Consider the following 121,896-nt stretch of genomic DNA (forward strand, 5'->3'; position numbering starts at 1 on the left):
ATGGGGGGCTCTCTGGGAACCCTGATGCATGGGGGCTCTCTGGGGCCCCTGATGTATGGGGGGCTCTCTGGGGACACTGATGTATGGGGGGCTCTCTGGGGACCCTGATGTATGGGGGGCTCTCTGGGGACCCTGATGTATAGGGGGCTCTCTGGGGACCCTGATGTATGGGGGGCTCTCTGGGGACCCAGATCTATGGGTGGGCTCTCTGGGACCCTGATGTATGGGGGGCTCTCTGGGGACCCAGATCTATGGGGGGGCTCTCTGGGGACCCTGATGTATGGGGGCTCTCTGGGGACCCTGATGTATGGGGGGCTCTCTGGGGACACTGATGTATGGGGGGCTCTCTGGGGACCCTGATGTATGGGGGGCTCTCTCTGGACCCTGATGTATAGGGGGCTCTCTGGGGACCCTGATGTATTGGGAGCTCTCTGGGGACCCAGATCTACGGGTGGGCTCTCTGGGACCCTGATGTATGGGGGGCTCTCTGGGGACCCAGATCTATGGGGGGCTCTCTGGGGACCCTGATGTATGGGGGGCTCTCTGGGGACCCTGATGTATGGGGGGCTCTCTGGGACCCTGATGTATGGGGGGCTCTCTGGGGACCCTGATGTAAGGGGGTTCTCTGGGGACCCTGATGTATGGGGGGGCTCTCTGGGGACCCTGATCTATGGGGGGACTCTCTGGGGACCCAGATCTATGATGGGGCTCTCTGGGGACCCTGATGTGTGGGGGCTCTCTGGGGACCCAGATCTATGGGGGGTCTCTCTGGGACCCTGATGTATGGGGGGGCTCTCTGGAGACCTTGATGTAAGGTGGGGCTCTCTGGGGACCCTGATGTAAGGGGAGGCTCTCTGGAGACCCTGATTCTGGGGACCCTGATGTAAGGGGGCTCTCTGGGGACCCTGATGTAAGGGGGGTCAGGGGCTCTCTGGGGACCCTGATGTAAAGAGGGGGCACTTTGGGGACCCTGATGTAAGGGGGGGCTCTCTGGGGACCCTGATGTAAGGGGGGGCGGGGGCTCTCTGGGGACCCTGATGTAAGGAGGGGGCTCTCTGGGGACCCTGATGTAAGAGGAGGTTCTCTGGGGACTCTGATGTAAGTGGAGGCTCTCTGGGGACCCTGATGTAAGAGGGGGTTCTCTGGGGACCCTGATGTAAGTGGGGGAGGCTCTCATTTCTGCCTCTGTTGGAAACGATCGTTGGGGCCCGTCCTCAAACAGCACGCAGACCCGCAAGTGCAGAATCAAGTACCTGTACGTGATTCTGCTCACAGGAGACGCAGCCCTGCAGTAAATGTACGTGGTTAATGAGTTTATGTTTCTTTATTTTCTTAACTCTTTAAACATTTATTTTGAACATACAGAAGGGAAATTCTGTGACCAATGCATGTAATGTAGCAGTGCAATATATACGTGGGGCTTTGTGAGGGTGTGGCTTGTGTGTGGGTGGGTGGGGACAAAGGAGGCCCCATGATCCCCTATTACCCGGGGCCCCATGAGTTGTCAGTCCGCCCCTGGCTGGGGCCCTCCTTTGTCTTCGTCAGCAAGGAATGACAGTCGACCAATACGCAGCTAAATTGTGTAAGCTGGCCACTGAACTCAAATGGAATAATGGAATAATGAGGCCCTTACTGCTACCTTCTGGCAAGGCCTATCTGAGCGTGTCAAGGATGAACTCGCTGGACGCACCATTTCTACCACATTGGATGATTTAATCGCACTGAGCATTCAAATAGACATTCGCTTCCAGGAGCGGGCCCTGGAGAAATCCAGATCCAGTCATCCCCCTGCTGGCCATCCAGCGCAGGTAGTCCAAAGACCTGTGGAACCCTCTCCGTCTTCAACCTCTCACACGTTTGAAGATCCTATGCAGCTTGGGCGAACTCACCTCACTCCCGAGGAATGTGCCCGACGCATGGAATTGGGCTTGTGCCTTTATTGTGGCGATAAAAGACATCTTTTGAACTCCTGTCCAGTCCGTCCAGGAAACTCCAGGGTCTAGGTCACTCGGAGGGAGGTGATCTAGACCGATCCTTTAATTTTGTCTGCTTCCCTCGTTTCACCCTTCCCGTGGTTATCCACTGGGCTCAAAATGCATACGTGGACTCTGGTGCTGCCGGGAATTTCATTGAACAATCTTTAGCTTCCGAGTTGGGCATTGCCTTTGTTGCCTTGGCTATACCCCTTTCCGTGACCGCAGTAGATGGCTCCTTCTTGCCTATGAGCCCCATCAGGTTTAAAACCCCTCCTATTTGCTGGAGCTCCATGGGGTAGGACGCGCGGCGTGAGTGCTCCGCTTGAGACACATACCGCCACGACGATCGAGACCCGGGAGAGGAAGATGGCGCCGCTCAGTCTCCTGCACCAGACGACCAGGCCTCCGGAGATACAGCCAGAGTGCTGGAGGCTATAGCTCTCTGCCAATCCACCCTTAACTCCAGGATTGAGGAGGTGAAAATCGACATCTCCCTAATCCGACAGGATGTCCACAAGCTCCGTGAGAGGGTGACCGAGGCGGAACGCTGCATCGACCACGTGGAGGAGGGCCTGCATCCATTACAAATCACCACTGAGCAGCTACAGCATCAAATGAATATGATTCTCTCCAAACAAGATGACATGGAGAACCGTCTCAGGAGATGCAACCTCCAATTTGTAGGACTCCCTGAGAGGGCTGAGGGTGCTGACCCCCCCACCTACTTGGAAAATCTGCTCATTAAGACTTTTGGCAGAGAGGCCTTTTCCTCCACGTTTGTTGTGGAGCGCGCCCACTGCCTTGCTGCAAAACCTCCACCCGTAGGTGCCCTGCCAAGAACTTTTATTGCCAAGTTTTTAAACGATCGGGATGCGATACTTCGGCTTACACGCGAGAGAGGAAATATCCCCCTGGGCTACCTGTCTGTGGCGGTTTACCAGGATATCTCCGCAGAGGTTCAAAAGAAAAGAGCGCGCTTTACGGAGGCGAAGCGGCAGCTCCGTATCCATCACCTGACCTATGCAATGCTCTTCCCAGCATGCCTTCGTGTGGTGAGCGATGGTAAGGTGCAGTTCTTCGAAGACCCACAGGCTGTTCTCTCCTGGCTAGAGCGACGTGATGCGCCCAATCCGGGCCCCGCATAATCCCTCATCACACGTGCATAGCAGCCTCTGACTGCCTGAAGCTTACTGATCGTCACATACAATCCGCTTGACATACCTTGCCGCCTACGGAAACCATGAGTTGGGGCTCTTTACACTGAAGCACTCTACTATGCCCCCAGCTGAAATCTACGGCCCTCTTGCTCCTTATTTCTCCACATTAACTGACATTGCTGTTTCATCGACAATACGTCTACTTTATAAGTCTCGGGCGGCTTACTCGCACCCGCAACCCAGGAGTCTGACTGCCTCTCCCGCTTTGCCGTGCGCTTTTCATCTTGATCGCCCCCCCCTGGTCTTGTTGGTCACCTTGAGACTGTGGCCCACTTGCCACCACCGACAGTTACCAACCCACAAATGTTTCCCTGTCCAGCCTCTGATGGAAGGCAGTGTGTTGAATCTGCTTTGCTGGTACAGAGTATATGCAGTTAGTTTGACTTTAGTTTTCTCATGTATTGTTATTTTTGTTTTTTTGATTTTCACAATAACATGCCGTGCGCACAATCTTACCCTACTTAAGCAGCTGGCACTGACAGCTCTGGTCCGCTCTCTCGGGCACACAATACCCCTGTGCAGGGTATGGTTACTACGCACTCTCTCCTTTACACAATTGCGGATGGGGGGCTCCTCATTCGAGTCCTACAGCTCTCGGTTATTCAGTGCACTTGTATATTATGTTAGAAACTGTATTGAGATATGTGTCCTATTTTGCATTGTTTGCCGCTTCCTGAGAGTCCGACTGCACCTACTAGCCCATCCCTACATGACATGGCTTCATTAAAATTTTAACCTGGAATGTTCGGGGCCTCGGTGAGAGGGCTAAACGAACAGCAGTACTTTCGCATCTCAAATCCCAGTGAGCAGATATTTCTATCCTGGTTGAAACCCACCTTACAGGTCAAAAACAACTCTGCCTCAAAAAGCCATGGGTGGGTTGGCTATACCAGGCCCCACACACATCCAATTCCCGCGGGATTGCAATCCTTATCGCTAAAACGGTGCAATTCCAGCTTCACACTCTGCAGTCGGACCCTCAGGGCCGGACATTATTTTTGCATGCTACAATTGGAGACCTGGAGATCCTTCTTATGGCCTTTTACATTCCCCCCCATTTCAATTTGCCATCTTACAACAGGGTGTTGCCTTCATGTCTCATCATCCCTCGGTACCGGCAGTCTGGGTGGGGGACTTTAATATGGTCATACACCCACATTTAGATAGACTAAGTCCCGCTAATCCTACCCCTTCAACACCCAACATCACCAGATTCGGTAAATTAATCGTAGAATTTACCCTCACTGACACCTGGCGACATACGCACCCATCAAAATCGCGTTTCTCCTGTTTCACACCCTCACGCTCATCCATGTCCCATATAGATTTTATTCTTCTTGCCCCCCCTCTACTCCCTTACCTCCCAGATGTAGGCTTTGATGCCAGAGCGCTCTCTGACCACTCCCCGCATTGGATCAAACTTTGGCTGCCGTCTCCCCCTGCTGCCAAGATATGGAGGCTAAACCCATTTTGGCTTACCATTCTCCCTGACCTGGATGGTATCCAGCGCGAATGGGGACACTATTTTCGTATTAATGACGGTACTGCCCAGGTTGGCTCCATATGGGAGGCCTTCAAAACACACGCCCGTATGATCCTCTCCCTGCGCATTAATCGTCACAAGGCCACTTCCAAGCAGCTCCTTCACCAAGTAGAGGAACACCTAAACACCTTAGAGCAAGCTTTTCAAGATAACCGAACTGCTGCCAATGCCTCTCTTGTACACATGCACTCCAGACTCACAAATCAGCTTCACTTCGAAAAGGCCAAACAAGTTATTTTCTTCAGCAAACAACGTGTCTTTGAACACGGCGAGCGAGCTGGCAAGCTCCTCACATACATGGCCCACTTAGACCACAAACCCCCAGTAGTGATATCTCTTCAGTCGCCCTCCGGTATCAGGATTTCTGATCCTGACCAGGTGGCTGAGGAGTTTAGGTCCTTTTACTCCGCTCTTTATTCCTCCACATCCCAAAATTCTCCAGCAGAACTCTCAGACTTCTTACAAGATATAGACTTCCCCACACTGTCGCCCCCACAGATCGCTCAACTGGAAGCACCAATTACCACAGAATGTATTTCAGAAGCTATTGCTTTACTCCTCACATCCAAGGCACCCGGTTCTGATGGGCTCCCCCTTGAGTTCTACAAACAATTTAGTGAGATTTTAATTCCCAAGCTTTGTAAACTATATGCCCATATCTTTGACACAAACACTCTCCCAACTTCCATGAGCGAAGCCCTTATTGTCCTTATACCTAAACCGGGCAAATACCCACTCTTCCCCGAGTCATACAGACCTATATCCCTTCTCCAACTAGACGTCAAGATACTGGCAAAAATTTTGGCCGTGCGTCTTAACAAAGTAATCTATAGCCTAGTACACCCCGATCAAACTGGCTTCATGCCAGATAAAAATACGGCCTTCAATCTGAGACCACTTCACACGAATCTCCAAGCTCAATATATAGACATAGGCACTAGAGTAGTGGTCAGCTTGGACGCTGCTAAAGCGTTCGACTCTGTAGAGTGGAGCTATTTATGGGAATGCCTCAAAAGATTTGGCTTCGGCCCAAAATTCATAAAATGGCTCCAACTCCTATACCAGGCCCCTAAAGCGCGCATACAGGTAAATGGCAGAATCTCCCCCTCCTTCCCACTATCTCGTGGTACGCGCCAGGGCTGCCCAGTTTTGCCTATGCTCTATGCCCTTGCTGTAGAACTCCTTGCTATAGCTCTTCGGTGTCATCCTGACATCAGGGGCTTTTGCTGTGGTCAGATGACGGAGGTAATAAGCCTATACGCCAATGACATGCTCCTCTACCTCTCCGACTCAGGCCCCTCACTCCAGACCGCTCTTCGTACCATTACAGACTTTGGGGCATTTTCTGGGCTTCAGATAAACTGGACTAAGTCCCAAATCCTCCCATTAGATGTGGGCGCCCCTACAGCTGATCAGGCCGCTCTCCCCTTGGATAGGGCAAGTACCATTAAATATTTGGGTATCCACATCTCCCGATCTCTCTCTGACTTTATTGCCCTTAACATTGAACCACTTTTCAATACACTAAAAATCAAAACACAGACATGATCCAGACTCCCTCTAGGGGTCATGGGCCGAATCAGCCTGGTGAAAATGATCCTTCTCCCTAAGTTACTATATATTTTTTGGCAAGCCCCACTATCCCTCCCTGTGCATATATTCAAATCAATGGAATCTATCCTTAACTCTTTCGTATGGGGCTCATCCCGTCACAAATTATCAATGAAGGTCCTAAAATGCCCAACTGAATTAGGAGGCACAGCGCTCCCCGATCTCTTCACGTATTTCATAGCATCTCAACTATCTCACTTCTTCCACTTCAACCACACTGACAGAACCCGCTACTCCCAAATGGTCTGCTCACAATTCCATGGCCAGATATCTCACCCCTTCCAAATCCTATTCTGCACACCCCGGGGGTTGTTCCATGGTAGTGACGAGAGGCACATGTTGTCACATCATTGCAGGGTTTGGCAGACTGCCATGCGACTGGGCCGAGCACCCTCTCCTCACTCCCACACTCCCCTATGGAATAACCCCACTTTGCCTGAACTTGCCACAATTCCTGATCACAGTTTATGGGTTGCTAGAGGTGTGATATACCTGTCACAAGTTGTAGCCAACGGGTCGGTCAAATCATTTCAGACACTTAAAGACAACTTTGCTTTACCATGTTTTTCCGTACCTTCAACTACGGCACGCACTCAATACACAGCTTGGTGGCCCCATCCCCGCCCTTGAGGTCCCACTATTGGTGGACATAGTCCTGGGAGAAGACCCCAAGAAACTGATTTCCCAAATATACACATATCTTATGCGGCCTGCAGCCGATACCATTACACAACAGCTGAGGTTGCGATGGGAATCGGACCTTGGCGACCTGACGGACAAGGACTTGGAGGAAGCCCTCGGCAATTGCAAGATTGTCTCCCCAAAACACTCTGACCGCTTATCCTATCTATATGTCCTTCACAGATCATACTTGACTCCGGTTCGCATATCCAAATACAAACACAACCACAACCCCAACTGCCCAGACTGTGGCCACCACATGGCCTCTTTTTTTCACTTGCTGTGGGCCTGCCCATCCATACAGGGGTTTTGGACACAGGTGGTGAAATTTCTACACGACCGCATGGGCTCCCCGCTGTCCCTTTGCCCCTGTCAGTGTGTGCTGGGTCTCCTTTGCTAGAACATGGCTGAGGGGGACCCTCCCCCCCCCCACATTGTGGAAATGGATCAGGGCGGTTAATAATACTCTTCCCTACAAAAAGGTGCTATATATCCATAGGGGCTGCCCCGACAAATACTACAAAATCTGGAATAGATGGCTCGAGGATACCTCCACCTGCGACACCAGAAGTTAAGCTCACTGACTCCCTGTGTACATGGGAAGGGGAGAGATTGTGCGATGCCCTCATGACTCTCTTATTGAATCTCTTCCCTCCTCCCCTGTATTCAAACAACCTAGTTACTCACGATGCTCCAATATATTAATGCCTCCCCTCCAACCCCTGCATCACTATACTGCAGATGCCAGCTGTACAATGTCATAAATGTAACACCATATGTGCATGTCAATTGGATTGATTTGTAAATGTAGTGCATGTTGCACTGTTCACCCGTGTGTTTATAAACTTTCTTTTATGCTCAATAAAAGTTATTTTTGAATTAAAAAAAAAACCCTCCTATTTTCTTACGCATTGGGGTTTTGCATGCTGAGGAGATCTCTTTCCTAATTCTGCCTAAGTCCTCCAGTCCCATCATCCTGGGCCTTCCATGGTTGCAGAAACACTCCCCGCATCTTGACTTGAATTCTAAACAAGTACTGGCTTGGGGTCCTCCGTGTCAGCAACTATGTATTTCCATGGTGCTCCCTTTTCCTTCCATTCCTCTGGCTGAGACCTCCACAACTCCCATGTTGCCTTCCCAATATCAGTCTTTCCGAGATGTTTTCTGCAAAAAAGTCCACTGATTGCCTTCCTCCTCACAGAGACTATGACTGCTCCATTGATCTGTTACATGGGACCTCCTCCCCGAGGCCGAGTCTACCCTCTATCTATCCCCGAGACACAAGCCATGTCTGAATACATTCGGGAAAACCTGCAAAAGGGTTTCATCAGGAAATCAAACTCACCTGCCTGAGCCGGGTTCTTCTTTGTAGCGAAAAAAGATGGTTCACTCTGTCCATGCATCGACTACAGTGGCTTTAATGCCATCACCGTGAAGAACCAATACCCTCTTCCTTTAATTTCGGAACTCTTTGACAGACTGCGAGGTTCTCATGTTTTTACCAAACTGGATCTTAGAGGGACCTACAGTTTAATAAGAATCCGGAAAGGAGACGAGTGGAAGACCGTCTTTAACACCAGGGATGGACATTATGAATATCTTGTGATGCCCTTTGGCTTATGCAATGCCCCAGCGTTCTTCCAAAATTTGATTAATGAGATCTTCCGCGATCTTCTGTATGTCTGTGTTATTGTATATCTGGATGATATTCTTATTTTCTCACCAGACTTACTTACCCATCGTCTTCATGTGAAAGCTGTGCTACAGCGTCTACGGGACAATTGTCTATATGCAAAATTGGAGAAATGTCTATTTGAACAAACACAAGTTCCATTTCTGGGCTACATAATCTCATCACAGGGCCTCCTCATCGACCCAACCAAACTTCGGGCCATCTCTGAGTGGCCCCAGCCCTCTAGACTTAAAGCCACCCAACGCTTTTTGGGCTTCACCAATTACTATTGCCAATTCATTCGTAACGACTCCATTCATTCGTGGCCCCTATTACATCTCTCACTCGCAAGGATGTCAATGCCTGGCTCTGGTCCCCTGAAGCCATTGATGCTTTCCTCAAACTCAAGGCAGCCTTCCTCTTCGCCCCAATTCTCCTACGTCCGGACATTACAAAACCCTTTTCTTTGGAGGTTTATGCCTCTTCAGTAGGAGTCGGTGCCGTCCTACTCCAAGCTCAGAAGGTCAAGTCTCAGCCTTGCGGATTCTTTTCCAAGAAGTTTTCTGATGCGGAGAAGAACTATACCATCGGGGACCGTGAGCTACTCACTATTAAACTAGCTCTTCAAGAATGGCGACATCTTCTAGAGGGAGGGTTCTCCCCATTGTATTACCATCTATACTGATCATAAAAATCTGCAGTATTTACAATCCGCAAAACGCTTGAACCCACGTCAAGCTCGCTGGGCCCTCTTTTTCCCCACTTCAACTTTAACATTACTTTTCGTCCAGGTGCCAAAAACCTTTGAGCCGATGTCGTGTCCAGGTCATTTGATGTCAACAATTCTGAGAATCACCTAGATCCTGGTCCCATCATCCCTCCGCATCGTATTCTAGCCACTACTCAGCTCCGGTCTACGCAGCCTCCTCCAGGTAAAACTTTTGTAGTTCCCGCACTTCGTCCCAAACTCCTTGCTTGGGCACATGACTCCAAGTTCTCTGGACATCCTGGCATACCTCGTACTTGTGACTTTCTTCAGCGTCATTACTGGTGGCCTTCTCTTCGTAAGGATGTTAAGGAATACGTTCAAGCTTGTACGGTTTGTGTTCTATTCAAATCTTCCACGTCCGCCCCTGCTGGGTTGCTTTTGCCCTTACCAGTTCCTGATATACCTTGGAGTTGTATTCCCATGGATTTTATCTCTGATCTGCCCCCCTCAACAGGTTCTACAGTCATCTGGGTAGTGCTGGATCGGTTCTCCAAAATGAAAAAAAACTTGAAAAAAAAAACTTGATTCCTCTCCCAGGCCTACCTTCTGCTCACAGTCTTGCCACAACTTTCATTAAGGAGATCTTTCGTCTTCATTTAATGCCTTCATATATTGTCTCTGACAGAGGAGTTCAATTTACTGCTCGGTTTTGGAGAGCCTTGGCCAGCTCCTTTGGGATTAAATTGGATTTTTCATCTGCCTTTCATCCCCAGTCCAATGGGCAAACGGAACGTGTCAATCAAAATGTAGAACGTTTTCTCCATGTCTTGATCTCAGCCCACCAAGATGACTGGGTGGACCTTTTTCCCTGGGCAGAGTTTGCCTTAAACCATCACTCCAATGCCAGTTCTGGAAAATCTCCCTTCTTCACTGTTTACGGGCAGCATCCATCTGTTCCTTTTCCTGTTCCCATTTCTCCTCTTGTACCAGCAGCAGCTGAAATTCAAAGGTCCTTCAACTCAATCTGGAAAGAAGTCTCTGAGAATCTTCATATAGCTGCTTCCAGGCATAAAATGGCAGCAGATCGTGATCACCATCCGGCTCCTAAGTTCCTGCCTGGTGATAGAGTTTGGCTCTCTACCAAGCACATCCGACTCCGGGTGCCCTCAATGATATTTGCTCCTCACTTATTTGGTCCATTTCCTATTCTCTGTCAGATCAATCCAGTTGCTTTCAAGCTCCATCCGCCCTTTCATCTCTGGATACCCAACACCTTCCATATCTCCCTGCTCAGGCCACTGGTCCTCAATCGCTTCTCTCGCCCTTCTTCTCACCCCGCTCCTATGGCTGATACCACGGATCAGTATGAGATTAAAGAAATATTGGACTCCAAGTATTCCCGAGGGAGGCTACTCTGTCTGATTAATTGGAAGGGCTATGGTCCGGAGGAGAGGTCTTGGGTTCCTGCCACTGATGTCTCAGCCCCACATTTGGTGACCAGATTCCATCGGAAATTTCCCTCCAAGCCAGCCCCCAGACGTGTAAGAGGACCTCGTATCAGGGGGGGTACTGTCACAGATCAGCTGTGGAGCTGATCTGTGTCTCACCTTTACTGCTGTAGGCCGGCTGCCACCTGTTGTTCCACTATCTTGTGTTCAGCTCTGCTGCACTCTGCAGCTATGGGTGTCGCCAGCCTCATCTGTTGCTTAATATATGATTCCTTCCTGCTACTTCCTGTTCAGCCCCTCATGTGCTTCTCTATTTAAATCCCTCTCAGGCTAGTCCTGGTTGCTTGAGCAACATTTGTTTCTGAGCTCACCTTCATGTAACCTGCCTTAACCTGACCTCTCGTGAACTGATCATTTGTGTACCGACTCGGCTTGTTCTGATTACGCTGTCTGCAGCTGCCCTGACCTTGGCTCACTATCCGGCTCTCCTTTGCTTCATCCATTCATCCTTGTCTGACAGTGTCTTCTGGTACCTCCCTAGCGAGCGGGGTGAACCCGGGGGTCGTGACCTGGGGTCAGCACGCAGCTAAGCCCAAACCCTCATGAGGGGGTAGGCCGGCTGGCACCTGTTGTTCCACTAGCTTGTGGGTAGGCCGGCTGGCACCTGTTGTTCCACTAGCTTGTGTTCAGCTCTGCTGCACTCTGCAGCTATGGGTGTCGTCGGCCTCACCTGTTGCTTAATATATGATTCCTTCCTACTACTTCCTGTTCAGCCCCTCATGTGCTTCTCTATTTAAATCCCTCTCAGGCTAGTCCTGGTTTCTTGAGCAACATTTGTTTCTGAGCTCCCTTCATGTAACCTGCCTTAACCTGATCTCTCGTGAACTGATCTCTTGTGTACCGACTCGGCTTGTTCTGAGTATGCTGTCTGCAGCCGCCCTGACCTTGGCTCGCTATTCGGCTCTCCTTTGCTTCATCCATTCATCCTTGTCTGACAGTGTCTTCTGGTACCTCCCTAGCAAGCGGGGTCGTGACCTGGGGTCAGCACGCAGCTAAGCCCAAACCCTCGTGAGGGGGTCCCTGGCAGAATACCATCTGTCTCTTAGACTCCACGCCCTGGGGGATCCCGTGTCACCTGCTCGCCTGTGGGCTCACTGTAAGTAGTACCGTGACAGCTTAAATGTGGAGCGGACCATCTCAGTAAAATGAAACTTGAAGAAAGTTCTTCCACAATTGATCTCTCGGAAGAGGAGACATCAGCCTGTTCATGGTCCCCTGAGGGGAATTCATCTTCTCCCGCCCACTGTTCCTCTGTTTGAAGGTCCTGGGCAGTAGAAGGGGACCTATCGCGTTTTCTCCTATTCTGGGGACATGTGATTAAAGCAGCTAACCTTTCTTCAAATCCCACCAAGCCTGAGGAGAAAACTTCCTCAGTAACATAGACAGGGGCTGAAATGTTGAAAACAATTGTAACCCTTGATGGACCCGATGGCTCACCCTGACCATCCACCCCAGGTCTTTAATGGGAGGATGGCATTGTAGAGGTGAGACTAGGGTCCTCAGAGCCTGAGGGTGATACCTTTGGGGCCCTTTTTGGGGTGTTTACACCTCCCCTTCTGCCAGGCATAGTCCTAAGCACAAATGCAGAGGTACTGCCAGAAAAAATGCATCCACTGCTGAGCAATAGTCCAGCCACTGCCGCTGCTATTAATGCTCAGTCTGATGCTAAATCGTAGTAAATGTGCCTTGGGAATGCTTGTGTCACCCCACTCACATGCCCCAGTCTGCTCCTGTGTCCCTCCGTAAGCAAATGCAACTTGGCAAATGGAGCTCTTATAGCTTTTTACAGCCCTGCGTCGTGGACATTGAGGCATGTCAACGCCGTGGAGGAGAGCAGGAGGAAGAGAAGGAGAGCCGCCGCTGCTAAGGCGGTGGAAGAGGGAGCGGAGCTGCTTACCACTGACCGTCTTGGACTCCCTCTCCCTCTGCCTATTGCTGGAGAGGGGAGAGAAACTCCTGTCCAGGTGAGGGGCATTTTTGTAAAAACCCCCCTCCAACATCTTACCAGAGGCTTGGGACTGCTTGGCTGGAGGAAGCCAGCAGATTCTGCTGACACAGAGCGAGATATGGGAGACATGAATCAGGTATGCTCTTTACAGCCCCCGGTGGCGACTTTTAGGCATGACAACATTTACTCTAAAGGAGAAAATCCATAAGAAAATGTAAAATTCCTTAGGAATCTCCACTTACCTTATCCTGTCGCAGGATTCTGTGGTAAAACCAAACAGACCCAATCTTCACCCCTCATGGTGGGCTCCGTTAAAAAACCTTCAAGGACCAGGGTCCCTTTTTATGGGGGTTCCACTCCCTTGGACCCATATATCACCCTGCCAAGAATCTTTATGGCTGAAAAAAACAAAGCACTGGATCTCAGGGTCCAACTCTCAAAAAGAGAAGTGTTACAGGCTAAACCTCGATTCTTCCGCCACAAGGCCCGGGTACCATCCAATTTGGCCTAAAAAGACACTTTGAATGGAATCCGGTTGCATAGCTTGCCCCAGCAAAGATTACTCCAGCGGAGCTCAGCATAGCACATCTTTACTCATGACCAACACCTTAGACACTGGCAAAAAAACTGAGGTACTCCCATAATGGGAGGGGTTATATAGTTATATAGGGAGTGAACTTCCTGTCTTAGGGTGTGCCAGTGTCCATCACCTAAAGGTGGCCTATATAACCCACATAGTTATTACTATGGCTCTGTGTCCTGTGATGTACGATAAAGAAAGTTGTAAAATGATTTATCTTTGTCTCATTTTTTTTTTTACATCACAGATATCTGACATTTTAACAGGGGTGTGTAGACTTTTTATATCCACTGTAGATCAGACCAAAATGAGGGACAAATGAGGAGGAATCAGGGACAGAGAGACTTTGTTCCAATCAGGGACTGTCCCTTGTAATCAGGGACAGTTGGGAGCTATGCAGTTACAGTTAGGTGTTTCTTAGCAACATCCTGGGAGTTTTCCAGTCAGGCTTCATAAGGTATGTAAATGGCCTACACCTATAGCAAGAGCATTATTCAACTCTAGTCAAAGCTGCACAGTTTGTTTTCATCTGCGGACATCCCTTATCTGCGTTGGCAGTTTTTTGGTAAGGGTGAACCAACCCTTGAAAGGCCAGTTCACACCATAGAAACACAGTCCGGATGCGTTCCAGATGCTTGTCTGCATGCTTGTTTTTGATGAATTCCAGTGCGTTTTTGCTGCAGTTCAGTGCATCCCACCCCCTCTTTTTTCTTAAAGCGGAGTTCCACCAAAAATGGAACTTCCACTTTAAGGGAAGGTGACCCCCCTGACATCCCACATTTGGCATGTCATTTTTTGGGGGGGTGGATACTCTCTTTTTAGAAGGTCCCGACGCACTGCGGTACCTCTCCCCCATCCCTCTCGGCAATCATCTGGGACACATCATAGGTCCCAGATGATTGCCCAGCCAGTCACTGTGCGCGTTAAGCCACAGCCGGGCACCCACAGTTACAATGCTGGCACCGCAGAGAGGAGGGGGAGACAGGTGGGACTTGTCCGAGTCAGCAGCTTCAGTATTTGTAGCTGCTGACTTTTATTTTTATTTTTTTTAACGGAACTCTGCTTTAACCTTAAATAAGGTTAAATGTGTGTTCCAGAGCATTTCTGGTGCATTCCGGTGTTTTCCAGTGTACTTTTTTATGGAACTGGAAGCACTGGTGTGAACTATTCAATTGGAAACAATATAATCTACTTTCCATGCATTTTTGATGCAGAAAAAGATGCACCGGGCTGCATGTGGTGTGAACTTACCCTGCATAAGAAAAAAATAAAAACTGCTCATTTATTTTCTCAGTATGGGTGTTTTTATTTTTTTTAAAGTGAAATATGCTATTAAATAGTAACACCACCTCCATCGCTTTGCAGAGATTTGGTTTCCTATCCTGTTACGTCTACATGGCCTACTCTATCATTTTGCGATCGCTTTCAGAGTACTTTTCTTATCACTTGCAAAAAAAAAAAAAAAAAACCACACACATAAACCACAGCCTACGCTCCGGGTGCACCAAGATGGCCGTCCGGCTCCGCACGCGTGACGCTTTTCATAGTACGTAATACCGCGAGAAAGGTCGTGCGGCGTGACGTCATGCGAATCGCTTCGTTTACTGTATCGGGAGGGGCCTAGCCGTGCCTCCAGGCTGTAGTGAGACGGAAACGGAGGGGGAGTTTGGGGCGGGCGGCGGAGTGGCTACAGGAGAGAGCGGCCCGCAGGCAGACGGAATGGTGGAGAAGGCCGGCCTCGGGAGAGAGTCCATGGTGAGGACAGAGACGCGTCTCGTGGGCGCTTGTGGCACAGGGCGAGGGTCGGTGTGGAGGAGGGGTGGGGGGGTCACTCACTGACTACAAACACACCGCACCTTTATCAACCTGCACCCGGCTGTCTGCCGTCCATTGCGGACCGGTGGCCGGACTAACCGGCTCTCACACTGCTCTGTACCCCGGGGAGAGGCTGCTATGACCGGCCCGGAGCATCCTCTATCAGTCACTCCCTTCTCTGGGCACATTATACGTGTATATGAGGACCTTCCTGTGTGTCTTCCCTATACAGATCCGGGACCTTCCCTATCACTACATAGGAGGACTGTGTCCTGTACAGCACCCTGATTGGTCAAGCCAACTCCTCTTACTACCAACATTATGGCTGCGCTGGGACGGGGGGCTCGAGCTTGGACACCGGGGGCTCCCCCTACACTTAGATGGGGGGCTCAAGCGCCTGCACTGGGACGGGGGGCTCCCCCTGTGCTTGGACATGGGGGGCTCCCCCTGCGCTTGGACATGGGGGGCTCCCCCTGCGCTTGGACATGGGGGGGGTCTCCCCCTGCGCTTGGACATGGGGGGGGGGGTCTCCCCCTGCGCTTGGACATGGGGGGGGTCTCCCCCTGCGCTTGGACATGGGGGGGGGGTCTCCCCCTGCGCTTGGACATGGGGGGGGGGGGTCTCCCCCTGCGCTTGGACATGGGGGGGGTCTCCCCCTGCGCTTGGACATGGGGGGGGGGGCCTCCCCCTGCGCTTGGACATGGGGGGGTGTCTCCCCCTGCGCTTGGACATGGGGGGGGGGGGGGCCTCCCCCTGCGCTTGGACATGGGGGGGTGTCTCCCCCTGCGCTTGGACATGGGGGGGGGTCTCCCCCTGCGCTTGGACATGGGGGGGGGGGTCTCCCCCTGCGCTTGGACATGGGGGGGGTCTCCCCCTGCGCTTGGACATGGGGGGGGGGTCTCCCCCTGCGCTTGGACATGGGGGGGGTGTCTCCCCCTGCGCTTGGACATGGGGGGGGGGTCTCCCCCTGCGCTTGGACATGGGGGGGGGGTCTCCCCCTGCGCTTGGACATGGGGGGGGGTCTCCCCCTGCGCTTGGACATGGGGGGGGGCACAAAACTGCTGTGCACTGGGATGACCTCAACACTGAGCGCGACGCATTGCACTGTTCACTTTTATTTTTTTTTAGACAAACTTTTTATTGAAATATCGTAGACATTTCATTAAAGTGGTTCTAAAGCCTGGACTTTTTTTTTTTTTTTTTTTCCCGGAATGCATTTAGGTAAAAAATGTCCCAGTGTTTATATCTCCCCCTCCCCCTTTATACTTACATAAGTCACATCTCCATCCAGCACAGCGCCCGTCTGCTGCAGCAGCTCTCTGCTCACAGAGTCAGCAGTGGGAGTCATTGGCTCTTGCCGCTGTCAATCAATTCCTCTGAGTGGTGCCGATAGATGCACTCTGTCCGGCTCAGCAGCACGCCTGCAGACCCCCCCGGAAGCAGTTTTCTGTTTTGGCCTAAGGAGAAGAGGAGCGACCAAGATTGTAGGGCTGGGGAAAAAATCGATTGGAATCGAGTTGATAGGTCAAATCGATTCAAAATTTCAGCAAATCGATTTTTTTTTTTTAGATTTTTTGGAGCTGTGGGCAGGAGTTTTTAGGCGAGGCCGCGGCTTCGGCCAAGTCAGCGGACTAGGCCGAGGCCGTGGCCTCGCCTAAAAACTCCTGCCTGCAGCTCCCCAGGACCGGCGCGGTGTCCAAAAAAAAAAAAAAAAATTTGAATTGTGAATTGAGGTTTTTTTTTAAAAAAAAAAATCGCAATTTTTTTTTTTTTTTTTTGAGAAAGTCGCCCAGCTCTACAAGATTGTCAGCGGGAGACCATAGAAGAGGAGCATCTGGGTCGCTCTGTGCAAAACCATTACACAGAGCAGGTAAGTATGACATCTTTATTTAACTCCTTCCCGGCCCTTTAAAGTGGTTCTAAAGGCAGTAGGTTTTTTCTCTTAATGCATTCTATGCATTAAGATAAAAACCCATCTTTGTGCAGCAGCCCCATCTCGATCCAGCGATGTTGCACAAGAGCCTCGGCTGTCTAGAACGCTCCTTCCTCATTCACTGAGACAGCAGCGGGCTCCATTGGCTCCCACCGCTGTCAATGCCAGTGGGCTAATTGGGAGAGGGGACAAAGTCAAGCCTCGACTCCATGTCTGAATGTAGCAGCAGCAGCTTGGCTGCCCCCTTAGTAAGCTGCTTGCAGGAGGAAGGGAATAGGAACGCCCGCAAGGGACCCGAGAAGAGGATCTGGGCTGCTCTGTGCGAAACCATTACACAGAGCAGGTAAGTATGATATGTTTGTTATTTTTCCTTGTCAAAAGAAGTTTATTGAGTATACAATGTTATAAAGATACATAAAGTAAGTTTACAAGTATCTATAAAGTAAGCTCATTGTTTTACAGTAGGGTTTATATAGGTAAATATCATGAAATTTCAAATATTAAACATTGGGTTCACGTAAACCTAAATTAAAGATATATATATATCATTTCCTTAGTTACTTTTGTAGGTATTTAAATGATTTATACCTATTATACATATTGTTTACAAGTAGAGTGTATATAGGTCAAATAAATTCTGATAATGAGCTTTAATCGTAAGGTGGAGAAAAGGAAAGAGCAAGAAGAAAAAGGGTTGAAAGGTAGAGGTATGGTCCACAAGGTTGTCCCGCTCGTCAGTTTATTATTCTTTTTAGTTCTCTTTGAAGCCTTAGAATGGGTGATATGTTTGTTATTTTTAAACAACCAAAAAAAAAACCAAGATTATAATATCACTTTAAGAGCTTCTAGAAAGCTCCCAAGCGCACGTTTGCATCAGATTTCCAGTGTTTACATAAGGCCGCATATATGCATATGGCCAGAGGAAAGAGAGGGGGGGGAACCTCGCAAATATTTTAAGTTCTATTGGCTGCGGCAGGTTGTCTCACACTGCGCTGGAAAAAAAGAGTGCACACTGTTCTTTTTTTCCACGCATGCCGCTGCGTTGTGTTGTAAACCAGTTAGGAGAGAAGGCATTTTGCCTTGTCTTGTGGTGGGACTGCTCTGGATTAGCCGCCCATCACAGTCCTAGGTGGGGCCTTCATGGATTGGACTTATTTTGAGAATTGGAGAATTTGGGGGACAAATCAACACCTCAAACTCCTAGTGTTTCTAAAACCATTCTTGAATTCATAAGACAAGGCCGCCTTCTTCCATTGCTCTGTGGGTCCGGTTCTGCTGCTCACATGTGCCTATTGTAGGCGCTTTAGGCAGCATTACCACCCTGACCAGTCTGCTTTTACACTACCCCATAGGCAGCAAACTGCGCTGCTCTATGTGTTCTGACACCTTTTTATCAGAGCCAGCATTGACTGTTTCAGCAATTTGACCTACAGTAGCTCTTTTATTCGATCGTACTACATTGGCCAGTCTCTGCTCCCCAGGTGCATCAATGAGCCTTGGCCGCTCATGACCCTGTTGCCGGTTTTCCTTCCTTGGACCACTTTTGGTAGGTCTTGACTACTACAGACAGCGAACATCCCACAAGTGCTGCAGTTTTGGAGTTGCTCTGACCCAGTAATTACAATTTGCCCCTTGTCAAAGTTGCTCATATGTTTATGTTTGCCCATTTATTTTGCTTTTCAACACATTAACTTCAGGGATAACATGTTCACTTGCTGCCTAATATATCCCACCCACTTTCATATGCCGTTGTAATGAGATAATCAATGTTATTCAGTTTACCTGTTAATGGTCATAATGTTATGGCTGATCGATACATAAACAAGAATCTAAAATATAAATTCCATACCGCGCCCATGAGTCACAACTATGTGTATCATATAATAATAAAGTCCATAAAACCACCACCAAATTCTTCAATCCAAGTGAAAGTGGAATATTCTTAATTGCTGTAAGAAATAGGTGCCATCTTCCACTGGTAATTTAGGCAAACATCCTACTCACCAGACCACCTTTGTCACCCATTACAGGTAGTCAAATGAGTATGGGTAAATGGGAAGAAGTGTCCTCCAGTATAATACGGTCCACAAATGGTAAGTCCGCCAATGATGGTGTTAACATAAATCAAAAGGAGAAGAGAAGACTCATGGTGTCATATGTAACAAATTTATTCCATAAAAACATGTAGCACTTACAGTTAATTAAACTCAGATCAGCCCATGAAAACAAGCAGGCACGCCGGTCGAATTCCACCTGCGCTCCAGATGGCGGAAGTGATGTGTCACACATTAAGGGATACATCGCGTTTCGTCAGTAACGTCTATCATCAGGGGTCATGTGATCGGGTACCCCTAATGACGTGTCCTGTAGGACGCATCTTCACATTTACCCATGCTCATTTGACTACCTTTAATGGTGGTCTATTGAGTAGGATGTTTGCCTAAATTACCGGTGGAAGATGGCACTTCTTCCTCACAGCAATTAAGATTATTCCACTTTCACTTGGATCTAGGGCCGAAACAACTAATCGATTCATTTATTTTCATAATCGATTAATTGGCCGGTAACATAATGGGGTTAAAAAGACTAAAATTGCCCCTTTATAGTACAAAAAGAGCAAATAATCGCTACTGTAAATATCACTTTCACTGTTCCACAGTGAAAAAAAAACGAACCCCATACACACACAGTAGCAATTTGCTCTTTTTGTACTATATAGGGTTAATTTTTGTTTTTTTTTAACCCCATTACTTTACTAAACGTCTTAGGCCTGGTTCACATCTATGTGTTTTTTGGTGCTTTTTGCAGAAACACACTACAGTTCATCTACATGGTTTCCTATGGGACACGTTCACATCTATGGCTTTTTTTTTTTTTCCAGCCGCTGCATATTTGGAAAGGGTCGGGGACTTTTTTATTTAGTTATCAGAACATAAAATAACAAATAAAGACATTAAGAAAGGTATAACAGGATTCACACCATTACAGTTACATAGTATAGCGCATGGGACTTTTTTTAACCCAAAACGGTGCTTTTTTTGGTTCAATATACTTTAATGGAGAAGCTGCAGAAAAGCATGTAGTGTGTTTTTGCAGCAATTTGTGTTTTGTTTTTGTTTTTTTTTTTTCATCTGCCCAACAACAAATTGGCCAAAAAAAAAATCATAAAAAAATGCAAAAACGCAAATTGCAGCAAAATCACGTTTTGCAGAAATCGAAACTCACAGCAAAAAGCACTGCAGAAACAGATCAAAAGCAAACTGCATTGGTGTGCACCAAGCCTTATGATGGGCCTGGCCACATGGAACAATTTTCAGACGAAAACTCTTTGTAGATTCACTGAATGAAAGAATGTTGTTTGAAAATTTTCACTTGCTTTTAACATTCCAAATACACTGTCTAAAAATTCCTTTGACCAAGAAGTTTTCTATTATTTTCTAACTTTTCCCATCACTGTGGTTGAAAACAAACGTCGATTGGCCCCCCCTAAAGATTAGAAAATTGAACGAATGTTCTTAAAATTACATTTTTTTTTTCTTTTTTTTAAGGAAGACATTGTTTTTGTATGGCCAGCATATAATAGATTTCAGTTCTGTTTGAAAATCTGCAAAACGGTCTTCAACTTTTTTTTTTTTTTTAATAAAAAAATTTGATCTCTGAGTCTCTAATAGTATATACAGTATATCTCCTCTAATAGTATATACAGTATATCTCTTCTGTCTGTTATTCTCAGAGTGGATTACAGATTTTGCTCCCTAACACTATAGTTGGTTATTGATATTTAAGAATAAATTGCCTTTTTTTCTTTTTTTAAACCTTACATATTAAATTATACACCACACTTTTTTTGAAGGTTATTAACCGATTAATCGAAAAACAATAATCGGCCAACTAATCGATTATGAAAATAATCGTTAGTTGCAGCCCTACTTGGATGGAAGAATTTGATGGTGGTTTTATGGACTTTATTATCATTTGATACACATAGTTGTGATTCATGAGCATGGTATGAAATTTATGTATTAGTTTCTTGTTTCATTACTAGACTTTTGGTCTCACTACGGGCTGCTATATACAGTATCTCACAAAAGTGAGTACACCTCTCACATTTTTCTAAATATTTTATTATATCTTTTCATGTGACAACACTGAAGAAATAGCACTTTGCTACAATGTAAAGTAGTGAGTGTACAGCTTGTATAACAGTGTAAATTTGCTGTCCCCTCAAAATAACTCAACACACAGCCATTAAAGTGGTGTTCCGGCTGAAAGTATACTTTTTAAATAAAAATACCCCTATAATACACAAGCTTAATGTATTCTAGTAAAGTAAGTCTGTAAACTAAGGTCTGTTTTATTAGTTTATAGCAGTAGTTTGTTATTTTATAAACTTACAGCAGGCCGTGGCCATCTTAAGTATGGGCATCTGAAGCCAGACTGTATTTCTTCCTGGATCTCATCCTTGCAGATCTCGCACATGCTCAGTGCAGCACAACAGTGTAATAGGTTTCAGGTCAGGTTTCCATAGCAACATCAGTGTCAGAGGAAGTTGCCGCCCCTTCCCAGAAGGCATTGCAAACAGGAAATGATGCGATGGGCCATGGCCAGGGAGGAGGAAGTGAAAAATGATTACAGCAGATATACAGTATGTGCTGAGAAAAAAAATAAAAAAATATCCAATTTGTTTACAGTACACAGTTTAGTGAGGGATGCTGAAGAGTTGTAAAAGTGGGTGGAACTCCACTTTAATGTCTAAACCACTGGCAACAAAAGTGAGTACACTCCTAAGTGAAAATGTCCAAACTAGGCCCAAGGTGTCAATATTTTGTGTGGCCACCATTATTTTCCAGCACTGTCTTAACCCTCTTGGGCATGGAGTTCACCAGAGCTTCACAGGTTGCACACTTGAGTCCTCTTCCATTCCTCCATGACGACATCACAGAGCTGGTGGATGTTAGAGACCTTGCACTCCTCCACCTTCCATTTGAGGATGCCCCACAAATGCTCAATAGGGTTTAGGTCTGGAGACATGCTTGGCCAGTCCATCACCTTTTACCCTCAGCTTCTTTATGGGGGGTTAAAACTAGGGCTGGGAAAAAAATCGATTTAAATCTTGAATCGAGTTGAGAGGTCAAATCGATTCAAAATTTAAGCAAATGGATTTTTTTAGATTTTTTTTTTTTCACCGCGCCGGTCCGGAGGCGCTGCGGGCATGAGTTTTTAGGCGAGGCCGCGGCTTCGGCCTAGTCCGCGGCTACGGCCGGACGGCGCGGACTAGGCCGAAGCCGCGGCCTCGCCTAAAAACTCATGCCCGCAGCGCCTCCGGACCGGCGCGGACACCGCGCCGGGCCTGAAGAACTGCGGGCAAGGAGTTTTTAGGTGAGGCCGCGGCTTCGGCCTAGTCCGCGAGGCCGGACGCTGCGGACTAGGCCGAAGCCGCGGCCTCGCCTAAAAGCTCATGCCCGCAGCGCCTCGGGACCGGCGTGATTTCCAAAAAAAAAAAAAAAAAAAAAACTCGATTCGAATCGTGAATCGAGTTTTTTTTAAGAGAATCGAAGATTTTTTTTTTTTAAGAAAATCTCCCAGCCCTAGTTAAAACCCTGCTTCAGTATGTCACAGTACATGTTGGCATTCATGGTTCCCTCAATGAATTGTAGCTCCCTAGTGCCAGCAGCACTCATGCAGACCCAGACCATGACACTCCCACCACCATGCTTGATTGTAGGCAGGACACACTTTGTACTCCTCACCTGGTTGCCGCCACACACGGTTGACACCATCTGAACCAAATAAGTTTATCTTGGTCTCATCAGACGATCCCTGAAAACCCTTCTCTTCAGAGAAGCCTACCCTACCCACACCTAACAACTGTATTTTCATTTTTTCAATCAGCTCATCCCCCACAGTTATTACCTTTTTGTTTCTACTCGACCCTCCCTTCTAGATTGTAAGCTCTAACGAGCAGGGCCCTCTGATCCCTCCTGTATTGGTTTGTATTGTAAGTGTACTGTCTGCCCTCATGTTCTAAAGCGCTGCGCAAACTGTTGGCGCTATATAAATCCTGTATAATAATAATAATCAGACCACAGGACATGGTTCCAGTAATCCATGTCCTTAGCCGGCTTGTCTTCAACAAACTGTTTGTGGGTTTTTTTGTGCATCATCTTTAGAAGAGGCTTCCTTCTGGGACGACAGCCATGCAGACCAATTTGATGCAGTGTGCGGCGTATGGTCTGGTCGCTGACCCCCCCTTTCAACCTCTGCAGCAATGCTGGCAGCACTCATACGTCTATTTCCCACAGACAACCTCTGGATATGACGCTGAGCACGTGCACTCAACTTCTTTGGTTGACCATGGGAGAGGCCTGTTCTGAGTGGAACCTGTCCTGTTAAACCTCTGTATGGTCTGCAGCTCAGTTTCTGAGATTTGGCAATCTTCTTATAGCCTAGGCCATCTTTATGTAGACCAATTCTTTTTTTTTCCAGATCCTCAGAGTTCTTTACCATGAGGTGCGATGTTGAAATTCCAGTGACCAGTATATGAGAGCGATCACACCAAATTTAACACACCTGCTCCCCATTCACACCTGAGACCTTGTAGGGCTGGGGAAAAAATCGATTTAAATCTCGAATCAAGTTGAGAGGTCAAATCGATTCAAAATGTAAGCAAATCGATTTTTTTTTTTCTTTTCTCCGCGCCAGTCCTGAGGAGCAGCTGGCAGGAGTTTTTAGGCGAGGCCGCGGCTTCGGCCTAGTCTGCGAGGCCAGACGCCGCGGACTAGGCTGAAGCTGCGGCCTCGCCTAAAAACTCCTGCCCGCAGCTCCTCAGGACCAGCATGGTGTCCAAAAAAAATAAAATGATTTGAATCGTGAATCGAGTTTTTTTTTTAACAAAATCGCAGATTTTTTTTTTTTTTTTGAGAAAATTGCCCAGCCCTAAGACCTTGTAACAGTAACGAGTCACCGGGGAGGGAAAATGGCTAATTGCACCCAATTTGGACATTTTCACTTAGGGGTGTACACACTTTTGGTGCCAGCGGTTTAGACATTAATGGCTGTGTGTTGAGTTATTTTGAGGGGACATCAAATTTACACTGTTATCCACTTGCCATCCACGCTATAGCCGAATGACGGCCACAGCGTGGATCTGAATTTCTGGGAATTTCATATGACGGCCTCCCCTTTGCACGCGCCCCCTGACGGTCCTGGCCCCTTACCACGTGATCAGCTGTCAGCCAATGACAGCTGATCACATGATGTAAACAAAAGCTCAGTAATCGTTCTTTTTCTTTTTTTTTTTTCCTCACGCTGACAGCGTGAGGAGAAAAAAAAGCCGGTCACCGGCTTATCTGCAAGTGACATCAGCCCCGAAGAGGAAGAGGCAATTATGCCTCATCTGTGCTCACCAGTACTCCCTGCCAGTGCCATCTGCCATTGCCAGTGCCACCTCTCAATGCCCACCAGTGGTGCCAGTCAGTGCCACCTAGCAGTGCTGCCTATCAGTGTAACCGATCAGTGCCCATCACTGCCGCCTCATCGGTGTACATCAATGAAGGAGAAAAATTACCTGTTTGCAAAATTTTATAACAAAATATATAAAATTTTTTTTTTTTAAATGAGGTCTTTTTAAAGTTTTTTAACAAAAAATGAAAACCGCAGAGGTGATCAAATACCACAAAAAGAAAGCTCTATTTGTGGGAAATAAAATGATAATTTAATTTGGGTACAGTGTAGCATGACCGTGCAATTATTCAAAGTGCATCAGCGCTGAAAGCTGAAAATTGGTCTGGACAGGAGGGGGGTTTAAGTGCCCAGTAAGCAAGTGGTTATACAAGCTGTACACTCACTACTTTACATTGTAGCAAAGTGTAATTTCTTCAGTGTTGTCACATGAAAAGGTATAATAAAATAATTACAAAAATGTAAGGGGTGTACTCACTTTTGTGAGATACTGTGTGTGTATGTAGGTATATATAATCTCTGTCTTTCACTATTATTTAATTTATTAATTTGGTATTTTTTTAACCAGAGTGTGCGGCCCAGGGGTTTTTAACAATGTTTTAATACTGATCGATGTATACACTCACACGTGTTTCTTTTGTAACATAGTAGCTATGTTTTATAAATTTTGTAGTAAAAAAATGTTTCTTCTGTGTCTAATATAGTCCGAATCTGATTTCTGATATATATACATGACATGTGATTTGCTTTTCAGTTTATGTGTGTCTGTGTGTCCATCACAGCTTCCCATCTGTCTGTATGACACATCCATCCATACACACACACACACACACCCTCCCCATATACCACTTAATAAAGGATGCATAATAATGCTGTACGGGGGCGGTGTTTGTTTCCATACCAGAGTATTGCCATCTGTTTGTACCTTTCATTTACATTTGTTACTGTGGTCAGTCTACTACTAATCTAATGGTGACCATACACAGAGCGATTTAATATGCGATAGTATACATTAATTTTCTGTCCAGGAACATAAATATGATCAACAAGATCATTCTATGAACATACACCTAAAGGGTTAGTTCACCTTTTAATGCAGGGGTCTTCAAACTATGGCCCTCCAGTTGTTCAAGAACTACAATTCCCATCATTCCTAGTCATGTCTGTGAATGTCAGAGTTTTACAATGCCTCATGGGATGTGTAGTTCCGCAACAGCTGGAGGGCCGTAGTTTGAAGATCCCTGTTTTAATGGCTTGAAAAAAAAAAAAAAAACTATAAGCAATATCAGCTTTGATTGCTTTGAAGCAGCAGCTTCAAAAGTGAGGATCATTGTTAAAAATAGGATAGCCTTTTAATGTACAATCAAATCTGTCATGCATGTAGAATTAGGTGAACTAACCCTTAACGGTCATATTGATCTATCTACTTTCCTACAATTTGGATTTTCCATCCAGACCAATCTGAATAATTTTAATGAAAGTGATCGGTTCTGCCCAGCTGATTGATGGTATGGAATGTTTGTTTTTTTTTTTTTTTTTAATAACTTGATCTAGATTCGATCATATTGCCCAATTAATTGAATAATGGATCGATAAGATTGTTAAGTGTATGGTCACCATTAGAAAGCGGTGTGATTTTATGTAGTGGTCACCATTAGAAAGCAGTTGTAAACACACAGGTATGATGTAAAACAATACATTGCTTTTCAGTATCTCAAACACGAACTACTGAATGGTGAACTTTTTATCTGCTCATGTTTTTGAAACCTTTTCAGGGTTTTTTTTAAAATTCATTTTATTAAATTTTTAATTCATAATTTTTTGGTTTACTTTTAGCCCTCTCTTATCCCTAGTGGATTAAACGCAGCTCTTTCGGGCAGTGCCCAAATGCACAAGCAGGGTATGAAATTGGAAGCTGTGATGGAACAACTACAAAAGCAGCAGCAACAAGCTGCTCGAAGCATGGAAGAGCGGGAGAGACAAATTAGAGAAACTCAAAGACTGTATGCCCAACAGATGGCTTCACAACATTTCATGAAATCCATGGCAGGCTCTGCCACAGTGTCATCTGTGAAAGCCCGCCCGCCCATGGCCTCTCCACAGAGTGCCAGTGAACCCGATGAAGATGAAGAGATGGAGGATGAAGACAGTGATGGAGATTCATTTAGTGTAGAAGATGATGTCAGAGCAGGGCAGCCATCCACGCTTGCACAGAAGTACCTTCAGCTTCAGCGAGAGCAACAGGGAATAGTTGTTCCCAATCCACAAGGGAACACCAGTCAGAGACACCCGACTGTGAAAGAGGAGCCAAAGGAAGAAAATTTGAACCCTTCTACATCTAATCACCCCAAGCAAAGTTTGGAAGACCATGTTAAGCCGGTAAGAGGAGCTGCAGCTTTGAATTAATAGTTTAAAGCCTAAGTTGAATCAAAACATTCTTTTAAAAAATCGTGCTCAGGTACTTTATGTACAATTAATGCAAATTGTTCCTTGTGATCGCTGCAGGTTCAGTTTTCTTCCTCTAATCCTCCCCTCCCCCTGGAGCGGTAATCTTCCTGTGCTTGCAGGGGAAAAAACGTTTTGTAAACCTAAAAAAACAATTGCACTGGCTCCAAATGTGATCTGTCATGTCAGTAATATATTTCTGCCTGCCAATGTACCCATTTACCTAGGTGATCCGGCCTGTGCTGCTGCTCCTACAAGTAAACTGACCACATTAGCATGGCAGCCCCTCCATGCTAGCGTGGTCAGTTTGTTTTGCTGTCGTCCCACTAAAGACACAGGCACGCTGTGCAAGAGCACAGCACGGTTGTATCTACCATGGTCCGTACACAGCCATGCCCCCTCCTGCCTTGACTGATGGCGCATTTCCCTTCGGGGGAAGTGACAATTTCCCACCAGAACTGATTGCGTTCCATTGCCATGAAAATGCAGAAGCTCTGTGGCAACTTTATTTCCTATGACGTACGTGCCCCAACACTGGACTCTCCCACCAGCAGGTCCATGCATTGCTGTGAAAGCAATATTGATCATGTGGCCTGCAGTTGTGAAGCTGGACAAACTGTAAAGGCAAGTTTAGGGGGGGAAAAAAAGCACACAATCAATATAGGCTTAATTTTACCTATTGAAAAATTATTTTATCTTTAGCAAGGTTCACATTTACGTTAATATAGCCAAGGACCTCTCACAGGTACTCATCAGTATTGTTGACTATGTCTGCCCTTCTCCTGTACTATAGCTTTCATGAATGAAAAATTATCTGTGAATAGAGGAGGCGGACCTCCCATCCTCCATTTATAGATCATTTTTCATTCTGTCTTTCAGAGGGCGGAAGATTTCAACTAAATCCATGGCTGTAAGCATAAGGGACACTGCAAACTGATTGTAAGGACCGTCCCTTTTGCTGGGGCTTTAAAACACCCAAAGGCCCCCGAGATGTGTATTTTTTTCAAACCTTTTTTGAACTTAGATTTCAGCTGTCCTAAAGCTGATCTTCAGCCTTACTTTCAGTCCTGCACAATTGTACAGGATTTTCTCCTGTACTGAAACTGCTTACTCTAATTTCACTGCACACTTTGTGCATCAGAAACTGCAGCAAGTCAGTTCACCTCATTTCCTGGCCAGAGGATGCCTGGCATTTTTTTAGTTTTTTCCTCCCCAGACTTTTTTGTCCTTGACTCGCCCTTTTTCATTTGTTCAGATATGCATGCAAGTACAATCTGCCTATAAATGCCCACTTCTCCAGACTCCTAACCACCCATCGCAGCCCACTGTGCCGAGGGATCATAGAGTACTGGTGCTGTGATGTTTACAGAAAGATGACATCACTGGGTTAAAAATAGGCTTTGTAGTGAAAAAGGAAAGGTTTTATTTAAAAATGTCATTACTATGTTTGAGATGAGAGGAAGAAACGAGGGGCAAAATAAAAGCAGAATAAACTTTTAGCTTTGAAGTGTTTAATGTTTATGCTTGGGACTTGCTGCCTTTGTGTTTTGTTGGAAACATGGGAAATACAAGGTCCTGACTGTAATTTTTTACATGAATAGCCTCACAAGTGATACTTGCAACTCAGGCAGTTTGAGTTAGAAGATTTTTCCTGGATTTTCCAGGTTGTGGTGTCACAAAGGCCATTATCCTCTGTTCTTCCGCCACAAAGCGGAGTGATTGGTTGTTCAACTGCCATGAATGAAATGAAGTAGGGCCTACATATATCACATATGGGAAGTACCGTCAATACAACACCACGTGAATTTGGCTTTACATTTGCTTTAAAACTCCAATGGCCTGAGAATTCTTATTCTGTGGTCCCGACAATCCAACAGTTGGAAACTGGAGATGTCATAGTTAGAAATGTTGGGCTGTGTGGTGCTTAGCCATTTATAGGCAGCTTTGTTTTCTATCAATGAATTCAAAGCTTCCTCCAATTGGTTGAGTCCGAGAGGCAGGCTGATGTCACAATCTCCAAATCAACCAATTGGAGGAAGCTTTGTATTCATTGAGAGACCACTCAGCTCAATGCTATTTTGTTCCTGGTGTGAGACAAGAAGGTCTTAAATTAAGTGAAAGTAAACCTAGGGAGCCTTTCAGATGCTTTTTGGGCACTGATTTCCTTACTCCTGGTCTTTCTACTTATGTGGCAGTTGCCCTAAATTCGCCATCTTGGCTGCACTTTTGCTTACATCTACAATCCTGTGCACGCACATAGGCCTACTTCTTTCTGGGTGAAATTCTCTTCCCCAGGTTATGCAAGTTTTGATCATTTTGTACAGTTGATACCAGCAGTCCTGGGGGGGGGGGGATGATTCTTGCAAAAGGTGTGCACCTGCTCTCTGAGGGTAATTGGATAGGGATATATGAACCCTGTAAGCCCCAGGTGGCAGTTTTCTTCAGCTGTGTTTTAGTGCAGCCTGATACATACAGGGTTTGGGCGGTGCTTTAATGTGGACCTGTATTATGGAATCTGTGAATATTTTAAGAGGTTTCATTGGTACACTTTCATAGCAGGTAGGCAGTAGTTGTGGGTTTGTATGTTAGCGACATAAAGGTCTTTAAATTCTTTACTAATGCAAGCTAGTGGCTCTTATGTGAACTTCTATTTCACAGCCTTTTTAGATGTGCTGAAATTTCTTTAGGGATGGGTATGAATGCAGCCCAACACAAAATGAAAAACTTACTCCCGCTCTACAAGACTCTGGTCCGCCCGCACCTGGAGTATGCTGTCCAGTTCTGGGCACCAGTCCTCAGGAGGGACGTACTGGAAATGGAGCGAGTACAAAGAAGGGCAACAAAGCTAATAAAGGGTCTGGAGGATCTTAGTTATGAGGAAAGGTTGCGAGCACTGAACTTATTCTCTCTGGAGAAGAGACGCTTGAGAGGGGATATGATTTCAATTTACAAATACTGTACTGGTGACCCCACAATAGGGATAAAACTTTTTCGCAGAAGAGAGTTTAATAAGACTCGTGGCCACTCATTACAATTAGAAGAAAAGAGGTTTAACCTTAAACTACGTAGAGGGTTCTTTACTGTAAGAGCGGCAAGGATGTGGAATTCCCTTCCACAGGCGGTGGTCTCAGCGGGGAGCATTGATAGCTTCAAGAAACTATTAGATAATCACCTGAATGACCGCAATATACAGGGATATGTAATGTAATACTGACACATAATCACACACATAGGTTGGACTTGATGGACTTGTGTCTTTTTTCAACCTCACCTACTATGTAACTATGTAACTTAAAGCAGAGCTCTAGGCTTCTTCAGAAAATAAAAAAAGTAATTAGCTACAAATACTGTAGCTGCTCACTTTTAATGTTAGGACACTTACCTGTCCACGAATCCAGCAGTGTATTCACCCCAGCTGATTTTTCAGTCGGGTGCTGGCCACCACCATCTCCACTAAGGGAAACCAGCAGGCCTTGTGGCTTCACAGCTGGTTCCCTACTGCGCATGCACGAAGTGCACTGTGCTTTGTGAATGGTGCGGTGGAGGAAGAAGGGGCGGCCGAACTTCCTGCTGACTTTGCTGTGGCGAGATCAGCTGGAAGTGGGATCTCGGGTACTGTCAAAAGTAGGTACCCACTCCCCCCCAGAAAGGTGCCAAATGTGGCAGTGGAGAGGGGGAGGAGGCAAACAAGCAAAGCTTCCCCTTTTGGGTGGAGCTCTGCTTTAAACATGTGTGGTTTATTTATATTTATTTTTTCCCGTAAAAATGTGTTTACACTTAGAGAACACATGCGGCCAACGAAAATTTGACAGTGTCTCTTTACTGGATTTGTATAAGGTTTTTTTTTTCCCAAAGAAAAATATCCCACTCTTCACAATCACACCCTATTCATGTCATCACCTGTATTTGTGAGCAACTATTTTTAAGGATGAAGCACACAAAGGTCAAAATTAGAACCAAAATATCTGATGAGCACCTTGAGAATTCATTGAGAATTGCTACTACATCCATCCAACCAGATATTAATGGGTTAGTTTGTCAAAAACCGTGTCAAATATCACACTAAATCTATGTTGCTCTTTTACTTTTATAATAAAAAATATTACAAAAAAAATTAAGTTTTATTACTCAGGTACATTATCTAGATCGGTGATCGTTTACTTGTGATCTGCCCAATTTTTTCTGCTAACCAGCTATCCTTATTGTTGGTGTATATTTTGTGTGGCCCAGGAAGGTCAAAAGTTTGGACACCCATGCGCTAAGGCAACACGCCTACATTGCAGTGCTTTACATTGGCAAAAATGGTGTATGTCCAATATGTTGGCATGTTTGTGGTACATTGACAACCCATTCATTTCAAAAATGTATAATTTTTATCATTTATTTATTTTATTTTTTTAATTATATCAATAAATATTTTCCCTTTTTTTTTAATTCGATTTTTAACTGATTGGGAGTTTTTGCAGGGTGATCGTTTGCAATCACTTTACTTTGCTTTCCAACAGCCTATTGGATTATAGTAACTTTACCAGACTGGTTCCTTTTTACTGCACTATTCAGAAATACATAATTTGAGCACCCAAAACCAAATATGTAATACACTGCAGCCTTACCAATCCTTAATGTGGTGGTTGCATTTGGTTTAAGTTTTAGGCTTTCTTTCCCTTCATGTTTTTTACCTTGTGATCTGGCCAGTAACACACCTCACATATTTCAGTGCTCACACTGCTGCCTCTGTGTCCTTTGAGGAGAAGAACAGAGACCAACGCTGCTGAGAATTGGCTTGATGCTGGATCAAGATAAGACCCCTGGTAAGTATATACGAATGCGGAGACATTTTTTACATTTAATTGCAGGGAATGCATTAAGGTAAAAATGTCTTGCCTTTAGAACCACTTTAATGGTTTCTCTTACCCGTAACTGCTACATCTGCAGGACAGCTTGTTCTGTTGAAAAATAACAGACTTGCAGGTAAAAAAAAAAAAATTTAGGAGCCTGTAAAGCATTGTATCTGTGATCAGCAGATCGCGGGTGCAATGTCAGGCTCCTGTAGGCTGTCAGTACAGCTGTTTGCCCGTATCTCCCATATGGGCAGACATTTACTAAGGTCCAAGAAGATCAATAAACTACGAGAGTGCGCACCAGTGTCCTCCCTGTTCGTTGAGAACTACAAGCTGTTGCCGCAGTGCAAGACGGTACTGGTAGTTCATTCATTCACAGAACTCTAAATGAACGAGGCTATTGTGGGCGGAGCTGCGCAGTTTTTGAATTGTGACAGCTGGTGCGGGGATCCCACTGTAACAATACATCCTGAATATGGGCGATTTCCTTTGCGTCGAAAAAAAAAAATGAAAAATCTGACGGGTTATAACTCTCCCTTGCTCTATCCAAAATGGGAGGGGGGGGGGGGGGGGGGTTTGCCTATAGTTTTAATTTGCCTGCAGTTCAAACACCCCTTAAAGCAGACCTTCAGTCATTTTTTTTTCAACTTTCCATCTATTAAATCCTCTGCCCTCCTTTTAACTTTGGATAGTAAAACTTTTTTTTCTGCCAGCAAATACCTTATACAGCCCACTTCCTGTTTCTTGTCTGGTCATTAGCCTAGGTTTATGACATCATGCACAGCTCTCTCTCTCACTCTCATGAGGGTTTGCCAGGAAGGGAGGAAGGATGAGTCATAACTGGGCCAATGAAAGCTGTAGAGCTGGAGGTGTGCTTCTGTGTGTCTGCGTAAATCCAGGAAGTGAACAGGCAGCAGTTTCTGCTGCCCACAGTTAAAATGGCTGCAGCCAGACTCAGTGGGGAGATTTCTGCAGCATATTTGGCAAGTACAGAATCACAGTGTATATATATAAAAATTATGCAAAGTGGTTGGAGGGAAGCTTCAGAATGCCAAAGATGTTTTTATTACAAATTATCAAATTATATGAGCAGACTGCAGTTCTTCTTTAATAGGTGATGTTGCTACAAAGAAACACAGCACATGGCAGGTCAAATTCAGCCTCTGGACTGTCATGTGTGCTACTGGAGTAATGTCAGTGGGACTTGCTGACCTGTGTTTTAAAGGCTGCACTCCCCCATCTCTCTTTGTGACAGTGGGTGGGAGATCTTCTCCTGCCCCCATAGCCAGTTCATTCATTCACACAGATCTGTGAATGAATGAACTACACTGTCCCACCCTGGCAGACAGCTTGTCGTTTTCAATGAACTGTGAGGACTGGTGTGCGTCCTCGTAGTACATTACTTAGCCTGCACTGCACTGTCTGTCTGTCTGGGGGGGGGGTGTACAGGCAGTAGTACTAAGTGTCTGCAGTATCCTGACATTGCAATCTGCTTATTGCGGGTGCAATGCTCTGCAGGGTTCTAAGGAAAAAAAGTATGTATTTTTTTTTACTGGCCATAAAACTATACATTTTATTTACTTTTTTAAAGTGCCTTATCGTTTAAGCATGGGGAACCAACGTGTCAACATGTGCCCTTAAAGTTTTTAGCATTGTAAATAAACTACCAGGTTTTAATCTTTTCATTCTTGCGTGCCTTGGTCATATTAGTCATGAGGAGTTACTCCTAAAAACTTTTGTTTGTCGTACATTGATGAATTTTTCTGTAATTATTCTAATTGAAAGATAAGGATATTATGCTATCTCTTAGAATGTGAATCATTGGTTCCTTTGTTTTGATAAGGTGTAGTCTGAAGAGTTAAATCTTGCACTTAAGTATTTGCTCCTCCTCATTTTACATGCTACCACATGTTGTGTATGCAACCCCCAGACTCATTAAATGGATCACAAGACCAGTTTAGCCTGACCAACTGGCCACCAAAGCACATACTGTTCCTCATATTTTAATAGAATCTGGTTTTACTTCTTTATGAATCGGATGACCTTCTTGCATGTTGAAGGATATATATATATATATATATATATATATAGAGATATATATATATATATATATATATATATATATATATATATATATATATATATATAGATATATATCTATATATATATATATATATATCTCTATATATATATATATATATATATATATTACACACACACGCACGTGTGTGTTTTTTTTTTGTTTTTTTCGTAAGTTTAGGTTTGTAGTGTACTGTTGATTAGATTCCTTCATCGTTTTGAGATAATGACGTTGATCGGTGTGTAGAGTCCACAGCTAGTACTATTCTGAGAGGAGCTTGTGTGTGCTTGAAAGTAGTGAAGATCGAACCTCTCACGTTTTTTACTTCAGTCACATTTACATGTCTCTAAAGACCACAGTACATCTTGATGTATGGTTTCTGCAACTATATAACTATATGCAACTATAAAACCCCTTTCACACTGGGGCGCTTTTCAGGTGTTTTAGAGCTAAAAATAGCACCTGAAAAATGCCTCAATCCACCCTAGTGTGAAAGCCTGAGTGCTTTCACACTGGGGCAGTGCGCTTGCAGGATGGGAAAATAAGTCCTGCAAGCAGCATCTTTGGGGCGGTGCGGGAGTGGTGTATACACCGCTCCCAAAAAGCACTGCCCATTGAAATGAATGCAACATGGGCGCTATTAACCCTTTCTTCAGCTGCTAGCGGGAGTTAAAAGCGCCCCGCTAGCACCTGAAAAGCGCCACTAAATTTAGCGGCGCATTACCAGTAATGCCTGCACCACCCCAGTGTGATGATGTCAAAAACCGTGCATTAGCCATATAGGGCAAAGTAACAGACCCACTCTTCAGCAACACGTGCTCCCCTACTGCTGTGTTCAGGTTGCTTTAAGACGTTAGGCGGAGGAGAAAATCAATTTCAGTGAGGCATACTGAATCATTTTATTTATACGTAATTTGCATTTGCCTGGTTACGGTATTGGTGCTTAAAACAGAATTTTTGTGCCCACTCAAAAGTCCTTTTCTTTCCAAATTGCAGCATACATGTGAAATATCATGTTGAGTCAGGGCAATAATTTTAAGGCCTGGTTAACTCCAGACTGATAACCTATAAAGGCTTTTAAAGCTGTAGTAAACAGCATCTAAAAAAAAAAGGGGGGGGGGGCTCGGGCAGTTTGTGTCGCATGCTAGCACATCGCTGTCACCGCTGAAGGCGCTTCCATCTTCACATGGTCTTCTTTCCGGGTTTGTGGGCTTCGGCTATCTGGTTGGCACTGATGTCCCTCCCGTACATGCATACGGGAGTTGTTGTTTACGGCACGGCTATGCTATTCCTTCAGAGCGCATGTGCTGGTGACGTCACCAGCTGCATCTAAAGTAAATATCTCCTCAACAATGCACATTTAGGAGATATTTACAGTACCTATAGATAAGCCTTATTGTAGGCTTACCTATAGGTAAAAATCATGCACGGCAGTTAACGCCCACTTTAAAGTTTCACATATGGACAATTTTTGTTTTTTGCAATTGCACGCGCAATTTAAAGGCTTGACAGTTTGCTATCTACTTAGTGATGCAACCCCATCCTTTATCAAAAATGTATCTGGTGCTTGCACAAAAATGCATTTTAGTGATATATATATATATTTTTTTTTTATTAAATGTTTCCCCTAAAAGTAAGCATTTGATCAACAGTTGTTCAAATAACATACTACATAAAAAAAGTTCAGCTGCTCCATATTTTTGTAAAGGGCCTCTGCGTTCAAAAAATATATATTTGAGGTTTCAAAGTATTTCTCTAGCAAAAAAAAAAAAAAATACAGGTTTTTTAACGTGTGCAAAAAAAAAAAAAAGAGAAAAATACCTTTTGGTGAAAAGTGGTTAAACAGCCGCCCTTTTTTCTTTTTTCCCAGGGCTATTTGTATTTAGAATCGGTGTCGGCTCTGGAATATTCAAAGTGGGAATTATATAGGTTCCTGTTTTTACTACCGTATTGGTTTATCATTTTTGAGTGAGCAGTTCTTCATTTTATAATTTGTTAGCAAAGCATTTTAACAATTTTTTTTTTTTTTTTTTTCTTTTTTTCATCATTAAATAGTGGCACCTTGTTAAGAGCATTTTATCCTTTGACTTTGTGATAAAGACATAAAGATGTCAGTAAATTATGTTTTGGTGTCTGGGGGAGGGGATATGAATGTAGGACAAATGAAGAGCCAACAGAGAGCGTGACCTCTGATCCTAAAAAAGGCACTTCTCAAAAGACTGATTAACTGCAGTGAGTCTGTATTGAGTGACTGGTGTGTCCATTGTGTTTCAGTCCATGTACCATGACACTACATTAGGTACTTGTTGATGTGTTCATTTACGTGTTGGTGTCCATGTTTTTACCAAGTTGTGCAGCTATTACATTTTAATAGGCATCCATTTTACTATCGTATTAACACTCCAGTGATGTTATGCATGTTTTGGGAGGAGGGGAGGGAGTCTGCGACTGAGTGTACATTTTAACGTTTGGAAGCTTTGATGGATATTAAAAAAAAAAAAAACTGTAGCAAATCAAACTTTTAGTTTTAGATAGATTGAGTAATGTTTAGGACCCCTGATGGGTATATATTGCTGCCCGCGTCCCCACTGTTTTGATTCACGCTGTTTGTCCTGATAACAATTGTTACTGGAACAGAAATGAATAGGAAATCCAATATTTTAATGAAAGTGCACTGGACCCGTGAGTTTATTTTACTGCTATTGTTATCTTAGGGCACTTTTACACTGAGGCAGTGGGGCTGTAGCAGTAAAGCGCCGCTAGTTTTAGCGGTGCTTTAACGCCACTTAAGCAGCCCCTGAAGTTGTTAAAAGTGTGCAGCTGTCGAAGCGCTTTGCAGGTGCTTTGACAGAGCTGCCCATTTCAATGGGCAGGGCATTTTAGGAGCGGTGTATGCACTGCTCCTAAACCGCCCCAAAAATGCTGCTTGCAGGACTTTTTTTTTCTTTTTTTTTTTTTTTTTAACGTCCCACAAGTGCACCGCTCTATTGTGAAAGCACTCGGGCTTTCACACTGGAGTGACAGGTGTTTTACAGGCTTTTTAGCGCTGAAACGCCTGTAAAGTGCCTCAGTGTGAAAGTGGCCTTAAAGCGGAGTTCCGGACACATTTTTATTTATTTTTTTAATGATCCATGCATAATTCATTCTTTAAATAAAAAGTTAAATTATACAATTTAAAAAAAGGATGTTGCTAAAATATTGCATTACTACTCACAAGTTTTTCGGTCCTGTTGTGGCCTTTGCCATCATGATTGTGGGCATGTAAAGCCCAATCGCTAACTCTTCCTGGATAAGTGTAGGAGAGGTGCATGCTGGGTAACCAGCATGTACCTCTCATCCTGCGCTTGTATGATTCACCTGTGGCCGTAGCGCCGTTTTGTTTCTAAAGTTGCCATTACGGGTGGCGACAGAGGAAGGCTCCGCCCCGTTGTTATGGCAACAAAGGGCTTTCTTGCCTTTTTAAAAATGGCGCTGTGATCCGCCTTAAATTGCATTATTTCCTGTCAAGAAATAATGTGATTTTTGATCACAGTACTGCCCACAGACTCCTGGGAAATGACACACCATTTCCCAGGAGCATAGGCTAGGGAAGAGAAGTGATGAGGGAGCTCCACGGACCAGGAAGTGGCAGATTAGATGAACTACATAGCAACAGGGCGATTCTGGTATGTATATAAAAAAAATTCCCCCGAATGTTTCTTTTTAGGTTAAAAGGAGTCTGTTAATGGAAAAAAAAATTCAGGGTGGAAAGGTATTAATGGTATTAATTTAAGGTATTAATGTTGGTGTAAGTTATCTGGTTCCTGGACAGGCGGCTTCTACACCCCAGAGGATCTCCACAGTCTCCTTGGTTTGTGGTATAATGTAAGAAGGGTTGAAGTTTAAACGCCACACCACTGCTAAGAGTTCCAGATGCAACTTTATTCCATTAAAGTTAAGGGGTACAATTCAAGAAATAGCCTACACATTTTTGGGGTCTAAGTGCCCCCTTGATCAGGGCTTGACTGGCAACAAAGTAAACAAAACCAGTAGTGAACTGGACCTACAATGATATTTATTCCAGTGTGAGTTGAAAGTACAGGCCTAATCAGCAGCTTGTTTGGCAGCCACTCAGACCCCCGATATGTGTTGGCTATTTCTTGAATTGTTCCCCTGACCTTTAATGGAATAAAGTTGTATCTGGACCTCTTAGCAGCGGTGTGGTGTTTAAATTTCAACCCATCCAATATTTTATGGCTGTCGCCACAACAGAATGGGAGGGGGAAGTCTTCCAGTGGGTGCTTGTGTTAGTGATAACTGTGTCAGTGGCTCCTCTTTAAAAGGAAATAATGATTCACCAAATGAACAGACAGACAAAATAAATGAAACTGGCAGAAGTTTTAACCATTCCCTACTCTTCAAATGACAGGATTTTCTAGAAATTCACATTGACTCTTAACAAATTTTCTTGAATTTTGCAGCAGCTTAAATTGTATCTAAAAACCAAGCATGTCAAAAAGTTGTTCTGGCTTTATTTAAATCATAGCAGCAAGTTTTATCTATTCTTACTGTAGTAGGGTGACAACTCTTAAGTAAGTTCGGTTTCAGCATAGTCGCCTTTTCCTGTGTATTCTGGATTGGACTGAAAATGTGTGTGCCAATGCAGTATATTGGCCCATTCTGCCATAGTCCCTGCAGTAAAAATGTTCATCTTCTGGAGCGTATACATGTCTGCAGGAAGCTCATACAGAGAATCTACAGGATGTGCACATCCCTGGAAGAGAAAGCATCTACAAAGTAAGGGGAAAGCTATATTTTGTGTGTAATTTTATATATATATATAGATTATATATATATATATATATATATATATATATATATATATATATATAATCTCTTTCCCCTTACTTTGTACATGCTTTCTTCTCTCCCAGGGATGTGCACATCCTGTAGATTTTCTGTACACGCTCCAGAAGATGAACATTTTTATATATGTGTGTGTGGCATTTTTAATTTACAGGGCTCTAGAACGCACATTCTTGCACAAAGCATTTCCACTGACAATGTCCAGTGTTCTCTGAAACTAGTGAAATAGACATGTTTTGTTTAGTTGTGGGTACCCAAACTTTGAAGTTAAGGATTTTTTTAGCTAGGGTAGGTGCAGAAGAATCGAGAGAAATTGACATGGCTTTAAATAGTAAACCTGTTAGCATTTTGGTTCTAAGTCACATGAAGCCATGGCAGCAGCGCATCAGCTTTATACCCTGGTCACACCGATCGCGACATTAAAATCATGCTACTTCACTTAAGGTAGCAAGATTTAAAAGAAGCATTTCAGTGCGCCTTTAGGTGCGACCTGGAAGACATCTGTGCAACTTCATGCACAGATGTCTATGCAAGCCATTCCTGATCTATCAGTCGCACTGGTTAGACCACTTCCAGTGCGGACAGTAGGGTGTGACTTGTGCGATTTGAAACTGTCAAATCGCATGACAAGTCACACCAGTGTGACCAGGAGCTTAAACAGTTTGACTTTGATGTTACGTGACATGGAACTGGATTTCCCTGAAATCTACTGCTCATGCTGCCCTTAACCCTAATGGGGAGCATCAATTTTTTTTTCCACTTTAATAGAGCCGAGTTTTATAATACTGAAATGTATTCACTGGTTGGAATCCCAACCACGACACTACCTGCCTGGAGTTTGCATGTTCTCCCTGTGCCTGCGTGGGTTTCCTCCGGGTATTCCGGTTTCCTCCCACACTCCAAAGACATGCTGGTAGGTTAATTGGCTTCTGTCTAAGTTAGAGTTAGACCCCATACACACTATTAGATGTTCTGCAGATTTTTATCTTCAGATTTTCCACAACCATGTAGTGCAAGGACCTGCCTGATTGCATACAAATTGAAACTCTTAAGGTTTGACTTATATTTATATGGTTTTGTTAAATCTGAAGACAAAAGTCTGCAGAAAATCTAATAGTGTGTATGGGGCTATAGGGACCATAGATTGTAAGCTCCTTGAGGGTAGGGACCGATGTGAATGTACAATGTATATGTAAAGCGATGTGTAAATTGATGGCGCTATATAAGTACCTTAAATAATAACAATTTATACAAACATAAGTGAACTTCCTTCTAGGGCACAGGAATGAATGTGATTTAGGGATGGAAGGCAGGGAAATTTCCAGACATCTGAGATAAGTAGATGGGCCAGGTGGTAGGGTTGTAATCCCATCTGTGTCTTCATCACTCTTAATTACTATTAACATCTCCATCTTCTGTTGATGTGCAGTTTCTCTGCAAAGATGCAAAAAGTGAGCTTGGATATCAGAAACTGTAAATGCATGCTGTACATATGTGCTTTACCATAAGTCCTGGTTGGAATGATTTCTCGGGTCATACAGTTACTTGAGTAACCCATATTAGTTGCTTTGGGTTAGACCGGGCGACATGTTATTTCAGAAGGTACTTTTTTTTTTTTTTTTTTTTTTTTTTTTAAGCTGTTCACTTAATAAATGAGTGTTGTTTTCTATAGGGGAATTAGTATAAAAAAATGTAATTGGTAAAATACGCAACCAATTTGCCATCCCTGTATTAAAAAATATTTTAAAATTTAAAAGAATATTTTATTTATGCACACGTTTCATAAATACAGAGAACAAATGAAAACCATGATCTTACACTGTACTACAGAAAGTGGTTTTGTAAGTAACATTTATTAATTTGCTCACTGTTGAATATCCGTTTGAAATTATGTATATTGTTGGCTTTGCTGGTTGAAATTACAGCCAGCTGGGGTTCACTCAACAGAAATTTTATTTAGTCTTGTGCCATTGTCTGAGGGTTCCTGCAGTTATGTCTTCACACCACTTTTTGACATGGTCGTAATGAAGGCCTATCTGTCTCACAGCTTGACTCCTCAGTTACTTGTTTATTCTCCATTATCACACATTCATTGTGTCAAACACCATCATTTAGCTTAGTAGATGGCTGCACAGTGCTGGAAATTTGGCACCATTTGAGTCTCCCAAGATGAAAGGCGCATGATTTGTAAGGTAACTGGAGCTACACAAAAGAATAATACTTGGTCTTGATGGATCTGGCCCTTTTAAAGATATATACAGTATATTGATACACCACCAAATTGACGTAACCAAAAAATGATTTGTAGAGATGGACTTTTTTGACTGGAGTCCTTCTGCTGGACTTTTAATAAACACAAACTCACCTGTACCACGATCCAGCGATGCGAACGATTCTCTCCCTCTCCGGCGCTGGCATTACAACTGTGGGCACCTGGCTGTGACAGCTTGCGGATTCACAGCCGGGTGCTCAGTTCGCATGCACGAGTAACGCTGCGCCTCCTGAATGGTCGGGCAATCTTCTGTAACCTGTGACGTGTCCCAGAAGATTGCGTGGGGAGAACTTCCGCTCGGATCGCCTAGTCGGTCTGAGTAGAAGTGGGAGCAGGTACCTGTCAAAACTAGGTAGTAGGTACCCGCTCCTTCCCCAAAAAGTTATATGCCAAATGTGGCATAGGTAGGGGGGAGTGCTTAAAGCAGAACTTCCCCTTCTGTTTAAACTATTTTTTAGTAGGTAAAACCATTACCATGTACTTGGAGTTGAGTGTCTGGTAAGGTTGCCTTTAAAGAGACATTGTCACCTTACCAGTGCAGGGTACAGTAAAAGTGATTTTGTAAAGGGAACCCCACCTCTCCACTTATATTTTGCCAACGCTCTTTTGCAGCTCCTGCCCTCCAGTACAGCTGTCCCTAAAATTAGCAGTGTCCATGACTATGGGGAGAGGTGACATCACTACCTCCAGTAAGCAGTTGGTTGCTAGACCCAAGTACTGTCACGGGGAGTAGGTCACATGCTTCCCCATACCTGAAAGCGCCAGTGAGCCCTGGCAAGGTTAGTGCAAGTGCTTTGGGGATCTGCATGGGTAAAGTGACAGCATCTCTTTAACCTAGATAGGTGGTGACGCTTTAGAATTGGGCCACATTTTATCATGATTTTTGAGCATTTTAAAGGCCTAATTGCAGATTTTAAAGCTGAACTTCACCTTTGGGCCTCATGCACAAGGGATGTTAAAATAACGTTATGAAAACGCCAGTATCTTTGCAGTGATTTTTTTAAAACTTTTTTCAGCTTTTTTCAATGTTTTTGCAATAGCGTTTTTTAGCGTTCATTAGCGTTTTTTTAGCTTTTTTTTTTTTTTTTTTTTTTTTTTTTTTCAATGGATCAAAAACATTAAACGTTGGTGAACGAAGTTTTTGAGCGTTTTTACAGCTGAAAAACATCTCTCAGAACCCACTGTCCTGGGTTTTTTATACAGCTTAAAAACGCCTATGCCATTTGCAACTCAAAAACGCCTAGGTGGGCATGAAGCCATAGACTAACATAGACAGGCGTTTTTAAGCTGCAAAAAATGCCCAAAAAAGCGGCTGTAAAAACGTCCATGTGCATGAGGCCTAAAGAGTGTTCTCCTCTCTCTACCACATGCGGCACATTAAAAAAAAATTTGGCGTGCAGGTACCCAGTTTTGGCACCTTCTCCCACTTCCGCTCAGAACGCTTTATCCCACCTAGGATCGTAAGTCCCGCATACATATGTAAATGGTGATCGCACCACATATGTGAGCTATCGCTGTGAACAGCAGAGCAAAAATTCTAACGCCAGACTTCCTCTAACTCTAAACTGGTAACATGTAAAGACTTTTAAATCATCACCTGTAGTGTGCATTCACGTATTGTAGTTTGATGCTGTTCCACTGGCCTACGTAAATTTTAAACCGTGACGTGTTGGATATATATATACTTGGTGCAACATCGTTGTTTTTATATTGAAAAAAAAAAAGATGTTTGTGTGCACTATAATTCATTAAAATGTATTTTTTCCTAAAAATCTGAGTTGTATATATGGCTGTGCAAATATTAAGAGACCTAAAAAAAAAAATTGCAGTAACCACCATTTTATTCTCAATGGTCTAGGTTTTCAAAAAATGTTTGCGAGTTCTAAGTAATCTCCTAGCAAAAATTGCTGATTTTTACATGTATGACAAAAATGTTAGAATTAGCCAGGGGGTAAAAGGGTAAATAGATTTTGTTTTTTTAAACCAGACTTTAGTGTCACTTTAAGCTCAAATTAAGTCTTTAAAAAATAAACTTGAGTGTCTATTGTCAGTGGAACATGTGTTCATGCATATGTGCTGGTGTGAAAAATCCCTGATGAGTGTAGCAAATGGTTTTAGAAGTGGATGCCCTTGCATATATTCTTCATTTACTCACTATTTACTTCTTGTTTCATCTAGAGACTGACTGCATTTTGAATTGACTAAATCTAGAACACATGTTGTTCAATAAGTCAATGTGTTGTGATGGTGAGGTCAGCATTTTCACATATGTATACAAGTGTACAGTTTACAGGCAGCCACATACACATAGTAAACACACTGAGGTAATACAAGATATGCAGCCAGGCAGTGTTCAGTCTTTGTTCCACACTGGAATTCAGAGTTATCGAGGGGATGTAAGAATGGATTTTCCATCTCCCCTAGGCAATAAACAAGCACCAAAAGCTGGTACGGCTGTCCCATCCCCCATCTCTTTCAGCAGGCTAATAAAATTATTTGTTAATGGCTGGAGGGAAGTGCCTCTCTTGTGAATGCTGAACAAAATGTTTAGTAAAGACTGCAGTCCATTGACTGCCACTAGAGCTAAAAGGGGATTAGAAGCTGTAATTTAAAGCTGATCCCTTCTCAAGTCTGGCAGCAACTCAATGATATAATGGGAATGCTAATTTAACAGCTTCTGTCATCTTTAGACTGGATACCGATCAGTTTTATACATTGTCCTAATTATTTTTGTGTCCAGTGTAAGATTCAGTTGGATGTAAGGCTTCATGTACACGGAGGGCGTTTTCACAACCTCTCCTGAACGATTTAACTTCAAATATAGTAACCCACGTTTAAAATGTCCGTCTTGCCGCTTTTACATACCGCCTTTAGCTGCGTTTTGCTTTTAGAAGCGTTTTTTTTTTTTTTTTCTTTTTCTTTTTTGAAAAAAAAAATGTTTTTTTCTTTTCAAAATAGCCAAAAATGAAAAACGCCTGTAAACGAGTTGCCACGTTTAGAGGCGCTTGGTGTTTGAAATGCCTCTAAACTCAGCTTCTGAACCCGTTTTTTTTTGCGTCCCAAAAAGCCTCTAAACTCAACTGCCTAGAAACAACTGTAAACGACCCTGTGTGTATGTACTGATAAGATAACATAGAGGAGCTGAAAGGAGCAATTGGAAAAAAAAAATGCCCAACTGCTCCTAAACGTCTGCTTACCAGCAGCAGTGTACATGAGGCCTTAAAGCGGGGGTTCCCCCAAAAAATTTTTTTAAAAGTCAGTAGCTACAAATACTGCAGCTGCTGACTTTTAAAATAAGGACACTTACCTGTCCAGGGTGCCTGCGATGTCGGCAGCTGAAGCTGATCAATCGCTCGGCTCTCAGCTGCTGCTGCTGCCAACATCCTCGGTGTGAGGATCAGGAAGTGAAGCGTTGCGGCTTCACTTCCTGCTTCCCTACTGCGCATGCGCGAGTCACGGAGCGCAATCTGGATGGTCCATGCTGTCTCTGGGACCTGTGTGTTTCCCAGCAGACAGCGGGGGGGGGGGGTTGAAGAGGCGTAGACTCCCCGCGGGAGTCTATGCCCGGAAGTGGGTGCAAATATCTGTATCATACAGGTATCTTCACCCCCCTCCCCACTGAAAGGTGTCAAATGTGACACCGGAGGGGGGAGGGCTCCGAAAAGCAGAGGTTCCATTTTTGTGTGAAACTCCGCTTTAAGCTATCATGATTTGTAAACAAATTTGTGTCCAAAAAATAGAATAGAAAAAGAATGTAAAATTTTGATTAGTCTGACCACAGAACCGATTTCCACTTTGCAACAACCATTTTAAGTGAGCTTTGGCCCTGAGAAGACAGCGGCCTTTTTGGATAATGTTCAGATATATCTTCCTCTGCGCATGATAGAGCTTTACCTTGTATTTTTGGATAGCACAGCAAAAACTTTGTTTTTGGAAGGATTCCTAAGCCCATACAGTGGTGATCATTAGTCCTCATGCACACGGACGTTTTTACAGCTGCTTTTTTGAGCTTTTTTTGCAGCTTAAAAAGGCCTGTCTGTGTTAGTCTATGGCTTCATGCCCACCTAGGCGTTTTTGAGCTGCAAGTGGCATAGGCATTTTTAAGCTGTAAAAAAAACCCAGGACCAGTGGGTTCTGAAAGACGTTTTTCAGCTGTAAAAACGCTGAAAAACGCTCAAAAACGTCATTCACCAACGTTTTTTAACGTTTTTGATCCATTGAAAAAAAAAAAAAAAAAAAATTTGAATAAAAAAAAAAAACGCTAAAAAACGATAACGCGGAAAAACGCTAAAAAACGCTAAAAACCGCTATTGCAAAAAAGTTTAAAAAAATCACTGCAAAGATACTGGCGTTTTCATAACGTTATTTTAACAGCCTGTGTGCATGAGGGCTTACAGGATCATGCCTGGTTTTTAATGCAGTGCCATCTGAAGGCCCAAAGATAGCAGCCTTCCAGTATTGTGTTTTGACCTTGTCCCTTGCACACAGATTTCTCCAGATTCTCAGAATCTTGTGTACTGTAGATTATATATTTAAAGTCTTTGCAATTTTACATTGAGGAACATTGTTGAACAATTTCAGAATCATTTTTTACTATTTTTGGGTGCAGCTTTACACAGCCTGGGATGGGCGTGACTGTGAGCGGAGCGAGCGCTGCCCATATACAGATAGCCGAGTGTACTCGGCTAGGTTCGGCTAGCTCCGCTCGGTCATGCCCAGTCCCTGTGTCCATCATAGGGCGGGACTGGGCGTGACTGTGAGCGGAGCTAGCCGAACCTAGCCAAGTACACTCGGCTATCTGTATATGGGCGGTGCTCGCTCCGCTCACAGTCACGCCCATCCCGGGCGGGACTACGAGTGGAGCCGAAAGTGGCCGAGAGCCGTCGCAAGTCACGGCTATGTATTTCGGCGGCGCCATTTTCAAACTCTGCTATCTGTATATCGGCGGCCGGCGATCGCTCCGCTCACGGTCAGCAGGGGATCGGCGTATAACACGCACCCGCAATTTTCCCCTGATTTTAAGGGGAAAAAAGTGCGTGTTATACGCTGATAAATACGGTATTTGATTTTTCACTCCAGCAGTATATAATAAGTTTTGGAAATTGTAGAGAAATGCTTAAATAATGCATTATAATTTAACTACACCCATTAGATTTTAGATAACTAAAATTAGTTTTAGTCGACTAAAATGATTTTAGTTGACTAAAATGTCCTGGAGATTTAGCCGACTAAATAAGACTAAAACAATTGCAGAAGACTAAAATGGGACTAAAACTAAAATGCCATTTTAGTCCTAAGACTAAGACTAAATTGAAATTTGCTGCCAAAATTAACACTGCATGGTAGAGCTGCACGATTCTGGCCAAAATGAGAATCACAATTTTTTTGCTTAGAATAAAAAGATCACGATTCTCGCGACGTAAAATCTTTCACATTATACAAAAAAAAAAAAAAAAGGGCTAACTTTACTTGTTAGATTTTTTTTAAATTCATTAAAGTAATTTTTTCCCAAAAAATTGCATTTGAAAGTCCGCTGTGCAAATACAATATGACATAAAATATTGCAACAAACAACATTTTATTCTCTAGGGGATGTCTACTAAAAAAAATATATATGTTTGGGGTTCTAAGTAATTTTATAGTAATTTTCTAGCAAAAAAAAAAACAAATGACAGAAAAAGGTTTAGTGTTTAAGTGGTTAAACTTTTTTCACTTACACAGTCTATTCCATTGACAAATTGTTACAATGTTTATACTTAAGTTCAACTGATAAAGAATGTTTTGATTCTTGGCAGACTGCCCAGTTTTTCCTCTACCTTTCCTTTGACAGCTGTGGCTTCAGAAGAGCAGAGAGAATTCTTTGCATAAAAAGAATTGTGAAACACTTTAGTCAAGATCGTGATAACGATTCTTGACGATTAATCACGATAACGATTCCTGACGATTAATTGTGCAGCTCTACTGCATGGGAAACACTTCTGCAAAATCTGTCTGCACCAGTTTCTCTCTCTTTACGCCAAAAGACTTTTGTCTTAATTGGCCTCCCTTTTGGAAGACACAAACTGTATTTTGAATTTGGCGCAGGCATTGCACCGCAATGTAAAAGTGGTACATCTTAGAACTACCTGAATTTGGTGCATGAGTTGCGGTCAGAACCAAAAGTGTTGCAAATGCTTCATGAATTTGGCAGTGCATAATGATGAGAGGGTTTTAACGCCAGAAGAGTGGCACGGCAGCTTTATTGAATTCTTCCCTGTATTTTGTTGAATAGGCCTTTGTACCAGTGTTCATTGTGGGAGGAAATGAAAATCTATTTTGTATTTACACTACACTCAACAATACCCATTTAGATCCGGTGTGTGGGAAGGCTGTAGAAGGTGTTTGTCTTTTATCGTTCCGTCTGTGAAGCTTCTCTTGAATTTGTCTGTTAAGCCCCGTACACACGATCCAAAAATCGGACGACAGATCGTTTTTCTTTTTTATTGCATGCTAGTCGCATATTGAACATGAAGAGTTTACTAAAGTTATTTCATTCTGTCGTACGAGAATTTTCATATCGGAAGTGATGTCATGTATTTGTATTTTCGAACCACATCTGTACTGATTAAACGAAAAACATATGATCTGGTATTGTATGAGAAATTTCATGCTCGTCCAATAGGATAATATCAGATTAACGGTCATGATCAGCACTCGAAACCTCAAAACGATCTGATTATTGTATGATCGCTTAAAGCAGTATTTTTCTTACGATTTTCGAATCGCATGTACGGGTCTTTAGTGTCTGAGGGTCATTATCATCCTGGAATATGTTTGCACCTGTTCCCCCTAAAATGGCCATTAGCTTATCATTCAGAGCACTTTTCTGACTCTGAGAAGGCTGTATTCTCAATACCCACAATAGCAGTTGTCTGCATACACTCTGCATTGAAGGCATTATTTGCTTTTCTCCAAATGTGACCCTGTCCAGATGAAACTTATGGGATAAAAGCATACCTATACACTATTTGGCTTTGTAATTGCCTTGTGTTGCTTTTGAAAATTCACAATTCAAGTGCTAAACGACACCCTTTTTACAGCTGACACATGCTAATGGTAATCCAGTACGACTGTACTCTTTGCAGCTGTGTTTATTTGGTTGCTTCATAATTTAACTCTTATTCCATGTAATGTGTGTAAACACATTCACAGAATAGAATGTAGTTCATAAGATATAGCTTGTGTATGTTAGGGTTGTGCCGATAGCAATTTTTTTTTTTTTTTTTTTTTTAACCTAAGAGTACCAATACTTTCGGTCAAGTACTCGCCAGTACCCATACTTTTTGCGGTGTGATTTAAACCCATGCAATTTGAATAGGCTCAAATTGCACTGCAAACAAAGGGTTTTCCACACTGCTTCTGTGTGAACCCAGGCTGAAGTCACTATGACAAGCCTGGGTTCACACAGGAGCAGTACGGAAAACAGCATGCGATTCTGACAAATCGCCCTGCATTCCTGTTCAAATCGCACGCATGTCTTTTCATATAACCACTTGCTGACCACATACTGTAAATATACAGTGGCAAAGTGGCTCTCGCTGGATCATGTACCTAGTAGGTGATGCGGCACTTCCTGGTTTGGGGCACGCGCCTCCGCTAGCCCGCTTCTGCTGTGATTAGACACAGCGGGAGCTGATTGGCAGGTACAGCGGACTCTGTCCGCCTGTACCTGCTGATGCTTCGGTACAGTGACCGAATGGAGGTCTGCCTAATGTAGATGAGCGCCGTTCTGTCACTACAGAAGACCTGGATCCTGTGCCTCTGCTAAGCAGAGGCAACGATCCATGCCTTCTCCTAGTACAAATACCTCCCCCACAGAAGTAAAGCACTGGTCAGGCACACAGGTAACCCTTTGATTGCCCCTGATGTTAACCCCTTCCCAGCCAGTGTCATTAGTACAGTAACAGTGTGTATTTTTTAGCACTGGTCCCCAAAAAATGTCAGTGTCCCGACTGTCCGCTGCAATTTTTTATTTTTTGGTTGTTTTATAGCAAAATTTGGGGTGTCAGTGTGTCCTGGCTGGGGGGGGCACGATCCCCCTGTCAGAACATAATAGCGCAGTGGGGGACATTGCTGTACTTACATCGCTTGTGTTAGTACAGCGATCTGTCAGTTTGTTTGGTTTTTTTTTTTCTTTCCTTCAGCCCGCTAGGTTAAAGGAAAAAAAAATAAAACCCATAGCTTGTACCAGGCTTAAACCTCGTCCCATGGCTATTTGTACATTTCTGATCAAATGTTTTCAGTCATAGACTTTGTGTTCCAATTTTTTGCCGCTTTGTCTTAGCAAAGTGTACAATGGTTTCAATTAGTAGAGATAAACTGTCTGTAAATTGTTCGTTTTGCAGTTCAGTTGTGCCCCCTAAAAAAAAAAAAAAAAAAAAAAAAAAAAAATTGAGTGCATATACCTTATGTCTTTGAGTTGCTAATTTTAAATTGACAAAAGAAGTTGTGAATAATGTAATTTTTGCTTTGGCTGTTTGAGGCCTTTGGAAGACTTTTTTGGCTTTTTAGGTAATACGATTGCATTTATTCATAAGAAATCTGACCATTCATAGCAGGTATGCTAAAATGAACCTTAATATATCTTTTCAGCTTCTTTTTGTATTTCATGTGCTAAGCCCTGTTTTTTACTTTTTTTTTTATTTTTTTTTTCCTTTCTAAAGGAGAACACTTCCTGGGGTGAAGATGCGGATGGCCGTTCCAGGGAAACCTCCAGGGATTTTGCAAAGGTATTATTCATTTGTTCACAGTCTAAATTAGTAGCAAGATCATCTATATCCTACATTGATTTACATTGGGCTTCTACTGAAACCATTTTCTCTTCTCGCATGCTGACTCTCCTGTCCATTTAATTTATAAAAGTAAAGTTTGTACTTTAAAATTATGCCATTGCAGTGCTTGCAGCGCACTACACTGACCCAACACCCTAAACAGAATTCACTTTTAAATACCTTTTTTATAGCTTGTTCTTAAGAGATTGTGTGAACACTGTGGCATAGTTTTGATAGAACAGTGGAAGCTAGGCCCAGCTTTCAGCTAACATACTCGCCAAATCTCTGCAATCTGCTGTAGCATGCAGGAAAAGGGTCACAACCCTGCTCTGCAATTGTCTGCTCTCATAGAAATCAAGTCATTTGGATGTAGACAGGCAGGATCAACAGGTACAAAGGATCGTCTTGGTGTGTAAATTTTGTTACTTATGCGTGTTCCCTTATGGAGCTATGTAAATTTTATTGTAGGCAATTTAGTTTTATCCTGTAGTTACACTTCAAATTCATAAATGGTAAAAGGAGCAGTATTGCTTTACAATGAACCTATTGATGGAATACATCAGGCCTGTCATGGTCTTCCTTGATGAAGACTTTCTGGTCTTTGTGAATAAGGATGCATACCTTCATGTCCCCATTTTTCCAGCACAACAGTGAGTCCTTCACTTTATTTATCCCCAGCACTTTTAGTTTGTGACCCTGCCATCTTGCCTATTTTTTTCACCTTCGTTATTCACCAGTGTTGACTTCTGTGTTAGTCTTTGTGTTCTCCCACCACATTCCTATTGTGGAACAACCTCCTATTGAGTAAACGGCACAGATTCTGGTTGACAAAATAGCCTCAAATGTCCAGACTTTTACAGAGGTTTGGCTTGATCCTAAACATTTAGAATTGGCACTTCAGCTCTAGAGCAGACTCAGTGCTTGGAATATCGGGGTCTTATCCCAAACACGACCAAACACGACTCAAGACATGGTTTTTCCCAAGAAAATCTTAAACTTTCACCTCCCAGACTCAAACTATTACTTTCAGAAGGCATCTGTCTATTTTTTTTTTCATCTGCATTCAAGACAGGGTGATTTGCCCAGTTTCATTCCAGACTCCTACAACACAATATCCTGTCATTCTGGGACAGGTCATTCCAATGCTTGGATAAACCAACTCGTCTGACACCAAAGACAGTCGTCCTTTGCTGGTTGGCTCAAGAATCCGGTTCTGAAATGGCAGTAGTTTCTTCCTTATTATACATAAATGTTATTGATTTTTATGAGAATTTTACAAAAACAGTGGCAGTTGCGATGTATGAACAAGTGGAGCTATTCAACAGATGTCAGAAACCAGCATAGCTGGATATAGGGAGAGCAGCATTCAGTCCGAGTGACTATCAGAGAAATATGTATGGAAATCCTTCCCTCTAATATCTTGGAAGATTGGATATGAGGAGTTTTTCCCCAATCAACATTCTGGAACTTAAGGCTGTCCTAGCAATGCTGGACATCCCAATGGGGGCATCTTTTGATCCAAATTCAGTCGGACAACACCAATGCCATGGGGGGTAATCGGTCAGAAGGGAACTAGAGGTCTTGCCACGGCAAAGGGAGGTAGAATGGATCTTGTGCTGGGCAAAAACATCACATTCCTTTGTCTGCAGCTTATATCTGGAGTACTGGCAAGCAGACTTCTTCAACTGGCATCGCCTAGACCTAGTAGAGTGTTCCCTACACCCAGAGGTGATCTAGGACCTTTGTCGCAGGTGGGCAATGCTGGATGTGGACCTCCTGGCTTTCAGTTCAACAAGAAACTGGGCAAGTTTGTCTACAGTTACAGGAGTTCTCTGGTGTCTGTGGGATCAGTACAACCTGATCTACGCCTTTCCTCCCCTCAAACTCTTTACCCAACTGCATTGCAGGGTCAAGATAGAGGGCATTCTGGAGATCTTTGGTTTTGGACTGACCCAGGTGGATGTGATATACTGACCTGATTAGACTTCTGGCAGAAACGTTCAGATCACATTTCTGTCCCAAGGACCAGCCTACTAACCTGCTTTGTGGTTGCTAGCTTTAATGGCTAGTTTGTTGAAGCAGTTTTCTGAGGGAGAGCAGCTAAAGATGTGAATTATATTTCCCGCAAGGTCCCTAACTAAACATTAAAGGCATACTGTGCTAGACTAGGTGCAAGGTAAGTAACATTCATCCAGAAAAATCCTCCATGGCATGAGTCTTGGCTTTTTTTTTTTTTTTTTCATTTTTGCAGATGGGTCTAGATGAGCATTTTGGCCCTTATCACCATTAACATTGAGTACAATGCTTACGATCTTGATCAAAAGATTGCTGGCTTCCCATTCTTTGTTTAAAGACCTTTGTATATGTTGTGCCCCATGTGGCCCCCCCCCCATGACTCGCTGGGATCTGAAGAGTTCTTTTGGCACTTTGAAAACTGCCAGTTGGACTGATCAGGGATATTCTCCCCTTTCCACTCTCACTCACAAGGTTGCATTTTTGAATGCCTTTACCTCTGTGAGATGAATGTCTATCTGAGCTGGCAACCTTATCCTGTCATGAGCCCTTTCTGGTCTTACGTTGGGACATGGTGATGTTGAGCCCCAGAATTTCTTTCTTAGTCTCAACCTTTCGCCTCAACGCCAGTTCATCAGAAGACATTCCTCCATTGCCTGGAAGTAGTTTGTGTTGCACAAGTTAACTTTGCAGGAACTGCTCCTATTAGACTGACTCTTTGGCAAACCTAATACCAGAACCAGCTTCTTGTTTCACCATTTCTCTGTGGTTCAGAAAAAACATTATTCAAGCTCATGCTCCTAGACACCTTTTACACTGAGACACTTTACAGGCGATACAGCGCTAAAAACAGCGCCTGCATAGCGCCTCTAAAGTGCCTCTTCTGTCTCTCCAGTGTGAAAGCCTTTCACACTGGAGCGGTGCGCTGGCAGGACATTAAAAAAACCGCCTGCAAGCAGCATCTTTGGAGCGGTGTATACACCGCTCCTGCCCATTGAACTGAATGGGCACCGCCGCTGCTCGTTTTAACCCTATTTCCGCCACCAGCGGGGGTCAAAGCCGCCCGCTATCGGCCAAAAACCCCCGCAAAAACTACGGTAAAGCGACACTAAAAATAGGTGTCCCAGTGTGAAAGGGGCCTTAAAGCGGAATCCCACCCAAAAATGGAACTTCTGCTGATTTGTCCCCCCCCCCCCCGGTGCCACGATTGGCACCTTTCGGGAGGGTTGGGAGGACAGGATAGGTATCCTGCTCCCACTTCTGGGAGCCACAGCTGCGGATAGTGACGTCACCGCTCGGCTCCCTCCTCCCCTGTCGCTGGGCCAGTAGGATAGAGGAGCCTTGCGCATGTGCAGTAGGGTTCCCGATGTGCAGCCGTATGGCTACACTGACGGGTTTCCTTACCCGCAATGGTGCCGACTGCATTGCCGACATTGCTGGACTCCAGGAAAGGTAAGTGTCCTATTATTAAAAAGCCAGCAGCTGCCGTATGTGTAGCTGCTAGCTTTTATTTTTTGCAGCGGTTGACGGACCTCTGCTGTAAGGATCAGGTTCCAACTTTTTGTGTCAAGGCACACTCTACTGAACCAGTTGATTGATGTAAAAAACCTAAGAAGCAGTTTCTCCTATTTGCAAAGCTGCCACTTGGTCTTTTGTTCATATGTTCTTCTAAGTTTTACTAGGCCCCCTTTAATGCCAGCTTCAAAAAAATAAGGTTCTTTTGACAGCTAAGATGCAGGCAGTCCTCCGTTCTGTGTTGGTTTTTGTTTTGTTTTGTGAGAGCCTGTTAATGTGTTTGTTGCTGTTACCCTTCCCTCAGTTGGACTGCTTTTGGATGTTCTGACTGTATCTGAAATCTTGTCTCTCAGTGAACAAGAAATAAAATGGGATTTGTGTACTTGGTGCCAAATCCATTTCTTAGAGTTCATTAACTTGGCTTGCTCGGAGCAGGATGAGTTATACCGGCTGGCTCACATTTTTCTCTTTGCTAGTGTCCAATTATCATGTAGGCTGCAGTATAACCCAACTGTATCTGAATTGCTATGTCCCTCAATGAACTCCAAATAGTTTATTTTAAGTACAAATATCACATTTTTAAGTTGACCAAACATAAACTTAAACTTAATATTTACCTTTTTATCCTGAGGTCTAAAATGGGAACATAAAAATGAATGTCTGATTTCTAATGAGCGAGTCAAATACGTCAGATCACATGGCTAAATAGGTAAAAAAGAAACCTGTTTTTGGAAGTTCAAGTATTGGGTATCTGATTTAGCTGCACTAATGTGCATATTAATAGTCCTCCCTTCTTCAGAAGTGAAGGCAAAGTTGTTGTATTTATATACCTTTTTGTTTAATTATTTAGACCAGAAGTTCTTATATGGTCTGTTTTTAAGGATCAGTGGACACTATCATTTGCCATACTTTTACATTGATTTGAAGGAAGGAATAAAAGTGAAGTCACTGATTTTATTCTGACCTAAGTGATTACAGAATTCCACGTACACTAGCCCTTAAAGCGGAAATTAACTTTTGGTGTCTGGTGCCTTCAGAAGATTTTTTCATAATGTCCAAATATGCACACCTACCTTGCAAAGTTCTCTCCCCAAAGAATATAAATGCTGTGTTTCCCCCTGGTCGGCAGCACTTCCATCCTCTCCTGGTATTCTTTAAACTGAGCTGTGCATGCGCATCTGTGATATGTACAATTTTTGTAAAGAAATGGTAACCGGCAGAGGATGAGATTTTGACATAGGATGTATACAGTCTCTCTCGTCATACATCTTGGCTGCTAGTATTAAAAAAAAAAAAAAAAAAAAAGCTTTAGTCACACTGAACATTGGCCAATTTATTAGTGTCTTATATCTAGTCCTAGTAGTTGAGCAGTTTTTTGGTAAAGGTGAACTCTTAGGTGTCTATATAGATACAAATCAAACCATGCTGCTTTGCAGTTTGGCCACATCGTGGACGCAACAGTTTTTTTGCTTGTGGTTTTTCTTGTGGGTTACCGGTGGTCTCTCATAGACTTCTATTATGTCCCACGTTTTTGGCATGTTTTTTTGAAAGCACACCAAAAAAATACGGGACATAAATAGCAGTCTATGGGAAACGGCGGGTGACCCATGCAAAAAGCACAGTACACTGCACCCGCGTTGCAGCCTGCTGCATGGCAGTGGGAATGCACCCTAATGCCCTTGGCACATAGGTGTAGGCAATTTACGTACCTCATGAAGCCTGACTGGAAAAACTCCCAGGAGGTTGCTAAGAGAGGCCCAGCTGTTAGTGTTTACCTCCCCATCGCTGGAGTCATCAAATGCTGTGTTCAGACAGAGAGAGAGAGAGCGCGTTCATGTGAGGGGTTTGAGTGAGAGGTAGAGCTCTTCAATTAACAGGAAGCATGACCTTTCTGATTGCAGAGCTTTAGGTCTGACTCTGCATGGGTTGTGTTGGTCATCTGTGGAGACTAACTTCCACTCAGGAAGCATGGGTACTTTACGGCAGTGGTCATCGACCCTGTCCTCAGGGCCCACTAACAGGCCAGGTTTGCAAGATAACTGAAATACGTCACAGGTGATATAATTTGCTGCTCAGTGGTTGCAGTATTCTAGTCTGCATCTCCCCAAGGTAATACATAAAACCTGGCCTGTTAGTGGGCCCTGTCCTGATGACCACTGCTTTACGGCATGCTGGCAGGGGACAGACTTGTCTACTCTGGCTGTTTTTTTTTTTTGTTTTTTTTTTGTTTTTTTTTTTAATTCTCTGTAAGGCAACTTTCACACTGAGGCGCCTGTAAAGTGCCTCTCCTGTCACTCCAGTGTGAAAGCCCGAGGCTTTCACACTAGAGCGGTGTGCTGGCAGGATGCTAAAGTTCTGCAAGCAGCATCTTTGAGGCACTTTAGGAGCGGTGGATGCACCGCTCCTAAAGCGCCCCCTGTCCATTTAAATCAATGGGCAGCGCTGACAAAGCGCCACTTCAGCCTTTTGGGCCGCTAGCGGGGGTTAAAAGCGCCCCGCTAGTGGCCGAAAAGCGCCATTTAAAAATATAGAGGCGCTTTACCGCCGACGCCGCAGCGCCTCAGTGTGAAAGTACCCTAAGAGTTTGCATACCTTTTTGTTTTGATGCACCTGGAATGTATTTAATGAATTGGGCTGTTAAGGTGTCAATTTTACAGATATTGTTTGCATGTTAGTTTTCGGTGTGTATCACATTTTATCTAACATTTTTATTTTTTTATATTGCAGCTTTATGAACTCGACAGTGACCCAAAGAGGAAAGAATTCCTCGATGACCTGTTTGTTTTTATGCAAAAGAAAGGTGAGGTAGTGATTTATGACACTGCACCTTTACTTTATTTCTATTATTTCTTTTCAATCTGTTGACTGTCTTGGCTTATCTTTCATTTATTCAAAATGCTTCTTTAAGATATTGGGCTATTTCTTCCTACTGGACAGCTTAATGCACTTCAAAAGTAGGCACTACATCAAATAGTATGCACTCAATATATTCATCTATTGATAATGTCTGCTATCCTGCCCTCTCTGGATCATTTGTACTCCATTGATGCCCACTTTCCTCTCCTCTGGATCATTGGCCTCCATTTCCATCCATGCCCTCGCTCCTCTGTTATCTTCCTTTTATTTTTGTCCACACACATTCTCCTTCTCCATGTGAACATTCTCCTCCACTTCCATCCATGCCCCTGATCTCTCTGGTCATTTTCCTCCTTTTCTACCCTGTTTCCCCGAAAATAAGACCTAGCGTGATTGTCAGTGATGGCTGCAATATAAGCCCTACCCCCCAAATAAGCCCTAGTTAAAGTCCTTGTAGGTCTTATTTTCAGGGTAGAGCTTATTTTCAGGGAAACAGGGTAGGGCTTATTTGGGGGGTAGGGCTTGTATTGCAGCCATCACCGACAATCACACTAGGTCTTATTTTCGGGGAAACGGGGTATCTGTTTCCACTGTCCATTCTCTAGTATTTGCTAGCAAAAATAATCCCTATACCTATAATCTCAAAAATAATTAAAAAAATATAAATGCATACATAAAATATAAAAGTGTGACATGCAAAATACCCTTCACTGTTGAGTGCTAAATTCATTGTTTTTTTTTCTAGCTCCCACTAATAAGTGAATAATGAAAGCATTTCACATATTGTCAGATATGTGTTCAGGGATAGTTAACATGTTATACCCTGTTGTGTTTTTTTTTTCTTTTTCTTCTTTGTAATCCACTTAAATTCCAGCTATTTTCTAGTAAGAATGGCATGTTGAAGGATAAAAATATCTACTTTAAAGGAGAAGTCCAGCCTGGGCTTCTACTATGGGTCACAGAAGTGCAATTTGTTTTGCACTCCTGTGACCCATTTTCAGCAGAGAGCGGTCTGAAGTCCGCTCTCTGCTGATGTCACCAAGTTCAGTCCAGGCACCAAATCCCGTACTTCTTTTAAATTATTATTGTAGCTAAAAACACATTGTTTATGGCAACAAGATTATCTCTTGAACAATTAAATCGGTGATTTTAATGGTATCACATTATCCAATGTATTTATTTCCTGCTACGTGCCTTAGATCGTCCATGCAAGATTTGAATTTGGGCTGGATCTCAGTGACGGCACTTTAAGGGCAAGGGGACATCCTTTGAGGCTTGGCCTCTTTTTCTATCAAACGCTTAGGACCTCATGTTTGGGTTAACATGCATTAGGAAAATACGCACAGTAAAGGTCTGAATGGGCTCTGAGATGGGTAATTACAATATGCCTGCAACTTAATCACTGTCACCACCTTAGAAACATTTTATTACTTCACTACTATTTTTGGCAAATTACACGAAAAGCAGCAGTGGGTCACACAGCTATGGGGGATAGGCAGGTCTTACCCTCATTTTTTGGTAATAAATAGGTTTGGGGTTAATATATTTTTTTAAATATATTTTTAAAATATATTTATATATTTTGTTGAGAAAGGATCATTTATTTCAAGGCCATTGTGGGACACAAATTCTGGAGCAGTTAGGGTTAGGGTTGTCCCGATACCACTTTTTTAGGACCGAGTACAAGTACCGATACTTTTTTCAAGTACTCGCCAATACCGATTACCGATACTTTTTTTTTTTTAATGTCACGTGACAGTGTTTTTTTTTTTTTAACAGTGCTTTCTTTTTCTTTCGGGGGAGGGGGTGAATGGTGTATGTGTGTGTGTGTGTGTGTGTGTGTGTGTGTGTGTGTGTGTGTGTGTGTGTGTTTTTTTTTTTTTTGTTTTTTTTTATTTACAATTTTTATTTTTTACAATAATATTTTTTTTATTCTTTATTGCAATATGTGTTTTTTTTTTTTTAATCAGCCCTGTTGGGGGGCTTTGGTGAGATATCAGGGGTCTTAACAGACCTCTGATATCTCCCCCTTGAGACAGAGAAAGAGACAGAGGATAGAGATTCCCCAGTCCCTTTCTCTGCAGCCTCAGCTGCACTGAGAATGAATGGAGAGAAGACAGCGGCTCCTCTCCATTCATAAACTGACACATCGTAATCACAAGAGATTACAATGTTTCAGCTGACTCTGTCCATTCACAAAGGAAGGAGGAGGAGGACAGCAGAATGGAGGGGGAGAACGGAGGGGACAGCAGAGAGGGACAGCAGAACAGAGGAGAAAGAGAAGGAGAGGGGGGCAGCAGAACGGAGGAGACAGAGGAGGGGGACAGAGAAGGAAAGGGGAACGGCGGAATGGAGGGGGACAGCGGAGAGGCACAGCAGAGCGGAGGGGACAGAGAAGGATAGAGGAACGGCGGAACGGAGGGGGACAGCAGAGAGGAACGGAGGGGGCATGGAGGAGGATGCAGTGACAGCAGTGACCGATCACCGCTGTATGTCACTAAAGCCGCTGAAAGCCAATGGGGGAGAATCTTGTAACTCCCCCATGCGCCGATCACAGCTGACTTCCAGGTATCGGGGGAAGCATCGGGAGCATTTGTCCGAGTACAAGTACTTGGGCAAATGCTCGGTATCGGTACCGATACTAGTATCGGTATCGGGACAACCCTAGTTAGGGTATATACTACTGCTTACAAAAGGTTTGTACACTGGCAGACCAGTAAAAAAAAAAAAAAGTGAGGTTAGCCCCCATATAACCCCTGCGACCTTTGGGCGCTGGGCTCTGCATTTTGGCATGTTCCACACCTTTGAGCACTAGTACAAAGAAGGGGAATTGGATAGGGATTATAGTGGTGCCTAATGTTTAGAAAATTACAGTATTCTATGTAATACAATTTATATTTTATAAATGTACAAAAGACAACAAATATAGGGTGCATAAAATATAAGCAGAGTAATATACAGATAGTAATACTGGCCAAAGTATCCATATGCTTGAAATGGTCACTAATGCATGTCAAGTCCCTACATGTTTCCCAAACAATGGCTTCTTCTGGGGAACGCTGAGCACTGTTAGCCGCAGAGCACCCTCTCCAGGTCCACAGCTGTGGCACAGCTCCTGGTATGGTCTGTTCTGTAGACTATCATCATGAGTAGGCCTAAGGATGTAGGGGGAGAGAGCCTGGATTGTGACCTTTGAGCATTGGGCCTTGCATTGTGGTGCTTTTTCAGATCTTTGTGTTTTGCTGCAGAGCAATTTGTTTCAGGAGCCATGGCACAGTCTGACTGGACCTGGTCTCTGAGAGCTTACTTAGTGAATAAGACCAATCAAGTTGAAGCTTCCTGGAGTTACCGCAGTTGCTATTGGGCACCATTTTAAAAATGTAGTAGCGGTTGAGGCCGAGGGATGAAAACAATAGTAAACTCTCCTGGACAGCGCAGTGCCATGTAAAGCAGTATACGAGGTGTGACCATTTAATTCCCATAATGCCTGCGGCGTAGCACTATGGTGGTGAGTCACACTGCATTCACACTCGAGCGTGTTCAGACATGTTATAACCTGCACTCATCTGGGTCGCAGACCAGTTGACCCAGTCTTTACAGAATAGTAGAAGTAGTAACGTTTGTGCGTTGCGCTGTTGGCAAAAAATGGGTGACAGAAATCTGGAGCAATGGATTAACATCAAATTTTGCATGAAAATTGGCAAGTGTGTGAGTGAAACTTTGGCTCTATTACAACAGGCTTATGATGAACATTCTATGAAGAAATCAAGTGTTTTTTATTGGTGTAGGCGTGAGGATGTCTACGATGACGCAGGAAGTGGGCAGCCAAAAACGCAAAGGATGGGTGCAAATGTGGCCAGAGTGCGCATCCTTGTACGCTCATGCTTTGTTTTTTTTATTATCACAAGGGCATAGTTCACTGTGAGTTCATAGAATGTGGTACAACAGTCAACTAACATTACTTGGAAATTCTGAAAGGGTTATGGGAATCTGTTCAAAGGAAAAGACTGGATTTTTTCCATTACATTACAGTAATCAAATCGTCACACCTTGTAATATGACTTACTAGTTGGTGGCTTCATTTTTTTTTTTTTTTTTTTTTTTCAAGGTGCTCTGTTTAGGAGCTATTGTCGTCCTGCCTTTTTTAGACTTTGGGTCACCCCAGGTTCCTTCAGTGAACTCAATATACAAGAGGTTGTTTCAAACGCTATTGATGCAGTGCTAATCAGCTTGCTGTTATAGAGCTGGTGTTACTGCACCCACTTTTTGAGTACTTTTTGAGGACCTCTATGTGGACTAAAGACACCCTGAAAGGTTCTGGGCCCCACTTAAGAATGAGAGACTCACTCTGATCCTCTGGGAATTTCGGGTAATTTCTGTATGCTTGGATAATGCTGATCTTCAGTATTCCCGCTCCCCAGCGGGACTTACTGAGCTAATCTGTTGGGACCAGTTTCCAATGCTTCCTCCTTTAACGGGGTCCTTACCCTTTGTCCTTCAAGGGGACCGGTAGTTGACAGCAATGGACCTCATGTCTGCCCTAATGCTTTTTTCTTTCATAACCATTGTAGGACTCCTAGGTGACCTTCCTTTTAGGCCGAGGTTCACACCTATGCGACTCAGTGAGCCGTGTTTTGCGTGAATGTGGCAGCCCATTCTTTTGAATGGGCTGCTCTGCCACCTGAAATGCAGGGAAAATGTCCCTGCACCATTTCTGGAATCGCAGCCCACACAGACCGTGAGTGGGATGCATTTTCCAGCACGTGTGGCATGCCATAAGCACCTGCATGCATCTCCTACGTTTTTACTGTACGGGTGGTTGTGAGTGCAGAGTTGCAGCGGGAACCACCTGCATAAGTGTGAACCTAGTGTAAGGCTGGATTCACACCTATGCATTTTTAGTGCTTTTTGCATTTTGCAGATTTGAACTACAGTCCATTTAACATGGTTTCCTATGGAACATGTTCTGTAGTGCAAATCTGCAAAATGCAAAAAGCACTAAAAATGCATAGGTGTGAATCCAGCCTGAAAGGTTCTTTCTCCTGAAGAGCCCATCACTTCTAAAGCCCCATAAAAGTAATCAGATGGCTCCAGAGCCTTTTTTTAAAATCTAAAAGCCATTCGTCTTACAGCCAGCATCAAGCTTGATTTAACCACTTGTCTTCCCCGCCATTTAAAAATGTACCTTGGTAAACAGGTGGTTAAAGTTTAAGTAACCCCCCCTATCCTTTTCAGTCAAGGAAGCTGCCATCTTTGCCTCTGTTTAATCTACAACTGCCATGCTGCTGCACATGTGATCCATTATGACACCAGCCATTTGATGGTTTGACAGTTTGGTTGAGAGCACAACCAATGCGAGTACATTTCTGGCACGTGCTGGAAATGAAACTGTTTTATGGACGGGTTTACTTCCACTTTAAGTACTCTGCACCCTCTGGGTTGTTGAACTATTTCCTGTCATGGTACTTCATCCTCCTTACTATTTAGAGGCTAGAGTGGCTCTTGAAGGCTTGCCTTTCCTCATTTTGGACTTTAGTCTTCCTTAGTGTCCTCCTTGATTTCTGGTGAGACATGCATGCGGTCCCTATTGATTCTAATAATCCCCACGGTTCAGTGGGGTGGTTTCTGCTTCCCATCTTCAGAGAATTTCTGTCTTAGGGCTGTCTTCTCAAATGAAAATCAAGTCCAATTCCCCAGAATAGCAGGTGTCCTGCTGTGAGTAGATCCTTTGACTTAAGCCCTAGTATACACCGGCTAAATGTTGGGCAGCATCGGCCAGTTCAGTAGAAACTGACGACATTTGGCCCTTGTGTACGGCAGCCAGTTTGACAGAAGCCGACCATTTGGAAGGGGCATGACCGAAAAAGGTCTGCTGATCGGCACCTGATGAGCGCTCTCAGCCAGTGGCACAGACCAGGGGGCTGTCAGAATACAATAGCTCGGCGGGGGAGATTGCTGTACTAACATCGGATAGTTAGTACATCGGCTCCTTCTGAGCTCTTTATTTTTTTTTTCTTTCAGCCCGCTGGGTTGAACGAAAACAAAACTGTTACTGTGTACCAGGCTTTCGACTCTGTTGGATATCATCTTGGTGCTGCAAGACCTTCACCCACAGGAAAACATGGGAAATTCTCCATGTGAAAGGGCAAATGACCTGCTCCTTATGCTGGATGACTGTGAGGATGTTACTTTCGCCACATGGTTCCCTTTTAGAGGCATTGGTTTTGCCTTCCAGACTTCTTTATTCTGTAGATTTTATTGTGTTTTTTTTTTTTTTGGAATCAAAGTTTGTGCTTTTGGGTGTGCTTATCTGCTGCACAGCGAGAAGAAAAAAAATCACTGGTGGGCTTGGTGTTCCCTTAGGTTGTCAGTCAATCGCTCACCCTTCTCTAAACACATGGCATGCGTCCAGGGATCCTAATGAGTTCAGATGTTTTGGAGTTAGGTCCTCCTCCTGTGGCTGATTTGCAGTCTCTATGGGAAGTTTTTCACAATATCTTCCCTGCTCTTTCCCTATTTAGGTGATGAGTCTTGGCTTTCTGGCTAATGTCCCATGTTCTTGATCAGGTAAAGAGGCTCTAGTTCCTTTATCGGGTTCTAGTGACATTGCCAACTGTCATTGCTGCTATAGCCGCTAGCAATCATTGTCTTCCCCTGGTGGGTTCCACCGGGAGAATACAGTGTTTCCGCAGGAGGGATTTCAGTGTCTGCATGGTCTGATGGGGGAATCGTGCAAATTTGCAGTATCTATGGCCTGCCTTGTGCTGTTTGCTATAATGTTTTGGGTAGCCATTTGTGGCTTTTAATAAACTGTCGACTAATGGTATCACATTATCCAATTTATTTCCACCTATGTGCCTTAGATTGTCCATGCAATATTTGAATTTGGTCTGCTTCTCTGAAGGCGCTTTTAAGAGCCTGGGGACATCTTTGAGGCATAGCTTCCTTTTTTTTTTTTTTTTGGGTCAAACGCTCAGGACCTCATGTTTTGGAGGTCATTTGAATCTGGGAAGGAGCTGGTGTGCAGTCAGGTATGCAGTCGGGTGGTACATTTGTGGAGTGTTCTCACAGCTTTTTTGCATGATATGTGGATTTTTTTTTTTTTTTTTATTGCACTATTTATAATTAGGGATGCACCGAAATTTTGGCCGCCGAAAATGGCCCTTTCGGCAAAAAGCCGAAAGAGAATTTTTGCCGATGCCTAAAGGGGCGGGGCGGGGGCGTGGTGTCGCCTATCAGGGGGACTTCCTATATTGTAGAAGAGAGGGGACGGGTGATCTGTCTATCAAAGTGCCCGGACAAGGGGGAGGGGCTGTATGTGACGGCGCGCAGCGGGCAACACACAGCTATTGAAATGAAAGCTGTGATGTGCCTGGCGCTGTAATCAAACAGGTGGTGGCGGCTCTCCTCTCCCTTCACTGGCTGCACTACTGGGGACACTGGCTGCACTACTGGGGACACTAGCTGCACTACTGGGGACACTGGTGAGGCTGCATTGAAATCTTGTATCATGTCCGCAGTCTCTGACCATGTCCGCAGTCTCTGACCGTCTCCTGTACCATGTCCGCAGTCCCTGACCGTCTCCTGTACCATGTCCGCAGTCCCTGACCGTCTCCTGTACCATGTCCGCAGTCCCTGACCGTCTCCTGTACCATGTCCGCAGTCCCTGACCGTCTCCTGTACCATGTCCGCAGTCCCTGACCGTCTCCTGTACCATGTCCGCAGTCCCTGACCGTCTCCTGTACCATGTCCGCAGTCCCTGACCGTCTCCTGTACCATGTCCGCAGTCCCTGACCGTCTCCTGTACCATGTCCGCAGTCCCTGACCGTCTCCTGTACCATGTCCGCAGTCCCTGACCGTCTCCTGTACCATGTCCGCAGTCCCTGACCGTCTCCTGTACCATGTCCGCAGTCCCTGACCGTCTCCTGTACCATGTCCGCAGTCCCTGACCCTCTCCTGTACCATGTCCGCAGTCCCTGACCCTCTCCTGTACCATGTCCGCAGTCCCTGACCCTCTCCTGTACCATGTCCGCAGTCCCTGACCCTCTCCTGTATAAAAATATTTTTAATAACAGTCACTTTCGGTATCAGTGTTGTTTCGGTATCGGTTTTCGGGATCAAGGAAGATTTATTTTCGGTATCGGTTTCGACACCAAAAAACCCATTCGGTGCATCCCTATTTATAATGGTTGCACTTTATATAATTTGTTGCACGGGTGTATTCACTACAAAAATATACGTATGCATGAATCCTTTGATATATCTAAGGAGATTGTACATTTGATGTATTTATTACGTTTTGTATATGATTTTGCAGTTATTTTAACATACACGTTGCATATTTAGATGCAAATTTGCTGTGGTTTCTCATGAATTTGTTTGTCACTTGATGTATTTTTTTAAAGGGACAGCTCGACTAATTTTTTATTCAGTTTGTATTTGTTGTAGTCTGGCAAATACTGAGCACAGATGCCCAGTTTTCTTAATGTAAGTGCAGAGTTTTCTTTGGTTATAGTCATTATGGAGAGTCTGTTCTTCCTGCTGCATCCCGATGCTGCTTTGGCAGCATGGGGTGGTTGTCTTCCCACTGCTGTCTATTTTGGCAGGGGGTATTTCTTGCAGGTTGATCCTCTGCAACAACCTCTGGGCCGGTAGCAGTTCCTCTGTACTATTGGGAATTTCACCTCTTCTAGTTCAGATTTGGGCATTGATCTTTATGGTTGTTGCAGATAGGCCACTGGTTTTATCTTGGATCCATCAGTGGCTGCTACCCAGTCCTTGGTTATTCTGCTTTTGGATGTTCCAACTTTCAGAATTCCTGTGTCCCTCAGGCCTCATGCACACAGAAAAAATGAGCTCCAAAGCCACTACCAACACCAGGAAAAAGTGCATGAGAAGCCTTTTGCATTGGCGTTATTGCACGTTTAGCAAAACTAGCTTTTAGCTGCGTTCTTATTGTCTCTATTCAAAATCATTGGTTCCCTATGAGAGCCCATTAATTTGAATAGAAGTGGCACCACAAGTCGGATGATGATCTGACTTGTGGTGCGGCTTGTGCGCTGAGAATCTTGAAGGGGACCCCTCGCCGAAATGGAAAATAAAAATTGCGTGGGCCCCCCACCCCCCAAGAGCATAACAGACTCTTGCGTCTGGTATGGATTTTAAGGGGAACACCCACGCCAAAAAATTGGCGCAGGGTCCCCCCCAAATTTCATACCAGACCCTTTATCTGAGCATGCAGCCCCCCGGACCATACCAGGCCACATGCCCTCAACATGGGGGCGTGGGTGCTTTGGGGCAGGGGGGCTCTGCGCCCCCCCACCCCAAAGCACCTTGTTCCCATGTTGATGGGGACAAGGGCCTCTTCCCAACAACCCTGGCCAGTGGTTGTCGGGGTCTGCGGGGGGGGGGGGCGGGCTTATCGGAATCTGGATGCCCCCAGATGCTGTCCCTCCACACTATGTGAATGAGTATGGGGTACATTTTACCTCTACCCATTCACCCCCCAAAAAAAGTGTCAAATAAAAACAGGTTTTTGATAAAGTAATTTATTAAAGCAGCTCTGGTGTCTCCTCCCTCTGTCGGGTCTCCTCTCTCCGCTGTCTTCTCCCTCTGTTCTTCCTCTGATGTTGTCTCAAGGCTCTCTCCTGCTGTAATGCTGGGTCTGCCTTGTCCCATTACTTATATAGCCTTGGGGCGGGGCCACCCAGTGATATCCTTGTTAAAGGGGCACCCAGATTCCGATAAGCCCCTGCCCACAGACATGGGGACAAGGTGCTTTGGGGTGGGGGGCGCTCACTCATCCCCCCCCCTCCTTTCCTGGCCTGCATGCTCGGATAAGGGTCGGATTTTGGGGGAGACTACTTCACCGAAGGGTCTAGTATGCTCCTGAGGGGGGAGACCCACGCCAATTTTTTTTCCCATTTTGGCAAGATCCCCGGCGCGCAAGCTGCACTGCAAGTCGGATCATCATGATCCATCTTGTGGTGCAACTTCTATTCAAATCAATGACTCATAGGGAACCATTTGACATAAAAAAAAATGCTTGATGAGGCTTAACGCGGCTGTATCCAGAGTTAAGTCACGTTTAGCTGCCTTTACCAGCTTCAGACAATTTTACAGCTCTAACTCTTGTCCTCAGAATGCGCTGGCCCTGGGTTTTTTTTTTTCAGCTTTAAAATGCATGAGGCCTCAATGGACAAGAAAGAAAATGAACATTTTTGCTCCTCCAATGGTCTCTGACGTTTTTTAAAATTTATTTTAACCCTCCAAGATTATACTTTTTCTACTAAGCTGATTTACTGACAGAGTTGAGAATCATCACATAATAAATGGCCTGAATATTCACATTCATTTAATTGTACAATCATGTGAACAGCATCTGCATATGATTGAGTATTTAAAGCGATTAGGAATTTGCTTTTCAGATGTTTGTTTGGATAAATGAAGTGAATATTCACACAATTATTGTATGAATGTTCTCAAACCCTTTGAGTAAATTGGCTGCCTTCTGCAGGTTTAGCTTTGTATGACCCACAATGGAATGCGTAGTTTGGCGCAGCCTATGGAATGCATAATAGATGTGGGTTTTTATGACAGGATATACCATGCAGACATAGCCTGGGTAAATATATATATATATATATATATATATATATATATATATATATATATATATATATATATATATATATATATATAAAATATTTTTTTTTTTTTTTTTTTTTACAAATTATTGGGTAGAAATGTACCATCCTCTTTGCTTTGTTTTTCTGTAGTCCTTTCTCCTTTTTGTAGATTTAGAACAAAATTTTCTTAGTGATCTCTCATTTTGTATAGGGCCCCTTTCACACTGGGGCGGTGCGAGCGCTGGCGGTAAAACGGCGCTATTTTTTGCGCCTCTTTGCCGTCGTTTTAGAGGTGCTATTCGGCCGATAGCAGGGCGGTTTTAACCCCCACTAATGCCTGAAAAAGGGTTAAAACCGCCGGCAAAGCGCCGCACTGATTTCAACGGGCAAGCTCCAAAGATGCTGCTTGCAGGAGTTTTTTTTAACGTCCTGCAAGCGCACCACCCCAGTCCCTTGGGCTTTCACACTGGAGAAACAGTAGCGGTTGTTTCAGGGCGCTTTGCAGGCGCTATTTTTAGCGCTGTAGCGCCTGCAAAATGCTCCAGTGTGAAAGGGGGTCTAACTGTTATAAGGATAAAACATATAACACCCACAGCAACTTTTCTCAATTTGTGGTTGCTTCTGTAGCTTTTAGGACATAGCGTTTTTGTTTTTTTTTCCCTAAAAAGTTACATGCCACCAGTTTACCCTTTTCATTCGTGTGACTTGGTGTACACTACGTTGTGTGTGTTTTGTAGAGCAAGCTGTGCTCTCTTATGTGATAACACCTCATTGCTGGAGCCTGATTTAACAAGGTAGCAGTGCAGTATGTTTGCAATAAGCAACCAGTGAGTGCTTTTCTACAGGTTTGGCTATGATCAATTCAAATCTAATAGCTATGATGCACTGATTATTGCCTATTGCATGGTACTACCTTTAAGTCACAAAGTGGGTGTCTGACTCTTATTGAACTCTAAAATCTGTTTTGCTTGCTGGACACTGCTGCCAGGACCCCTCCCTGTTTTACAGATCTTGAAATCTGATAAGCTTTGGAGGACCTGTCACTATCGTTTATTGAGGAAGCTGTTTGTGCTGGGGGAAGGGAGAAATACCAGTGGGAAGTAGACAGGAGTGGGTGAATTGTTGGTAGGGGGTGCAATCTGTTGTTTGAATGTGATTAATGAAGCCATTAGCTCCTGTTTGGTGTGATATGCATCTGAAGTCTGATTTCCTTCCTGGGAATTGAAAGGAGTTTATCATGAAACACCGGTGTTGGAGTAGTAGCAGGCATGCTTCCTTTATGTAGATTATATTTATGTAGAGGAAATCTGAAACTTGAATATGTGGATTCAGGTCCTTCTTATGAACACCACTCATCCTGTAGCTATGGGTGTATCGGAGACGAAGAAACATCATATCCCCATGATCTTAGAGCAGTCCTTTCTGACAGATTCATCTATGTTTTTATGTGTTTTGTTTCCAAGGCTTGTTATAAATGTGCAGCTCATATAAGCAAAAAAGTTAGCCTAAAAAAAAATATCTTGAAGCTGGCATGTGCCTTCAAAACAACCTTTCCTGATTCAGTGGAATGTCAAGTTGAATAAATATTTTTTTCTCATATTGGTAACTAGAGATTTACTAGCATGTAGCTGGAAATTAAAAAAAAAAAATAAAAATAAAATCATGGGTACTTTTCATTCTGCAAATGATAGTTTCCTGGTTGTCATATTTATCTTCATTACATTGTATCCCTTATGCATATAAGTGGGACTACAGGTTTGTATATTTGTTACAAATCCAAACAAGCAGATAATTACGCAGTTGAAATACATATGGGCTTTATTACCTGTCAAAATAATTGTAACTTTGTCCAGCTAGTCCTGGAATTTGCTCAGCCCTTCCAGACAGCATATCTAGGTTGGTCACCTTCTCTGTTGCAGTTTTGCTTTTTTGCTTGGGCACCTCCTGCTGCCAGACTATTGGTGATGAAGGGGGCCAGCAGCAGACTGATGGGGGTCATCTTTGTTTGGTTCCTAAGCCTGCGCCTCCCTCTCTGTCTGAAATCTACAATACGAGGGATAGCAGGATGCCAATATGAATACTAATTTAACTACCTACACTAGTTGTATACAAAAATAAATTAAACTATTTTTTAATTGGTAGTTACGTGCATGAAGGTAAAAAACCACCTGTGTGCTGCTCTCCCCCACAGCCACCCCCTTATACTCCCCTGAGCCCACTCTTGATCCATTGATGTGCATAAATGCCTTGGCTGTCCCAGGGCTCCCTCTCCTCATTGGCTGAGACAGCAGCGGGAGCCATTGGCTCCCATGGCTGTCAATCACAGCCAGTGAGCCAATAAGTAGAGAGCAGGGGCACGCTGGGCTCAGGAGCAAGCATACACCAGTGCCCCCTTAGCAGATGAGTCTGCTTCTGAGCAATCTAGACAAGAAGATATACACTTGATGTCTGCCTCTGTCGCAGAGGTTTTTCGATCCTGACTCTGACCGAAATGGTTCGTTCTGCCTTTAAGTTGCCTCTTGCAGAGGTGACTGAGCCCCCCTTGTCCTCTTTGGGATCTATGAGACCTTTTCAGGTCACACAGACTTTCCGGTTACACCCCCTGTTGGAACAGGCGGTGTATTCTGATTGGGAACATCCTGACAGGAATTTGTTGCTTCCTAAAAGGTTTTCCGTTTTTTTATCCCATGGATGAAAAATTTGTTAAAAATGGAGCGTGCCAGCCGTAGATGCAGCAGTCTCTTCCTTAAACAAGAACTTAACTTGTCCGGTATATAATGCACAGGGCTTGAAAGACCCTGTTGACAAGAAATTGGCGTTATTATTAAAGGCTTCCTTTTCTTTGGCCAGTTCAGCTATTCAGCCGGCTGTTGCAGCAATTGGTATTTGCCAGTCCGTAAAGGATCAAGTCAATCCCCTGGATAGGCCTAACCAGGAGGATGATCTGCCAGAAAGTAAGACAAATATTCCTCGTGCGCTGTTTTTTGCTGTTAATGCTTTAAAGGATTTAATACAGCAGGTTTCCCGTCTGGCTCTCTTGTCTGTACATATGCGCAGACATTTTTGGCTTAAGAACTGGTCAGTCGAGCTTCCTTGTAAAAAGTTATTGGCAGGTTTCTCGTTTCATGGGGAACGTTTATTCGGTGACAAATCTATCCAAAAGATTTCCAAAGAGAAGAGTTCCCTACTTCCTGTGAAGAAAAGCACCAAATATCCCTCGTTTTACCACTTGCCGACCACCGATATATGTCCTCACTTTGATTGTTATGGCAGCAGCTAGCTGCCATAACCCTGGTATCCCCGTGTTCGGCCGGCTACAAGATAAAAGTGGTCTCTGCGGCGGATTCGCCGCAAGATCACTTTTATCGGTGGCAGGAGAGGGGCCCTCCCATCGCGATCCGGTGCCCTCCGCCGCTTACCGGAGCCGTCGGTGGCGGAGGCAATCGGATCCTTCCCGTGGCTGTGCATTGAGTCAAGTGAGGGGAAGATGGCCCCCAGCCGTCTCCATGACACTGCAGGGCGGAAGCGATGTCAAAACGTCACTTCCGCCCATAGCTCTTAAAGGGCCATTTTTTTAAAATGACAATTTTTTTTTTAATATTGCGTTTTAGTGTAAATATGAGATCTGAGGTCTTTTTGACCCCAGATCTCATATTTAAGAGGTCCTGTCATGCTTTTTTTTTTTTCTATTACAAGGGATGTTTACATTCCTTGTAATAGGAATAAAATTGACACTTTTATTTTTACACTGTTAAAAAAAAAAGGTAAAATAAATAAGAAAATTTTTTATTTTAAACGCGCCCCGTCCCGCCGAGCTCACGTGCAGAAGCGAACGCATATGTGAGTAGCGCCCGCATATGAAACCGGTGTTCAAACCACACATGTGAGGTATCGCCGCGATCGGTAGAGCGAGAGCAATAATTCTAGCCCTAGACCTCCTCTGAAACTCAAAACATGCAACCTGTAGAATTTTTTAAACGTCGCCTATGGAGATTTTAAGGGTAAAAGTTTGTCACCATTCCACGAGCGGGCGCAATTTTGAAGTGTGACATGTTGAGTATCAATTTACTCAGGGTAACATTATCTTTCTCAATATAAAAAAAAAAAATTAGGCTAACTTTACTGTTGTCTTAATTCAAAAAAGTGTATTTTTTAAAAAAAAAAGTGCACTTGTAAGACCGCTGCACAAATACGGTGTGACAGAAAGTATTGCAATGACCGCCATTTTATTCTCTAGGGTGTTAGAAAAAAAAACGTATAATGTTTGGTAGTGCTAAGTAATTTTGTAGGAAAAAAAACTGTTTTTAACTTGTAAACAACACATCTAAAAAAAGAGGCCTGATCCTTAAGTGGTTAAAAACCCTGGGACTGCTTCCTCAAAAGTCTCTGCGTTCAGGGCGGTTCCACCACCATTGGGGCGCCAGGGGCAAGGCCAGGGCCAGAAAAGGCCAGGGTCCAAAATTCTTGTAAACCCAGCACCAAGCCCTCCTTTTGAGGAGACGCCCCCACTCCATCGGGTGGGAGGAAGGCTGCTGCACTTTGCGGACATTTCGAAAACAAGAATTCAGGACGAGTGGGTAACCTCAATTTATATCTTGCAGTTACAAGCTGGAGTTACGGGGGTGCCCCCCCCCAGAGGTTTCTAAAATGCAGCGTTCCCTCTGATCCTCCAAAAAGAAACTTATTGCTTTAGGCACTACATCATCTAGTGCATTGTAGAGGTTCCGGTATCCGAAAGGGGCATAGGGTTTTACTCAAACCTGTTTACGGTTCAAAAACCAAACTGGGACACAAGGCCCATTTTGGACCCAAGGTCCCTGCACAAGTATCTATTAACCACTTGCTGAACGCTGCATGTACATATACGTCGGCACAATGGCACGGACAGGCAAATGGGCGTACAGGTACATCCCTTTAAATTTTCCGTTGTGTGGTCGGCGCGCGCGCGACTCTGCCGTGACCTCTGAGAGTGTGATCGCAGGTCCCGCAGACTCCATGTTTGCAGGGTTACCCGCGAGCGTCTCATGGAGAGGAAGAACGGGGAAATGCTGATGTAAACAAGCATTTCCCCGTTCTGCCTAGTGAAGCTGACACTGATCACCGCTCTCTGTAATCGGGAGCGGTGATCAGTGTCATGTCACACATAGCCCATCCCCCCACAGTTAGAACACATCCATAGGACACACTTAACCCCTGAAGCGCCCCCTCCTGGTTAACCTCTTCACTGCCAGTCACATTTACACAGTAATCAATGCATTTTTAATCACTGTATAAATGTAAATGGTCTCAAAATAGCACTAAAAGTGTCCGATCTGTCCGCCATAATGTCGCAGTCACGATAAAAATCGCTGATCACCGCTATTACTAGTAAAAAAAAAAAAAATTATTAATAAAAATGCCATAAAACTATGCGCAAACCAATAAACGCTTATTGCGATTTATTTTTTTTTTTTTTTATCAAAAATATGTAGAAAAATATGTATCGGCCTAAACTGAAGAAAAAAATAGTTTTTTATATATTTTTTTGGGGATATTTATTATAGCAAAAAGTAAAGAATATAGCTTTTATTTCAAAATTGTCGCTCTTTTTTTTGTTTAACTTTTGTTTTGACTTTTTAGCCTCTATCGATATAAAGGACGTGTACTTACGCGTACCTATCTTTCAACCTCACCAGAGGTTCCTACGTTTTGCAGTAGAGGAACGTCCTTTTCAGTTTGTGGCTCTACCCTTCAGGCTTGCTACAGCTCCCCGGGTGTTCACAAAGGTCCCTAGCACCAGTACTGGGTCTTTTAAGGGCCCAAGGGATCCTGGTGCTCGGGTATCTGGATGACCTCCTGCTCAGAGATCACTCTGCAGAGGTTCTAGAACTGAGCATAATATACACAGTGAGGTATTTGAAAAGCTTAGGCTGGATCATAAATGCCGTAAAGTCAGCCTTGAGACCAGCTCAAAGTCTAAGATATTTAGGTCTGATTCTAAACATGGTCCAAGCAAGAGTATTCTTGCCACCCGTAAGGATCTGTGCCCTGAAGGATCAGGTGTGTCAGATAAGGGGCACCAGACAACCCTCTATTCGGCTCTGTATTAATCTTCTAGGGAGGATGGTATCCTCCGAGGCAGTGCGCTATGCCCAGTTCCATGCCAGGCCTTTACAACAAGACATCTCGTTGGCTTGGAACAGAGGAAGTAAAAAAATAATGTGCAAAATGTCCATAGATCTGCTCCAGTGAGCCAATTATAAATCCAAACAGATATAATCTCAACCAAGTGTTAATCCACCGTGATGTAAGTGAAATACATCCATAAAGTGCATGTGTGAATCCTTCTTGTGAGATCTACATGCTCACCTCACATTATGATTCCTGTTTCATCAGTGGGTCATAATCTGCTCTGGGGACAGTAGAAAATTGGAGGTACGGAGAGACTGATCGCTGCATAGATCTAACATTGTCCCCAGAGGGGAACAGCTGATTATGATCCATTGACACATGCAATTTATGGATATTTTTCAGGCTGGGTTCACAATTAAATCAGATGCGGCTCACAGCAGGGGGTCTGGTGAGTCCCTGTTTTCTATTTCGGGACTAATCAGGCCAAATTTTTGTCTGAATTCAGACCTGAAACTGAGCCAAAGACGCACAGGACCCCTATGCAATCCACTCCACAGCTGCCCTGGAGATGTGCGAACCGGCTCCATTGAGAGCCAGGCACACTATCCTGTTAGGCGAATTAGATGTGGAGAAACCCAGCCGGGCACACTGTCCTGTCATGCGAATTAGATGTGGAGAAATTCGCATCCAATTCGCCCTAGTGTGAGCCAAGCCTCCCCTACATCACGGTGGATTAACACTTGGATGAGATTTCTGTTTTGGATTTATAATTGGCTCATTAGAGCAGATCAATGGACATTTTGCACTTTATTATATTAAGTTAGTTTACGGACACACACTGCACTTTATGTATATATTAGTTTTCATTGCATGTATTTTTACACTTCAGAGAGTTTATATAGGATTTAACCTACTTATTTTAATGTTTTTATTAGTTGCACTATGTAAGGAATTATTAAAAGTTTACAGTAGCGCTGCACTAATTTGTTTTGTTGATCAGGTAGTGAAAGCACTTTTTTTTCTTTTTGTCTGCAGCCACTGGAGATTTTAGATAGCTTAATAGTCTGTTTATGATAAAAAGGTTGCGCTAATAGTATATTATTTATGACATTTTAGCAGTGGCCTTGCTGGCTTGACAAGTCGATTACTCCATTGAGTTTTGTCAAAGAAGACGATCTGAAAATTGTCAAAACATCTGCAGATAATCCGCTGCAAGCCCTGTTTGGGTGTTCTGACAGCTGCTGGAAGCGGTTTTCAGAGTATAATAGCCCGACGGGGGATTCGTCCATCTAACATTTGTGTGAATGGAGGAATCTGTTAGATTTCTCTTTTGCCCTGCAGGGTGAACAAAATCTAGTGTATGGCCAGCTCATCTTGTCTATTTGGTTGTTTTGCGAATGCAGATAGTTTAAAGTGGTTGTAAAGTCAGAAGGTTTTTTTTTTTTATCCTAATGCATTCTATGCATTAGGATAAAAAGCTGCCTGTATGCAGCAGTCCTCCTAATACTTACCAGAGCCCCCTCTCTATCCAGCAATGTCCACGAGTGCCTCGGCCATCTGGGATTGGCTGAGACACAGCAGTGGCACCATTGGCTCCCGCTGCTGTCAGTCAAAGTCAGTTAGGCAATCAGCGGAGAGAGGGGATGGGGTGGAACTGCAGCCCAGTGTCTGGACTAAGGATGAGCGCCGGCGTGTTCGCATGCTGAACGTGCCAAGCCCGCCAGGAAGTCGGCACGGCGCATCGCTAATCAAAGGTAGGGAGACATTTTCTGATCTCTGCAGTCGCACATCGGGAAATGTCTCACTGATTGTGATTAGCGATGCGCCGTGCCGACTTCCTGGCGGGCTCGGCACGTTCAGCATGCGAACACGCCGGAGCTCATCCTTATCTGGACACAGGGAGCTGTGGCTCAGCTCGGGTGCCCCCATAGCAAGCTGCTTGCTGTGGGGGCACTCAACAGGAGGTAGGGGCCAGGAGAGCCGAAGAGGGACCCGAGAAGAGGAGGATCAGGTCTGCTCTGTGCAAAACCACTGCACAGAGCAGGTAAGTATGACATGTTTATTTTTATAGAAAAAAAACCTGCCTTTTACAGTCACTTTAATCACTGACTCAGAGCAAGTATTCAAAGTATTCCGATCAGTTGCTCTGACCTCCTGCAAATTTGCTAGCTGTTTCTGGTTATTGATACCAAGGTCTGCCTAATATATAACATTTTCAGAAGGATAGCATCCTCTGTATTCCCCACAACATAGATTTCCTTTAAATGTTTCATGGGCTGACTTGGTGTATGTCATTATCTTGATTTTATTTCCTTTGCCATGCAGTATATTACTTTGGGTAAAACTTTCAGAAAAAAAATACAGTAATTTGTACAGCACATAGGTTGCAGATTATCTAATTAAGTGACTTGCTGTACATTAAGGAAGTTGCTTATTTTGCTAAGCTCTTTGATGTTTGTTTCTGTCTTAGAGACTCTGATGCTTTTATCAGTGATCAATTAATCTGATGCTTTTATGGTTGGAGCAGTATGCTTTCATGTTTACAGTGCAGTGCAAATGTGACCGTATTCACATCAGCATATCCATTTAATTCAGTGTTTTGCAGTCTGAAATCATCAATAAATTCCCTTACTGTTTTTAGTGCAGTGGTATGCTGCTATTATTATGCAGGTATGCTGGTATTGTAATAAATCTGTCCTATTTCCTGTCTGATATTATTGTAAGATCGCACAATGCTTCAAGTATGCAGAGCCTTGACATTCCATCAGCACAAACACTTCCATAAGTTATGGTGTCTAAAAGAGAGTACTATGTGTGCGTGTTTAATATAACAGTTGAACCTTGTTTTCTACCTTAATTAATACCTTCAGTGCTTGTCATGTAAAAGTGTACAGTACAAAGTACACAGACAGCAGCAAGCTGAATATACCTAGTGACGCCAAGCCACAGCTGTGATTGTCACACACCCTCCCTTCCCCCACCAGCCCCATGTCTGAAAATAATGAGGGACAGAGAAGACAGAAGGCAGTCCATGAAACTGTTGGCCCTCCCATCTTGGCTACAGGAATTAGATGCTGTCACCTTTGTGATGGATGACTGTCATAGGACACTCCCCATGATTAGTGCCATTGGGGTCAGATGGCTTCCTTACACAAGGGACTTCTGGGGTTCATAGAATGTGATGGCTGCAGATACCAATAAAATGAATGGGAATTTGCAAGTGCCTTCTTTGTGACAGATGTCAGTATATACGTTTAAGGCTAAGTAATAAGCAGTCGTATTTTTAGACGGCTACATGGAGCAGACAAGAATTTGCAGAGTGATTCTGTGCTTGGCTGACATGTTTGGTTAGGTCGATTCATTGTATGGAATGTCTCTGGAGATAGTTGGTAATTTATAGACCCAAGGATAGGTCCTTATTCAGTTCAGCAGATCTGAAGTTTTCCTTTTACAAGGCCATACACCAATTTGTCCAGCCTTTGGTCAGTGGTGGAGGGAATTGGGATTGTACAAGGGACAAAGAATTTTACAGTGATCACATAATCTATAAAGTGAATACATAGTGGCTTTATAATACATTTTCAGAACTAAAAGAAAACGTTTTCTCTTTTTTTTTTTTTTTTTTTTTTTATTAGTATGAAATATTTGAAAATTTTAAAGTCTAAAAACCAGCAGGACATTTCTTACTATTAGTGTGATGTGTACTCTGTGCTGCTGTCTCCTGGTTTAGTTGAAATCTTTCTCCTCTGATGCTAATCCCCCGCCTCCTCCGCTTTAATCTTCTTGTGTGACAGGGGTTAATAGAGCTGAAGGAACTATGATATGCACATAGCTTGACTATGCCCACACTTTCTGCTCAAGTCCCCCATAGAAGCGGTACTATCACTTCTGTGAATAAAACATGATCTATGAATGGAGGTGGACCTTTCCGTCATCTTGCAGATCCTCCCATTTTAGAGATTTTTTTTTTTTCTTTTCATGGAAGCTATAGTATCTATAAATTGAAGTGGAGTTAGCAAAGGCAGGCATACTCGGGCACTCTTAATAAGTGCGTGTCATAGCTCCCTCAGCTTCCTCTTGTAGGAGATAGATTTCTACTAAACCAGGAGACGACAGCAAAAGGGACACATGACACTGGTGGTAACGTCCCTTGTGCTGATTTTTTTTTTTCTCTTTAAACTAGGGCTTAAAAGTAAAGCTTTAAAAAAAAAAAAAGAAAGCATGCTTTGAAGCAGTGGGCACTGTAAGGGGCAAGACCTTCCCTTTCAGGTCACTATTAGTGCGCTGAGCAATATTGTTGGGGTGGCATACATAAGCCTGTGCAATATGCACTTGATGAATGACATTTGCAAGGTAATTCTGCACACCCTTGCTAGTCTGTGATGAGTTAATTATCAAGCAAAAGGTAAGGTCTGTCACATTTTTTCTTATACTGAGTTATTGAACTCCCGTGTGTGTGTGTGTGTGTGTGTGTGTGTGTGTGTGTGTGTATGCATTTAACACTAGAGACAATCTGCTGTCATGAAATTATTTATGGAATAAGCTACCTAGAGATTTTCAGTGAGTGGTTCCGAAGTGACCCAGGCACTTACAGGGAGATGAGTGCTAAACTGCTATTACTGTGTTTACCTATGTGTGGTAAACACAGGAATAAAATCCTTTTAAAGTGTTACAGCTTTATGTCAATTCTGGCGCATGCATATCTTCTCATCTCCCTGCTGACTTTTGCCTAAAGGTGTGAGGGGCAGAAGCCCTGTTAATGCTCAAAATCACACATTTACACATGCAAGCTTTTCAGCCCCCTCATGTGCCTTGAGGGTTAGGACCTAAGCACCCACTCATGGGTGGAAGGAGAGTCCCGTTCTCCCTCATACTCAACAGTACTGTGTCTTTCTTTGCTGTTGGCATCTGAACAGTGGTGAATGTATGTATTACTGGAGGGGCTGTCATTAAAGTGATATTAAAGCTTTGTTTGTTTTTTTTTTCTGGTATTAAAATAGCAAACATCCCATACTTGCCTGCTCTGTACAACGGTTTGCACAGCCCTGAGCCTCCTCTTCTGGGGTCCCACGCCGGCGATCCTGGCTGCTCCTCTTCAGTGAGTGCCCCCATACAAAAAGCCGCTTTCTGTGGGGGCACTCGTGCAGGCTAGCTCTCGAACAGCCTTGTCTAGATGTATAGAAACAGTGGGGTTTGGCACCCCCATCATAGATTTTGATTAACAGCACCAGGAGCCAATGGATGCTGCAGAAGGCTTTTTTACCCTAATGAAAATTCAGGTAAAAAAAAAAAAAAAACTTTAAGGCTTTAGAACCACTTTAAAAACTCAGCTTTTTTTTTAGCTTAACACATTGAGTACAATAAAATTAACATTTTCCCAGTAAATCATTTTGTTAAAATTCTTACGCCAGTATTTATTTTAAGTTTTCAATCTCAATGGTACTGGCTTTTGCTTTCCCAGTGCTGCTTCTCTGAATTTCTGGTCTTCACAGCAAGATTTAACAGTGGACAGTGCATCTCTAATCAGTCTGGAGTAGGCAGAAAAATAAAAAAAAATAAACTGCATACCCGATAATTAATAATTCTGCTGCTGGTGTTTAAAAAATTGAGGGTTTAAAGTAAGTGTAAAGTCTCTGTTATTTTTAAAGCAAAAAAAAAAAAAAAAGGTTCTACTTACCTGCCCTGTTGTAGTGGATTCGCACAGAGCAGCCCGAATCCTCCTCTTCTTGGGTCCCTTGCCGTAGTTCCTGGCCCCTCCTTCCTGCCGAGTGCCCCCACAGCAAGCAGCTTGCTATGGGGGGAGGCGCACCTGAGCCAAGTCACAGCTCCATGTATCTATTCAGACACTGAGCCCTGGCCCCGCCCCTCCCCTCTCCCCTGATTGGCTGACTGATTTTGATAGCAGCAGGAACCAATGGCAAGGCGCTGCTGTCTCAGCCAATGAGGGGGGTGTCCCAGCCAGACAAGACAGTTGTGCAGCATCTCTGGACAAAGGGGGGGGTAATTCTTAGTGTAAGTATTAGGAGGGCTGAGGCAGCTGCTGCACTCAAGTTTTTGTTTTGTTCTAAATACATAGAATGCAAATAATCAAATGTGCATACACAAGATGTATAAAAAAACATGCTGATAACTCAATATATAAAATAATGTGTACAAGTAAAACGTGAAAAAAGTAAAAATATAAAGTGAAAGCAAAATGAGACCTGTGAAGGTGTACACATAAAAATAGAATAATTAATTGAAATGTGAATGGATAAAAACGTGAGAACTAAAAAATCCCAGTCCCTGAATTAAATCATATAAAGTTCATCTGTGAAAAAGCGCTTTCATCCACTCTGCAACAATCGATGGATGGATAAACAGAAAGAAGGGATATGCAAGGTGACACAGACTCCACTGGCAGTGACTCCAACAGGTGGAAATGAAGTAAAAATGGACCCTTACCCTCCGCGTTGGAGCCCCTCACTGGCAGGGTCTACCGAGCATGCAGACTTCGCCCTCTGCAGGGACCGTGTTGGGATAATCTCCATATCAGCTGACAGGAATGCTGCCTCCGGTCCGGGCTAGTCCAAGTGATGCGCCTGGAGAGGGGGGAGAGAGGGCTCTCTTGCTCCCAGTGTGGTAGAAGGAAAAAGCAGAAGAGCGGGGCTCCAATAGTGTAAAAACGTTACAAGTTTATTGGTAAAAATACAGGCCAAAAACGGAGAGTGCACGCTCCGTAAGGCAATAAAAACAATAAAAAACAAGCCGGCATAAATAAAGCAGTAACCCGTGCAGAACATGGGGCAATCGTGACGGCTTACAACACGTAGCCACGCCCTACATGTTTCGTCATTAGTTGACGTCTTCAAAGGGGCCCCTTTGAAGACGTCAACTAATGACGAAACATGTAGGGCGTGGCTACGTGTTGTAAGCCGTCACGATTTGATTATTTGCATTCATATATGTTTCCCCTCATTTTAAGCGCACTTTTTATATTTTATACTTCTTATGCCGTACACAGATATTGGTGTGTTTTAAAGTGCAGCTATCAATTTGTCCTTTCCCTACTTTGCTCTGCAGCGCGTTTTTTTTCCTTCTTAAATACATAGAATGCATTAAGATAAAAAACCTTTCGCCTTTACGATCCCTTTAATATTACTTTAACACAGTCACAAACCTATTGCTTTATTTAGCCAGCATGGGCAAAGCACAGATTCACGTTAAAAGATTAGATTGCATTTTATATAAAAGTCCTGCATATATAACAGATAAAGGTATTATATGACTGACCCTTTTCTCTGCATATAACAGATAAACGTATCATATGACACTTTTTTTTTTTTCTCTTGATGTCTAAACTTTCCTATTTTTAGCTTAAAAAAAAAAAAAAAAGTCCAACATTTTGCTTGCAAAGCAGCAAACCTATAACTTTTACGTTTGTCACTTTTTTTGTACTCCTTAAGATGTTCCTTTCAAAAATGTCTCAAATTGCTCATTTTTTGTTTTTGTTTGATTTCATTCAGGCACACCAATCAGCCGCATTCCTATCATGGCTAAACAGCTACTGGACCTCTATATGCTCTACAAGCTTGTAACTGAGAAGGGGGGGCTTGTAGAGGTAATCAATAAGAAAATCTGGAGGGAGATCACGAAGGGCCTGAACCTACCAACCTCCATTACAAGCGCTGCCTTCACCTTGCGCACACAGTGAGTACTTGCTCCCAGTATAATATTGTTCTTATGAATTTTACCTTTTGATATAATGTTCATTATTTGTTTTGGTTTATAGTTTTCTATTTTTTGTTTCCTACCATTGTATAAAATGACTCTTGCATATTGGAACCAAGGTGTTATGCCTTCTCAGTTTTAAAGGGGTTGTAAACCCTTGTGGTTTTCCAACTTAATGCATTCTATTCATTAAGGGGTTGCTAAACCATTGTTTTTTGTTTGTTTTTTAAAATAACAAACATGTCATACTTACCTCCTCTGTGCAGTTGGTTTTGCACAGAGTGGCCCTGATCATTCTCTTCTGGGGTCCCTCAGCGGCGCTCGTGGCTGCTGCTCTTCTCGAGCGCCCCGTCGAAGAAGCGCTCTCCTTTGGGACACCCATGCGGGCGCGCTCCCGTGTCCTGTTGCTGCGTCTATTGATTCAGACAGCAGGACTCGGCCCCGCGTCATTGGATTTGATTGGGAGCAGCGGGAGCCAATGGCTGTGCTGCTATCAATCAGGACACAAGACACAGGCTAGAGGCACGGCGAGAGGACGGGTTCAGGTAAGTAAAACAGGGGGTCTGGGGGGATGCTGCATGACAGAAGGTTTTTCACCTTAATGCATAGGATGCATTAAGGTGAAAAAACACTACTGTTTACAACCCCTTTTAAGGTGAAAAACCTTCCGTAGTGCAGCAGCCCCCCAGATCCCCCCTTTTATTTACCTGAACCCAATCGTTTCATCAACGGGGACCAGCCCACCAGCTCCAGCCACTGTCTCAGGTCCTCATTGGATAGATTGATAGCAGCGCAGCCATTGGCTCCCACTGCTGTCGATCAAATCCAGTGACCGGGACGAGTCCTACTGTCTGTCAATGGACTTGGGAGCGCACATGCTCAGGTGTCCCATTGCAGTGCGGGTCTCCGATGGGGCACTCGATGCGGGGAAGGAGCCAGGAGCACCACTGGGTGACCCTTGCACAAAGGAGGTATATTTAACATGTTTGTTGTTAATAAAAAATAAAAACAAACCTTTACAACCCCTTTTAACCTGACTTTCTGTCACTGTTTGCTTGCACAGTCATTTATTTATTCCTCTGTCTGCCCTGTATGTAAACTAGTTCTGATCTGGATGTGTGGGATGTTTGTGCTCACAGGTGAAGGGGAGGTGATTTTTCATTTGGTGCATCCTGCTTGCATCTTACAGGTATATGAAGTACCTTTATCTCTACGAGTGTGAGAAGAAGTCTCTTAGCTCTCCGGCTGAGTTGCAAGCTGCTATAGATGGAAATAGACGAGAAGGAAGGCGCCCAAGTTATGGTACTTCTTCCTTTAACTATTCCCCCACTCCAGGAGGGCCCAACACACTTCTGGGAGCTCCAAAACTTCCTGCGCCCATGCTTGGAGTGCACCCAACTTCTCGTATGACACCATCAACGCCACTGAAGAAAGGTCAGATGTCTGCTGTGGAAAATGGAAAAAAAATCTAGCTGTCTGTTATTGCATAAAAACCTGCTTGCATGTTTTGTGAAATCTGTTGCCCAAATATCCTGTTTTTTCCTGCAGCTCCTCCTGGTGTATAGAATAATAGCACATGTGTATACTATGTTTCAGTCTTTAGCAAACTGTTATCCTGACATTTTTAACATACAATAAAAGATTTTTTTTTCTCTTTAACCACTTCCGCTCCGGAAAGGTTAACCCCCCTTCATGACCACGCCATTTTTTGCGATACGGCACTGCGTTTTTACCTGACAATTTCAAGGACGTGCGATGCTGTACCCAAATAAAATTGTCTTTTTCTTTATCGTACATCACGGAACACAGAGCCATAGTAGTTAATATGTGGGTTATAGGCCACTTTCAGGTGATGGACACTGGCACACCCTAAGACAGGAAGTCCACTCCCTATATAACCCCTCCCAAATACCTCAGTTTTTTCGCCAGTGTCTTAGGTGTTGGTCATGAGTAAAGATGTGCTATGCTGAGCTCCACTGAATATTCCTTGCTGGGGTAAGCTGTGCGACCGGATTCATTCAAATTAGGCCGAATTGAATGGTACCCGGGCAGTTTTTCAGCCATAAAGTTTTTCTGGTGGGGTGCTTTACGCTTCCTGGAGTGTGGATCCCCCGATTAAAAAGGAGCCCCCCGGTTCCTGAAGGTTTTTTTAACGGAGCCCACCGTGAAGGGTGAAGATTGGGTCTGGGTTTAACCACAGAATCCCTGCGGTGGGAAAGGTAAGTGGGATTTCTAAGTAATTTTAAATTCTCTTATGAATTGTCTCCTTTAAAAGTAAATGTCATGCCTAAAAGTCACCACTGGGGGCTGTATAGAGCACATTCCTTGTCATGCTTTCCTCAGATCATTCTGTCTCAGCAGAAACGGCAGACTTCCCTCCGGCTAGCAGTCCCAGGCCTCCGGTAACATGTTGGGAGGGGGGGGGGGGGGGGATTTTTTTTCTAAAAACGCCCCCCACCTGGACAGAACCTCTCCCCCTGGATTGAGGGAGGAGCCAGAACAGTCGGTGGATGCCGCTCCAAGTTGTTGGAGGGACACGAGCAAAAAGGGGGCATGTAAGTGGTGGCACACACTTGGCACATTTACTAAAGCACCAGGCTAAGCACTAATAGCAGCAGCAGTTGCTGGACTATTAGTGGGTGCAATTTCTTCTGGTAGTACCTCTGCATTTGTGCATCGGGCTATGGTCAGAAGGGGAGGTAGAAACACCCCAAAAAAGGGCTCAAAAGGGACTCCCTCAAGCTCCAAAAAGCCTAAACTCATTTCTGCAATGGCATCCTCCCCTGAGAGATCTGAGGTGGCTGGTCAGAGTGAGCCATCAGGACTGGCAAATGTTTCCAACACTGCAGCCCCTGTCTATATTACTGAAGAAGTTTTTTTCCTCAGCCATGATAGGTTTGGAAGAAAGGTTAGCGGCTTCCCAGTGTGGAATAAAATGCGTCAGGTCCCCGTCCATTACCCAGGACTCTCAAACTGAGGAACTAGGGTCGGGAAAAGACTATTTTCTCTCAGGGGACCGTGAAGAGGCTGATGACTCCTCTTCTGAGGGGTCAAATGTGGAAGGATCAGCTTCACAATCTGAAAGATTGATGGTCCAATCTCTTACTGAGATGGTCCGTTCCACATTTTTGCTACCCTTAACTGAGTCGGTTGATAAGCCTACTTCTTGTTTGGGTTCGCTAAAGCTCCTCAAGCTGTGCATACTTTTCCTGTCCATTCATTGCTGGAAAAGCTTATGTATTCTGAGAGGGATCACACAGATAAGCATTTTTTTCCTCCTAAAAAGTTTTGAACACTTTATCCTATGGAGGAAAAATTCACTAAGAAGTGGGAGATACCAGCAATTGACGCTGCTATATCCTCTGTGAATATAAGTTTGACTTGTCCGGTAGACAATGCTCAAATGCTTAGGGATCCAACGGATAAGAAGTTGGTATTCCTATTAAAAAACCCTTTTTCTCTGACAGGCTCAGTGACTCAGCCTGCGCTGGCAGCAATTGGTGTATGTCATTCCTTGAGAGACCAGTTTAAGTAGGTGCTCAAGGTTATTCCTGATCAGCAGGCCCAGGATTTAGCCGAGCTACCAGGGGCTTTATGTTTTGCAATAGACGCTATGAGAGATTCTATTCTTCAGGCCTCACGCCTTATGCTTGGGCTGGTACATATGCATAGAATCTTATGGTTGAAAAATTGGTCAGCCAAAGCACCATGCAAAAAGCTCCTGGTTAGTTTTCCTTTTCATGGTTAACGGCTGTTCGGGGATGATTTGGATAAATACATCCAAAAAATTTCTAGTGGAAAAAGTACCCTTTTGCCAGTTAGGAAGAGGAGTAAACGTATTTGATTTAAACCAGCTCCTTCTCCAGTGCCAGGGGCGTCTGCCTTCAGGCAGTCACAACGGCCTCCGCCGTCAAGTTCAAGAGGTAAACCTCAGGGTCAACCCCAGGGACAAAAGAAGTCCTGGGGGAGGAAACCTACGAGACAAAATACTAAAGCCTCTTTATGAAGGGGTGCCCCCGCTCGCTCGAGTGGGGGGAAGACTTCTGCAGTTCTCAAGGATCAGGCAGGAAGAGTGTCGAGACAGATGGGTGACTTCATTAATAACTCTAGGGTACAAACTAGAGTTCTAAAAGTTCCCGTCTCCTCGTTTTCTCAGATCAAACATTCCCAGGGATCCAGAGAAAAAGAAGTCTCTCAAGCATTGGACCATCTTTTGTCTCAAAAAGTGATCTCAGTGGTCCTCATGAAAGAGCAGGGATTGGGGTTTTATTCAAACCTTTTCACGGTACCAAAACCAAATGGGGATGTTGGACCCATTCTAGATCTCAAAGATCTAAACTGGTTTTTGAATGTCTGCTCTTTTCACATGGAGTCAATCCTAGAAGGGGGAGAACTTCTGGCGTCAATCGACATCAAGGATGCATACCTCCATGTGCCTATTTTCCCTGCTCACCAGAAATATCTACGTTTCGAAGTAGAACATCTTCATTTTCAGTTTGTAGCTCTGCTTTTCGGTCTAGCTACTGCACCTCAAGTGTTTACAAATGGTCCTGGCCCCTTCTCTAGCCAGATTAAGGGCCCAAGGTATAACAGTTATAGCTTACCTAGACGATCTGCTCTTGATAGACCAGTCGGTAGCCCGCTTAGACCAAAGTATGATCACCACAGTCAACTACCTGGAATACCTAGGTTGGGTTCTCGAACCTAGAGAAATCCTCCTTAAAACCATTAGAGAGATTAGAATACTTGGGTCTGATCATAGATACAGCCCAGAAAAGGGTGTTCTTGCCCCAGGCAAAAATCAGTGCCATAAAGGAACTGATTCAGGTGGTCAAGGCAAAGAAGAATCCTTCTATTTGACTTTGCATGAGGTTGTTGGGAAAGATGGTGGCTTCATTCGAGGCCGTTCCTTATGCTCAGTTTCATTCAAGGCTGCTGCAAAACAGTATCCTATCGGCTTGGAACAGGAAGGTCCAAGCTCTACATTTCCCCATGTGTCTGTCTCCAAAGGGTGTGCTGGAGCCTCAGTTGGTGGTTGATAACCAAGAATCTGCAGAAGGGAAAATCCTTCCTACCAGTTACCTGGCAGATGCCAGCCTTTCAGGTTAGGGGACAGTCCTGGAAGAGGCGACTGTCCACGGTAAATGGTCCAGATCAGAAATGACCTTACCCATCAACATTCTAGAGATTCGGGCAGCGCGCTTAGCCCTGAGGGCCTGGACGTTCAGGTTACGGAATTGTCCTGTCAGGATCCAATCCGACAATGCCACAACAGTAGCCTATATCAATCACCAAGGGGGCACGAGAAGTCGTGCGGCCCAGAGAGAGGTGAATCACATACTAGCTTTGGCAGAAAACAATGTACTTTGCCTATCAGCAGTCTTCATTCCAGGAATAGAAAATTGGCAGGCAGACTACTTGAGTCGCCAGTTGTTCCCGGGAGAATGTGACAATATGCCAAAGATGGGGCATCCCAGACATGGATCTGTTTGAATCCAGGTTTAACAAAAAAGATTGACAACTTTGTGTCAAGAACAAGGGATCCGCTAGCGTGCGGAACAGATGCCTTGGTGTTCCCGTGGAATCAGTTCTCACTGACTTATGCATTCCTTCCTATTCTGCTTCCATGACTTCTTCGCAGGATCAAGCAGGAAGAGAAGTCAGTCATTCTTGTGACCCCAGCATGGACCAGATCCTGGTATGCAGAGATCATAAGGATGGCGTTGGGGGACCCATGGACCCTACCACCACGTCCAGATCTTCTCTCGCAGGGTCTGGTATTCCATCCTACTTTACAAGCCCTAAATTTAACGGTTTGGCTATTGAGACCCACATTCTGAAGAAGCGTGGGCTATCAGGCTCAGTGGTATCTACCTTGATTAATGCAAGGAAGCCGGCCTCCAGAATCTTATTATAGAGGCTGGAAGGCATATGTCTCCTAGTGTGAATCCAGGGGTTGGCACCCCAGGAAGTATGTCATAGGTAGAATCCTTGACTTTCTGCAGATGGAGTTAGAAATTAAGCTGGCCTTGAGTACTATCAAAGACCAGGTCTCAGCCTTATCGGTATTATTTCACTGACCACTTGCTTCGCATTCCTTGGTCTTTAGCTTTATTCAGGGATTAACGCGGCTTAATCCTCCAGTTAGGTCACCCCTGAACCCTTGGGACTTGAATTTAGTTCTATCGGCATTACAAAAACAGCCTTTTGAGCCGATACGGCATATTCCCTTGGTCCTTTTGACAAGGAAACTAATTTTTCTGGTAGCCATATCTTCTGCAAGAAGGGTATCGGAGTTGGCTGCTCTTTCTTGTAAAGAGCCATATTTAATTATTCACAAGGATAAGGTGGTATTGCGTCCTCGTCCTAACTTTCTACCGAAGGTAGTGTCAGGTTTTCATTTAAACCAGGATATTGTTTTTACCTTCATTTTTTCCAGAACCCTGTTCAACGGAAGAGAAGTCACTACATTCTCTGGATGTGGTGAGAGCAGTCAAAGTCTACTTGAAGGCGACTGCTCAGATTCGAAAAACTGATGTTTTGTTTGTGTTGCCTGAAGGTCCTAAAAAAGCACAGGCCGCATCAAAATCTACCATTTCTAACTGGATTCGGCAAGTAATTGTTCAAGCTTATGTTTGAAGAGGAAGATTCCACCCTCTCAAATCAAAGCACACTCCACTAGAGCTGTTAGTGCTTCGTGGGCAGTGCATCACCAAGCTTCCATGGCTGAAATCTGCAAGGCCGCAACTTTGTCCTCAGTCCATACATTTACCAGATTCTATCAGGTGGCTGTAAGAAGGCGTGAGGATATTGCCTTTGGGTGTAGTGTGCTGCAGGCAGCAGTATAAGCCCTCTGGTCTCATGATGCCTTACTTTTGTTGTGTCTCCCTTCCTTCAGTTGGCATTGCTCTGGTACATCCCACATAGTAACTACTATGGCTCTTTGTCCCGTGATGTACGATAAAGAAAATGGGATTTTTATAACAGCTTACCTGTAAAATCCTTTTCTTGGAGTACATCATGGGACACAGAGGTCCCTCCCCTCTTCTAATACATGTATATTGCTTTGCTACAAAACTGAGGCACTCCCAGTAGTGGGAGGGGTTATATAGGGAGTGGACTTCCTGTCTTGGGGTGTGCCAGTGTCCATCGCCTGAAGGTGGCCTATAACCCACATAGTAAGTATTATGGCTCTGTGTCCCATGATGTACTCCAAGAAAAGGATTTTTACAGGTAAGCTGTTATAAAAATCCTATTTTTTTCCACAAATAAAGCTTTCTTTTGATGGTATTTGATCAGCTTTTTTATTTTTTGCGCTATAAACAAAAAAAAACAATTTTGAAAAGAAAAAAAAACTATTTTTTACTTTCTGCTGTAAAACACACCCAATAAAAAAAGTCAAATCAAATTTTTTTCATTAGTTTAGAACAATTTGTATTCTGCTACATGTTTTTGGTAAAATCCCAGCGTGTATTGGTTTGCGCAAAAGTTAGAGCATTCACAAATGATGGCATATTTTTAATAGAATAATTTATTTTTTGCTAGTAATGGTGGCGATCAGCGACTTGTAGTGTGACTGCAACAATGCGGTGGATAAATCAGACACTAGGGGACCAGTAACACCAATACAGTGATCAGTGCTAAAAAATATGCACTGTCACTGTACTAATGACACTGGCAGGTAAGGGGTTAACAGGGGCGATCAGTGTGCTCCTAGGGGGTGCTTTCTAACTGTGTGGGGGTGGTTTAACTGTGAAGAGACAGAGATTTGTGTTCCTGTTTAGCAGAAACAGCAGGATCTCTGTCTCTCCTACTAGCAGACCACCATTCTGCCTCTCTCATGAATGATCGGCAGGTCCTGTGGACATTGAGTCTGCCGGACCCGCTGACTCTGCCAGACCCGCTGATTGGCTGCAATCACAGCGGTAGCTGGTTGCCGGAGGCGCGTGTGTGTGCCCCAGACCCGGAAGAGGAAAACATGTACAGGTACGTGATTTTGCTTCTAGGAGCCACCGCCCTGCAGTAATATATACGTGGGGTGGTCGGCAAGTGGTTAAAAACAGAGTAATAATCAGGTTTTTTTTCTCTGCTGCTTTTGTAGGGAACACATTGTAGTTGTAGATCAGCTTGTTGTACATACATATCCCCACCCTTTGTCCTGGTAACCATTGTCACTGGAAAATAAGGGAATTCCCTTTCTCCTCTATGTACTGACAAAAAAATGTGGTATAAACTTGTATTATAGCGTTTTGTTGACTTGGTGACCACTGTCATCAGGACATGGAAAGGAAAATCTTCAGCAGGGACACCAAAAAATAAAACCTCTGTCAGATTTTTTTTTTTTTTTTTTTTTCTTCCACAGTTTATTACACTTTTTTAAAAAATACATTTACTTTAATTGGGGTTAAGAATGAATGCGTAGTTAGCAGGGGTTTCATAGAAAAAAAATCCTTATGATCTAGTCTTAACTGACTGTTCAAATCACATTCCTTTTACTTGCATTGCTTTTTTGAACTATGACAGGGAAATTTGTAGTTTTGCTGTTGTGGGATTTTAGAACTTTAAGCTTTACACGACCAACTGTGCTAACCTTTTTTATACCTTTTTTTTATTATAGGTGACAGTCCTGCAGGCATGTTACCTAATCGGATGGCAGTAGCTGCTGGGCCCATAAATGCACAACACACCCCTTTAGGGCTGCGATCAGTTTCAATAGAGCAGCTGAAGGAAAGACTGGAGACAGGCGAACCCCTTGAGAAGCGAATAGCACGTACACCAATGGAAGAGCAGCAAAGGCTCATGCAGCAAGCCTTCCAACACAATCTTTTAAGCATGGCACGACAGATACCTATGAAACTAAAGATTAATGGGAAGGGTAAGTAATTCATGATCTCATGCATTGTAATACCCCAAGAAATCCTTGGCATATTGCAAGATTTTTAAAAATATTTGATATGCGCTTAGAATAAAAGGTCAGTTTATGGCTGATCTTCATAAATGTGTGGCTGACATTGACACCAACGTATGCTGATGGTATGTGGAGTTGGTTTGTGGTCAGCTTTTGTACATCACAGTGCTTTTACCTTGTGTAACTCCTCATGTAGGAATATGTGCAAGTATTGAAAAGATTTTTCTCTTGAAGAATAGCCAAAGTTTTTTTTTTTTTTTTTTTGGCTCTATTTTTCCTATAGATCACAGGAGTACGCTGTTTGTTCTGCACTCACGTGACCTGTTTTCAGCCAACAGCGGGCTAAAGCCTACAGTTAGCTGACATCGGAGCCAGTCCAGGCTGTGAAAGGATCCCGACCATATGGTAAAGATCCACCCAGATGCCTCGACTGGCAGCTGGCTCAGCCTCTTACAGTGCTGCTGACAGCCTGAGCCAGCTGCTTCTGCCCTCTCCACATCCCAGTGCTCCAGTGAATGCTGGAGGGACAGAGCAGAGAGTCTGTGATTGATAGTCACCAGCTCTTTGCAAGCTGAAGACAGAGAGGTGAGCGATCAGCGGTGTTTGATCGCTCCGTTCTTGATCTTCGAGCCAGCATGTGACAGGTGCAGCATCGGACCAATGCTGATCCACCAAGGTGAGTATAATTTTGTTTAACCCCTTGCCGCCGAGCATACGCAGATACGTGGCCTCGACTTTCGAGTGTTATAGCGGGATGATGCCCGCAGCTGCAGGCATCATCGCGGTACCGTTTTTTAGAGCCAGCGATCAGCTTTCCAGGGATAACAACTGATGCGGCTAAAAGCCGCTCGGCTGTTATACCGGAGGAGCGTGAAGGGACTCCCGCCCCACCGGGAGACCCGATCGATAGGAACAGACTGGCGCGAAGCCGAAAACGGCTACGTTCCAGTCTCCTGATTGTAAACCACCATGACGTCACTTCCTGTTTACTTGGCTGCCAATGGCGCCAGTTTAAAAAAAATATACAGTATTCAGAATCACTGAAAACAGCGATATGAATACTTTGAAGTGCAAAGGAGGGATCGGGGGTCTTTTAGACCCCCGATTCCTCCATAAAGAGTACCTGTCACCATCTATTACTGTCACAAGGGATGTTTACATTCCTTGTGACAGCAATAAAAGAGATCTTTTTTTTTTTTTTTTTTTTTTTTTTTAACACAATTTATTAATATAAAAATAAATAAAATAAATAAGTCCATCGTTGCCTATGGAGATTTTTAGGTACCGTAGTTTGTCGCCATTCCACGAGTGCGTGCAATTATAAAGTGTGACATGTTTGGTATCTATTTACTCAGCGTAACATCATCTTTCACATTATACAAAAAAATTGGGCTAACTTTGCTGTTTCGTTTTTTTAAAACTCATGAAAGTGTCCCTTTTCCCAAAAAGTTGCGTTTAAAAAGCCGCTGCACAAATACTGTGTGACATAAAAAATTAAGATACAGATTTTAACTTGTAAACACCAAATGTCAAAAATAGGCTTAGTCATGAAAGGGTTAATGAATTCCATTCTTCTCTGAACATTCAGTTTTGATATCTAGTTTTTCCCCTCTGTAAAATACTGCAAACATTTTTTTCTTTTTTTTTTCCCCTTTGTAAAATACACTATGGGGAAATCCTGTATAATGATAAATGGGGTCTATTTATAAAACCGAGATTGCGACTTTCACAACCATTCTGGTGATAGAAACCATCTATGTACATATGTTTTAAATGGGGAGTGTTTGATTCTCCAAGTTCATCTATTTTGTGTTTTCTCTTGACTATCAGACTTTTTGAGACATCTGTAAGCTTGACATACAAGGCTGAATTCCCAGGGCTTATACTCTGGTGTAACCTTTATTTTCAAAAGTTTATTCCAGCTTAGTCCAATGAAGTTTAAAATATAGTCACATGCTTGAAAACAAAGGACCTTTATTATTTTGTAAAGTTAAATTGAGTCTATAGTATGGGCAAGATTTCAGAGCAGAATGCATCATGACGAAGTGCCTCTCAATAGCCTTTTAGAGGAGCCGTGTATGTAGAGTGGGGACACAGAAGAGCATCACCACCACACTAAATGTTCGCTCTAGCCTTTGAGGTAGGTCTTAAAAGCATTACATAGCATTTTTTTTCCCTCAGGTTTTCCTTATACTTCCGACATCATGTTTGGAGCTATTTGCGCAAGAACCAGAAGATTTAGAGCTTCAGTACTTTTTGAGACACTGATCAAAATTTAAAACTCCATTCACACTTGTGTGACTTGTCATGCAACTTTGGACATCAAAATTTCATGACAAGTAGTTCCCCATGTTTTCCAATGATAACCATTCATATAAGTGCGACTTGTACCTGAATTTTATACAGTTGCAAAGTCGTATCCAAGTTACACCCATCCAAAGTTGCATCAAAGTTATACTCCAAAGTCAGCGCAACTTTGGAATTCTACAAGTGTGAATAGAGCCTAAAGTGATACTAAACAGAAGTGTTTATTGCCATAAGGCCCCTTTCACACTGGGACCTGTCAGAGCCCCTCAATTCTCTATGGGGAGATCGGACGAAAACAGACAGCCTGTCCGTTTTCATCCGATCCCACCCGACCTGCTGGATGGATGGCGAACGTATCAGCATCCGTCTGTTTTAAGCGGATCTTGTCGGATCGGCAGGCGTGTGTCAGCGGACACGTATCTGCTGACATTTGCCTGCCCATAGAAGTCAATGAGTGGCCCAACGGACAGGCGGAACCAATTGGGTCGATCGTGTGAAAGGGGCCTAATTTAATGACATAAATCATATATATCATGCCACTTTATTTAGTTTTTTTTTTTTAATCCTCTAAGTACCTTATTCCTGCAGCACTGTTGTGTGGTCACATGACCTTTTAACTGTTCTTTGGCATCTGCAGGAAAAGATCCTTGAGAGGGGCTTCTATTACTCTGCTGATGTATGCTCTCTATAATATGAATCTGTCTGGCCAGCCCTGATTGGTGCTGTACCAGTCAAATAACTATTAAAAGTTTCAGAGGAGTCCTTTAAATTGGATTATAAATATCAAATAACTGTTTTACACCTCCCAATAAAATCTTTATTGAACATAAAATGTGTATTTTTTGTGTATTAATATGGTGTAAGCAGAGTCGAAGATGACTGACACTAGCTTTGATTTTGTCCAGGCGGCATCTGCATACAAGGCTTTTTTTTTTTTTTTTTTTTTTTTTTTTTTTTTTTATTTTATTTTACAGTTATTAGCAATTACATTGGATATGTTTAATATTGATCTATATTAAAGCTAAGCATTTTGTGTGTTTCTTAGTGAATGTAATCATTCAGCGCACTATATTCCACCCCTATAGCATTTAGCAATAGAGAAGGAGGGGAGGGGAGTGTCATATACCACTGCGTATACTACATGTGTGACTATATAGTCATGTGGGCTGTACAGATTAAAGAAAATAGGAACACATGAAGAGGTTAGAAGGAAACTAAAACTGGAGCATACTCAATAGAGAACACCACCTGGTCTACACAATCTGCACAAGCCTGCATTTGAGCACATAGAGAAGATGGAAGGGACAGCTGAAGGCAGGATCAACCAGCTATATTTCACTCTACACAAAGCAATTGCTTTAGTGGCTTTGTGAATATGCACACACTGTTATATAGCATGTAATGAGTTTTTCATAGTCTGGATTTAATGACACTTTAAGCATACAGCAAGTGTTGTCTGCATACCTCTTCCTGGTTCGTGTCTGAACATATTGAAGCAAGAGTATTATATCTGTGTAGCTAAGATTTTCTGACAGATGGAGTTAGTAGGTGCGTCCCCCATGGCAGGTAACCTTAACTATGATGCAAGTTTGTTAAAGTTATCAAGAATATATAAATATGCTGTACAAGCCTGGCTTTCACATCACACCATTGATTTATGTATTGATGCCTCTTGCTTTTTCAGCAACTCAGGATCGGCAGGACATGGCTCTCAATCTGGGCTCTGGCAGTATCAACATGTCCATTGAAATTAATGGCACTATGTATACAGGTAATATGCAGCCTATTGTGGGGTGGGGGGGCAGTATAAAAATGGGATACTTTTATATGTTTTTGTACTTACAGTAAAACCTTTGGATTGCGAGCATAATTAGTTCCGGAAACATGCTTGTAATCCAAAGCACTTGTATATCAAAGTGAAATTCCCCGTAAGAAATAATGGAAACTCAAATGATTAATTCCACAACCATTTAGTCATAAGTCCTTCAGTTTATAGTCCATATAAAAAGATTATAGTAATGTTATAGGTTGTGTAACCATAAGGCTGGGTTCATACCAGTCCGGTGCAAATTGCAGCTCCGTTCCCTCTGCAAAGAGAAAATTCCTTCAATCAGCGGTTCCTCTCCATTGTAGCTGTGGATCAGCCAAGCAGGGAGAGGCAGGGAGGTGTAATGAGGGGGAGAGAATGCTTGTTCAGAACGGAACACAGCTGCAAATCAGATGCAGTCCCAATGAAGATAATGTGCCTGCAATTCGCACCCCACTGCCTAGAAAACGCACACATTTTCTGTACAATGCGGAGTGTGGATGCAACACATATATGTGAACCAGACACATTGAAATGAATAGATTTTAAAATGTTCTGCAATTGGCTGCGGTGTAAGCCGCATCCAATTTGCATAGGTGTGAACCCAGCCTAAAATGTCCATCCACAAATGGCGGCCTCCACAAGGGTATTAGAAGCAAAATCCAGCAGGAGCTACAGAGTATAAAAGAGAAGAGAGGCACCTCTAAAGTGTAGCAATATGGTTACATTTAATGAAGGTACAGCATTTAGCAACTCACATGGTTGATAATTAAAAGAGGCACATCTAAGTATGTAGGCATCTGGAGTAACGCTGTCCACATAGACCGTCCTCTGCACCGCCGGCTCTTACCGCTGTTAGTCTGCAATCGTGACCAAAAAGACTACCCTGCAGTAGAGCGATCTGAAACTGAGGCTTGAAACGGTCGTGGAGCGCAGAATGGAAGGGATGACGTTGATGGCGGTGAGGAGGATGGTCTATGAACGGCTTTACCCCGGATATCTGTATACTTACATGTGCCTGTTTTAATCATCAAACATGTGAGTTTCTAAGTGTTGTATATTCATTAAATGTAACTGTATTGCTACACTTAGAGGCACCTCTCTTCTCTTTTATACTCAGTTGTGACATGACACTACTTGTATATCAAGTCAAAATGTATTAAAAAATGAAGCAACATTTTTTTATAAATTTTGACTTGATATACAAGTCTTGCAAAACGCTCTCAAATCAAGGTTTTACTGTACAAGCCTAAAACCTGCAAGGAGGAATTGAAATATAGCATAGCAGTAAAATATAACATTGGTTACTCCACTTTCTTTATGATAGTGGTGCATGAGATCTTTAGGTGCCAAGCATAAAGGAAAGCTATCACAGAAGAAATAGAATCTGCCATTGCTGACCCCTAATTTACTTAGCTGCTTTCTTCAGTGCACAGATTCAAAACAACTAAACAGATAAGGCAAGTCAGCCTACATGCTCAGTGATTCGAAGTGTTAAAGCACGAGGGCCATGCTAGGGCTTCCTTTCTACCCCCCTTTAGAAAATGTATTAAAGCAAAACTCCATACAGCACAAAATAATACAGGGCTGCATGGGGCACGTATAGTAAAACTTGTATTTCTTTTCCTGTGTCCAGAAAAAAATTGTGTACGTGAACCTAAACTTGCTGATAGGCCTCAATTTTCTGTGAAGATAGATGGTCACTGCTGCATCCTGTCCCAATGTAACGTCTGGTCACCTGGTAGTTCTTCCCAGGCAACACAAGTGTAATCATGCAGTGGGTGCTGCATTAGCATTCTCTCCCTACCCAGCCATGCCCCTTCACTTGAATGGCAGCACATGCAAGTCAGTAGCTGGATGCTCCCCCACCAGTGCTGCCCTGACACTAAAGGCAGTAGAGTTCAATCCCACTGAATAGGAAAATAATTTGGTTTCAAAACCACTAAATGAGGGAAATTGACTTTTTTCTCTCTTTTTTTTTTTTCATCTGGTGCATAATAAAATGAATAACAAAAGTAGATTCCTTTTGTACATAAGGAGATTTCATCAAATACAGGGTTGCTCCCAGTGCAGCCATGCACATAACCCTGTCCATGCCCTACCTATGATTGTCTAAAATTGCCCACTGTCTCTGCACCCTTAATACATGCAGTCAAAGCACAGATTGCCAGCACACCATGGATTGCCAACTACTCAGGACTCCTCCTCCTTCAGGTATGCAGAAATTGTATCATGGAAGATGTAGACTTTCAAGTGCTCCTACAGACACAGGAAATAATGTGCACATAATGTGAGAGGGTCCCGTCCACAACCCAGTACTATTCATAGGATTTGGGACAGTTTGTGATGACATAATTGCTGTTTTTAAGAGGTGATTGAAATCTTTAGACATATTTTTCAGTATAAAAAAGGCCATTTGGGATTCTTATGACCGCATAGGACTGTAAACTTAACTGATACTTGAACACATTGTAGTGTGCAAGAGATGGCACATAATTTCTAATTATAGGACAGCTACTATGCTGTAACAAGATAATCATATACCTCAACTACCGTAACCACTTCAGCCCCGGACGAATTTACCCCCTTCCTGACCAGGCCATTTTTTGCGATACGGCACTGCGTCGCTTTAACTGACAAATGTGCGGTTGTGCGACGTTGTACCCAAATAAAACAAAAAAATTGCCTTTTTTCCCCACAAATAGAGCTTTCTTTTGGTGGTATTTAAATCACCTCTGCGGTTTTTATTTGTATATCATAAACAAAGCGACAATTTTGAAAATAACACAATATTTTGTACTTTTTGCTATAATTAATATCCCCAAAATTAAAAAAAAAAAACATTTCTTCATCAGTTTAGGCCGATATGTATTCTGCATATTTTTGGTAAAAAAAATCGCAATAAGTGTATATTGAGTGGTTTGTGCAAAAGTTATAGCGTCTACAAAATGACGAATAGATTTATGGCATTTTTATTATTATTTTTTTTTTTTTTTTTTTAGCTAGCAATGGCGGTGATCTGCGATTTTTATCGGGATTTTTATCGGGATTTTTATCGGGACTGCAACATTGCGCCGGACACATCGGACACTTTTGACACTTTTTTGGGACCAGTGACAGTTATACAGCGATCAGAGCTAAAAATAGCCACTGATTACTGTATAAATGTCACTGGCAGGGAAGGGGTTAACACTAGGGGGCGGTCAAGGGGTTAAATGTGTTCCCTAGATGTGGCTGACTAGAGGAGGAGAGAGATTGTTGTTCCTACTTAGTAGGAACACACAATCTCTCTCCTCTCCTGACAGAACCAGGATTTGTATGTTTACACACACAGTTCCCGGTTCTTGCTCTGTCATGAGCGATCACGGGTTCCCGGTGGTCATCGCGCCCGCCGGGCACCCTCGACAGCTCCAGGGACACGCTGCAGGCATGCCTGCTACCGCGTCTTAAAGAGCCGACTTACAGCTACGACGGCTTGCGCAGGGTAGCCGTCCTGCCGCAGTATAACTGCGGCGGCTGGTCAGGAAGGGGTTAACTAGTATACCGTTTTGTAAATGCTTCATTCGCCTGCATTGGGTGTTCAAGTGCATCTGCAGAGATGCAGGTATGGCTCACTAAATACCAATGCAGGTGCGATGGAGCGCGCTCCTACACGTTCTGTGCAGCTTGCGCAAAATAAGTGCCTGATGCTTTTTTTTTTTCTCTTTAATGCAGTTAGGGATTCAAAACTTAGATATACGATATGTTGCTCAAAGAGGGATCAGCATACAAAATCAATATCCAATCAGGTTGCCTGATCTTTTTTATAAAAATCACGCTGCAATAAAACTAATAAGTTGCTTCCATGCGTTTGGGCGCGTGTGTTGGCAAGATATACGGAGATGCCCTTAAGAATTAATGGCACTGCTGCACGACTGCAAAAGGGCTGTGCATTTATGTGCAACGCACCACTGTGAATTTAGCCATGTTAAAAACGAGACCACTAGAAAAGAAAAAAAAAAAAAAAAGCAAAAGGTTTTACTTTTGACGGATACCATATGTTATTTTAGCAATACTGTTGTGCTCATATAGCTTGAGTTTTAGTGATTTTGTACAAAAGAAACTGTCATAACCTCCATACATAATGACAGAATGTGGGTGGAAAAATAATAAAGAAGTTATTGTAGAATTAAAGTGGTCCACCCTAAAATAAGAAATTACCTTAAAATTCTACAAAAATTAAAAAAAAAAACATTTGGGAAAAATGTTTTTTACTTACCAGAAACACCTGTTGCTAGGCAGTCTTCCTAATCTGCCTCTTCCTATTCCACGGAAACAACAAGACCATTCACAAAGCGCCGCGTGACTCACGCATGTGCAGTAGGAAATGGGCAGTGAAGCCGCAAGGCTCCACTGCCTGTTTCCCTTAGTTAGGATGGCGGCGCCGGCACCTGACGGATCGGCCTCGGGGGGGCCGACATCGCTGGAGAGGTAAGTGCCCTTATTAAAAGTCAGCAGCTACAGTGTTTGTATTTGCTGACTTTTTTTTTTTTAAACGGCCGGACCTCCGCTTTAACCCCTGGAAATGTGATTGTTTAGAAATGCTTTTGTATTTCTTGGTTTTTCATCAACTACAATTAACCACTTGAGCTTTGGAAGGTTTTACCCCCTTTATGACCAGGGCATTTTTAGCTATTCAGCACTATGCTACTTTAACTGGCAATTGCGTGGTCATGCAATACTTACTATATGCAAATAAAAATTTGTATCATTTTTTTTTTCACTAAAATGGCTTTCTTTTAGTGGTTCACTGCTGGGTTTTTTATTGTTTGCGATATAAACGAAAAAAGACCAAACATTTTGAAAAAAAAAAAAAAAAAAAAACGATGTTTTCTACTTTGTTATAAAATATATCCAATAAAATCAAATTTCTTCATAAATTTAGGCCTAAATGTATTTTGCTTCATGTCGTAAAAAAAAAAAAAAAAATCCCAATTAGTTTATGTTGGTTTTGAGTCAGTTATAGCATTTACAAACTATGGTGTGTGTGTGTGTATATATGTAAAAAAAATATATATATATTTATTAGTAGTAGTATTATTCCTTTATTTTTCTTTTTTTTAATCAGTTCTGATGGCCCTAAAATGCCAGGACGTTACAAATTGGCTACAGCTAATTACATGGTACAGGGTGCTGTGATTGGCCCAAGTACCATGTGATTGCTGTGTGCCAATTACAGCATAGAAAATTCATTCATAACAGCTTTGTTGATATAGTGATCATATGATTGCATAGCGATCACCAGGAACCGCAATCCACTCTTGTGGACACAGCGGTCGCAAACGCGATGCACGCCCATAACCTGTAGCAGGCTGGTTGATGTACATGTACAGTGGATATAAAAAGTCTACACACCCTTGTTAAAATGTCAGGTTTCTGTGATATAAGAAAAAAAAAATTAGACAAAGATAAATAATTTCAGAGCTTTTGCCACCTAATGTGATCTATAAACTGTACAACTCAATTGAAAAACAAACTGAAATCTTTAGTGGTGGGGGAGTAAAAATCAAAAAAAGAAAATAATGTGGTTGCATAAGCGTGCAACACCCTCTTATAACTGGGGATGTAGCTGTGTTCATAATTTAAAGGGGTTTGTAAACCTTTGTGTTTTTTCACCTTAATGCATCCTATGCATTAAGGTAAAAAAAAACACCTGGCAGTGACCGGCCCCCTAGCCTCCCCGTTTTACTTACCTGAGCCCTGGAACTTGACCCGGAGGGGACACGCTGTCTCTCTGCCTGGGGTTCTCGGCTCTTGATTGATATCGGCGCAGCCGTTGGCTCCCGCTCTGTCAATAAAATCCAATGACCCGGGGGACGGGGCTGAGTCACACATTCAGCGGCTATGGACGCCGAATGCTGGACTTATCTGATGTGGGGGGGAGCTGCGAGAGCCGCCGGGGGACCCCAGAAGACAAGGTTCGGGGCCACTCTGCATAACGAGCTGCACAGTGGAGGTAAGTATGATATGTTTGTCATTTAAAAAAAGAACCCTTACAATCACTTTAAGCAATCAATCACATTCAAACTCATGTTAAATAGGAGTCAAGTACACACCTGCCATCATTTTAAAGTGCCTCTGATTAACCCCAAATAAAGTTCAGCTGTTCTATTAGGTCTTTCTTGACATTTTCTTAGTCGCATCCTACAACAAAAGCCATGGTCCACAGAGAGCTTCCAAAGCATCAGAGGGATCTCATTGTTAATAGGTATCAGTCAGGAGAAGGGTACAAAAGAATTTCCAAGGCATTAGATATACCTTGGAACACAGTGAAGACAGTCGTTGACATCAAGTGGAGAAAATATGGCACAACAGTGACATTACCAAGAAGTGGACGTCCCTCAAAAAATAGATGAAAAGACGAGAAGAAAACTGGTCAGGGAGGCTGCCAAGAGGCTTACAGCAACATTAAAGGAACTGCAGGTATATCTGGCAAATACTGACTGTGGTACATGTGACAGCAGTCTCCCATATTCTTCATATGTCTGGGCTATGGGGTAGAGTGGCAAGACAGAAGCCCTTTCTTACAAAGAAAAACATCCAAGCCCAGTTAAATTTTGCAAAAACGCATCGGAAGTCTCCCAAAAGCATGTGGGAAAATGTGTTATGCACATCACAAAAGAACACCATACCCACAGTGAAGCATGGTGGTGGCAGAATCATGCTTTGGGACTGTTTTTCTTCAGCTGGAACAGGGGCCTTAATCAAGGTAGAGGGAATTTTATGAACAGTTCCATATACCAGTCAATATTGGCACAAAACCTTGAGGCTTCTGCTAGAAAGCTGAACATGAAGAGGAACTTCATCTTTCAGCATCACCCAAAGCATACATCCAAATCAACAAAGGAATGGCTTCACCAGAAGAAAATTAAAGTTTTGGCATGGCCCAGACCTTAATCCGATTTAAAATCTGCGGGGTGATCTGAAGAGAGCTGTGCACAGGAGATGCCCTCACAATCTGACAGATTTGGACTGGAGTGTTTTTGCAAAGAAGAGCGGGCAAATATTGCCAAGTCAATATGTGCCATAATGCTGTTAGACTCATACCCAAAAAGACTGAGTGCTGCAATAAAATCAAAAGGTGCTCCAACAAAGTATTAGTTAAAGGGTGTGCACTCTTATGCAACCATATTATTTTAGTTTATTTTTACTTCCCTCCACCTAAAAGATTTCACTTTGTTGTTCAACTGAGTTGTACAGTTTATAGGTCACATTAAAGGTGGAAAAAGTTCTGAAATTATTTATCTGTGTCTCATTTTTTTCATCACAGAAACCTCTTAACAGGGGTGTGTAGACTTTTTATATCCACTGTAGATGATTCAGCCTGCCTGTGCCAGCCTCCCACAGTAGAAGTACTGTGGCCGGTCAGCAAGTGGTTACGCTGTTTTGTTTGTATTGTTTGTGTTTTTGTATGTTTTGCTGCCATTACTATTACCTCATTGTGTCTCCTAATGTACGTTTGGATCCTAACTCACTATTGACACTACAAAACTTATGCTCCTAATTTTGTGTCTTTTTTTTTTTTTTTTTTTTTTACATCTAAAAATGCATTGTATGATGCATCTTTTTTGTACAAATATAAAATTTCCTAAACTGGTATCTTCTGTGTTTCTTTTGTAGGCATTTTATATGCTCAGAAGCCCGTTCCTTTAATTGCGGGGTATACTGGGCAAAGTGGAGGGAGCAGCAGCAATACTTCGCAGGCATCCCAGAGTCCCACTTCCTCCCGGGGTACCCCAGGTGCAGAACCCTCCACCAGCTGGTCCCTCTGAAGCCTTGTTCTCTATCAAGGGAGAGATTGGGAAAAGGAGGGAATGAGCATGATACTACTTGCCTCCTCCACAAGAAAGCGTTACACAACCTTACCTACCTCAGCTTCAGGAAGACTTCAGCTCCATTTACCTCACCTTAATAAAAGGTTACACAACCAGTTTACCTCAATGTTTGATAGCATTACACAATATCACTGATGGGCAGGAAGAAGATCTGGGAAAGACCCAGCTGCAAACCTGCCCTTTTGAGCTTCAGCTCCTACCTACTGTATGGTGTTTTTGAGCAGACCTCCTGTCCCATTCTCCTTGTAGTTCTGTGAGGTGCTAATCTCACACCTGCTTCCCCATCTACATCATTTATGGTGGGTGGCAGGATGGAGGCTGGAGACTTAAAATGTGCAAGCGGCACATGAAGACGTTTCTACCAAGGCCACCTCATCCCTTCTAGGATCTGTTTCCTTCCTTACAGGCTGTCGCACAACCTCAAGATGTGCTTATGACAGTAGATGTTTTATAGGACATTTAGCCAAGATGAGTTGGGTTTTTTCACTTAGTTCTATCTTGTAATCAGAAGTAAGTTTTGAAGAATCATCCTGAATATGTTTTAATACCTGGTATCTTCTGATGTGATGTGGTATTGGTTTGACACTATAGAGTTGCAAATACCTCATGTTCAGTATGTTTTTTTTATATTCGAGGAATTGTTTTATCTACAAAGAAACTTGGATACCTTTGCAGTTGGCCATCCTAATCATTGTATGGTACTGCCCTTACATAAACAGAATATATTATGCCTCCTGCTTGTGTGTAAGATAAAATGAGATTTCTTCTGCTTTCAGAAACATTTTTAATTCAGCCAAGGTAGGTGTTACCTTGAAGAGGCTGTGCCTTCTAAATTTAATAGGCTATAACGCCTAACTTAAGGTGTCTGTTCACTAAAAGACTTCAACTCAGACGCAGTCATCAGATACCATGTTTAGTAACATCTGTTCAGCATCAGAATGTTCTGAAACACTGTTATCTGCAAGCGTGGACTATATTCATGAAGAAAATATAAAGGCCAACATGCTATTCTTTACACAATGAAAATTGCTGAACAAAGGAAGTGTGACTTTTTGATATAAAGCAAAACAGTCATCTTTCACTAGAATTGAATTTGATAGGAAATCAAACAGATTTCTGTTTGATTAAATTACTTTAAATTTCATTAAACTTGTCACCTAAAGCTCGGGAGCAGGCGTGGAACTATCTGTGCCTGAGCACAGTATAGGAAGAGCAAGGCAAATGTTTGGGAAAGTTCTATGACTCTTCTCCCACTGTTAGCCAATTGCTGCTGTCTGTTGATATTTCTACCTCTGTTTTCTGCAGAATTCCGTTCAGAGTCAGAATATAAACCTCCTATAATTTGGCAGTCAGGCTGGTTTCAATGACTGCCAGACTACAGGGGAATTCAGGGCTCTGGTTACAGATTAAAGGCGTTTTCTTTGTAAGGTTTATATTTTTTTTTTTTTCGGTGCGCAGGCGTTATTGAAGTATAGAACATTTAATATTGAGGTCCAGTGACATCTATAAATGGATGCTAACATAATTTCCGATAATGAGCTTACATTTCATATAACCTCCTGTTTGCTAGATTAATGTCCCAAAACTCAGGAATCCAGTATGCAAGTTCTATTTATAGGTTTATTTAACTAATTTAGGTGAAGACCATGCAAATACATGCTGGTTTATCTGATCTAAACATATACAATTTGAGAATTTACAGTGTAGAGAAGTTAACTTACTAAAATAAGTAATAAAAAAGACGCAAAAATTTTAAACTTAAAAAAAAAAAAAAAAAATGTTTTTCTTTGTGTAAAAAGATATATTTGCTAGATTTCCAAATCTTGGGCCCTGAATATGTGTGTCGGTGGTTTAGGCTGGTAGTAGTAGTAGTACGTTGGTAAACTACATCTATACACAGCTTTTGTAAGAACACGACATGGTCCAATGTCGCACTGCGGGGGGGTTTTAGAAAGCACATTCTCAGACGCCATCTTAATGACAATCCCTGGTGCCTGGACTAGGCACAATGCATTACTCAATCATGTTTGTGATTGTTTTACTTGATTTGTTGTGTATTTTGTTAATCTACTAATTGATGTTGCAAAAAAGAGAAAAAAAAAAAAGAGAGAAAAAGGCTGGGGTGTAGGAGATTATTTGAAAATGCTTGTCAAAAGGCGCACATAAAATAATTTTTTTTCTAGGTCAGTCAAGTTGAGATATTCCTCATGCTTTAATTTCACCAATGTGCTTTCATTTTGGGAAGTCTTTGTATTAAGAAAATGTTATCACACAGTCCTTTTGAGCTTTCCTGTGTTAAAAGAAAAAAGTTTTTTTGGAAAGGATTCATTTTTTACGGCATTTGGCTAGTTTTACAGCCTTCTATTAAAACAAATTGCTGATTGTGTATTGCACAATTACGAAATCTGGGTGCCATTTGAGCTATCCATATTACTGCCTGACATTCTACAGGAGCCTATGGATGGACTTTGACCCCCAGTGCCAAGAATCACTTCTCAAACTGAAATTAAGGTAACAAGTGGGCTTCCCACACCATGCAGTCTCTACCACCTGTAGGCTGTAGAAAGGTGAAGTTAGAAAGGTTTTTAGAAAATAAGACAACGCCTCTAGATTGTATATTTTGTTTTTTTAGAAACTTGAGTTCCCCTTTTCATTTGAATTCCTCACTTCTCTATTCTGACATAACTTGAAAATATATGTGTTTTAAGTGCAGATTCATTGGTGGCGGATTTATCCCAAAGACTTTACATGAAGGCCTCCCAGTCAATGGGTCTACTGTTCATACTAATGACATATTATTGTCACTGTTTGATTCCTTGTTCCAGAGTTAAATCCATCAGTAACATGTCCACTGTAGGCATGGTATTTGCCTTTTTAGCTTGACAAATATTTTTTTCTGTCAAATTCCGGACATTCTCAATGAACCAAGACAGGTACAAAATGTCAGTTTTCTGCTGCTAATTGTAGGAATGTAAAATAGTGACAAACACCAGCAGGTTATATTTAGTTGAGTTATGTTTCCAGGACTAGTACATTTATTACACATGTTTTATTAACCTCAAATGTGCATTTTGTTTTTATGGTTTTTTTTTTGTGTTTTTTTTTTTAATTTTTTTTCTGCTTGAAAATACTTGAAGCACCAGATACAGAATCTAGTAAGAGAGATCGTTCCATCATGCTAACTGAAAAACTTTAAATTTTTAATTGGTTACTCAATTTGGAATCCACCTAGAGCAGTGTTTCCCAGACTTTCCTTCAGGTACTGCAAAGCGGTCAGTGTATACTTAAAGTGGTTGTAAAGGCAGAAGGTTTTTTATCTTATTGCATTCTATGCCTTATGATAAAAAGCCTTCTGTGTGCAGCAGCCCCCCTAATACTTACCTGAGCCCCATCTCAATCCAGTGATGTTGCACGAGAGACTTGGCTGTCCAGGACTCTCCCTCCTCATTGACTTAGACATTGGCTCCCGCTGCTGTCAATCAAAGTCAGTGAGCCAGTGAAGGGGGGGGGGGGCGGTGGGCCACGGCTCCTTGTCTGAATGGGCACATGTAACCTCAGCTTGGGTGACCCCATAGAAAGCTGTTTGCTGTGTGGGCACTAAACAGGAGGGAGGGGCCAGGAGCGCAGAAGAGAGACCCGAGCAGAGGAAGATCTGGGCTTCTCTGTGCAAAATCATTGCACAGAGCAGGTAAGTATAACATATTTGTTTTTTTACACCAAAAAAACAAGACTTTAGTATCACTTTAACCACTTCAATACCGGGGTAATTCTGACACATCTTACATGCATGTAAAAACCAAATTGTGTTTTTGCTAGAAAATTACAACCCCCCCCCTATATATATATATATATATATATATATATATATATATATATATATATATATCTATATCTATATAGATATATGAGGCCCTATAGAATAAATTGATGGGTGTTGCAATTTGTCACATGGCATCGCACAAATCACTATGAACGCCTGCTTTCCTGGCCACTAATGGCCAGGTAAACAAAGAGGCAGAACTAGAAGTGATGAAATCCTCGTCATTTCTTATTTCCGGGGTCTCAGACAGAGTAACAACATCAGTTCCTCTTTCTCTGTGTAGTGACGCCATCGCTGCAGGTTGCATTGCTACCGGGCTACGTAATCGGATATCCGAGCCTGGGAAAGGCAGCAGGAAGGGCAATGATGGGGGACCCTCTTTTGCCACCCGCAGAAGTGATCAAGTGGCTGTTCAGCCGCTTGAATCACTTCTGCTGAACAGGGAATCCCCAGCTGTAAGTTTTTATACTGAGATGATGCCTGCAGGTGCAGGCATCATCCCGGTATAACCACTACAACCTAAGGACATCCTACAGTATTGAAGTAGTTAGAAAGGTTAGGCAGAAGGTTTTTTTTTTTTTATCTTGATGCATTGTATACATTAAGATAACCTGTGTGCAGCAGCTCCCCTAATACTTACCCGAACCCCATCTCTGTCCAGCGATGTGCACGAGTGCCTCGGCTGCCCGGGACTCTCTCTCCTGATTGGCTGAGACACAGCAGCGACGCCATTTGCTCCCGCTGCTGTCAATCAGTCGGCCAATCAGGAGAGAGGGGGCGGGGCCGAACCGCAGCACCGTGTCTGAATGGATACACACAGCTGCAGCTCGGCTTGGGTGACCCCATAGCAAGCTGCTTGCTGTGGGGGCACTCGATGGGAGGGAGGGGCTAAGTGCACCGAAGAGGGACCCGAGAAGAGGAGGATCCAGGCTGCTCTGTGCAAAACTATTTCACAGAGCAGGCAGGTATAACATGTTTGTTATTTTTAAAGAAAAAAAAAAAGACTTTAGTATCACTTTAAATTATATCTCTGCAAAACTTTAAGCTGTGGACATGCTTTAAGTTGTGAGGAAGTAGAAGACCCTCTGTCAGTTTTTTGTTGCAGTCTTTGTGCCCGTTGGCAAGATTCACCGCACTAATTGCACTGGTGACCACTAGGTGAGGGGAAATCCAAATTTATATCATCGTCCCCAGAACAAGGTGTAAAGGGAAAGCCTCCAATGGTGACCTCTGTTCTGGAAACGACTAAGACGGGAATTTCCCTCACATTAGATTTCCTTTATGTTCCTGTTGTGTCTCAGGGGCAAGAAGTGAAGGGAAAGTTCCCAATGGTACTCAGACAGCAAATAAAATGGCATAACATTTTTCACCCTTCCCTACTTTTTTCAGAACTAGAAACACAAATGTTTTTTGGTCATTTTATTAAAGTTGCTTTTTAACTGCATTATTTTTTAATATTCTATTATTTTTTTAAATCCTATACAATTTTTTTTTTAATTTAGTTTTTTTTACAAATATTTAATATATTTCAAAGGATTACTGGAGCACTGTTTTTTTTTTTTTTTTCTTTGATTTGAAAAAGTCAGCTAAGCCCTCTGGCAGGGGATCAGTCGTCATTTCTCTGACTAGATCTTGAGATGGAGTTCAGTAAACAAGGGCACAGCTGCAATGGCTAACCATGTTAAAAAAAAATAAAAAAAAAAAAAAAAAAAAAAAAAAGCATTCAGCGCTGCTGGCAGAATAGAAGGCTACATAATGGTCAAATGCAGTATTTGAAAATACATTATTTAGTCCTATTCATAATATATTATACATATGGAAAGAGCCACTAAACATTTCTGTTTAAACAGAAACCTTAGGTGGGTATTTAGAAACATTGGTAATGACATCCTGTCAGACATTTCTGTCTTCATGATGTAGAACCTACCAGGGGTAATTCACAAAATCACATTAGGAAAAAAGAGATGGCAAATTTGGAACTTGATGCCAAGTCTGGGAAACCCTGACCTAGATCTTCATTATTAGGATCCATGAGATATAAATTAGCATGTTGTTAAAAAAAAGACCTGAAGATCTTTATTTGCAGTTTGTGTGACATCAGACAGTAACTAGTGCTTTTTTTGACATACCTCATAAACCATCTTAGCTCTCAATCACAGAGATAAGACACTGAATTTATACAAGAGAACTGATGCATTAATGCCTACCAGAGACAATAAAAACACATTGATTTAAATTGTCCAGAGCAAAGCAAGTCAAGTCCTGGACCAATATTTTTTCCATCAACTGGTAGGCTGGATTTACAAAAACCTTAGATCATTACCTCAATAAAATTCTATTTTTAAAATGTTTTAAATATTTCAATCTTTTAAGTGCCAGAGGTTGAGAAGTGAGACATCACTCTGGTTTTCAAATAGGATTATTATATATTTTTTTTGTAATATTTGTGTGGTCTTGTGTATTTTTTTTCTGTGTGTTTTTTTTATTGTTGAACCAAAGAACCTCGGGGATGGGGGGGGTATGTGTTTAATCACTATTTTCAGCCTTAGAAGTAAAGTCTGAATTCCAGGCACGCACTGGGCGGGTAAACGAAAGGTTGGGTGGGAAAAGACTGTTTTAGGAATAAGGGGAGATAAATTTTGCCGCTGGTACAAAGATAACATTTGTTCAGGAAATTTGTAATGATTTTTGCAGTAAAGTCACTATTAAAAGAGACAAAATCTTGAGTCTTTGTAGTGGTGTTCATTTATTTGCTGTGTGTTTATTAACCAGTTGCATAAAAACTGCACCCTGCCACCTAGATTGTATGAGAAATGTGCTAGCAAGGTTTTGAGTGAATGAGGTCTTGTATAGTTTGTGTTCGGATGTCAAATTGGGAGCAGTGGCTGTGTCCCAATAGATGTAAATGGAGCAGTGTATATGGGACACCTGTGCATGATGTAATATGACCATGTGAATGGGGTCTTAAGGTTTAGGCTTCAGCCATCTTCCCCAGTGCTTCTTCCAGGTCCCATGAAGCTTCTCTTTGGCCATTAGATGGCCATTGGTAATTTAATTCTTGCACATATGCAAATATGTTACACTGTTTTTGACAACCTGTTCTACTCTTGGCATGCAAAACTGGCAGGTGCATAGGGCAAAGGTTTTTTTGTTTTGCAAAAAGACTGTTTAAATATTTTAAAAACTTCACTAGTGGCATTTTTTGTTGCAGGACTGCGGTAACAAGACAGATCATACCATTGTAAGTGCCGCTGCAAAGGCATGCCTACTCCTTCATACTTTCTACAAGTTGAGAGTGTTTTGTCAAATATATTTGTTTGACTTATATACATTGCCAAGATTTTAGCAACATTTTAAGGCAGGTAATTACATGTTTCTGAGCCAAGACCTACAAAGGCACTTCCTCAAATAGTGTGCTAAACAGGAGTGTCTCTCTACTATAGTCACGTGATCAGTTTTGGTATTGCAATAAGAGAAGCACTATACCTTCAGCATAGCTATAGATGTACAAGCCCGCTTGACAGGTGAGTATCTTACTAAACTGAATGGGTTCCCTCCAGTAATTGTGATGACCTTACTGGGAATGCCTAAAACTTCAAGCTGTGCTTAGATTACTTGAACGGGGTAATGAGAATTCACACAGTGTTGCTCCCATGGTTGCAAGGAAGCAAAATGTAATTTCCGATGGTACAGTACAGGTCACGGGCTTCTTTAAATCATTATGATTAAGTTCTATGCAGCTACCTTTTGGTGATTTGGACATGGGTGACAGGCTGCAGGGAAATCCCCCTATATAACCCCTCCCATTCCCAGCCATCCTCAGTATGCTAATGTCCTTAGAGAGGGGAAGGGAGGGAGACAGCACAAGTCTCCCTCCCTTTGTTTTACAGATGTCCCACCTCAGTTTTGACAGCAAGCACCCTTAGGTCATCGGTTCCTTTTGTTTAGCTAAAGGACTACCCGCTCATAAAGCTCCCCTCCACTCCCAATTTTGGTCTGTATTGTCTTTGTTCATTTTATGGATTATTAACTGCATCATTCACATTTCTCATGAGTGGTTGAACGCCGATAGCCTAGCGCCATTCTGCATGCCGTTGGGGAATAATAATGCTAATGTCCTTAGGTGATCTGTTCTCATTGAGATAAGTGTACCCCCTTCTATGGAAGGTTTCTCTTTCTCTGGGTGGTTTCTTCGTCACTCAGCTGCTCCATAGCCGCTGTGGCTGTTTATGCAACTTTCGGAATTGTGGACCCCTTAGCAGATCCTTAGGGTACCATACCAGATCCTGCCTGTTTAGAAGATGCGGGGCTAACTTGTAGTGTTGCTTTCCATTAAATCCTGCTGTAGACACTTCCCTTGGCACATATGCAGCATATAGAATTAGGTACAAGGTGCTCTACAGGTCCAGAACCATGGTCTGCCTAGTGTGGTGCCCTATCTAGAAAGATCCATGGAGTTGGATTATGTCCACTTGGATAGTTTTATACATTCTTCCAGGTTGCCTATTGTATTCCACTTTTCCAAGAGTGGCACCAAGGGGTTCTTGGGTATGCTGAAACACTGCCCAAAGTTCTTCCAGCTCCCCCATCATTGCATCTGCCTGGACTCCACATATTGCTTTGCAAGATTGCATCAATCCATCCACCCCCCAGGTTCTGATACTCTTATAGTTTCCACTGCATAGGTTCTCTCTTGGGTCCAGGGCTGCCACACAGTGAGTTTATATTCCCTTAGCTGAGTTGCAGTTGTGGGAGCAAAGAAACAAAGTACCTTGCAGCGTTTTCAATGAAATAGGGAAAGAAACTGGCTGCTGGTCACCTAACCGCACCATAAAGAGTGAGCGACCCAATTCACTGACCACCATTGTATAAAGAGAACTGACCAAGAGTATAGAAGGTCGAACAGACTGCCAATATACAGGGGGACTGAACTCCAGTATACAGCGGAACTGTCTGCTAGTATACCTGGGCACGTTGACTGCCAGTATACAGGGGCACACTGACCACCATTGTGCTGATGTAAGGGGGCACACTTGAGTGTTGACCACCAGTTTAAGATGGCACACAAAGAAGCTAATGTACATAATCCTGACCCTCGCACTCTGTATGCTATGTTGCATAATGAAGGGGAGGCACCCTGACTGCTAAACTGCTGGGGGTTTATGGAATTGTGCAATGTTGGGGTTTCTTATTGTGCAGTGCTGGAGGTTAAAGTGGTTGTAAACTCTTACACTACTTGTACCTACAGGTAAGCCTATAATAAGGCTTACCTGCAGATGCTGTAAATATCTCCTAAACTTGCAGTTTAGGAGATATTCACTATACATGTGCTGCTGCCGAAGTCATCAGCGCATTCCCACTGAAGCAACGGTCCGCTCGTGCCGTTTCTTCAGTACCTGTGCCATGACTGGTGGCACCCGCCGGAGTGACGTCATCGCGGCTCTGGTCAATCAGCGCCGGAGCCCGCAAACCCGGAAGCCATGGGAGTGGAGTGCGGGTGGCACTGCAGGGCATCGTTCTAAGGTATGTATTTCATAATGAGCTAGTATGCGATGCATACTAGCTCATTATGCCTTTTGTCTTGCATGTTTTTTTTTTTTTTTTCAGAGATTTACAACCTCTTTAATGTAAAACTAAAGGCAAAACTTATTTTTGCATACACCATGGGACACAGGCTAGTATTCATTACCTGCTGGGTTATACTTCATCCCCAGGTGAATGGACACCGGTAGACCAAAGGTCTTTAGACAGGAAGTGATCCCCTATATAATCCCTCCCATACAGGAAGTACTTCAGTTTTTTTACCAGCGTCTGCAAGGTGGATGGCATGGCTGTTTGAGCTATCTGGGCTGCAGGTCTCTAGTCCCAGAGTTAGAGTTGGAAACCTGTGTGCGGTGACCATATATGGGGGGGGTTGTGCTAGCTGGGGGTGTTTTGCAAAGTGTACCTTTTTTGCTTGTGTTGTCTGGCTGTTTTTTTACCTGTATGATGGCGCACGACTGTGTGCCATTTTGCCTTGGTTCGCCGTGGCGCACGTGTATTCGCAAAAGCGCCTCTGTGCTTAGCAGTTTGTTTGGCGGCCATGGCGCACACGGCCGCACATGCACCATAGCTTTTATCAGGGGACACGAAGATTTGCGTCATACGCGAATGCAGCCACGCCTCTTCGCCAGGACAGCGCACATGCACAGAACATTCAGGCGCACAGCCAGTTTATTTAAGCTGTGTATGCCAAACATGCAGTGCTTCCAGAAGGCAGCTGTGGGACACAGCAGGCTCTGAACCAGGCATTTGCAGTGGTTCATTTCTTCTTAACTGGGTCACGTGAGTCACCAGATGTTGCTTGGCAGGCTAAAGGTGCTTAGCAGGATTGTTGTATAGGGGCTTGGTGAGCTCTATTAAAGTGTCTCCCTTCTGAGGTGTTTTAATACTACACCCAGATACTCTTTCTGACTAGTAAATGTCTTCAAAAAAGAGGAACGGTACTAACACTACAGGGAAGGGCACACCTATGTCGGCAGTAGTTCCTGATGAACCTAGTCGTATCCCTAGTGTTGTATCCCCTGAAAGACCAGAGGCTTCCGGGCAATCTGAGGCGCTGTGCCTATCTGGTATTGTGCCTACAGTCAGTGCTGCTGCTTCGTCCCTTATCACCAAGGATTAACTGTCCTCGGCCCTAGCTGGATTACAGCACAGGACTGCTGGCATGATTGCCTCCATCCTGCAGGGTGGCAAGAAGCATGACAGATTCCCCTCCCCGTAGCCTCCTAGTTTGGAGCAGGAATGGGTTGAGGATGGGGGAAGAGCTAAAAGCTCAGCATTCTGTGGAGGGCCTGGCGGATGAGTCTGCTTCCGAGCAATCTGGACAAGAAGATATCCAGTTGATGTCTGCCTCTCAGTCGCAGAGGCTTTTGATCCTTTCTCTTATCGAGATGGTTCATTCTGCCTTTAAGTTGCCTCTTGCAGAGGTTACTGAGCCCCCCTGTTCCTCTTCAGGTCACACAGGCTTTCCCCTTACATCCTCTGTTGGAACAGGCGGTGTATGCTGATTGGGAACATCCTGACAGGATTTTTGTTCCTCTTAACAGATTTTCCCTTTTATATCCCATGGATGAAAAGTTTAAGAAGTGGAGCATGCCAGCCGTAAATGCAGCAGTCTCTTCCTTAACTGCTTCAGATCCGCGCTATAGCCGAATGACGGCTACAGCGCGAATCTGATTTGCCAGGAGTATGTCTATTGACGTCCTACCCTTTGCAGGCTCTCCACGCCCCCCTGAAGGGCGCGCGCTGTGATCACCCGAGTCACTGAGACTAATCCTGGCCCCTTACCACGTGATCAGCTGTCAGCCGATGACAGCTGATCACGTGATGTAAACAGAGGAGATCGGTAATTTTTTTTTTTTTTTTTACTTCTCACGCTGACACTGTGAGGAGAAAAAAAAGCCGATCCCGAAGAGAAAGGGCCTCATATGTGCCCAAATGAACAAAGAAAAAGTCCTACGAGCCAAAATGAACCTAGTGCTAAAAGTAAGCACTACACAGCCGCATACATGAATCACGCCTTGTAATACGTGTGAAATGTTAAATAAATAAATATGATGCGCTAGAGTGTGCTAACCGTGCCCTAATCCTGGCACACAGGGATACAGTGCATATACAACAGAGTATAAAATAATTTAACCCCAATATGTGCTATATCCCCCCAAGATAAACAAACTTAATGTGCACAAATAAACAGTGCAGTGAGCATGTGAAATGGTAATATCAACAAAATGCTCCAAACTGAATCAGTGCAAACCAGGTGCTAAAAGTGCAATAAATAAATAATAAAATAAATAACGTTAATTCATAAATGATTCATATATGCAAACAAAAGCTGAAAAATGTCATCTGCCAGCCAAAAAGTGCAGAGTGTCACACAATACATATACTTAATCGTCCATCATAAAATAGACATATATTAAACACAAAAGTCCTTAATGAAAGTGATGACAACTGTGCTTCAGTGATGATGTTTTCAAACATGCTGCGATTCCATGTGCCACATATCATGCGATGGTGAAACAAAAAGTGCCCCCCCCCCAAGGTAAAGCGCTCACCTTAGGGAATGTGACTAAGTCGCTAGACAAGTCAGGAAACGCTTATGAGCCACCCAGGGCTCAGTGTGGATCATAGGAAAACAGGCTCCAGCATAGGTTCAAATCATAGGTAAAAAGTGAAATGAACCATATGGTGTGATAACGTTTAAAAAGTGTTTATTAACAAGGTCAGATAAAAAACTCCCCCAGAAGGGGGTACTCAAATTTTGAGGGTGCGTCAGTGCACCACTCAGAAGAGGCATATAACCTGAATAAAACAATAGGTAATGGATGTAGCAGTGAGGTTATGGAGACCGGTCCTCACATGTGCCCACCAGTACCGCCTGCCAGTGCCAGAAATCAGTGGCACCTATCAATGCTCACCAGTGGTGCCACCTAGCAGTGCTGCCTATCAGTGTCACCTACCAATGCTGATCAGTGCCCATCACTGCCACCTATTAGTGGCCTTCAGTGCCACCCATCTGTGCCACCCACCAGTGCCGCCTCCTCAGTGCAGCCTCATCAGCGTATATCAATGAAGGAGAAAAACTACCTGTTTGCAAAATTTATTAACAAAATATAAAACAGTTTTGTATTTTTTTTTTTTTTTTTTTTTTTAATTCGGTCTTTTTTAATTTTTTTAACAAAAAATAAAAAACCCAGAGGTGATTAAATACCACCAAAAAAAAGCTCTAGTGGGGAAAAAAATGATAAAAATTTCATTTGGGTACAGTGTTGTATGACTGCGCAATTGTCATTCAAAGCGTGACAGCACTAAAAGCTGAAAATTGGTCTGGGCAGGAGGGGGGTTTAGGTGCCCAGTAAGCAAGTGGTTAAACAAGAACTTAACTTGTCCAGTAGATAACACACAGGGTTTCTTGTTGACAAGAAATTGGAGTCATTTTTAAAAGCTTCCTTTTCTTTGGCCAGTTAAGCTATTCAGCCAGCTATTGCAGCAATTGGTATCTGCCAGTCCATAAAGGATCAGGTCAGACGGCCTAACAAGCCTAACCGGGATGATGATCTGGCTGAAAATAAGAGCGATATTCCTCGAGTGCTGTGTTTTGCTGTTGACGCCTTAAAGGATTCAATCCAGCAGCTTTCTCGTTTGGCTCTCTTGTCTGTACATATGCGCAGACTTTTGTGGCTTAACCACTTCAGCCCCGGAAAAAATTACTCCCTTAATGACCAGGGCATTTTTAGCGATATGGCACTGCGTCGCTTTAACCACTTCAGCCCCAGAAGGATTTACCCCCTTCCTGACCAGAGCACTTTTTACAATTTGGCACTGCGTCGCTTTAACTGCTAATTGCGCGGTCATGCAATGCTGTACCCAAACGAATTTTGCGTCCTTTTTTTCCCACAAATAGAGCTTTCTTTTGATGGTATTTGATCACCTCTGCGGTTTTTATTTTTTGCGCTATAAACGGAAAAAGACCGAAAATTTTGAAAAAAATATTTTCTACTTTTTGTTATAAAAAAAATCCAATAAACTCAATTTTACTCATACATTTAGGACAAAATGTATTCGGCCACATGTATTTGGTAAAAAAAATGTCAATAAGCGTATTTTTCCTGGTTTGCGCAAAAGTTATAGCATCTACAAACTAGGGTACATTTTCTGGAATTTACACAGGTTTTAGTTTATGACTGCCTATGTCAATTCTTGAAGTGCTAAAATGGCAGGGCAGTACAAAACCCCCCCAAATGACCCCATTTTGGAAAGTAGATACCCCAAGGAAATTGCTGAGAGGCATGTTGAGCTAATTAAATATTAAATTTTTTTGTCCCAAGTGATTGAATAATGATAAAAAAAAAAAATTACAAAAATGTGTCACTAAATGATATATTGCTCACACATGCCATGGTTATATGTGAAATTGCGCCCCAAAATACATTTAGCTGCTTCTCCTGAGTATGGGGATACCACATGTGTGGGACTTTTTGGGAGCCTAGCCACGTACGGGGCCACCGAAAACCAAGCACTGCCTTCAGGATTTCTAAGGGCGTAAATTTTTGATTTCACTCCTCACTACCTATCACAGTTTTGAAGGCCATAAAATGCCAAGATGGCACAACCTCCCCCCCCAAATGACCCCATTTCGGAAAGTAGACACCCCAAACTATTTGCTGAGAGGCATGGTGAGTATTTTGTAATTTTTTTTTTTTCCTTTTTCAATTTTCAAATCTTTGTGACAAAAAGTGAGGTCCGCAAAATACTTACTATACCTCTCAGCAAATAGCTTGGGGTGTCTGCTTTCCAAAATGGGGTCATTTGGGGGGGTTTTGTGCCACCTGGTCATTCCATGGCCCCCGAAACTGTGATAGGCAGTGAAGAGTGAGCTAAAAAATTTACATCCTTAGAAAGCCTGAAGGCGGTGCTTGGTTTTTAGGGTCCCATACGCGGCTAGGCTCCCAAAAAGTCTCACACATGTGGTATCCCCGTACTCAGGAGAAGCAACAGAATGTATTTTGGGGTGTAATTTCACATATTTCCATTGCATGTTTGAGCAATATATCATTTAGTGGCAACTGTCTTTTTCCCGCAACTTGTGTCACAATATCAAATATTCCATGGACTCGACATGCCTCTCAGCAAATAGCTTGGGGTGTCTACTTTCCAAAATGGGGTCATTTGGGGGGGTTTTGAACTGTCCTGGCATTTTATGCACAACATTTAGAAGCTTATGTCACACATCACCCACTCTTCTAACCACTTGAAGACAAAGCCCTTTCTGACACTTTTTGTTTACATGAAATAAATTTTTTTTTTTTTTTTGCAAGAAAATTACTTTGAACCCCCAAATATTATATATTTTTTTAAAGCAAAGGCCCTTTTTTGGGAAAAACACACTTTTTAAAATTTTAAAGCACTAAAACACACTATATTGCCCAAATGTTTGATGAAATAAAAAAGATGATCTTAGGCCAAGTATATGGATACCAAACTCGACATGCTTTAAAATTGCGCACAAACGTGCAGTGGCGACAAACTAAAATACATTTTTAAAAGCCTTTACATGTTACCACTTTAGATTTACAGAGGAGGTCTACTGCTAAAATTATTGCCCTCGATCTGACCTTTGCGGTGATACCTCACATGCATGGTGCAATTGCTGTTTACATTTGACGCCAGACCGACGCTTGCGTTCGCCTTTCGCGAGAGCAGGGGGGGACAGGGGTGCTTTTTTTTTTTTCCTTTATTTTTTTTTGCTTTTTTATCTTATTTTTAAATTGTTCCTTTCATTTTTTTTTTTTAATCATTTTTATTGTTATCTCAGGGAATGTAAATATCCCCTATGATAGCAATAGGTAGTGACAGGTATTCTTTTTTTGAAAAAATTGGGCCCTAGATCTCTCCTCTGCCCTCAAAGCATCTGACCACACCAAGATCAGTGTGATAAAATGCTTTCCCAATGGCGCTGTTTACATCCGGCGAAATCTAAGTAATAAAATGCTCGTAGCTTCCAGTTTCTTAAGATGATTGGAGCCATTCTGGTCTCTGATCAACTCTATGGTCAGTTGGCCGAATCACCGGCTGCATTCTCAGGTTCCCTGTTGGGACAGGAGAGCCAGAGAAAAACATGGAAGACGGGGGGGGGCATTCCCTCCCACTGCTTGTAAAAGCAGTCTAGAGGCTAATTAACTGCTAGGATTGCTTTTACATGAAAGCCGACCGCTGGCTGAAAAGAATGATACCAAGATGGAACCTAAACCTGCAGGCATCATTCTGGTATAACCACTCAAAGTCCAGCAACATACTAGTACGTTGTTGTTCCTTGTTGGGCATATATTGTAAACTTTTTTCTCATGCAGTCTGTGGGCTGAACGAAAAAAAGAGATTGATCGGTGGGTATGCCCACCATTAGAATACCTCCCTTCATCCACCCACTTCTAATAATGGGCATAATGCACCGTTTATATAAATGCCGAAGCATGGGGGCATCCGCCCCAAAAGGTAGGAGCAAATCGCTCCTCCGCCCCTGCTGCCCCCATGCTTCGGCATATATGCTCTTTTTTTAAACTGTGGTGCTAAGAAAATGATGGTTAACAATAAAACAAAGTAACATTACAGTATAACAGTAAGACTTACCATACCTGCAAAGCAAATACAAACAAAAATAGTAAAAAATAAAACATTTTTTAACGCAACCTAAACGTGCCTAAAATATATATATGCCGAAGCATGGGGGCATCCACCCGCAAAAGGTAGGAGCAAATCGCTCCTCTGCCCCTGCTGCCCCCATGCTTTGGCATATATGCTCTTTTTTTTTAACTGTGGTGGTGAAATCACCTCCGACAGCGCTGGAGTCACAGCTTTATGTATCGTGGGAGCAAATGCTGTTCCTGTCAAGATAAATAAATCCGCTCTGCAGCTGAATGGTGTACCTGAAAACAAAAAAATGGTTAACAATAAAACACAGTAAAGTATAAAAAAATTGCATACCTATAAAGCAAACATGATAAAAGATAATAACAATAAAACATTGCAGAATAGAATACAGTAAAAAAGAGCAGAACAATAGAGCGAGAACAATAAAACGACAACTATTTTTGTTTTTTTTTTATTTTATATATTTTTTTTTTTTTTTTTTTACACTTTTTTTTTGTAACTGTAACTGTAAGGGGTTCCAGGTTCGGGTCCCTCAAAATGCGATGGCATCTTGGGAGACCCTGTGAAAGTGTGTCCTAGTCTGTGCAATGCTGTACCCTACGCTAATACTCAACTAGTGTATGGTAGCGTTCAAAACAATCACCAACGCAAAGACCAGGATTGTCAGGACAGGAGGAACAATAATAGCGGGTGTCACGCCTATATCCGCGCTTGCTGCAGACACAACATCTTTTTTGGGGGGTTCGTTGGGTAGGGGTACTTGGGAGGACATAAAGAAAATGCCTCTCATGCAGCCAGCTTACTGCTTTTGTTTGGGGAAGGTGAGGTGGAGCACCGTCTGTAAACAGAAGGGCTCTGACGATCTCTTTTTGGAATTTAAGGAAGGATCCAGTCCGTCCTGAAGCTCTGTATAGCACATGAGCGTTCAGCAAAGCCAATTGAAATAAACAGACACTTTCTTGTACCAGCGTCTAGCCTTACAGGCAATTAGGTACGGCGCCAACAACTGGTCGTTGAGGTCCACCCCTCCCATATTTTGGTTATATTCGTGGACACAGAAGGGGTTTCTCCACAACACCAGTCGCCGTAGTAATTTGGACCATATGAAGACCGTATATGATCAGGGGGTTAAACCTTTATTAGGTAATAAACGGCGGGTGCCCTGACACTATAAAAAATAAACGAACTAAAATAATAATAATAATAAATGAACTAACCAGCATCACCCGTAACAGTTGATCACTGGTGAAAGGGTTAACTAGGGGGCAATCAGGGGGTTAAAACCTTTACTAGGTAGTATATGGGGGTCCCTGACGCTATAAAATGCTGGCGGCGAACCTATATACTTACCTCCCTAACTAGCATCACCTGTGACACTAATACAGCGATCAGAAAAAGGGTTGCTTAGTGACACTGGCGATGGGAGTGATCACGGGGTTAAACCTTCATTGGGGGGGTTAGGGGGGTACCCTAGACCTAAAGGGGCCTACCACTAACTGCCCTACCACTTATAACGGTCACAAATTACACCAATGCAGTAATCAGTAAAAAAAAAAAAGCTGCTATTGGTGTCACTGTGACAGGGGGGTGATTTGGGGGTGAAAAGTGTGCCTAGAGTGTTCTACTGTTAGTGTAGTGTTGGTGCACTTACTTGGATGTCTTCTCTCCTCGGTGCCGGAACGAAAAGACCGACATGAGGAGAGATGACATCACTTCCTCTGCCGCTGTTTACATTACAGCAGCAGAGGAAGATTTTCATTCGTTGGGAGAGATTGCAAGGGGGTGGCCACTAATGAGTGGCCTCCCCCTCAGCACGGACCGCTCCCCTAATGATGCCAACAGCCTCAGCGATGCACCCCCCCACCCGCGGGAGGCAAATCACGTATCAGATACGTGATTTTGCCTGCCCGTGCCATTCTGCCGCAGTATATCTGCGTTAGGCGGTCGGCAAATGGTTAACTGACAATTGCGCGGTCATGCGACGTTTTGGAGACCAGTGACATTATTGCATTGATCAGTGCTATAAAAATGACACTGGTAGGGAAGGGATTTAGTGTGTTCCCTAGGTGTGTTCTAACTGTAGAGGGGGTGGGCACACTGGCACATGACAGAGATCACTGTTCCCGATCACTGGGAACAGAAGATCTGACATGTCCCCTGTCAGAAAGGGAGTCTGCCCGACCCGCGGGAGCCAGAGCCACTGTTCAGGTACAGCGATTCGCACGGGAGAGCCGACCTTCCGCCGTATAACGATGGCATCTGGTCGGCAAGTGGTTCAAGTACCCTTCAGCTCCAGTTTGCAAATGTTGAACACAAATCCTAATGGGAAGTGCCGATTGTCACTTTAACCACTTCAATACTTGGCACTTTCCCCTCTTCCTACCCAAGCCAATTTTCAGCGCTGTCGCTTTTTAACTGACAATTGCACGGTCATGCTACACTGTACCCAAACAAAATTTTTATTCTTTTGTTCCCACAAATAGAGCTTTCTTTTGGTGGTATTTGATCACCTCCTGGGATTTTTATCTTTTGCTAAACAAATAAAAATAGACCGAAATTTTTGAAAAAAAAAAGTTTTTCTTTGTTTCTGTTACAAAACTGTAAATAAATAAGTTTTCTCCTTCACTGATGAGGCGGCACTGATGATGCCTCACTGATAATGGCATCCTTCAGCACTACTTGAAGCTTGTTGAAAGCCTTCTAACAGCTTGTTTAAAGTGACAGTCTGCACAACCTTAGGCTCTGTGTTCGACATGTACAAACTGGAGCAGAAGAGTACTTAAACGCTTCAACAAAGCTTGCTGATAGCTCTGCAAATATTTTGTAAAAGCTTGCTGTTCACATTGCTCTTATGCAAGCTGAAGTTCATGTAAAACAGGACTAACAGGGGCACAAGCAGTAATAAAAAGTAGACGATTACTCTAAATAATTACTGTGTCATACCGGAGTTATTTGTTTTGCTGTGCTGGGAGTTATTGCTGACCCTGGCACATGTGGGGGTTAACACTGGTAGCCCTGGGACTTGGCTGGGGTTAAAATTGCTGGCCCCAATTGGCCTACTTTACCTTCACAGTCTTCAGTTCACCCCCAAGTCCTATTTGGTCTATACAAAGGGAGAAAGGTGATGCACTACAAACTATAGACTGAAAAAACACCCACTTTTTGACCACACCCATGAGTATGCAGTAGGGGTGTGCTGTTTGTCCCACATTACTACCCCTCCTTATACTCTTAGCACCAGAACGGCACCCACCAAAAATTTTCTGGAGTTACCCCTGCTAATACTTAAAAGCATTGGAAGCTTTTAGTGATTTTGGAGGTAAAATTTATTTGCAGGCAGTGTGGATAGAAAATTATGGTTATTTAAGGATTTATAGGAAGGGTCACATAGGAGTATATACTAGGTCGATATTTAAAGGGTTTTGTAGGCAATCAGCAGACAAAATTTATTTGCAGCCAGTTTAGATTGAGTACTTCCTCTTATAACTCTGTGAAGGCCAGAAATATATACTAGGTTGAAATTCTTAGTCGTTTGTGATGTAACTGTAGTGTGGAGCCTCCTTTTAGACGTGTCCAGAGCTGAGGTGTTTTTTTTCCCATCAGCTGTAACCTGGCCTGAGTAGAGATTGGAGCTGTGAACACCGGACTTTCATCCTTTTCTGGGGTTTGACTTCATGCTCTGTTTTGTTTTATTAACTTAGTGAGTTTTTAAATGTTAAATAAAGGAAATCTATAGTTTTTTGTTTGTTTTTGTTATATATAGAGCATTTCCGTTTCCCATTTTATGTGCTCCTATATACTTGGAGCCACTCCCAGGGAGAAGAGAAACAGCAGAGCATCCATTTACCTAAGCTGATCCCAGTTTTAAAGGGAACATGCGTTTATAGACCTTTATCACTTAAAGTGGATGTAAACCCGAATTTTTTTTTTTTTTTATATCATACTGTAGAGTATAAGATTTCCTATCATTTAAGCCCAGTCTTGCCACACAGAGTTAATCCATCTCTGAGCAATCCTCTTTTATTGTTCAGTGAGAAAAATCTTGACAAACTGGGAAAAACTTTGTCAAATCCTCCCCCTTGCTGTGAGTGACAGCCTAAGACATGCATTATTTTTTAATTCCCTCCCCCACTCTTTTCTTCAGCAGCTCTGCAAGGATTGGCTGTTCCACACCTCAGCATGATTTGGCATGCTGAAGTCATGTGGTT

At 43.2% G+C, this 121,896-nt stretch overlaps 1 protein-coding gene across 2 annotated transcripts; it reads left to right on the plus strand.

Moving 5' to 3' along the window:
• Positions 1 to 14,779: 14,779 nt before the first annotated feature.
• On the plus strand, positions 14,780 to 107,215 carry ARID3B (AT-rich interaction domain 3B). 2 transcript variants are annotated; one of them, XM_073618987.1, is made up of 9 exons: positions 14,780 to 15,200; positions 26,491 to 27,033; positions 49,840 to 49,905; positions 56,203 to 56,275; positions 80,576 to 80,759; positions 81,970 to 82,214; positions 89,398 to 89,655; positions 93,680 to 93,766; positions 101,462 to 107,215. In XM_073618987.1, exons 1-9 carry the CDS (start codon positions 15,165 to 15,167, stop codon positions 101,611 to 101,613), a joined length of 1,644 nt encoding a protein of 547 aa, XP_073475088.1. In that variant the 5' UTR covers positions 14,780 to 15,164; the 3' UTR covers positions 101,614 to 107,215. The 2 variants fall into 2 exon arrangements, with proteins under 2 accessions (XP_073475088.1, XP_073475089.1); XM_073618988.1 differs by lacking the exon at positions 14,780 to 15,200 and adding an exon at positions 19,244 to 19,286.
• Positions 107,216 to 121,896: the final 14,681 nt, after the last annotated feature.

This window comes from Aquarana catesbeiana, linkage group LG03 (assembly GCF_042186555.1).
Source record: "Aquarana catesbeiana isolate 2022-GZ linkage group LG03, ASM4218655v1, whole genome shotgun sequence".
Lineage (NCBI taxonomy): Eukaryota > Metazoa > Chordata > Amphibia > Anura > Ranidae > Aquarana > Aquarana catesbeiana.

What these genes read in the sequence shown, in the direction of transcription:
- ARID3B (XM_073618987.1), top strand. Translation starts at nt 15,165, where the DNA reads ATGGTGGAGAAGGCCGGCCTCGGGAGAGAGTCCATG. An exon ending in CCTCCAGGGATTTTGCAAAG is followed by an intron (nt 49,906 to 56,202) that starts GTATTATTCATT and finishes TTTATATTGCAG; the next exon opens with CTTTATGAACTCGACAGTGA. An exon ending in GCCTTCACCTTGCGCACACA is followed by an intron (nt 80,760 to 81,969) that starts GTGAGTACTTGC and finishes TGCATCTTACAG; the next exon opens with GTATATGAAGTACCTTTATC.